Source organism: Muscardinus avellanarius (genome assembly GCF_963383645.1).
Source record: "Muscardinus avellanarius genome assembly, chromosome: 12".
In the NCBI taxonomy this organism is placed as follows: Eukaryota; Metazoa; Chordata; class Mammalia; order Rodentia; family Gliridae; genus Muscardinus; species Muscardinus avellanarius.
Window position 1 is genome coordinate 5,202,005 of NC_137798.1, and position 144,179 is coordinate 5,346,183.

Below are 144,179 nucleotides of genomic sequence, written 5' to 3' on the forward strand. Positions count from 1 at the left end.
TAAGGCATGGGGCTGCCCGGGGCCTTCCGGGACCTCTTGCTTGGGTAACAGGAGCAGACGCCCCTCTTCTCTGGCAGCCAGAGTAGCTGCGAGGTGGACCTCTGATTCAGGATGGGAGTTGGTGGTTGTGTGTTAATGGGGTGGGTAAACCGCTCCATTACAAAATGCCTGAGGCTAGGCACTTCTTGGGTACTGGGGATGGAGCCCAGGGGCATTCTACCTCTAAGCCACACCCCCAGCCCTATTTTTTATTCTTTATTTGGAAACGAAACAGGGTCTGAGTTGCAAAGGGCCTAAGTAGCTGAGGCTGGCCGTGACCCGTGATCCTCCCGTCTCAGCCTCCCAAATGCTGGGATTACAAGTGTGGGCCACCACGCCCGGCTTGAGGCTGAGTACTTTATTAAAAGAGGGTTATGCTAGGCATGATAGTGCACACCCATAATCCCAGTACGTGGGAGGCTGAGACAGGAAGATTGTAGCTGCCAGTAATTTAGTGCCAGTAATTGTAGCTTGGTAATTTAGTGAGACTATTTCAAAATTAAAAAAAAAAAAAAAGGTTGGAAGTGTAGCTCAGTGATAGAACACACCTAGGTTGAATCCTTATTATCACCACCACCAAAAAGGAGGAGAAAAAAAAAGAGAGAGAGAGGCTTATTTAGCTCATAGTTATGGGGTCTGGAAGTCAAAGATTGGGGAACTTCAAACCAGCCTCTGCTGAGGTGCTGAGGGCTGCATGGCAGATGGTATCATGTTGGGAGCTTGTACAAGAGGAGACAGGGAGCCAGAGAGAGACTGGAGGTCAACTTGCTATTTTATAACAGCTCCCTGGTGGCCGGGCGTGGTGGCGCACACAAATCCCAGCATTTGGAGGCTGAGACAGGAGGATCTCGGGTCATGGCCAGCCTCAGCTACTTAGTGAGGCCCTTTGCAACTCAGTGAGACCCTGTCTCAAAAATAAAGACTAAAACATAGGGCAGGGAGTGTAGTCAGAGGTCGAATGCCCCTGGGTTCCATCCCCAGACCCTCAAAAAAAAAAAAAAAAAAAGAGCTATGGATGTAACTCAGTGCTAGAGAGTCCCTTGTTCAATCTTCAGTTGAAAAATTAAGAAACAAAACAAGAAAATACCTGTGGCAGCAGCTAGAAGCAGGAGGATGCCCACCGCCTGACCGAAGAACCGGAGCAGCGAGAGGTGCCAGCGCTCAAGAGGGAGGAGGCCAGCTACGTCCCAGGACCTCAGCAAGGAAGAGGCCAGGCTGGGCGCGGAGCCAGGCAGCCAGCTTCCTCAGGGCTCCTCAGCCACCAGGAAGTGGGCCTCAGCCCTGTCCTCCCTCGTTCCCCTCTGGACAGCGGCAGCTCCACTCCCTGTCCCGGGGCTTTCCTCTCCAGCCTCCAAGCACAGGGATTACAAGCGTGCGCCACCACGCCCGGCTTTATTCTTTATTTTGGAACAGGGTCTCACTAAGTTGCTGAGGCTGGCTGAGAAACCTGCGATCTTCCTGTCTCAGCCTCCCGAGTCCCGGGGTTCCACCACACCCGGTTCTCCAGGTGCTTTTTGTGTGGCAAATGGGTGGGCCATTCTCGTGAGGGCTAAACTAGCCTAAGCTCGGGCAGGGGCCTCGCCGTCAGGCGGACGGACCCTTCTTGGTATCATCCGCTACCTTATAACAAGTGCCTGGACATAACCGGAGGCTTTGCTTTCTCTGGAACAGAACCCACCCTGGTCAAGTGGTTTGAATATGTATCCTGAAGGCAGCATGAACCATGCCGCCTCCCGAACCAGAGTGTCGCCACTCCTAGCAGCCTCAGAAGCACAGGAGAGCTGACCTCTCCATGCCTGAGATGCGCTAAGGAATTAGCTGAGAAAGCTGGCTGATCCCGGCTGGCCGAGCCCACTGCCATGATTATTATCATGACGCGCTGGAGGGTCGCGAGCTGGGATGTGAAGCTCCGGGAACCACAGGAGTCAGACGGGTTGCCTCTTGGTGGAGGCCGCATGGGAGAGGAACTGGAGCAAATCGGAGACTTCTCTCCTAACTGATATGCATAATGGAGGTAAAATCCAAGAAGAGGACGGCAATGGGAAAAATAATCAATGTTTTAAAGTGAGCCGGGAGCCGGGCGAGGTGGTGCACGCTTGTAACCCCAGCTTTTGGGAGGCTGAGACTGGAGGATTGCGGTTCGCGGACAGCCTCAGCTACTTAGTGAGGCCCTCTGCAACTCAGTGAGACTGTTTCAAAATAAAGAATAAAAAATAGGGCTGGGGGTGTGGCTCAGAGGTAGAATGCTGCTGGGTTCCATTCCCAGTACCACACACACAAAAATGTCTTAAAGTAAAAAACAAAATACTGTGAGAAAATGCATACATGACTCAATCTTTCCTGGAAATGGCAGGGTTTCCTGGAAATGCCAGCATTATGTCATCAGGTGAATTAAGTTGAAAAGAAAAAAATAAAGTTGTACTTATGCTGGGTGTAGTGGCACGCCAGTAATCCCAGCAACTCAGGAGGCTGAGACAGGAGGATCACAAGTTTGAGGCCAGCCTGGACAACTTAGCCAAACCCTGTTGATATTTATTTATTTATTTATTTATTATTTATTTATTATTTATTGGTACTGGGGGTGAATCCAGAGGCTTTCTACCTCCGGGCTATACTCCCAGACCTATTTTCTATTTTATTTGGAAACAGGGTCTCACTAAGTTGCTGAGAGCCTCACTAAGTAGCTGAGGCTGGCTTCGAACCCGTGCGATCCTCCTGTCTCAGCCTCCCAAGAGCAGGTATTACAAGCGTGCACCACCACGCCCGGAAACCCTGTCGATATTTTAAAAAAGGAAAAAAGAAAAAGAAAAGAAAAGAAAAAAAGATTAGGATGTGGCTCTGCGACAGAACATTTGCCTAACTTCACAAGGCTGTGGGTACCTAGTACCTCAAAAAACCAAACCAAAACAAACCAACAACTGCATTTCCCGCACAGGGCCGCCTAGCTAGGGATGGACAGGCAATCATGAGTTTATTCTCTTTTGTGCTGCTAGGAATTAAACTCAGGGGTACTTTACCTCTGAGCTATACCTCTATCCCTATTTTATTTTTTATTTGGAGACAAGGTTCTACTAAGCTGCTGAGAGCATCACCAAGTTGCTGAGGCTGGCGGTGAACCTGTGATCTTGCTTCATTCTCCCAAGTACTGGGGTTCCAGGCGTGCACCACCGTGCCTGGCTCGGTTTATTCTGACTGGCAAGTCTGTAAGATAACTTAGGACACTGTCACTCCAGGTGTGGTCCAAGAACCGGCAGCATGGCCACCATCTGGATCGTGTTAGAAATTCAGTCTCAAGCTGGGCGTGGTGGCGCACGCTTGTAATCCCCGCGCTTGGGAGGCTGAGACAGGAGGATCGCACAGGTTCGAAGCCAGCCTCAGCTACTTAGTGAGGCTGTCAGCAACTTAGTGAGATCCTGTTTCCAAATAAAATATAAAATAGGTCTGGAAGTGTAGTATGGAGGTAGAAAACCTCTGGGTTCCATTCCCAGTACCACCAAAAAAAAAAAAAAAAAAAAAAAAAAGAAAACTTACTGTCTTGCTGCCCCTTATTCAGAAGAAAAATTACTTAGCCTCCCCACCCCCACGCTTCCATGCTATTTATGTATTTATTTTTGTAGTACTGGGGATGGAACCCAGGGGCATTCTACCTCCAAGCTACACCTCCAGCCCTATTCTTTTTTATTTTTTTTTTTGGTGGTACTGGGGTTCCTGGAAGCCCTTCTACCTCCGGGCTACACTCCCAGACCTATTTTTACATTTTTATTTGGAAACAGGGTCTCCTAAGCCAGCGCGCGCGGCTGGCTTCGAACCTGCGTGATCCTCCTGTCTCTGCCTCCCAAGCGCGGGGATTACAAGCGTGCGCCACCACGCCCGGCTATTCTTTATTTTGAAACAGGGTGTCACTGAGTTGCGGAGGGCCTCACCAAGTACCTGAGGCTGGCTGCGCACCACGATCCTCCTGTCTTAGTGTCCCAAATGCTGGGACGACAAGCGTGCCCACCACACCCAGCTGCCCTTACTTTATTTGATACCCCTCAGGTGCACCCAGAGCTACCACCACCTCACTGGGTCATACCAGCGTTCCCCTTGAGGGTGGCATCATGGACTTTGGGACTTTCTGGAAGCAGAATTTAGGTCTTATGGTAGATCATATATTTACATAGTTTGACACTGCCTCAAAGGATGATTTGAAGGGTTTTGAATTCATTTGTTCCTTAAAGCCAAGCTCTTGAGGCAAAATCTTTCCGTGGCACGTGAAAACAGAGGGGCTGTGCTAAATTCTGTGAGGCCGCATTTAGCCTCGAAGGCACATCTGAGAACCTTAAAAACCCATAAGCCAGCCGGGCGTGGTGGTGCTCTCAGCAACTCAGTGAGACCCTGTTTCCAAAAAAAATATTAAAAGGTCTGGGAGTATAGCCCGGAGGTAGAAAGACTCTGGGTTCCACCCCCAATACCACCACCCCCCTAAAACAAAAACCCCTAAGCCAGGTGTTGGCAGTACACCTCTATCATTCCAGTACTTGGGAGGCTGAGACAGGAGGATCACAGGTTTGAGGACAGCTTCGGAAACTTAAGTGAGCCTCTAACCTAGCGAGACCATTTCAAAACAAAATGGGTATGTAGCTGGAGGTAGAACGTCTCTGGGTTCAATCTCCAGTACCACCTAATCTAGTCCCCGCTCCTGATTAAACATTTAAGGGAACCAAGACCTGCTTCTAAGGGCCAGATGGTCTGCCGTGCGGGACGTGGCGGTGACAGCGTCTGGAGTGCACCTGAAAGCCAGCTTATGGATGGACTCCACTGCGCACACGGCGAGCCAGGGCGGCACGCATCCGACTCGCTGCCCAGCCTGTACTGCCCCTCTGCTCAGCCCGGCCTTGCGGGCCCTCGCCAGGCCAAGGCTGGGTCTGGTTCCGGAGTCCTGGAAGCTCCGACTAACTCCTGGGAACAGGGGCTCCAATAGGAAGCCCGGAGCCGGGCGTGGGGCGCGCTTGTAGTCCCAGCATTTGGGAGGCTGAGACAGGACGATCGTGCGGGTTCGAAGTCACTACTTAGCTACTTAGTGAGGCTTTCAGCACCTTAGCGAGACCCTGTTTCCAAATAAAAATATAAGGTGTGTGGCCTGGAGGTAGAAGGCCCCTGGGTTGTATCCCCACTACCACACACACAAAAAAAGTAAGCCCAGTTAGCACCGTGATTCCAAGGTTGCTCATTCACTCCCAACCAGTTTCTCTTTCTTTCCTCCTTTCTTCCTTTTTTCTTTTTTCTTTTAGGGTCTGGGGATGGAACCCAGGGGCATTCAACCTACGAGCTACACCCTCTGCCCTATTTTTTATTCTCTATTTTGAAACTGGGTCTCACTGAGTTGCAGAGGGCCTCACTAAGTAGCTGAGGCTGTCCGCGAACCGCGATCCTCCTGTCTCAGCCTCCCGAATGCAGGGATTACAAGTGTGCGCCACCACGCCCGGCCTTTTTTTTTTTTTTCTTTTTGCAGTACTGGGGATGGAACCCAGGGGCATTCTACCTTTGAGCTACACCCCAGCCCTATTTTTTATTCTTTATTTTGAAGCAAGGTCTCACTACAATGCAGAAAGCCTAAGTAGTAGCTGAGGCTGGCCGTGAACCTGCAATCCTCTTGTCTCAGCCTCCCAAGTACTGAGATTACAAGTGTGTGCCACCAGGCATGGTTACATTTTCTTTCTGTACTGGGGATTGAACCCAGGGTCTCATGCTTGCTAGACAGGGACTCTACCACTTAGCTATACCTCCAGCCTTTTCTAAAAATTTGGAGACAGGATCTCAAAAGTTGCCTAGGCTAGCCTCAAAATTTAATCCTCCTGCCTCATCCTCCTGAGAAATCAGGATTACAATGTGTACCACTGTACCCAGCCAGACCTAAGATCTTTTTTTTTTTTTGGTACTGGGGATTGAACCCAGAGGCTTTCTACCTCTGAGCTACACCCTCAGCCCTGTCTTCCTTCCTTCCTTCCTTCCTTCCTTCCTTCCTTCCTTCCTCCCTCCCTCCCTTCCTTCCTTCCTTCCTTCCTTCCTTCCTTCCTTCCTTCCTTCCTTCGTCTTTTTTTGTGGTACTGGGGGTGGAACCCAGGGGCATTCTATCTCTGAGCTGCACCCCAGCCCTATATTTTATTCTATTATTATTAATATTAATATTATTATTATTATTATTTTGGTGGTACTGGGGTTCCTGAAAACCCTTCTACCTCCGGGCTACACTCCCAGACCTATTTTATATTTTTATTTGGAAAGAGAGTCTCTTAAGCCAGCAAGGCTAGCTTCAAACCTGTGCGATCCTCCTGTCTCCGCCTCCTAAGCGAGGGGATTACAAGCATGTGCTACCACGCCCAGCTTATTCTTTATTTTGAAACAGGGTCTCACTGAGTAGCAAAGGGCCTCACTAAGTAGCTGAGGCTGTCCACGAACCTCGATTTTCCTGTCTCAGCCTCCCGAATGCTGGGATTACAAGCATGTGCCACCATGCCCGGCTATTTTTATTTATTTTTTTAATTTTAAAATTTTATTTATTTTTTTGTGGTATTAGGAATGGAACCCAGGGCATTCTAATTCAGAGCTACACACCAGCCCTGTTTTTTTATTTTATTTTGAAACTGAACTGCAAAAGGCCTAAGTAGCTAAGGCTGTCCGCGAACCGTGATCCTCCTGTCTCAGCCTCCCAAATGCTGGGATTACAAGTGTGCGCCACCACGCCTGGCTTTTTATTCTTTGTTTTAAAATAGGGTCTAAGTTGTAGAGGGCCTCACCAAGTAGCTGTGATCCTCCTGTCTCAGCCTCCCAAGAACTGCGATCGCAAGCATGCACCCCCATGCCCAGCTAGACCTAAGATCTTAAAATCTAGACTTGCCCATCTAGACTTGCTGGCTCACAAGGCAGCCCTGGCTGAAGGGATGCCTCACTGACCCGGTTCAGGCCCTTCTCTAGGCTTCTGGGTTTTCTCAAGGAGCCTTCTTGACTGGAGCTCTCCCAAGCTTTGTGTGTGTGTGTGTATGTGTGTGACTGGGAATTGAACCTAGGGGTGCTCTACTTCTGAGATACACCCCAGCCTTATTTTATTTATTTTTTTGTGGTACTGGGGGTGGAACCCAGGGGCTTTTCTCCCTCTGGGCTATACTCCTACACCTATTTTATAGTTTATTTGGAAACAGGGTCTCACTAAGTTGTTGAGGCTGGCTTCAAATCTGTGCAACCCTCCCGTCTCAGCCTCCCAAGTGCTGGGATTACAAGCGTGCACCACCACGCCTGGCTTTTATTTATTTATTTATTTATTTATTTATTTATTTATTTATTGTTATTATATTTTGTGTGTGGTACTGGGGATTGAGACCAGGGGCATTCTACCTCTGAGCTACATTCCTAGGCCTACTTTATATTTGTTTCTGAAACAGGGTCTCATTACTTGCTGAGGCTGTCCTCGAACCTGCAGTCCTCCAGTTTCAGCCTCCCAAGCACTGGGATTTCACGTGTGTGCCACGAGGCCTAGTTTATTTATTATTATTATTTTTTGCAGTACTGGATTGAACTCAGGGGCATTCTACCTCCCAGCTACACTCCCAGCCCTATTTTTTTGTTATTTATTTATTTATTTATTTATTTTGTTTTTTTGTGGTACTGGGGTTCCTGGAAGCCCTTCTACCTCCGGGCTACACTCCCAGACACCTATTTTGTATTTTTTTATTTGGAAACAGGGTCTCTTAAGCCAGCACACGTGCCTGGCTTCGAACCTGCAAGATCCTCCTGTCTCTGCCTCCCAAGCGCGGGGATTACAAGTGTGCGCCACCACGCCCGGCTTGTTCTTTATTTTAAAACAGGGCCTCACTAAGTAGCTGAGGCTGGCTGTGAACCTGTGATCCTCCTGTGTCAGCCTCCCAAGTACTGGGATTATGAGCGTGCGCCCCCACGCCCAGCTAGAGGATTCTTCTGAGTGAGTCTGTTGACTCTTAGGTCAGAGCATCCACACTGGGGCCATATGTGGGGCAGTCTGAATTGACAAACTGATGCTAGTTTGTATTTTAATGTCTTGGTCACGTTTGCCAGCAAGAAATAAAGACCTAGAGTATGTGATAGTGATACTCAAGATGCACAAAATCCCTACAACCCCTACGCCCGAGCATGGCCAGGGCGTGAGCAGCAGCTGCCAGGGGTCAGCCGACCCTGATCAAAGCACGCAGGGCGAGCCACGGCCTGGGAGGCCACAGCCGGCTCACTCGGGACCATGAGCCCTGCTCAGAGGTGACGCGAGAGTGTCTTGTTGCAGTCTTTTAGCCAAGCACAGGAACACCAACTGCCCGTGTAGTGGCTGGAACCCCTGCTCTTTTCTCAAGTGATCTTAGAACTAAGTTTTCAGAAGCTGATGCTTCTGGGATCCTAAGAACACATGTCACTGTTTTCTGTCTTGATTCTTGCAGGTAGAGCTAACTTTGCGATGCTGTCAGTATTAAGATTACCACTGTGTAACTGCCTGGTGGTGGACGGGCCACGCTGAGCACACCTAAGTCCTGAGGCACCGTGAGCCCACGCCAGCCTGGGCTGCCACATCCCGGGGGCGCCCCTCCCAGGTCCCACTGAAGTGCTCCCAGCAAACAGCCACAGCGACCCTTGTGCTCCTAACTCCATCCTGAGAGGGCTCTGCCTCCGCTTCATCCTGCCACACCTGAGAAGCAGCTGAAAGACCACAAACACCGGATTTACATAAAATTATCTCACTCCATTTTATTTAAGATTTTTTTATCCAGTTAGTAAAAGAAAGATGTGTCTCTCTTTATACATATATACAAGTTCAGTTATAAAAATAGACAGCACATTCAAAGAGAAAAAAGGCTTGGCATTTTTCTGATTCCCTCTAAGGAGCATCTGTACACAGGAGTCTGGGTTAGACGAGGGAATCTTAATGATTTAAATTAAATGATTCCCCTACAACCCCTACTCCCTCCCCAAAAAAAAGGTTTAAAAAAATCAATCTATCTAAACTCAATTCCGCGATTTTCAGGTGTGCAAATTAGAGGCTGGCCCAACTGGAAGTGCCTGCTCCGCCGGGGCATCGGGCAGGGGCAGGTGGGAGCCCCTCCCATCAAGCACCCCCCTGCCCCTGGGCCAGCAAGTGCAGGCTGGCCGGGCCTGGGGCTGGTGCTGAGCCTGCCACTCCTCCACACCCCAACTCACGCCTACTGCCCCTTCTTCTCTCAGTGCAATACAGACAGTGCATACAGCCAAGCGGGGGCTGAGGGGCAAGGTGAGGAGACTGTGCATTCAGGACGGACAGCGGGGTGCCTGCGGGAGGGCAGTGAAGGGTGTCCTGCTGATTGAGGTGGCTCCTGGTCTCTTTACTGGCTTCTGGGAGTCCCTTGGGTGCGAGCTGCTGCTGGTGGGACCTGACGGTTCCCTGGTGTGAACCATGCAGGACAGGGAAGGAAATGCTGGGAAAGAGCTGTCCACGGGGCAGCTTCCTCTAGCTTTGTTATCCGTACAAGCCACCACCTTCTCTGCCATACACCACTCTCTTCAACAATGACTCTGTGGCAAATGAGGCCTGGGGACCTGGTGTGCCCAGACTACGGGCGCCAGGTGCACAGCCTCCTCACCTCCCCCAGGAGAGAATCCCCCCCACCGTGGAGGGCTCTTCACAGCACCTGCGAAGCCTGTAAGGGACACGTTAGGGCCGAGTGGAATGGGGTGGACAGTGCCCGAGCATCCACAGGGTCTACCCAGGCCCTCGGCAGAGTTGCTCTGGGAGGCTGGGGCTGACCCTTCCTCGGCCCTCTTCCTTTAGGGCACCCCAGAGCACCCCCGTGGAGCAGGTGATCAAAGTGCTCACATCAACCACCTGCCTGTCTCTCTTGCCGCAACTGGTCCTCTGCCCCGACTTGGGATTAAGATGCTGCGCTGGGCGAGCCATCCAAGGCCATCTGGGGCCAGGCCGCGCCCTGGTTTGGCTGAAGGAAGCTGCAGGGCCCAGCTGGTCACCGTCCTCCAGAGGAGTTGGTGCTCTTGCCCTGTTTCCGGACCAGAGACTCTGCGGCGAGGCTGCTGGTCACGTGGAGGCTCTTGGGAGTCCCAGGAACATTACCTCCTTTGCTCAAAGGAGAACTCAAGGGAGAAGAGGCGCTTGAGGGTCCAAAGTCAGCGAGGCCAGCGGGCCTGACAAGGGACGTCTGCAGAGGGCTGCTGGCGGAGATCCCTGTGGGCACAGAGAGAGACAGGGTGATTCTAGGTCCCAGTGAGCGTGCGCCTGCAGTACTGGAGGGTGGGGAAACCTCCCTGCCACCCTCTGGGCATATCTGCTTGTTCTTCCTGCCAACTGTCTTTTCAGTAAGAGGAGTGGGATTTTCATTTTTATTTTTTGGTACTAGGGATTGAACCCAGGGCACTCTACCTCTGAGGTAAGTACCCAGCCCTTTTTTGTATTTTCTCTCTGAAATATGGACTCACTAGGTTGCTGTAAGTCTCAATACTTGCTGAGGCTATCCTTGAACCTGCGATCCTCCAGTCTCAGCCTCCCAAGTACCGGGATTATAGATGTGACCCACAATGGCTGGCTGAGTGATAGGTTTTATTTCTTTTTCTTTATTCTTTTTTTGTGGTACTAGGGATACAACCCAGGGGCCTTCTACCTCCAGGCCACACTCCCAGACCTATTTTATATTTTTATTTGGAAACAGGGTCTAAGGTGTCTCAGCCTCACTAAGTAGCTAAGTAGTGACTTTGAACCTGTACGATCCTCCTGTCTCAGCCTCCCAAATACTGGGATTATAAGTGTATGCCACCACGCCCAGCTAGTAATTTATTTATTTTTTGCGGCACAGGGCATTCTACCTCAGAGCTATACTCCCAGCCATATTTTTTATTCTTTATTTTGAAACAGGGTCTCATTGACTTGCAAAGGGCCTCACTAAGTAGCCGAGACTGTCCATGAACCGCAATTCTCCAAGTGCTGGAATTACAAGTGTGCGCCGCCATGCTCAGCTCTAGTAATGGTTTTAAAGAAAAAAAAAATGATACCTACGTAGCACTGCCCACATCACCTCAGCGAGAGAGTGAAAGTCCTCTTGGGACTCTGGACAGAGCGCGCGTAATCTGGGGCGCCAGGGCTACAGGATGAGCGAGAGCTGTAAGGCACGAGGCACTAGAGCGTCTCCTTTCTTCTCGTTTGGATGTCAGCTGAGACCAGCTGCTTCCTTAACTTCTCGACGTCCCGACTCCCGCAAGCACAGGCCGTTTACTCTCCACCTGTGTCTACCCAAGGCACTGGCCACGCTCCTCTTGTTCTCCAAGCCCTATCACGCTCCAAGGACCCAGGTGAAAGCCCTAATCTTTGGTGACAGCCCCCCGGGCAATGGTGAATTTCTTCTTCTTGGTGTGAACCAATTCAACTTTCACCTGACAATTCATTGCCTAATCTGAAGTTTCAGTATTTCCTGTGTCCTGTTTTGCTCTCCTGAAAATAAATTCAACCTGCTTGGTGGGCGAGAGCTCACTGCTCATCCACAGTGGGACGGCAGGCAACCTACACCGAGTCATACCCCTCGCCTTTCTTAAAACTTTATTTTGAGACAGGATCATGCTAAGTTGCCCAGGCTGGTCTTGCACTTGTGACCCTCCTGCCTCAGCCTCCACAGTAGCTGGGCCGGCAGGCCTGTGCCACTGCGCCAGCTAGTATTATTGGATTTTCTTGTGCTGTTCTACCCTGTCTCCTGTACCTTCCTCAACCCAGATTTCAAGAAGAAATCCCGAGGAGCGTCGTGCTTTGCCCAGTCAAGGCTGCTGCCTTTGTTACTGGCATGATTCCTGCTTTCCAAAGTCGTGATGAACCAGCAAAGGGCCAAGCAACACTGGGCTAGACTACTTATTTATTGTGGCACTGGGGATCGAACCAAGGGGGACTCTACCTCTGAGTTATACCATCAGCCCTGTTTAAAAACAAAATAGTATTTTTTGGGGGCAGAACTGAGGATTGAACGCAGGGAATTCTACCTCCGAGCTACTTTCCCAGCCCCCTTTTTTTTTAAACGGGGTCTCACTAAGTTGCAAGTGGCTGCAGTAAATAGCTGAGACTGGTTGTGAACCTGCAATCCTCCTGTCTCAGCCTCCCAAATACTAGAATTACATCTGGCTAGTTTAAAAAATGGTCTCACTAGGTTAATGAGAGTCTCACTACTTGCCGGGCTATCTCAAAACCGCAATCCTCCTATCTCAGCCTCCTAAGTACTGGGATTACAAGTGTGTGCCACCATGCCTGGCTGGATTACTATATTTCTCTTTTTCTTTCTTTCTTTCTTTTTTTGGTGGTACTGGGGATGGAACCCAGGGGCATTCAACCTCCGAGCTACACCCCCAGCCCTACTTTTTATTCTTTATTTTGAAAGCGGGTCTCCCTGAGTTGCAGAGGGCCTCGCTAAGTAGCTGAGGCTGTCCGTGAACTGCGATCCTCCGGTCTCAGCCTCCCGAATGCTGGGATGACAAGCGTGCGCCACCACGCCCAGCTTTAGCAGGTAGGGCTTTCAACAGATTTCCAGACTGAGACAGCCTGCGGCCCCGTGGGCTCCGCACCTTTCGACACGTTGTACCCGTATGCGGCGTAGGCAGCAGCGGAGGCCGCTGCAGCTCCTGCTTTCGCTCCTGCCATGGCGGCGGCACTCCCCGCCGTGGACTTCCGGCTGCGGCCTTTCCCGGCTCCTTTGGCTGTGCTTCCTGAACCTTTGGGGCGACCACGACTTCGAGCTGAGTGACCTCGACCTGCAGCTGGCACTTCCTGAATGGAAATTCCTGTGGAAAAAAAGTGAATCTTCTCAAAAAAAGAACTTTCATCTGACAAAAAGAGCTGATTCTCAGGGTGAGATGGGATCCCCCCCCCCCCGCCCTCCTTGTGGTACTGGGGATTGAACTCAGGGGCATTCTACCTTCAAGTTGCATTCCCAGCCCTATTTTAATTTTATTTGGGAAAAAGGTCTCACTAGGTTGCTGAGAGCCTCACTATTTGCTGAAGACTGTCCTTGAACCTACAATCCTCTTGTCTCAGCCTCCCAAGTACTGGGATTACAGGAGTGTACCACCACGCCTGGCCAGGCTGGCCTTGGGGCTTAAGCAATCATCCTACCTCAGCCCTCCCAGGGCTGGCACTGTAGGCATGTATCACATCATCAGCTTTTCAGGGTGTCTTTATTTAATGGATTGGCCACTGTGTCTCATGAGTTCCTAAGAATTGTGAAGAGCTAATAAGGCCTTCTCTTGCAGCACTACGGATGGAACGCAGGGGCATTCTACCCCTTAACGACTACCCCAGCCCTATTTTTGATTCTTTTGAAACAGGGTCTCACTGGGTGGCAAAGGGCCTCACTAAGTAGCTGAGGCTGTCTGCGAACCGCGATCCTCTGGTCTCAGCCTCCTGAATGCTGGGATTACAAGCGTGCTGACACCACACCCGGCTCCAGCTTACTCTTTAAATTGTTCTCTCTCTCTCTCTCTCTCTCTCTCTCTCTCTCTCTCTCTCTCTCTCTCCCCTCCCTCCCTCCCTCCCTCCCTCCTTCCCTCCCCCCACTCTTTCTTTTTTTGGTGGTACTGGGGGTGAAACCCATGGGCTTTTCTACCTCTGGGCTATACTTCCAGACCTATTTTATACTTTATTTGGAAACAGGGTCTCACTAAGTTGCTGAGAGCCTCACTAAGTAGCTGAGGCTGGGTTCGAACCTGTGCAATCCTCTTGTCTCAGCCTCCCAAGTACTGGGATTACAAGCGAGCGCCACCACGCCTGGCTAAAGTTGTACTTTTTTCTAAAAAGTGGTTCTAGGGCTGGGGGGTGGGTAGCTCAGTGGTAGAGTGCTTGCCTAGCATGCTTGAGGAGCTGAGGCTGAGGGGAGGAGGTAGAGAAGGAGAAAAAAGGGGAAAAGGAAGACGAGGAAGAGGAAGGGAAGGAGAAACAAGGAGGAAGAAGAGGAAGGGGGGAAGAGAAAAGAAAAAAAGGGAAGAGGAAGGGGAAGAAGAGAAAGAGGAAGAAAAAGAAAAGAGGGAGAGGAGGAAGGAGAGGAAGAGGAAGAAGAGAAAGAGGAAGAGGAAAAGAAGGAAGAAAAGGATAAAGAAAAAGAAGAGGAAGAAGACTAAGAGGAGAAAGAGAAAGAGGAAGAAGAGGAAGAGGAAGAGGAGGAAAAGAAGGAAGAAAAAAAGAGGAAGACTAAGTGAAACAAGAGAAAGAGGAAGAGGAAGAAGAGGAAGAGGAGGAAAGGAAGGAAGAAAAGGATTAAGAAAAAGAAGAGGAAGAAGACTAAGAGAAACAAGAGAAAGAGAAAGAGGAAGAAGAGGAAGAGGAAGAGGAGGAGGAGGAAGGGGGAAGAGAAAGAGGAGGAAGAAGGAAGAGGAAGAAGGAAGAGGAGGAAGCGGAAGAGAAAGAGGAAGAAGAGGAAGAAGGAAGAGAAGGAAGAGGAAGAAGAGGAGGAAGAGGAAGAGGAGAAAGAGGAAGAGAAGGAGGAAGAAGAGGAAAAAAGGAAAAAGGGAATAGGAAGAAGAAAGGAGAAAGAGGAAGAGGAAGGGGATGCAGGGGAAGAAGAGGAAGAAAAAGAGGAAGGGGAAGAGGAAAAAAGAGCCACCCCACTACCCCATTAAAATATCAACTACAGGGGTTTAATACTTGGGACTTACCCACATAAACTAAAGTGCCTCTGTCTTTGGGTCAACCCTCACTTCCAAGTTTTGAATCTCACTATGATGTGTAATTACAATGCACCAAGAAAAGTAGAAAAAAATTCTAAAATCTTTGCAGTTTTCACTAAACCTTATCTTTCCCTTGAAGAGACTATTGAAAAAAACCAAAATCTTCTTGCTTCAATTCTACTGTGTGTGTGTGTGTGTGTGTGTGTGTGTAACTGGGATTGAAACCAGAGACATTCTACTTCTGAGCTACACCCCCAGCAATTTTTTGCTTTTGAAACAGGGTGTCACTGGGTTACTGAGAGGCTGCTACATCGCTGAGACTGTCTTAAAACCTGCAATTCCCCTGGTCTCAGCCGTCCAGGTATTGGGATTACAGGGCAATACCACCATGCTTGGCTGCATTGTACTTTTTCAAGAAAGAAAGAAAAAAAAAGTCCTCATCCCAGAAGGAATCGGGACCTCACTAGACCAACACTTCCCGTGAGGTAGACGTGCAGGCTCCTGCCGCGAGGCAGCAGCGTCCCTCACCATTCACGGTGTCCGACACGGAGCCCGTGACGGAAGCAGGAGAGGTGGCAGCGCGGGACTGAGATGCGGAGGAGGCGGGGTCGTCCACGATGACCAGCATGTCACTGCTGCTCTCATCGGGGGGAATGGAGCCCGTGTGCAGCTCACTGCTGATGGAGATCTGGAAGAGGAGGCGAGTCACTGCTACGCTCAGTGCCACGGCGCGGCCCTGGCCCACGACTGAGAACACGCTTCACGGGACTTGCCTGGCCTCACTGTTGAGGCGCAGATGCCTCTGCCTTGGCTTTGAGTAGCCGGCCTGTGCTCACTCGCTCTTGTCCTTATGAATCCCGGGTGCAACCCCCTTCCACACGGGAGAAGACTCCAGAAGCAAAGGCTTCTCGGCAGTGTGTCCTTGTTACAAGGTCGGGATGCAGCTCACTGCCGTGATGGAAGCATCCGGCAGGCTCACCTCACTGAAAGGGCTGGGCATGGCGGAATCCACGCTGATGAAGGAGTCGTCCCCGTCGGCAGAGAGGTTGGAGTTGTCGGCTGAAGGAACGAACGGGATCACCAGGTTCACACCCTCTCTTCTCCGTTTCCCATCCAGCTCGTCTTCTTTTTTCTTCTGGGAACATAAAGATCAGAATATATGTAAAAACCATAAGGATATGGATCTCTAAGAGAAAAGAGGGAATAGGAAAGAAAAATGATAGAACTTTTCTTTTTTTTTCCTATCTCTTTATTTATTTATTGATATGAGGGGTTGGGCCCAGAGACATATACCATCTACCTGCCCTGTTTACTTTTTATTTTTTTGCAGTGTTGGGGGTAAAACTCAGGGGCATTCTACCTCCAAGCTACACCCCAGCCCTATCTTTTATTCTTTATTTTTGAAACAGCGTCTCATTGAGTTGCAAAGGGCCTCACTAAGTAGTAGCTGAGGCTGTCCGCAAACCATGATCCTCCTGTCTCAGCCTCCCAAATACTGGGATTATAAGCATGCGCCACCACGCCTGGCTACTTTTTATCTTGAAACAGGGTCTCGCTAACATGCTAAGGCTGGCCTCAAACTTGTGATCCTCCTGTTTCAACCTCCCAAAGACTGGAATCACAGGGTATGCTGCCATGCCCAGTTAGATTTTATTCTTTTTGTTGGTACTAGAGATTGAACCCAGGGACATTCAACCTCCAAGATAGACTCCCAGCTCTATTTTTTATTTTTTATTTTGAAACAAGGCCTCACTAAATGGCTGAGGCTGGCCATTAACCTGTGGTCCTCCTATCTCAGCCTTCTCAGTACTGGGATTACAAGCATGCGCCACCACGCCCGGCTACTTTTATCCTTTATAAACTTCTTTCTCAATTACTTTTTTTTTTTTCTTCTGGGGATTGGACCCAGGGCCTTGTGCATTCTAAGCAAGAGCTTTGCCAATGAGTTACACCCAAACTCCTCAATTACTATATTTTTGGAGCATTAAAACCTCCTTAGGAGCCAGGCATGGTGGCGCACGCTTGTAATCCCCACGCTTGGGAGGCTGCACGGGTTTGAAGCCAGCCCCAGCTACTTAGTGAGGCTCTCAGCAACTTAGTGAGACCCTGTTTCTAAATAAAATATAAAAATAGGTCTGGGAGTATAGCCCGGAGATAGAAAGCCCCTGGGTTCTACCCTCAGTAACACACACACACACACACACACACACACACACACACACACACACACACGTATGCACGCACGCACGCATGCACGCACTCTCTCCCTCCCCCCCTCCCTCCTTCCCTCCCATGTGGGAAAACTATCTTTTCTTCTTTGCTAATATTTCTGAATGTTAAAGCTACTTTTTTTTTTTTTTTTGTGGTGGTCCTGGGGTTCCTGGAAGCCCTTCTACCTCCGGGCTATACTCCCAGACCTATTTTTACATTTTTATTTGGAAACAGGGTCTCCTAAGCCAGCGAGCGCAGCTGGCTTCGAACCTGCGCGATCCTCCTGTCTCTGCCTCCCAAGCGCGGGGATTACAAGCGTGCGCCACCACGCCCGGCTTAAAGCTACTTTTATAGCCGGGCGTGGTGGCGCACATTTGTAATCCCGCGCTTGGGAGGCTGAGACAGGAGGATGAGGATCGCACAGCTTGGAAGCCAGACTCAGCTACTGAGTGAGGCTCTCAGCAACTTAATGAGGCCCTGTTTCCAAATAAAATATAAAATGGGTCTGGGAGTATAGCCCGGAGGTAGAAAAGCCCCTGAGCCCCCCCCCCATACCAAAAAGAGCTACTTTTTTTTTTTTTTTTTCTGGTGGTACTGGGGGGTGGAACCCAGAGGCTTTCTACCTCTGGGCTATACTCCCAGACCCATTTTATATTTTATCTGGAAACAGGGTCTCACTAAGTTGCTGAGAGCCTAAGTAGCTGAGGCTGGCTTCGAACCCATGCGATCCTCCTGTCTCAGCCTCCCTAGTGTGGGGATTACAAGCGTGCACCACCACGCCCGGCAAAAAGCTACTTTTATTATTCTCTCTGTGTGTGTGTGTGTGTGTGTGTGTGTGTGTGTGCGCGCGCGCGCGCATGTGCGTACGGCACTGCAGATTGAATCTAGTACTGAAATTACAGAAATGCACCAGCATGCCTGGCTTTATTATTTTAATTTTAATTTTTTTGCAGTGCTGGGGATTGAACCCAGGGCTATGATATTACTGAGTTACACTGCCAGCCCTTTTTATTTTGAGACAGGGTCTGGCTAAGTTCCCCAGGCTAGCTTCAAACTTGTAATCCTCTTGCCTAAGTCTCCAGGGTCACTGGAATTACAGGCATATGCCACTCTATTTGGCAAGCTATTTTTATTTTATTTTATTTTTTGCGTTATTGGGGATTGAAAGAACCCAGGGACATTCTATCTCCGAGCTACACACTCCCAACCCAGTACTTCTTATTCCTTATTTTGAAACAGGCCTCACTTGGTTGCACTGTCTGTGAACTTGTGATCCTGCTGCCCAGCCTCGCCAATGCTGCGTGCACAGCATGCCCTGCTCCTTCTACTTTACAGAGTGGTAATAATGGCTTGGATATCGAGAAGAGAGCTTAGGAAATGGATGGATGGCAGCTCAGAGGATCTTAGTTCTTTATTCTCAGCAGTTTTCAGCTTTGTAAAAGAAGCGAGTACCAGGGGTACTGGCTAAAAAGAATTCTTCCTAGAGCAGGTCCAAGAGGGGTCACAGATTCTACAACAGGAAGACTGGCACATTGACTGGAAAAACTATACAGCATAGACAGACTCCCGGGTAGTTGACTATCAACAGCTCATGGTCACACAGGGACTTGATAATTTCTATAAGTAATATCCGCCTTACCCACACTGAGCACTGTCAAGGGAGTCGCGTCCTCCAAGGCCGCATTTCTCCCGACCAATCCCTGAGTGCTACGGATCGCACAGTGGGAGCAGGACACCAGCCCGTGACCACGGCGCCGGCCATGGGCCCGGAGCCCACCCGCCTTCCCCGGCTGGGATACCTTCTCTGCGTACTTCTCCCGCTTGCGCTTGCGCTCCTTCACTCTGTTGCTTTCCTCCTGCTGGCGTTTTTCTTCCTGCCGCAGTCTCACTACCAAGGAGAAAAAACCGAAACAAAAGAAAACCCCAACAGATAGGGTAACCGTGGAATCATAATCCTTGTTCTCTGAAACGAAGGGGTCGTATCCTTGGATGTTTAGGTTCCAAGGTAAGCCTCGGGTCTGTTTGCGACAAGTCACTGGTAGCTTTCTAACTCCAGAAAGAGGGTCTTTGGGTTCAAACCATGCTTCCTCCCACTGAATTACTATGGCCTTCCCTCGCCCTCCACTTCTCCTTTTCCTGTGCTAACACCTCTGCATCACACAAGTCAAGTTTTTCTTTTGGTGGAACTGGGGATCTAACCCAGGGGCTTTCTGACTGAGCTATGCCCCAGCTCTATTTTTTTTTTTTTTTTTTAATTTTGAAATGGAGTCTCACTAAATTGTGGAAGGCTTTGCTAAGTTGCTGAGGATGACTGAGAACCCATGATACTCCGTTCTCAGATTCACAAGTACTGGAATTATAGGTCTGCACTACCATGCCCAGCTTAACAGCTTTATTTATTTTATTTATTTTTGGGTGGTACTGGGGTTCCTGGAAACCCTTTTACCCCCGGGCTACACTCCCAGGCCTATTTTTTATATTTTTATTTGGAAACAGGGTCTCTTAAGCCAGCGAGGCTAGCTTTGAACCTGTGCGATCCTCCTGTCTCCATCTCCCAAGCACGGGGATTACAAGCGTGCGCAACCACGCCTGGCACAAAGTTCTATTTTTATTTATTTATATTTTAGTGGTACTTGGGGTTTAATCCAAAGGCATGGAACCCAGGAGCATTCTACCTCCAAGCCATACCCTCAGCCCTATATTTTATGCTTTATTTTTGAAACAAGGTCTCACTGAGTTGCAAAGGGCATCACTAAGTAGCTGAGGCTATCTGCGAACCGCTATCCTCCTCTGTCAGCCTCCCAAATGCTGGGATTACAAGTGTGCGCCATCATGCCTGACTCCTATTTTTTGTTTTTATTTTTATTTTGAAACAAGGTCTCACTACTCACTACTTGCTGAGGCTGTACTCGAACCTGCCATCCTCCTGTCTCAGCCTCCCAAGTACTGGGATTACAGCATGTGCCACCACACCTGGCTAAGCGACAGTTTTTAGAAGATGCTCGCATATTTTTGGATGTGTGCTGCTAACGTCTTCAGAAGCTCACGAGATAAGGAAAGCCATGTTCTCAAAAGTTGGAGACGGGGAGGAGGCTCACATGGTTACACTGTGCTTCTTCAACCTCTCTACAGATGCTAATCTGGCAGAGAGTAAACTCATTTTTGTGGAGGAGTCAGTCTTCTTCCTTGTGTAAGCTATAGGTGTATCTGAAGTCATATTTACTTTTTAAAATACATATACATTTTGCCTTGCATTCCACAAAACGTCCTCGTTTGGGTCTTAATATACAAGTGCTTCTTCCCAGTGGACCCCTTGGCTTGTCTAGTCTTGGCATACATGCAAGTGCCTCGTCTGCTCTCAGATGTGTGGGGCTGGAGAGGACAGGGCGCCAGTAGTTGGGTTACGTACGTTTCTTTTCTAACTCCTCGTCGTCTAGAAGAAGACTGACCACTTCTTTGGGTTTCAAGGTATCTGGTTTGAAGTTCCCACCTGAAATCACCATCCGCTGAATCTACATAAAGCAAATCAGAACGTCACCTCCAAGCATCTATTCCCTTCCAGCAAACACCGAGGAAGAAATCGACATCTTTCTTCTCTAGCTCCTCAGGAGAGGCCTCTCGTTTCCCTATTTCTTTCTTGTTTACCTGACTAGCTGACTGATTCTTACAGATTTTTTGCTCAACAGAAAGGACATTTTGCACTTCTTTGCTTGGAACTATAAATTTTTAGCTAAAAAAACCCCCAGTAATACTGAAATTAGGATGGGAAAAAAATTAGAATGAATCAATTGGAAACTAGCAAATTCAGCATGTAACTCAGAGCAGGTAAGCTGAGAGTACTGGGATAAGGACTCCAAAATGTCACCCTTTCTTCTTCCTTTTTTTTTTTTTTTTTTTTTTTCAGTATTGGGGACTGAATCTAGGGCACTCTACCTCGGAACTACACCCCTAGCCCTGTTTTATTTTTTTATTTTATGGTGAGGGTGGAACCCAGGGGATTTTCTACCTCCAGACTACACTCACAGACCTATTTTTTATACTTGATTTGGAAACAGGGTTTCACCAAGTTGCTGAGAGCCTTACTAAGTAACTGAGGCTGGCTCTGAACCTGTGCGATCCTCCTGTCTCCGCCTCTGAATCGCTGGGATTACAAGCATGCGCTACCATGCCTGGCTTATTCATTTTACAACAGGGTCTCGTTAAATTGCCGAGGGCCTAAGAAGCTGAGGCTGGTCGAGAACCCGCGATCCTCCTGTCTCAGCCTCCCAAGTACTGAGATTACAAGTGTGCGCCACCATGCCCGGCTCACTCTTTCTTCTAAATATGACCTGAGCAATAGCCAAGACTGCTTTGGACAGGTCCTGATTTCATTTTCTATGCAGAGGAAATTTCAGTTTCTTAGACTGAAACCATCTTAGTGCCGCCCGTGCGGCTGGCTTCCTCTCTCTCCCCGGTACAGTCATCTTTGCCTTGGGCTTACCTCGCTCTTCTCCTTGGCTCTCTGCAGGATGCGCTCCTCAATGGTGCCTTTACAAATGAGCCGGTACACGGTCACCTGCTTTGTCTGCCCCAAGCGGTGGGCTCTATCCATGGCCTGCTGGTCTACAGTGGGGTTCCAGTCACTATCATAGAATATCACCTGCGCAGCAAGACAAGAATGCAGTCAACAAGGCACCCTCCTGGCAGGACCAGAAGTCCAGTTTGCAATGGTTTCATGTCGGTAAGACCAGATTTCTTTCTACGATATTCAGATGAGAAGACTGTTATCTTCTCATAAGATCAAGCCAATTTTTCATTTGCTATGGCCAAAAGAGAGATGCTCCTGGCCTTTGCAGTTTTCATTTCAAAAGAAGAGAAAAGAAGCCACGCGTGGTGGTGCACGCTTGTAATCCCAGTCCTTGGGAGACTGAGACAGAAGGATCCGGGTTCGCAGCCAGCCTCAACTACTTAGTGAGTCCCTCTGCAACTTAGTGAGATCCTGTTTCAAAATAAATAAGCTGGGCGTGGTGGTGCATGCGTGTAATCCCCGCGCTTGGGAGGCTGAGACAGGAGATCACACAGGTTCAAAGCCAGCCTCAGCTATTTAGTGAGGCTCTCAGCAACTTAGTGAGACCCTGTTCTCTTTCTTTTTTTTTTTTTTTGGTGGTACTAGGGTTCCTGGAAGCCCGTCTACCTCTGGGCTACCCATTTTTACATTTTTATTTTGGAAAGAGGGTCTCCTAAGCCAGTGCACGCGGCTGGCTTCGAACCTGCGTGATCCTCCTGTCTCTGCCTCCCAAGCGCGGGGATTACAAGCGTGCGCCACCACACCTGGCAGACCCTGTTTTCAAATAAAGTATAAAATAGGTCTTGGAGTGTAGCCTGGAGGTAGAAAGCCTCTGGGTTCCACCCCAGTACCACACACATACACACACACATACACACACACACACACACACACACACACACACACACACACACACAAAGGGGGGGGATGTAGCTCAGTGGTAGAGCACTTGTGAGACCAGTACTGCCAAAAAAAAAAAAAAAAAAAAAAGACAATAATAAAATATGTAACAGTAGCTAACTGTTAACATTTAGTGCTCACTATGTTAACTGTTGAGCCAGGCATGGTGGCACATTTTTGTAATCCCACCATTTGGGAGGCTGAAAAAGAAGGATTATGGTTTGAGGACAGCCTCAGCTACTTAGTGAGGTCCTTTGCAACTCAGTGAGACCCTGTTTCAAAATAAAGTATAAAAATAGGACTGGGGGTGTAACTTGGAGATAGAATGCCCCTGGGTTCCATCCCCAGTACCACACACACACACACACACACACACACACACACACACACACACACACACAAGTTAACCCTTAGTGCAGTCGCTGTTTTAAGTACATTAACTCGCTTAAAGCCCACAATCTCCATAACCTGGGTACTATTAAGACCTCTATTTTAGGGCTGGGATGTAGCTAAATGGTAGAGCTCAAGCTTAGCATGTACGAGGCCCTGGGTAGAATCCTAAGCAGCATGAAAAACTCAAACCTACATTTTATAAATTAGGAGACCGAAGCACAGAGGAATTAGAGCATCTGAAGATCACAGAGCCTAAGTAAGTGGTAGGCCTGGTGTGAGGGATGGGAAAGCCTTCTCTTAGGCACCGCAGCTCCTTTGGAAAGAGACAGGCATGGCTTTCTTGGCATTCTTGTGCTCTCATCAAAAGGGTCACTTCCTGTCCAATAGATCCCAAGGATGAGATGTCTGAAGGGTTCCCTAGAAGTTATGTCCAGTTTACTGAACAAAAACAAAATGTACCAACAAGTGATCCTAAAACCTACAGACTTCTGTATCTTCGGCTCTTGAGGATTCACACAGTGGACCGCCTGACAGAATCGCAGTTCAAAATGGCCCTCATCTCTCATCGCCCTGCCCTGCATCTGATCGTCACTAAATCCTACAGTGCTTCTTCAGAATTGGGCCTGTGCTGCTTCCTTCCTTCCTTTCCTCCCTTTATCTTTTGTTCATACTATGAACTGAACTCAGAGTTATTCTAACTTGGACACCCTCCAGCCCTATTTTACTTTATTTTGAAACAGGGTCTCACTAAGTCGCTGAGGCTGGCTGTGAGCCTGTGACCCTCCTGTCTCAGCCTTCCAAACACTGGGACCCCAGGTGTGCACCACCATGCCCAGCTTACACCCCTTCTTTCTATGGTCTCACTATTATCAACCTGGATGGGCCCTCACTGCCTCCTCTTGGGTCACAAGTGCTGTTAGACCAGTGGGCGTGCTCCATTTCAGCCTGTCTGCCTTCTCAGTCTACCCAACACTTATGCTGTACACAAGTCCAAGTTCCCTTAGTAACTGTGCTCTGCCATGGAGGCCGAGACAGGAGATAGCAGGTTCAAGGACAGTCTTAGCAAGTAATGTGACTCTCATCAACAAGCAAGACCCTGTTTCTAGACAGGAAATAAAATCGAGCTGGGGTGTGGCCCTAAGGTGGAATATCTCTAGGCTCAATTCCTAGTACCACAAAAAAGAAATAGTAAAGACTAAGCCCTGCTGAGCACTTACGGTGAGCCTTGCACTATGTATGCACTCAGAGGCCTAGAATTCTTGCAAAAACACCTCCTCCATCTTACCAATAAAGAGGAGACTGGCCTAGGACCACCGAGAGCAGACAGGATGGGTTCCACCAAACAGTCCCCCAAACACTAGGACAAGACTTTGTATCGCCTACCTCCCATGGTACAAGTTCCCACTTAATTACTACCTTCTATGTACATTCGACGCCTTCACTTGTGTTTTTTGTCATTTTTATTCTTGCTCTGACCTATTTATTAGCTTATGCATAGATCATCATTCTTATTCCCTATGTATTTTCCTTCCTTCTTTTATTGTTATGGATCAAACCCAGGTGTCCTCTACCACTGAGCTACATTGCCAGTCTTTTTACTTTTTGAGGGTGTTGCTAAACTGCTCAGGCTGGCCTTAAACTTACGATCCTCCTGCAATAGCCTGCGGATCTCGGATTAAAGGTGAATGCCACTGTGGCTCGTTTCACGTGTGCCATTTAAAGAAGCAAGTCAAGCTGGGTGTGGTGTCGCACACTTGTAATCCCAGTACTCGGGAAGCTGAGACAGGAGGATTGCAGGTTTGAGACCAGCCTCAGCTACTTAGTGAGGCTCTCAGCAACTTAGTGAGACCCTGTTTCCAAATAAAATATAAAATATGTCTGGGGGTGTAGCCCGGAGGTAGAAAGCCCCTGGGTTCCACCCCAATACCACACAAAAATAAATAAATAAATAAATAAATAAATAAATAAATAAATAAAATAAATAAGCAGAGTGTGGTGGCACATGTTTGTAATCCTAGCATTCAGGAGGCTGAGGCAGGTGTATTGCAGATTGAAAAACAGCCTCAGTAAGTACTGAGACTCTCACCAACTTAGTGAGACCCTGTTTCAAAATAAAAATAAAATAGGGCTGGGGGTGTAGCTCAGAGGTAGAATGCACTGGGTTCCATCCCCAGCACAACACACACACACACACACACACGAATAAAAAAGCCAGGTGTGTGATGGTGCATGCTTGTAATCCCAGTACTTGTGAGGCTGAGACAGGAAGATTGCAGGTTCGTGGCCAGCCTCACCTACTTGGTAAGGTTCTTGGCAGCTTAGTAAGACCTTGTTTCAAAATAAAGAATAAACTGGGCGTGGTGGTTCACACTTGTAATCCCAGCATTTGGGAGGCTGAGACAGAAAGATAGCAGTTCACAGACAGCTTCAGCTACTTAGGCCCTTTGCAACTCAGGGAGACCCTGCTTCAAAATAGAGGATAAAAAATAGGGCTGGGGGTGTGCCTCAGAGGCAGAATGCTCCTGGGTTCCATCCCAAATACCCCATTAAAAAAAAAAGAGAGAGGGCCGGGCGTGGTGGCGCACGCTTGTAATCCCAGCATTCGGGAGGCTGAGACCTGGAGGATTGCGGTTCGCAGACAGCCTCAGCTACTTAGTGAGGCCCTCTGCAACTCAGTGAGACCCAGTTTCAAACTAAAGAATAAAAAATAGGGCAGGGGGTGTGGCTCGGAGGTAGAATGCCCCTGGGTCCATCCCCAGACCCGCAAAAAAACAAAACAAACAAACAAACAAACAAACAAAAAACCTCCCCCAAAACACAAAAAACAAACAAAAAAACCCCAACAACAACAAAAATCTCGTAGTAAGTTCAAGTCTAGAACAATGGTTCCACACAATTTCATAATTCATTTTCATCATGAATAATCTCATAGGTACTCTCTTAATAGTTACATTTTTCCCCCTAGAAGTCTTGGTGGTAACCAAAGACCTGATTCAACTTATGTTCTTTTTGGGCTCACAAACAATAAGATTAAAGTCTAAGAAAGTAACTTCATAATTTGGCTTTGAAAAAAACCCCAAACTCAGTAGCTATTTACCCTTTAAGTGGATTTAAAAAAAGTACAGAATTTGAGAAGGAAAGAGAATAAAAGACATCACTGTTTAGAAAAATAAACAGGTCCAGGTGTGGTGGTACATGCTTGTAATCCCAGTACTTGGGAGGCTGAGATAGAATTGCCCAGGTTCAAAACTAGCCTCAGCTACTTAGGCTCTCAGCAACTTAGTGAGACCCTGTTTCCAAATAAAATAAAAATAGGTCTGGGATTGTAGCCTGAAGGTAGAAAGCCTCTGAGTTCCATCCCCAGAACACACACACACACACACACACACACACACACACACACACACACACACACACGAAACAGGGAAAGCCTGGTGTGGTGACACATGTCTGCACTTCCAGCCACTCCGGAGCCTAAGGCAGGATTGCAAATTTGAGGTCAGCCTGGCAACTTAGACCTTTCTCAAAATAAGCTACATCTGGGGTTGCAGCTCACAGGTAAACTACTCTTCAGTTCAATCTTCAGTATTTCTCTCCCCGCAAAAGAAGAAAGAAAAATACACAGGGAAAAAGAGTAATGAACTGTGTATAAATAGGTCAAAACAAGAATAATGAAAATGGAAAACCACGTCATGTTTATTTATCTAACTTGACCACTGCCGGGCATGATAGTGCATATGCCTGTAATTTCAGTAGCTGGGAGGCCGAGACAGAAGGATCACAAGTTCCAGGTCAGCCTCAGCAACTTAGCGGGGCCGTGTTTCAAAATAAAAAATAAAAGATAAGAAGTAGAAGTGGGAGTGTCGCTCAGAGGCGGGAAGTCCCTAGGTTCAATCCAGTCCCGCCCCCCAAAGCAGCAAATGTAAGAGCACCCAGGATGGGAACTGGGGGAGCACGGGGAGGACAATGTACCACCGTGGGACAGAGATGACGCATATATTTTGTAACTGGGTTTATGGAGTTCAGTGAGACATACTAGAGAAAAAAACTAACAATTACAGGACTAGAACAAAGTGACTTAGGTGGTTGGAAAAGATAAATGCATGTCAATCCAAAATGCGTGCCCCAGCGATGACTAAGGAGAATGTATTAATAGCACCTTCCTAAGTTGTAAACACCACGCTGAGCATCCATGGGGGAGGGAGGGAGGAGCTGAGACGCAGTAGACTTGCGTATGCAGGTCAATGACAGAGTTTGAGGAGACGAGGGAGTAAAATGGAAAACTTCTACAGGGACGACCAGAAAGAGCTGTAGCAGTACTCAGACAGGGTGGAGATTTTTCTCCCAAAAGTAGGTGGAAGTTCAGTTTCTCGGGAGGACTAAACGCTGACCCACAGGACGTAGGTTTTCGTATACTGCTACTAAGTGCTACTATGGAACAAAAATTCCTCCTTATCTCTATATGTAAGCAATTGAAACAGGGTTGACACAGAAACAAAAACAAACGGGGCAGTTTATTATAACAATCTCTCGTTACAGAGTCTAATACAAAGATAGCCTGAACTCATACAAAAAACAGCTCAGGCAGCTGCTATTCTTCACTTGTTAAACATGTTTTTACTAACCAAGTGGGCCTGACAAATTCCCACTGCATACAAATACATGTTTACATATACATTCTCAATCACAAAACATTAAATCTTTCACGACACTGTAGGCTGACTAACCTCTTCCTTGTCCATAAATGGTTCTGGGGATCTCCCAAAGCCAAATAAATACCAAAGCAAAGGAAAAATGCCAGAGAAGCAGTTAAACCTATCGCTTCGCTAAAACATATATACACACGCACACACAGGATAACTTCAGTTAACACAAAACATAACCTAATATTTTTTGTGGTACTGAGGATCAGACCTAGGGGCATTCTACACCCCAACCCTATTTTATTTTCATTTTGAAACAAGGTTTCCCTAGATTGATGAGTTTTACTACTTGCTGAGGCTGTCCTCAACCCATGGTCCTCCAGTCTCAGCCTCCCGCGTGCTGGGATCACAAGCGTGCACCCTCGAACCTGACTGGCATGCTGAATCCCCAGTGCTTAAACAGCACTATGCCCTTGGACGACACTAACATCTGCTGAATGAATCAACGAAAGGGTCCAGGTACTAGAAATACGGCTTCTGTATGGTTTCCACTGATGAGGTCAACTCCAGTATGGAAACAATTACCTACAATATAACGTGATTAACCTGCTTAGGGAGTGGGGCCTGGAAACAGAACTCCTGAATAGGGGTTTTGAAATACAATCAGAAGTTTACTAAGTGGAAGGAATGCCTGACAGGACAATCTAGACAGAGGGAATAGTTAACGCAACACTAAGTTATGGCAGGGTGCGTTCAGAAAAGTAATAGGTAATCGTTTATTGCTAGAACATGAATTTTGGAAGGGAAAGTGTTATGGCAATTAGGGCGGAAAGGCAGATAAAGGCCACAAATGAAGAGCCTTGTATACCAAGTAAAGGAGTTAATACTTTATGTTGTAGATGACACCCACCACCATCGATACGTACCCAGATGACAGGAACTGGTGACATTATTTACCCAGCGATGCCGCCAGCTGTCCTTAGGCCCTACAGCCCTGCCTCACTGACGGGTGGAGGCTGTTTAGCGAGAAAGGAAGGTACAGTGGACTCCTATGGCTGACAGTGATGTTACAGAATCTGTTTTTCATTCTTTTTTTTACTTTTTGTGGTCCTAGGATAGAACCCAGGGGCGTTCTACCTCTGAGCCACACCCCCCAGCCTGACTTTTTATTCTTCTTATTTTGAAACAGGGTCTCACTAAGTTGAAGAATGCTGCACTAAGTGGATGAGGCGGCTGCGAACCTGGATCCTCCGCCTAAGCCTCCCAAGCATGTGCCACCACGCCTGGCCTGTTTTTCATTCTTGAAAGCTGGCAGTTGGAGACTTCCGGGAAGATGGCGACCGAGAAAAGCGGGGCTTAAGAGTCCCGCTAACAACCAATCTCCATTACCACAAAAAGAGCGCCTTTCATAGCCAGAAAACACCATCACCAGAAAAACAAAAAAAACCACCAGGCTCCAGAGAGAAAGCGGACTGAGAACAGAGCTCAGGGCCACAGAGGAGACACACGAGCCCGAGGACGCGGCAGCAGCGCCATACTGCCGGCGGCAGCGGCGAACTCAACGGACGGCTACAGCAAGCCAGGTGAGCCGCTGCGGAACAGCCAGGCGGGATCTTTCGGCGCAGACAGCATTTAAAGCTCCCAGTGGCTGAGCTCAGCACACGCTGCAGGGATTCAGAGTGGAAATCAAAACCAGAGAAGAAAAAATACGCCAGCCTCATGGCCGATGGCGTGGCAGAGGCGCCATATTGCCACCGGCGGCGGCAGCAGCAGTGAATTCACCGAGTCCAGTACAGCTACATCTGCGTACTCAAGAACAGTGAGTCAAATTGCGGGCCACAGAGGAGAAATCGCAGTATTGGGCCTCCTGGGACTTGACCCAGTGAGGGAGTGGTGGTGGCAGAGATATCACACCATAGGAGAACGTGCAACCTGGCACCCCCCATAGTTTAAAGCAGCCTCTATCGACTCCCTGGGTCGGAGACTCTTTGATACAACCCAGTAAAGGAGTAGTGGGGTCTGAGATAATACAGACTCGAGATCCAGAGCACCTTAAGTGAAGCCATAGTGACCCAAGGGAAGAACCCAGAGAAGGCACAAACCTCCGAAATCATGGGAAAGAGGAATAACACTGGAGCAATGAACGCCCACAACCCCACAACATCAGAACCCGATAAAACAGAAAATCAGAGATTTCTAGAAGATCAAATCAGGAAAATAACTGTAGAAATAATAGAGGTGCTTCGAAAAGAACTCAGAGAGAGCCAAAAAGAGATAAAGGATGCAATTAATGAAGTAAAGGCCTCAATTCAAAGCACAAACAACCGATTAGACCACATGGAGAACAGAATCTCGCTCTTAGAAGATGAGCAATCCAAAAATGAATGCATAGTTTCTAATCTAGAAAAAAATATCCAACAGCAGGAATCTGACATTGAAGAAATATGGGCCCATCTTAAGAGAGCTAACCTAAGAATAATTGGAATAGAGGAGGGAAAAGAAAGTGATACCAAAGGGATCAACAATCTCTTCAAGGAAGTAATAGCAGAAAATTTTCCAAATATAGAGCAAGAGGTTGATACACAGATCCAGGAAACCTATAGAACTCCCTTTAGACAGGATCGGAGAAGAGGATCCCCATGCCATATAATTGTCAAAATGACCAATGTGGAAGCCAAGCAGAGAATCTTAAAGGCAACAAAAACAAAGGGCCAACTGACATTCAGAGGCAAACCAATTAGAATCACTCCAGACTTCCCAAACCAAGTCATGAGAGCCAGAAGGGCTTGGAGTAACATATTCCAAACTCTGAAAGAAAACAACTTCCAGCCAAAAATTTCCTATCCAGCAAAACTTTCTATCAAATTAGATGGAGAAATAAGAAGCTTCCATGACAAACAGAAACTGAAGGAATTTATGTCTTCAAAACCAGCGCTAGAGAAAATACTCAAAGAGATTAACTACAAAGAAGAAATAGGTAACACTCACCAGAACCAGAGAAACAAGAGTTTCCATCCAACAGACAACTAAGATTGGTTATCTGTGGAGATTCATTATTTATGTTAGTCTTTTACCTATCTCTAAGTTGTATTGTTTGCCTTTATTGTTGTTAATTTTTAGGATTTCTAGTTGGAATATTAATATACCTTCAGATATAGCATTTGGAAATATTTTATCCAATTCTATTAGTAACTTTTAACTCTGTTTACATTGTCTTTGGATATACAATATTTTCTTTTATTTTTTAGGGAGTTTGTATATTCTTCTGTTGCCTGTGCCATTGAAATCATATCCAAGAAATCACTGCCAATTTCAATGTTGTGAGGTTTTATGACCCAGATTTTCTCCTAAAAGTTTATAGTCTTAAGATTTATATTTAGGTCTTTTATCTATTTTGAGTTAATACTTGTATATGGGATTAGGTAAAGGTCCAATTTTATTCTTTTCCATGTAATTATTATTTTTCAACAATATTTAGTTAAAAGATTATTATTTCCACCACCAAATGTTCGTGGAAACCTTGTCAAAAATAACTTGACAATATAGGGAAGAATTTAGCTCTAGGCTTGTATTTAACTCCAATGGTCTATATATCTGCCTTTAGAACAGTACTACACTGTTTCAATTATTGTAGCTTTATATGGTTTGAAATCAGAAAATATATATCTGCTAGCTTTGTTCTTATTCAAGATCGTTTTGGGTATCTAGAATTCATATTCCATATTAGGATAGATTTTTTTCTGAAAAATAAATATATAAATATATGATAGTTTCACCTAAAAAAACAGAAAAAATATGCTCTAGTAAGAAAGAAAGCAAAAAGAAATATTGAAATGCTATCTTTAAATCATCAAACACTTGGTATCAGACAAATGAAACTGTTATGTGAGATTATCATTTTTAATTTTGGATAAATTGCTATAATACTAGATGTCAACCACTAAGCCAAGCATGGGAAGGAGGGATGGGGAGAGAATGGGGTGGGGATCGGGTGGGGGCTGACTGGGCGATGTGTGCATGTATGTCTACAAAAGTTTGTATCCCACTATGATGTATGAATACAGTGCACCAATAAAATAAAATTAAAAAAAAAAAAAAAGCTGGCAGTTCAACAATATAGTAGTCAGCAACTTAGCAAGACCTTTCCCACCCCCACCCCCCCGAAAAACCCCAAACACAAAAAAATAGGGCTGGAAGTAGAAGGTCTTGGGTTCCACCACCACCACCACCAAAAAGAAAAGAAAGGGAGAAGGGGAAGGAACCAGGCGTGGCCACACAAACCTGTAACCTGTAATCCTAGTCCTTGGGAGGTTGAAACAGGAGGATCTCAGGCTCAACACCAGCCTTAGCAACTTAGTGAAACTCTGCTTCAAAATAAGAAATAATAAGGGTTGAAAATGCAGCTCAGTGGCAGAGGACTTGCCTATCATCCATGAAGCCCAGGTTCAAACTCCAGTATGGGGGTGGAGGGTGGGCAATTTGTTGGAGAATCTTTGTTAATATTATTTTCTTTTTGGCAGTACTGGGGATTGACCAGGTCCTCATGGATGGTAGGCAAATGTTCTCCAGACCTTTTTAATTTTAATTGTACTGGAAATTGAATACAGGGGTACTTTGCCACTGAGCTACAAACCAGTCTATTCTTTTTATTTTATTTTAGTGATACTGGGGGTTGAACCTGAGGTGTTCTACTTCTGATCTACACTCCCAGCTTTATTTTGTTATTCTCTTTCTTTCTTTCTTTCTTTCTTTCTTTCTTTTTTCTTTTTTTTTTTTGTGTGGTACTGAGGTTCCTGGAAGCCCTTCTACCTCCGGGCTACAGTCTCAGACCTATTGTTTTTATATTTTTTAATTTGGAAACAGGGTCTCTTAAGCCAGTGTGGCTGGCTTCCAACCAGGGTGATCCTACTGCCTCCACCTCCCGAGTGCAGGGATTACAAGCGTGCGCCACCGCGTCTGGCTCATTTTCTTATTTTGAAACAGGATCTTGTTAATTTGCTGAGGTTAGCCTCAAGCCTGTGATCTTCGGTTTCAGCCTCCCAAGTACTGAGATTACAGGTGTGTACCACCATACACAGCTCATTTGTTATTTTTCTTTCTTTCTTTCTTTCTTTTGGGTGGTACTGGGGTTCCTGGAAACCCTTCTACATATGGGCTACACTCCCAGACCTATTTAAAAATATTTTTTATTTGGAAACAGGGTCTCTTAAGCCAGCACAGCTGGCTTCGAACCTGCGTCATCCACCTGTCTCTGCCTCCCAAGCGTGGGGATTACAAGCGTGTGCCACCATGCCCGGCTCATTTGTTATTTTCAAATAGGGTCTTGCAGCTGGGTGCAGTGGCACACACTTATAATTCCCAGCAGGGAGACTGAGAAAGGAGGATTGCGGTTTGCACACAGCCTTGGCTACTTAATGAGGCCCTTTGCGATTCAGTGAGACCCTGTTTCAAAATAAAAGAATAAAAAATATGGCTGGATGGAGGTGTAGCTTGGAAGTAGAATGCTCCTGGGTTCCATCCCCAGTACCGGAAAAAAAAAAAAAAAGAAAGAAAGAAAGAAAGAAAAAAAAGGAAAGGGTATCACTTATTGTGTGCTGACTGGCTTCAAATACATAATCCTCCCGAATCTTAGTCTCCGTAAGACATACTAGTGCGCCTGCTCTGCTCTTTTTATTTTTAGGTCAGGGAGGGTCTTGCTTGTTATCTAGGTTGGCCTTGATCTTGTGATCCTCCTGTTTCTGCCTCCTAAGTATCTGGAATTATAGATATGTGTCACCAGACTTAGGTATTATTTTCTTTTTGGTACTAAGGATTGGACTCAGGGACATTCTACCTCTGTGCTACACACCAAGGCACATATATATATATATAATTTTTTTTTTTTTTTTTTTTTTTTTTTTTTTTTGCGGGTCTGGGGATAGAACCCAGGGGCATTCTACCTCCAAGCTACACCCCCAGCCCAATTTTTTATTCTTTATTTTGAAACAGGGTCTCACTTTTCCGGCGGTGACGACCTCCCCATGAGAACGTGCCTCTCGCAAAGGATGTCCTTCATCCCTCTCCAGAAGAGAAGCGAAAACACATGAAGAGCGCCTAGAGCAGAGCCCCAGCTCCTGCTTCATGGACGTGAAGTGCCCAGGATGCTACAAAATCAGCACAGTGTTTAGCCACGCGCACACTGGAGTTTTGTGTGTTGGCTGCTCCACGGTCCTCTGTCAGCCCACAGCAGGAAAAGCAGGGCTTACAGAAGGATGCTCCTTCAGGAGGAAGCGACACTAAAAGCAGCCTGAATCAAGATGAGTGGGAAACCATCCAAGTAAACACAATTTGGATAAAAAAAAAAAGAAACAGGGTCTCACTGAGTTGCAGAGGGCCTCACTAAGTAGCTGAGGCTGTCTGCGAACCGCGATTCTCAGGTCTCAGCCTCCCAAATGCTGGGATTACAAGCGTGCGCCACCACCCCCGGCTAAGCCCTATATTATTTTGAAACAAGGTCTCTCTAGGTTGATGAGTCTCAATATTTGCCGAGGCTGTTCATTTTTATTTGGTGGTACTGGGGGGGTGGAATCCAGGGTCTTTCTACCTCTGGGCTATACCCCAGCCCTATTTATAATTTATTTGGAAACAGGGTCTCACTAAGTTGCTGAGAGCTTCACTAAGTAGCTGAGGCTGGCTTCAAATCCTCCTGTTTCAGCCTCCCAAGTGCTGGGATTACAAGCATGCGCCACCACGGCCAGCTTTATGAGCCCCCCCCCCTTTTTTTGGTGGTACTGGGGGTGGAACCCAGAGGCTTTCGACCTCCAGGCTATACTCCCAGACCTATTTTTTATATTTTATTTGGAAACAGGGTCTCACTAAGTTGCTGAGAGCCTCACTAAGTAGCTGAGGCTGGCTTCGAACCTGTGCGATCCTCCTGTCTCAGCCTCCCAAGCGCTGGGATTACAAGCGTGCGCCACCATGCCCGGCTCAATGAGGCTGTTTTTAAACCTGTGATCCTCTTGTCTCAGCCTCCCAAGTACTAAGATTACAAGTGTACCTTGCCCTGCTATTATTTATCTTTTAATTATTATCAATTTCATTGCTCTACAGCCACCTTTTGAAGTTTAGGATACAAACACATTGAGTTTTTCCAGTAGTGGAATCATACTAACGGTAATAAAATAATACTTCTGGTTTGTTCAGTTACAGTCCTAAACAAATCTAGCTGGACTGCCTGCGTTTTTAGGTCCTGGTCTGTTTATTTTCACTGATGCATCCCAAGTGTCTAGAACAGTACTGAACACACAACAGGCATTCGTTAAATATTTGCTGACTCAATGTATAAGACACTCATTCAAAGAGAATGGACAGAAAAGTTCAAAAGGAAAGTTCAAATGCACCACAAAGGCCATATTTGTATACTTGCATAGCTGGTATATTGTACTCTTGTTACTTACTGTATCTGCAGCGGTAAGATTGATACCCAGTCCTCCTGCTCGTGTACTTAACAGGAACACAAAGATGTCATTCCTGCAGAAAAGGGAGGAACATGTTAAGAGGAAAATTAAAAAGGAAAATCGGAATGTGGCAAAAGAGAGGAATTTCTCAACACAGAACATGGAATCTCGGGGTAGGAGTTTTGGTGGTTACCAGGCCTACCCATGTTCCCTTGCAACATTGTACAAAGGTGCTCTGTTGCTAAAAATCAAATGGCAGTAATCTTCCAATCGGCAAATAAGCTTGCTGCCGACTAATATCTGACTGATAGGCAATACAAGTACAAACATAATAGCAAATGTAACAGAAAACATGCTGCCATGCAAGTAGAGACTCTGCTTTATACATTAGTCATTTTTGGTCTTTTTGATAGTAGGAACTGAATCCATGGGCTTTTTATTTTGGTAAAATAAAAGGGCCTTGCTAGGTTGCTGAGAGTCTTACTACATTACTGAGGCTGGCCTCAAATCTTCAATGCTCCAGTCTCAGCCTCACAAGTACTGGGACTACAGGCATGTGCCACCATGCCCAGCTACAATACTCTGTGTGTGTGTGTGTGTGTGTGTGTGTGTGTGTGTGTGTGTGTGTGTTTTTAAGAACTTTTGAAGGAACCCAGGGACATTATACCTCCAAGCTACACCCCCAGCCCTACTTTTTATTCTTTATTTTGAAACGGGGTCTCACTGACTTGCAAAGGGCCTCATTAAGTAGCTGAGGCTGTCTGAGAACTGCAATCCTCCTGTCTCATCCTCCCAAATGCTGAGATTACAAGCGTGTGCCACCACGCCCACTACAACAGTCATTTCTGTTCTTTTTTTTTTTTTTTTTTTTATTCTAAGTCCTCTTAATAAAATTTAGGAAAGGCATGAGGGTGCATGCAAGTGATTCCAGAATCTGGAGGCTGAGGATGAAGGATCACAGATTCAAGGGTAGCCTCAGCTACTTAATGAGACTCTATTTCAAATTAATTAATTAATTAATTAATTTATTTTGTGGTACTGGGGGTGGAACCCAGGGGCCTGCTACCTCTGAGATACACCTCCAGACCTATTTTATATTTTATTTGGAAACACGATCTCACTAAGTTGCTGAGAGCCTCACTAGGCTGCTGAGGCTAGCTTTGAACCTGCGTGATTCTCCTGTCTCAGCCTCTCAACTACTGGGATTATAAGCATTCGCCACTAAGCCTGGCCCTATTTCAAAAAAATTTAAAAGGTTTTAAAGGGCTAGGAATGTAGCTCAGACAGAATACTTCTAGGTCTCTAGGTTTAATCTCCAGTACCAATAAATAAATCAACTAACCACCAACCAACTACCCAATCTGTCATCTCTTTCAGGCAATGAATATTTACTGAATGTGATAAGAACAAGGCTCATGGCCAGATCATACAGAGCAGGCTTTGACTATAAGATTTAGCTTATAAACCAACTGGGGCTCAGTTGTGTAGCCAGGCTTTGCCCTAGGTTATTTTCAGATCATTTCTAAGGGAAAGGGATTGTGCGGTATTTTTATACAAACATAAAAGCCCTCTAAATCAATCTGTTACTCCTTTTTCATGTTTGTAGTAAAGAATACAACAGTGCGATGAAGCCGGGTGGTGGCGCACGCTTGTAATCCCCGCTCTTGCGAGGCGGAGACAGGACGATCGTACAGGTTCAAAGCCAGCCGTGCTGGCTTAAGAGACCCTGTTTCCAAATAAAAAAATATAAAATAGGTCTGGGAGTACAGCCAGGAGGTAGAAGGGCTCCGTCCCTAGTACCACCAAAAAAAAAAAAAAAAAAAAAAAAGTTTATAAAGTTTTAGATACGGTATATGGGTACTAAATCACAATGTGAAACAAATCTTATTCTGTGGGCTTCAGGAAAAAAACCCTAAAAGACAGAAACACACTGGAATGGGGATGTTCTCATTCCTTCAGGCTGCTCTTCCTTGATCAAGTCATTTGGCCACTGAAAGTCTGTTTCCTGGACTGTAAGTCAGGATGCCGCGATATAGTAACAGCGGCTAACTCGTGACATACCAACAACACGCACGAGCGTAAGTGAAGGAGCTGTTCTAAATAAGCACCCTGGCTAGTCAGAGTGGGGCAGGCCCAGAGAAATCTGCTCATTATTTGCATCTAATTAGGCATAACTTTCTTAGAGGCAGGTATGTAAACAGAGCATGTCTAGAGGCCTCCTGTAACATTATGATTACAGCAACTTTGTACTGTAGGAATGTTCTATTAGCATACCCTTGAATATTCTAAAAGTATTTTCTGTTGTTGTCGTCATCAGTTTTTGTGGTGCAGGGGATCAAACAGGCTAAGCACGCACACGGCTTAACTGAGCTACAGCACCAGCCTCCATCCTTAAATTCCATCAATGTTTTATAATTTTACTGAATTCTGTAAGATGTCATCTTTTATTGTTTTGTTATGTTTTGGGTACTTTTCTTTTTCGGTAATGGGGGTGGAACCCAGGGGCTTTTCTACCTCTCGGCTATACTCCCAGATCTATTTTTTCTAATTTGGAAACAGGGTCTCACTAAGTTGCTGAGAGCCTCACTCAGTAGCCGAGGCTGCTTTTGAACCTGTGCGACCCTCCTGTCTCACAACCTCCCAAGCGCTGGGGTTACAAGGGTGTGCCACCACGCCTGGCTTCTTAATTTTTTCTTTCTTCCTTTTTTTCTTGTTGTATTGGGGAATGAACAAACTACATCCCCAGCCCTATCTTATCTTCATTTATAAACAGGGTCTCGGTTGATGGGTCTCACCACTTGCTGAGGCTGTCCTTGAAGCTGTGATTCTCTTGTCTCAGTTTCCCATGTACTGAGATTACAGGCATACGCCACCATGCCTGGCTTCATTTTTTATTTGGAAACAGGGTCTCATTAGGTTGTTTCAAACCTACAACCCTTCTGTTTTAAGTACCGCCCAAGTACTACCCAAGTACTTGGATTACAGGCATGCACCATCATACATGGCTGGTTTATGTGTTTGTATGCGCATGCACATGTATGGGACTGGGAATTGAACCCAGGGGCATTCTACCTCCAAGATACACCCCAGCCCTTTTTATTTTTTGTTTGAAAACAGGGTCTCGCTAGGTTGCAGAGAAGGTCCTTGAACCTGAAATCCTATAGTCTCAGCCTTTAAAGTACTGGGATTACAGGCATGCACCACCACACCAGGATGAGTTAATGTTTTGACAGCTCTGATTACAAAGAAAACAAAATCTCGGAAGGCAGCAAGGTAGCTTGAATGCCCTCTAGGGGCTGAAAAAGAACCTCACTTAGGGTCTTAGTTCAAGGTCTTGTAGACCAGATTTCTGAGTAGGCTGTTAAAGGGGTCTATGAAACCACACAGCAAAGATAACTGAAGTTTTGCTCTCACCCTTTTTCATTTTTTTTTTTTTTTTGTAATGGGGATTGAAATCAGGGGCATTCCATCTCTTAGTTACAACCCCAGCCCTTGTTTAATTTAATTTAAATTTTTTTTTGTGGGTCTGGGACCCAGGGATATTCAACCTTCAAGCCACACCCCCTGCCCTATTTTGTATTATTTATTTATTTATTTATTTGTTTGTTTATTTTTTGGTGGTACTGGGGATGGAACCCAGGGGCCTTCTACCTCCGGGCTACACTCCCAGACCTATTTTATATTTTTATTTGGAAGCAGCATCTCTTAGGCCAGCAAGGCTGGCTTCGAACCTGCGTGATCCTCCTGTCTCTGCCTCCCAAGTGGAGGGATTACAAGTGTGCGCCACCATGCCTGGCTTGTGTTATTTATTTTAAAACTGCATCTCACTAAGTTGCAGAGGGCCTAAGTAGCTAGGCTGTCCATGAATCACAATCCTCCAGTCTCAGCCTCCCGAATGCTGGGATTGTAAGCGTGCGCCACCTCGCCTGGCTTGTTAATTTTATTTTGAAACAGGGTCTTGCTAAATAGCTGAGGCTGACCTTGAACCTGGATGCTCCTGTCTGTCGCAGCTCCCAAGTATCGGGATTCCAGGTGTGTGCCACCACCCCTGGATACACTCTCACGCTTTAATATCCTACTAAGACCTCTCTGAACCAAAATACCCAGAGAGTGCTAGTCACCAACAACTGCAGGAGAGGCTTGCTGAATGACGAAAGCGAAACCAGAAGCAAAGGCGATACCTGAGCTCTACAGCACTCCCTGGGACCAAGGAAAAACACCCACGTTCCCGTCACGTTTTGTCCTGTTTTCCTAAGGGTCACCTGAAGCAGTCAGATAACCTGGGGTTGGTGACGGTAGCAGAGGGAGCCATTTGGTATGAGTCATGGGACAGGAGGAAGGGAAGCAGAGGACAAGGCACTGCGGAGCAAAGGCCTTGTGAATGGCTCCCAGGATCACACACCGTCACGTGTTCTGAATGCTGCCCAGTCAGGACATCCTGGCCAAACAGTCTTTAGTCTCAGCCAGACTTTTTCCTGGAAGGATCCCTCATAAATAAATCTCGTGTGCAGGGAATGTAAATGGCTTTTTATAGGAGTTCTTGTTTACTCTGGCTGACCTTTGAGCCACAGGGCTTTCCAGTTTAAACTACAATTTTTCCTTTTGATGTCTTTTCATTAATAACAACAACAACAACAACAACAACAACAACAATAACATACCTATGTAACTATTTGGCAAGGCATGCTTTTTGTTAAAAAAAAAAAACCTGTCTTTTTCTCTATATTGAGCTATTGTGTCTACTCAAATTTATAAGCTGAAAATGTTTTCTCCATTTGGAGGGTCAGCTTGGTAGTATTCTGGTAAGCAGAAGCACAGGTCAGAGAACATACGAGAGAGTAGATTATTCCTTCACCCTAATCTCAGTTTGGAGAATGTAGCGTCTAGTGTAGGCAGGAATGAGGAGACCAGTTTCTCTCTCTTTTAATTTGTCCTTCTCTTAAACACGAGGTGAAAATAACGGCCATCCATATGCTGTCTCTAAATAAAGTCACTGCTCCTGTCCATGAGTGGCAGTGTACACTTGCAATCTCACACTTCGGAGGCTGAGACAGGAGGATCGGAGGTTGGAAGTCAGCCTCCTGCAACTTAGTGAGACCCTGTTTCAAAATAAGAAATAAAATGGGTTGGGGGTATGAATTAGAGATAGAATGCCTCTGGGTTCTATTCCCAGCAGCGCGTGCGCGCGCGCACACACACACACACACACACACACAAAATGTCATTGCTCCTCAATTAATTCTCAGGTGTAGAGTTTAAAGGTATAAATAAATAAGGCTTTCCAGATAAAACTGTGCACATACCACATTTACAAAGTATATATGGTACAACTCTGTGTGTGTGTGTGTAATGGTACCCAGGGATGTTCTACCCCCAGCCCTATTTTATTTTATTTTATTTATTTATTTATTTATTTTTTGGTGGTACTGGGGTTCCTGGAAGCCCTTCTACTTCCGGGCTACACTCCCAGACCTATTTTATATATTTTTTAAATTTGGAAACAGGGTCTCTTAAGCCAGCACGGCTGGCTTCAAACCTGCGCGATCCTCCTGTCTCCACCTCCCAAGCGTAAGGATTACAAGCATGCGCCACCACGCCCGGCAGCCCTATTTTATTTTGAAACAGGGTCTCACTAAGGTGCTCAGGCTAGCTTCGAATCTTCCTGTCTCAGTCTCCCAAGTATGATATTATAGATATGTGCAATCATGCATGGTCCATATGGTATAATTTAATGATGAAAATGCCATTTTTTTTTTTTAAGGGGAGAGGGGCACTACCTCCCAGGGGCATTCTACTTTCAAGCTACACCCCTCACTATTTTTATACATACATACATACATACATACATACATACATACATACATACATACTGGGGATTGAACCCAGAGACATTCTGCCCCTGAGCTATACCCCCAGCTCTATTTTATTTTTATTTAAAAATAGGGTCTTGCTAGGTTGATGAGAATCTTACTACTTGCCTGGGCTTATCCTCAGACTTGTGATCCTCCTGGATCAGCCTCCCAAGTACCGGGATGCCCAGAGCGTGCGCGCGTGCTCTCCCCCTTCCCCCCTTTTTCGGTACTAAGAATGGAAATCAGGGGTATTCTACTTCTGAGCTACATCCCCAGCCCCCCCCCCTTTTTTTTTGGTGGTACTGGGGGTGGAACCCAGAGGCTTTCTACCTCCAGGCTATACTCCCAGACCTTTTTTATATTTTATTTGGAAACAGGGTCTCAGTAAGTTGCTGAGAGCCTCACTAAGTAGCTGAGGCTGGCTTAGAAGCTGTGTGATCCTCCTGTCTCAGCCTCCCAAGTGCAGGGATTACAAACGTGCACCACCACGCCCAGCTTCCCAGTCCAAATTTGTATTCTTTATTTTGAAACACAGTCTCACTGAGTTGCAAAGGGCCGCACTAAGTAGCTAAGTAGCTGAGGCTGTCTGCCAACTGCAATCCTCCAGTCTTGGCCTCCAAAATGCTGGGATGATAAGCATGTGCCACCACACCTGGCTCTGCCTACCTCATTTTTTATTTTTTATTTTGAAACAGGGTCTCACAATGTTGCTGAGGTCTTTACTAAGTTGCTGAGGCTGGTTTTGGTCTTGTGATCCTCTAGTCTCGGTCTTCCAAATATAGGGACTACAAGAATGCACCACCATGCCCAGTAAAAATACTATTCAAAACTATTATGCACTACTGGTACTGCCCAAATAACTGCTTATTTTGTAGCCCAGCTTTCTGGAGTTAGATTGGTTAGAAGAATAGCTCAACAACTCGGAAGTTACTATACTATAGCTCTAATTAGAGTCCAAATCAGTGTGTGTGTGTGTGTGTGTGTGTGTGTGTGTATGTGTGTGTGTGTGTGTTTTACTGGGGATGGAATATCCAGGGGCAGTCAATCTCCAAGCTACACTCCAGTACTATTTTTTTAATTAATTAACATTATTATTATTGCGGTACTGAGAATTGAACCCAGGGGCATTCTACCTCCAAGCTACACCATCAGCTCTATTTTTTATTATTTATTTTGAAACGGGGTCTCACTAAGTTGCAGAGGGCCTAAGTAGCTGAGGTGTCCTTGAACCTGCGATCCTTCTGTCTCAGCCTCCCAAGTACTGGGATTACATGCGTGTGCCACCATGCTTGGCTTTCTGGTAAACTTTTTATCCTTCTTTTTACCATAAAAATGTAGGTTAATGGACACCGCTATGCTTACCCATGTTTCAAATAATCAATTTTAGAATCTGCTGAATGCTCTTGCTAGGTGAGAAGGTAGTTAAGCTATCCCTATAGCTGCTTCTAGGTAACAAAGTTAAGTAGCTTTACGGTACACCCCCTTCCATTGTTGGCCAATAGCCGCCTGCATTCTGGTGGAGAGTTTTAAGAGTTATCAGTCTGAGTATTATTTCTGTGCACCAAAACATCTTGATGTGTCTCTTTGCCTGTGTTCCACTGGAAAGAATAGTATAACAGAAAAAATTCTCGGGGAGGGGTTCTATGTTGAATTACAGATGTACTTTATTCTAAACCATTTTATATCTGAGCTAAACCATGCTTTAAAATGGAAGTGAAATAAAAAATTATAACAAAAATATAAGTGACTGTATGCTGCATTTTATCAGGAATAAAAAAGCGATGCTGGGATGTAGCTCAGTGGCAAAGCACTTGCCTGGCAAGTGCACCGCCCTGGGTTTGATCCCCAGTCCAAAAAGACAAAAAAAAAAAAAAAAAAAAAAAACCCTTTAAGAATAAAAAAGTGAAATATTAATTAACGGGCCAGAAAGTCAAAGCTATTCTAATTTTAAAGACATTAAAATCTACTATATTCCTCAATTCTTCAAGTCTGAAGAAGAGAACTAAGGATGGAATTGGGCAGACCTGTCACCAGAGGAGCTTTACTTCTCAGTGGAGACAGCAGAATCAGACTCTGCTCACTCTAAGAAGCAGCACTCAGGGCAATTACGGCTCTGGAAACCATCAGCATCCAGCAGGTGGTATTTGAAACTTCATGGGCTCATTAGCAGGTGGGCGAGGTACCGTGACTGAGAGCCACTGGCTGAGCAGATTGTCCATTACTGCGATCTGTCATTCTCCACTATCCTGACACAATGTTAGAAGAGAGCCAGAAAAAGAAAGGTATTTTTTCTTATACATAATGAAAGGCAAAAACCAGACTTTGAGGCGGGGCTTGAACCTGTGATCCTCCTATCTTAGCTTCCCAAGTACAAGGATTACAGGCGTGCGCCACCATGCCTGGCTACTGACATTTTTAAACAACTGACCATTTCAAGCACTAAAAGAAAATCAAAGTAAGAATTTTTGTAGTTTCCATTAATGTTACCTGTTCTGAAAATCGGCAACCATGTCCCGCCTCTCCGAGATCTTGGATGAGCCATCAAGCCTCATATAGGTATGCTTCCTGTAAACCATATATTCCTGTCAACCAGGATAAAAGGACACGATAAGTCTAACGCAAATTCCCGTGTCATAATTCTCACAAATATTTCTCCATCTTCTTCTATACAGAGTGCAAGTCATTATATTCAGAATGGGGAGAAAGCAATTCCCAAAGCATAGGAATTTAATTTGAAAATCAGTGTATAGCTGGGAGTGGTGGTACACACTTGTAACCCCAGTACTTGTGAGGATGAGACAGGAGGATTGCATGTGTTTTGTTTTTGTGGTACTGGGGATGAAACCCAGGGGCATTCTACCTGTAAAATACACCTCCAGCCCTATTTTATTCTTTTATTTCAAAACAGGTTCTAAGTTGCATATGGCCACACTAAGTTTCTGAGGCTGGCCACAAACCTGTGATCCTATTTCAGCCTCCCAAGTACTGGGATTACAGGTGTGCACCACCATGCCTACCTGGAGGATCACATGTTTAAAAACACCTGAAACCCTGTTTCAAAATGAAAAATAAAACAGGACTGGGGGTGTAGCCTGGAGTTAGAATGCCCCTGGGTTCAATCCCCAGTACCACACACACAAAAAGAAGATATGAAAATCAAGGGCAACTTGTACCCTCAAATTCAACTTGGAACCTCATCTTTTTCCTACAGATTTCTGTAGATTTTATGAAGACAAAAATTCCCCAAGACAAAAAAAAAAAAAAAAAATTAAATCCTGAAATAAAAAATGGCTTTTTAGTGATTTAACATTCACTCGAAAATAGCTCCTGTTCTCCACCTCAGCAAATCCTTGCTGACCAAAGTCCCTGAATGTGTAACCTTGTCACTACCGTGAAACAGAAGACAAGGTAAATTGTCCTTGGCAGAGAATGTTCTTGAGATCACCTATATGGAGAATTGTAACTTAAGAATGAAGCGACTTTGAAAGACTCAATGAATATATGTCTTCCCATTCTTTTTTAGGGGGTACTGAGATTGACCTGAGGGTCGCTCTACTACTAAGCTACATCTCCAGCTCTCCAACTTTCTGTGTTCTAGAGATTTTTTTTTTGAAACAGGGTCTCATTGAGTTACTGAGGCTCACCTTGAACCTGTGATCCTCCTATCTCGGTCTGCCAAGTACTGGGATTACAGGTGTGCATACCATGCCCGGCTTATTCTTATTTGCAAACAGGATCTTGGCTAGTTGCCAAGGCTGGCCTTGATCCTGCCACCCTCCTGTCATACCTCCCAAGTACCGGGATTATAGGTGTGTGCCACCCTGCCTGCCTCTCTGTTTTTGCGGTACTAGGGATTGAACTCAGAGGTGTTCTACATTTGAGCTTCACTCTCTAGATCTTTTTATTGTTTTCAAACAGTCTCACTAGGTTGCTGAGATCTCATTAAGTTGCTGAGGCTAGTCTTGAACCCATGATCCTCTTGTCTCAGTCTTCCAAGTATTGGGATTACAGAGGTGCACCACAATGCCGGCACTCCCAGATGTTATTTTTTTGGTTGAAATAAGTTTTGTGAGGTTGCAGAGAATTTTGCTAAGTTGCTGAGGCCCATCTCAAACTGGAGATCTTCCTGTCTTGACCTTCCAAGTGCTGGGATTACAGGTGTGCACAAACATGCCTGGCCTTTTCATTTAATTTGCTAAGTGGCCTAGGCTGGCCTTAAATTTGCAATCTTCCTCCCTCAGTCTCCTTACTAGCTTGGATACAGGTATGTACCACCACACCTCACACAATTCATAAGTTTTAACTTGTACTAGTTTATTGTTATAATTGTTCATTTTAATATTAGCTACTACTAATAAAAATTAGGTACTGTGTATACCTAATTTATAAATAATCATAGGTATGTACAGGAAAAATATAGTACATATGGTATTTGATGCTATCTGTGGTTTTAAGCATCAACTGGGGGTCTTGGAATGTACACTCTACAGGTAAGGGAGACTGATGTATTTTGCTTCCAAAACCATTTTTTTTTAGTTGGGCGTGGTAGCACACACCTGTAATCTGAGTACTTGGGAGGCTGAGAGAGGGGGATTAGAGCTTTGAGGAAAGACATTTTGGTTGAAATAATAAGAAAAATTTCAGTGAACTTCAGGGTTAGACTTAGGATAACAGGACTGGGTTAATGGTAAATAAGAAACTTAGTGAGACTGTTAAAAAAAAAAAAAAAAGGGTTGGGATTGGACCTCAGAGGTAGAATGCCACTGGGTTCAATCCTAGCACCACACATGCACAGCTTTTCTTCTCTATTAAGAAAGATGAACCATTTTATTCATTTGGGAATTGTGTTAGTTTTCTGTGTTCAAGTGTCCTTTTACTGCAGTATTCTCAGATATAGATATTACACCTGGCTGGACATTTCTGCACAAGAGGCTGCTGCAGTTTAGCATAGCTGCTGCAGTCTGTGTGGCAGCCTATTCTCAGAGCATGTGAGTGTAAGGAACCTGGCCAGCAGGTGTGGTGGCACACACCTGTAATCCTAGTACTTGAGAGGCTCAAACAGAAGGATCCCAGATTTGAGGATAGCCTCAGTAACAGTGAGACTCAGCAACCTCGCTAGACCTGTTTCAAAACTAAAAAATAAAAATAAAAAAGGGGCTGGGGCTGTAGCTCGGTGGTAGAATGTCCCTGGGTTCAATCCCCAGTATCCTTCTCTCCAACACACACACAAAAAAGAGGTCTTGGGCTAGAGTAACTCTAAGGTGAGGCTGGTCAACAAAGTAGGTAAACTCATTGAGGCACACATATTTATTTGATGAGTTTTTATTTGTTTTTCCTTTACTACTCCTTTCTGTCTCAGATTGTTCAGTAAGGACTTTACAAATCAAAGGGACTGCAGGGCGTGGTGACACCCACTTGTAATCCCAGCATTCAGGAGGTGGAGACTGGAGGATCACCTACAGCCTCAGCTACTTAGCGAGGCCCTCTGCAAGTCAGTGAGACCCTGTTTCAGAAAAATAAAAGGACTAAAAAATAGAACTGGGGGTGTAGCTAAGAGGTAGAATGCCCCTGGGTTCCATGCCCAGTACTGGGGGAAAAAAAAAAAAAAAAGAAATCAAAGGGACTAAGCCAGGCGTGGTGGTACACACTTTTAATCCCAGTATTTGGGAGGCAGAGACAGGAGGATCCCACAAGACAGCCTCAGCAGCTTAGTGAGGCTCTCCGCAACTTAGTGAGACCCTGTTTCCAAATAAAATATAAAATAGGTCTGGGAGTGTAGCCCGGAGGCAGAAGGACCACCCCTAGTACCACACAAACAAACAAACAACATAAAGGGACTAGATAGGCCATGGTGCATGCCTATAAGCCCAATACTCTGAAGACTGAGACAGGAGGATTTTATGTAGTAACTTAATGAGATGCTATTTCAAAGTAAAAAATTGAATAGGGCTGGTGATGTAGCTCAGGGGTAGAATGTTCCTGGTTCAATCCCCACTGTCACAAAAAGGCCTCATATGTTTTAATCAAGCACTGTGCCGCTAAGCTACATCTCCAAATATTTTTAAGAATCTTGCGACAGGCTCTTGTTAAGTTGCCCAGGCTGGCCTTGAACTTTCAATCCCCTTGCCTCAGTCTCCCAGGCAGCTAGGATCACAGGAGCATGCCACCAATGCTCAGCCTGCACAGGTTTTTTTTTTTTTTTTAATTGTGGTACTGGGGATTGAATCCTAAGGTATTCTACCTCTGAGCTTTATTATCTTTTATTTTGAAATAGGGCTTCACTAAGTTGTGGAGGCTGCTGTGAACCTGCAATCCTTCTGTCTCAGCCTCCCAAGTACTGAGATTACAAGTGTGTGCCACCACTCCTGGCTGCACATTCTTTTTTTTGTTGTTGTTTATTGATGATACTGGGGGTGGAACCCAGGGGCCTCCAATCTCCGGGATACACTCCCAGACCTATTTTATATTTGATTTGGAAACAGGGTCTAAGTTGCTGAGAGCCTCACTAAGCTGCTGAAGCTGGCTTCAAACCCACATGCTCCTCCTGTATCAGCCTCCCAAGTACTGAGATTACAAGCCTGAGTCACCATGCCTGGCTGCACATTCTTTTATTTCTATTGGGGATTGAATCTGGGAGCATACTACCTCAAAGATACACCTTCAAGCTCTTTTTTCTTTTGAAGCAGGGCCTTCCTTGCTAAGCCTGGCCTCATGCCTGCGATCCTGTCTCAGCTTCCCAAGTACTGAGATTACTGAGTGTCACCATACCCAGCAATCTTTACCATCTTATAGTTCTCAATTTAATTCTATGTTGTTCTATTTTCATATGTTGGTTAAGCTGAATATTTTCTGGTTTTTAGTACTGAAAGATCATACCACATACAGCATCAGCTGACTGGCCCTTTCCTAAGTACTTATGTATTTGACAGAAATCACTAAGTTAGTAGCTTACTGCCCTAAACTGCAAACGCAATTGCTTAATGCAGCAGGAATAAACCTCAAAAGTGGAGACCTGGAGATAATGCACACGCCTGGAATTTGTTAATGGTGTTCTGCAACTACAGGAATACGGAGGGGAGGCCCTGACTATAGTAATACTGGTGGGGGCAGGAAGAGCTTTATCTGATATCTAGCTGGATAGTGCCATCCCAGCTCTACAGGGGCTATGTCTATTTCCACTATCCTCAACAGCCAACATACTATGGGGGACTAAGTATAAAATAAACTCATTAGCATAACATTTAATGATCTGCTTATCACTGACTTCTGCCTGTGGCAAAGTAAAAATTCCTGATCCTGGAAACTAACCAATCTTCTTTTTGTTAATTTCCTATCCAGAAACAGTAGTTGGAGGCCACATACTAGAATTAGAAAATTACTAAATATAAAATTCTATTTGGAAGAAGATCTGATACTTATACAAGCAATTTAAATTAAAGTCAGATTTTTTTTGTGGGCGTGGTGGCGCACGCCTGTAATCCCTGCGCTTGGGAGGCAGAGACAGGAGGATGGCGCAGGTTCGAAGCCAATCGCGAGCGCTGGCTTAGGAGACCCTGTTACCAAATAAAAATGTAAAAATAGGTCTGGGAGTATAGCCCGGAGGTAGAAGGGCTTCCAGGAACCCCAGTACCACACACAAAAAACAAAACAAAAAAACAAAATTAAAGTCAGATTTTTACCTAAAGGGAAAAGTAAACTATCAATCACTTTATAAAATATTGAGCAAGCCAGGAGTGGTGGCGCATGCTTGTAATACCAGCACTTGGAAAGCTGAGACAGAGGTTCCCAGCCAGCCTCAGCTAAGTAGTGAGGCCTTCTGCAACTTAGACCCTGTTTCAAAACAAAGAATAAAAAATAAAGCTGAGGAGGTAACTTGAAGGTAGAATGCCCCTGGGTTACAGCCCCAGTTTCACAAATAAAATATTGAGCAAATACTAAGCACTCAGTACTAGTATTTCTGACAGAATGGAAATCTGGCCCTTATAGAAGCAATGAATCTTTACTGTCTTCTGGTTTGCGGAGTTCTAGAAATGAAGAGATAAACAGTATCTGTTCTGTAAATATAACAATAAGAAAGAGGAGGAGGGGGAGGAGGAGGAGGGCGCAGCAGCTGGTCAAAGAGAAATTCTAACATGTTCCACAGCTACACAACAGAACTTCGGCACTTCCATGTGAGCTTCTAACTCCTAATCTATCGGAAGCTTTACTTTCCCTCTTTGTATAGAATGTAAGATATGTCAATGGAAAAAGGAGAATCCCAGAAAAAAATAAAAATAAAGACCCATTTCTTTGAGGATGAAGAAACAAGGCAGGATCAAGTTGTTTCTATTACAAAAAGTCAAGTGTACTCAACAGAAAGCATCCTTACAGGTTCTTCTATAACAGGATCCTTCAGATTCATGTACAAGGCCATGAGTTAGCAGAAACATGGCTTTCATGAATGTTTACACCGAAACTGCTCATTATGAAAGTGCCTGAAAATATTCTTTGAAAGATAAAGATGACAGGCGTGGTGCGTGTGGTGTGCACCTGCAATACCAGTACTTGGGAGATAAGCTAGGAAGATTGCAGGTTTGGGACCATCCTCAGCAACTTAGTGAGGTCCTCTTCAACTTAGTGAAACCCGGTTTCAAAATAAAATCAGACTGGAGGTGTAGCTCAGAGGCAGAACGCCTTTGGGTTCAATTTAGTACTATACCTACACTCCTACACATACACACATACACACACAAAGATAAAAGAATTATCTGTAGATTCATGATACATTTCCTTTTTTTTGTGGTACTGAGGATGGAACACAGGGGCATTCTACCTCCGAGCTACACTTCCAGCCTATTTATTTATTTATTTATTTATTTATTTAGTTAGTTATTTATTTATTTGCAGTACTGGGGATGGAACCCAGGGGCATTCTATCTCCAAGTGACACCCTCAGCCCTACTTTTTATTCTTTTTTTTTTTTTTTTTTTTGCAGGTTTGGGGATGGAACCCAGGGGAATTTGACCTCTGTGCCACACCCCCTGCCCTAATTTTTATTCTTTATTTTGAAACAGGGTCTAAGTAGCCGAGGCTGTCCGCGAACCATGATCCTCTGGTCTCAGCCTCCCCAATGCTGGGATTACAAACGTGTGCCACCACGTCCGGCTATTCTTTATTTTTGAAACAAGGTCTCAGCCTCCCAAATGCTGGGGCTACAAGAGTGCACCTCCATGCCCAGCTCCCAGCCCTATTTTTTATTCTTTATTTTGAAACATGGTCTCACTGAGTTGCAAAGAGCCTCACTAAGTAGCTGAGGCCGAATGGAGATCCTCCTATCTCAAGCCTCCCAAATGCTAGGATTACAAGTGTATGTTTAGACATAAAAGTAAACATTGTGACCACTGTAATTCCATCCCCACAAGATAAATTCTGTTTCAGGGCTACCCTCCTATAATACAGAATGTGGTCCATCTGAGTGGTAACATTAATACAAATGAACAGAAGAAGGAACTTCCATACAGGATAACGTTGGAGAAACAACATCAGTATTAAGACAAGATGACCGTTTCACTTGACTTCAGACGATCGCAGCAGGGATGCTCTCCATTTGGAAAAGTCCTCAAGCTGCCTTGTTTGTGACTCCCACCCACCACATCACCCCCAATATCAGTGCTGGATTAGAGAGCGAAAGCGACCTGCGGGTGAAGTTTAAAGATTCATCCTGGACAAACTTTATTATTATATCCAGAATTATTTACTTGGGTAATATTGAATGGAAGTGTACAAGACACAAAATGAAGGACTTGAAACCACCTACACAAATCTTTGCTTGCCGGAGCTAGATTATTTTGGGGGTTGCTAATCCACATTCCCTTTGAAATTTCCTTTAGGGCTCTATATTACACTGATGCAGAGTTGGAAAACAAAGATCATTATCTTCCTTACTAAATCTGTAGCATATAGCTTTTTGTTTAATTCTTGAGTGTGTGTGGAGGGGTGTACTGGGGATTGAACCCAAGGAGATTCTACCCCCGAGCCATATCCCACTTATTTTACTTTCTATTTTGAAACAGGGTCTAGAAGGGCATATAGGGCAGTGACAGAGTATTAACCTAGTATGCAATCCCCAGACTGCCATAAAACAAAGCAAAATCCCATAGCCAGGCGTGGTGGCACACACCTGTAACCCTAGTACATGGGAGGCTGAGAAAGGAGGATTGTAGGCTCAAGGACAGCTTCAGTAACGTAGTGAGACTCTCAAGAACCTAGCAAGACCCTTTTTCAATAAAAATAAAATAGGGCTGGAGGCGCAGTTTGGAGGTAGAATTAGACTCTGGGTTCAGTACCCAGTATCAAAAAACAAAAACAAAAATAGCTAGGCGTGGTGGCACACGCTTGTAATCCCAGCATTCAAGAGGCGGAGACTGGAGGAGATCTCGGTTTGGTTCGTGGGCAGCCTCAGCTTATCAAGGCCCTTTGCAACTCAATGAGACTGTTTAAAAAAAAAAAAAAGACTAAAAACTAGGGCTGGGGATGTAGCTTGGAGGTACAATTCCCTGGGTTCCATCCCTCTTACCACAAAAACAAAACAACAAAAAAAGGAAAAACAAAAGCACCCCCAAAACCATGAAAAAAAAGAAAAAAGAAAAAGAAACAGGGTCAGCCGGGCATGGCGGCACATGAAGTAATCCCAGTACTTGGGAGGCTGAGACAGGAGAATGGGGGTTCACAGACAGCCTCAGCTTCTTAGTGAGGCCCTCTGCAATTTAGTGAGACCTTATTTCAAAATAAAGAGTAAAAAATAGGGCTGGGGGTGTATCTCAGAAGTAGAATGCCCCTGGGTTCCATCCTCAGTACTGGGGGGAAGTGGGGAAGGGCAGGGCCTACCTAAGTTGCTGGAGCTAGTATCAAATCTGCAACCCTCCTGTTTCAGCCTCCCACGAACTGGGATTACCGGTGTGCACCACCACGCCTGAGCTCCTTCTTCTGTAACTCTTAACTGAAGATCACTACCTTCATCTGCACTTTTCCTGACTTCAGAACAAGACAAGCACTTTACCTAAAAAGGGCCTCACATGCAGGAGAGATACTCAAATAGTTTCTGCTATTGGCGTCACTGGTTTGAAACAGACATTAGAGATGCACAGGCAGGCCTTTTATTTTGAATTGTGGCTCTTCAGAAATATGACACAGCCGAAACTTACACCAAACATAAAAGATTAACTGCTGTTTTACGGTGACAGAAGCATTTTTCTCATCACTCAGAAATAGCTGACCTACTCAGCACACAAGTCAAAAGGTAGGTACTGTCAGCCAATCGTGTGGTGCACACTTGTAATCCCAGTGCTTGGGAGGCTGAGAAAGGGGGACCACAAGTTCTCGGCCAGGCTCAGCCGCTTAGTGAGACCCTGTTTCAAAATAAAGAATAAAAAACAGGGCTGGGGATGTAGCTCGAGGTGGAATGCCTCTGGGTTCAATCCCCAGTAAGGAAGGAAGGAAGGAAGGTCAGCAGCATCCAAGGGGCTAAGCACTGTACAAAGCTTAAAGATTGGTGATTAAACTGGCATCAAATATAATATTACTGTTAAAAGGAGCCTGCTACAGAATTTAGATAAACTCACTACAATATCTAGGAAACCATTCTTGGCTTTCAAAGAGCCTAAAGATGTTCCCTGTTGCCTTGTTCCTTGATAGGGATGATCATGGTCCAATTTCCACTTACTTATTACTACTCCCGGGACTAGCAGGTCTAGAATATAAAGCCTTACATTTATAAAACCCAAGGAAAAACATGAGAATATTTTCATACTCTTCTAGCCACCTGAGCGACCTTGGATAAAGGCTTACGCTTGGTCTGTGATTATTTGTTCTCACTCTCACTGTCCATGACCTCAACTCCCTCAAGTAGAAGCCATATTCAGACAAGTAGAGAGAATCTAAACATGTAAGTAATTAAAGAAACAAAAGCTGCCTTAACATAGTTCTTTCACTACTAAACCAGTGGTTGTCAACCTTGGCTGTATTAGAATTACCTCAAACATTTTTTAAATATCCTGGATGCCCAGTTTGGAATGATACCTAGGCCTCATTCCAAACTGACTAAGTAGTATCTGGGAGTCGGGCATGGTGGTGCACGCTTGTAATCCCAGCATTTGGTAGGCTGAGACAGGAGGAGCACGAGTTGTGGACAGCCTGAGCTACTTAGTGCAGCTCTTGGCAACTCAGTGAGACCCTGTTTCAAAAAACAAAATAAAGACTAAGCTGGGCATGGTGGCACATGCTTGTAATCCCAGTGCTTGAGAGGCTGAGACAGAAGGATTGTACAGGTTCGAAGCCAGCCTCAGCTACTTAGTGAGGCTCTCAGCAACTTAGTGAGACCCTGTTTCCAAATAAAGTATAAAATAGATCTAGGAGTATAGCCGGGAGGTAGAAAAGCCCCTGGGTTCCACTCCCAGTACCACACACATAAAAAAGAAAGAAAGAAGGAAGGAAGGAAGGAAGGAAGGAAGGAAAGAAAGAAAGAAAGAAAGAAAGAAAGAAAGAAAGAAAGAAAGGGAGAGAGAAAGAAAATAGGGTTAGGGTGTAGCTTGGAGGAAGAATGCCCCTTGGTTTCATCCCCAGTGTCACACACACACCAAAAAAAAAAAAAAACCTTTGGGGCTTACCTGAAATTATTATTTTTGAAAGCTTCCCAGGTGTTAGCAATATGTAGTTGAGAACCATTATACCAACTTAAGTAAAACAGCTGTACTTTGGGATTTTATATAGAAAACCAACCTTCAATCTTTTTTTCCATACAGAATTTCAAGGGACTCTTCAAAGAAGATTCCTAGGCTGTGACTTGCTTTAAAATTGGGAAATTTTAACCAAACATAGTAGCACACTCCTGTAATCCCATTACTTGGGAGGCTGAGATAGAAGGATCGCACGTTCAAGGTCTATCTCAGCAACTTGGTGAGATCCTGTTTCAAAATAAAAAGGGAGCCAGGTGCAGTGGCACATGCCTATAATCTGCACTTAGGAGGCTAAGACAGGAAGATCAAAAGTTAGAAGCCAGACTGGCCACCTGAGCAAGACCCTGTCTCAAAAAATAAAGGGCAAGGGATATAGCTTGGTGGTAGAATGCCCTTGGGTTCAATCTCTATGGAAGGAGGCAGAAATCCTTTTTATACTTCCTATCTATTAAGTGATTTTTCTGTTCTCTTTATAGATTAATAAAAAAAAAAAAAAAAAGGAAACCCAGGTGTGGTAGCACACGCTTGTAATCCTAGCATCCAGTAGGCTGAGACAGGAGGATCATGGTTTGCAGACAGCCTCAGCTACTTAAGAGAATGCCCTTCGTAACTCAGTGAAACCCTGTTTCAAAATAAAGAATGAAAAATAGGACTGGGAGTGTAGCTTGGAGGTAGATGCCCCAGGTTCCATCCCTAGGAACACACACGCACACACGCACGTACGCACACACACACACACCACCACCACCACCACCATCACCATCAACAACAACAACAACAACAACAACCAACTTCAAGTTCTTATTAAATAAGACTGACTTTAGGCATGGACACTGGATTCCTCTATGCCAAGGCACTCTGGGCTCCCAGGTTCCTCCTCCTACCTCCAGAAGGTCTATCATCCTGGTCATCTGGGAGTAGATAAGGACCCTATGTCCTTGAGACTTGAGCCGAGTCAGCAGGACATCAAGGGCGTACAGCTTCCCACTGTCAGTGATGAGGCTCTCCTTGCCTGGGGAAAAGAAAAGGGGAAGGGAGAGGTACTATTTAATGGAAGCAACAAAAACACTCACTCCAGAGCTGTATGTAATGAAAATTCCTACAGCAAACAAGACACTTGTTATCATGAGAACAGGAATGTTCTCCGCAGGAAGAGAAAGTGCAAAGCCCTGTTACATCATGACTCTAGGAGTACTCTGGGAAGACACACCCTGAAGGAGGGGGTTATAGATTTCTTCTCAAAACTGACAGGTACTAATCCCAATCAGACTCTACTGCTAGGGCTTCTCCACCATATTCTTACTCAGGGGTCATCAGTTATCTGTGGGCATCTATGAATGACATCAATTGTTTCTCTTTTTTTTTTGGTGGTACTGGGGTTCCTGGAGGCCCTTCTACCTCCGGGCTACACTCCCAGACCTATTTTTACATTTTTATTTGGAAACAGGGTCTCCTAAGCCAGCGCGCGCGGTTGGCTTCGAACCTGCACGATCCTCCTGTCTCTGCCTCCCAAGTGCAAGGATTACAAGCGTGCGCCACCACGCCTGGCCAATTGTTTCTTTATTCATCTGTAGTTAGATATTTTTTGCTAGTTCCATGGTTAAGTGTTTCTATCCTGAAAGCATGAGAGTATATAGAAAAAATTGGCTGCTCCTGCCTTCCCTTGGAGATTGAAATGCAGATAAGCTAGGCATGGTGAGCACACCTGTAATCTCAATACCTGGGAGGCCAAGACAAAAGGATCACAGGTTTCAGGCCAGCCTCGGTGCTTAGTGAGACCCTGTTTCAAAATAAAAAGTAAAATCAGAAGCCAGGAATGGTGTTGCACATGCAAGTAATCCCAGTACTCGGGAGGCTGAGACAGGAGGATCACAGGTTTGCAGCCAGCATAGCTTAGTGAGGCTCTCCACAACTTAGTGAAACCCTGTATAAAATAAAGAATACAAAACAGGGCTGGGGGTGTGGCATGGAAATAGAATGTCCCTGCATTCAATCCCCAGTAAAACATACACACACACAAAAGAGAAAGAAAATGAAATCAGGCTGAAGTGGAGCTCTGAAGTAGATGACCCTGGGTTCAATCCTCATTACCAAAAAAGAAAAGTAATGCAAATAAACATACTCACCCTTGACCTTTTAGAATCCAGGGCCTTGTGCATGCTAGGCAAGTGCTTTACCACTATGCTACATCCCCAGCTCACTGATTTTTTCTTAAAACCAACCAAAGGAGCCAGGTATAGTGGCGCATGCTTGTAATCCCAGTACTTGGGAGGCTGAGACAGGAGGACTGCAGGTTTTAAGCCAGCTTAGTGATGCTCTTAGCAGTGTATTGAGACCCTGTTTCCAAATAAAATATAATATAGGTCTGGAGATGTAGCCCAGTGGTAGAGGCCCCTGGGTTCCATTCCCAGTACTGCAACAAAACAAAACAAAAACAAAAAAACAAAAACCCCTCAAACCCAGGCATGGTGCACACTTGTAATCCCAGCATTTGGTAGACTGAGACAGGAGGATCGTGGTTCGCGGACAGCCTCAGCTACTTAGTGAGGCCCTCTGCGACTCAATGAGACCCTGTTTCAAAATAAAGAATAAAAAAATAGGGCTGGGGGTATAGCTTAGAGGTAGAAGGCCCCTGGGTTCCATCCCCAGTACCACAAAACAAACAAAACAAATAAAAACAAAAAGCAAACAACAACAAAAATCCCACCAAAATTCCCTCTCCTAGATGATTTCCAATAGGTTGGCTGGTGAAATGTCATTAACCCAAGATGCCATTCAATAAAGACATCAGGGCCTGTTCAGCTTTTCAGAAATACTGACTTTGGGATTCGGTGAACTGAGGCTGCTTTCACTAACTTAGGCCTTTTCCTTCCTCTTCCCTTAAGAAATGCATTTCAGCCAGATCATAAAGAACACTGAACTCACAGGTTTCCATCTTATCCACTCAGTATCATTCAACTCCCATCATATTTCAGGAAGTGGAGTTTCCTGTTTGTAGACTGGTCCATAAACATGCCCTGAACAATTGCTTCTACTAAGGGGGGAGAGAGGAGGCTCGAGGGGCTGGGTAAGACTACACAGGGAAGTGGCTGGGGTACACGAGGAAGGGTAGAGACCTTACACTGACCACCACCAACTGGACGTGAAAGAGAACTGTTGAGATAAACACACTGCACCCTTGTTTCTGGGTCAGAGACCATGGCTTGTCCTCAGAGCTGCAGAGGCTGACTACTGAGAGCAGTCCAGGAGTTTAACTGTCATTCTCGCCATGTTTGCCAAGCACACAATTATTGTCTAAACCGAACAAGAGCGGATGTGCCGACAGCACCCTGACAAATCAACTGCTCTGTTTTTGCTACAAGGCTGCAGGTCCTGGATGTTTACTCCTCTGTGCCACCGCCTGCCTCTTCCCACCTTCGGAACTCTGCCAGGCCATGTATCTCCCCCAGCCCCTCCCCGTCTCTGCGGCACACACCTTTTTTCAGCGTCTTTGTTTGGTCCTGTTTAGATTACTGAGTTGCCCTTCTTTTTGTTGTCTCCTTACAACACAATCAAATGACTGCAGCTGGGACAGAAGTGACTACTACGCCTCGCTGGCACCAGACAAGGGTTTCTGTATAAATTCCGAGTCTGATCAGGCAGCAACACTTTCACAACAACTTGAAGGTTTTTTCTTCCTGTCACATGTCCCCTTCTATCTAATGGGTTGTGGGGTCTCTCAATGTTAACAGCTCCTGAACAGTCCCCACGAAGCTTCTTGTCAGCTTTAGACACGACACTAATTGTTGTTCTTATAAAAAGCACAAAAAGCAAAAAAAAAAAAAAAGCGCCTATATTTTTAGCTCCTGAATGAAAGCAGGCAAGCTAAGCTCTTCAGATTGCTGTAGCCTGCTTATCTACTCTTTCCGTTCAGATAGACTTCCTCAGGACAGATATTAAATACAAATCTTTATGGTGTCTGAATCTTAAGAACCTCCCACTGATTTCAAAATTGTGATTAGTCAGTCTTTCGCACATTCTTGCTTCCCACATCTTTACTTTGCTGACCAGAATGAACTGATGCCAGAATTCAGACGAGCTCAGAAATGAATATAGGCACATACTCTCTAGGGTAAGCCCACATAGTTCTAATATAGTAAGAAGTAGTAACTTGTTGCTGTGAAGATGGGAGAGGTAGAAGTAGAGGGCTGGACTTCTTTGGACTTCCCTGGAAAAAGCTTAAAAACAAACAGTAGCAGGGGCTTAAACGAGTCCTATTTCTGATGAATATGTTACAGGAAATCAGTCCCTAGCCTTTGTCCTTAGTAAGATAGCTAGAAAAATGCAGGCTTCTTTCTCTGGACACACTGCTGTCTCCTAGGTCTGGCATGTATCACCCAATTTTGTATGAGCTACCAAAGTTGCCCTGACAAGTGCACCACCTGTTGCTAAGGGAGGCTCGGAGCCAGGAGGAGCACAAATCCCTAGAAATCAGGCTGATTCTGCCAAGTTAAGCCCACACCCCAACCCCTTCTTTCAAATAGGAGCTCAAAAGATGTTGAAATAAACACATTTATCCCACTCTTCTTAAAATCTTTCTTATGGTTATTTTGTTTAGATACAGTTTCTTACTGTCCACAACATATAATCTGTTCAATCTGTTCAGTAATGAAACAAAATAAGCATAGCCCCATGACAATAATACATCTCTTTTCTAACGAATGGAACTCCCACTTTTTTTTTTTTTTTTTTTTGGGTGGTACTGGGGTTCCTGGAAGCCCTTCTACCTCGGGCTACACTCCCAGACCTATTTTTATACTTTTTTATGTGGAAACAGGGTCTCTTAAGCCAGCGTGCCTGGCGTCGAAAATGCGCGATCCTCCTGTCTCTGCCTCCCAAGCGCGGGGATTACAAGCGTGCGCCACCACCCCCGGCGGAACTCCCAGTTTTTTGTGGTACTAGGGAATAAACCTAAGGGCATTCTATCTCAAAGCTATACCCCCAGCCCTATTTTTGTTTTCGTTTTATAACAGGGTCTCATTAAGTTGCAGAGGGCCTCGCTAAGTTACCACATGCTGGCCTCAAACCTGCAACCCTCCATGTCTCAGTTTCCCAAGTACTGGGATTCCGGGCATGCGCCACCATGCCTGGCTGGACTGGAGCCCTTGGAAGGACCATACATCCTCCTGGTAAAGCATGGAGGAACAATCAAGGTGTGAGCCCAGGAGATTTTGGTCATTCTCTCATGATCATTCTCTCAAGGAATGCAATACAGCCAACACTTCCCAGGGCAACAAAAAATTCAAACATATAAAGGAAAGAGGGATAAAATACAGGTTCCAGTGACACCCCCCCCACTACCCCAGCTCGTCTACAGAGCACAATGGGGTCAGTAAGGAGCTGGTTGGTTCTCACAGTAAACAGCCAGTGAGGCTGGTGCTTTTTATCGATGCGAAAAGAACTCAGACACTTCCTGCTATTTAAACAAGGTCCATTTTTCTTTCAAAGAACAGGAAAAGGCACAAGAGATTCCCACAGAGCCAGCAATAAGCCTTCTACTTCTCTACTGGGAACTAAGGAGCCAGAATGAAGAAGGAAGAAATAAGGTGCTCTCCTGCTTCTTTGGATACCTGTGCTCGTGTCCCGCCTAGGACCGTGCTTTCCTTTCTGGCCTGCTTTATACTTGCATTTACTTTTCCCTGACTTTCAAACAATAGAGTTTCACCCACTGCATTTATGTATTCTAACTCAGCTCTGGCGACACAGGCAATATTGTTTTTATAGACCCAAAGGGCATCTTCCAGTCAAAGCATTCCCAAAGCTATAACAGGCTGACATGAGGACACTTGACACCTGATAAAGGTAACATTAAATGGAAAAACCAGGTCCTCAGCACTGGAACTGTTATCCCTTAGAAACAGGTGCTTAGCACCAGTTTACTTTCATTACATGTCAATAAGATGCATAAAATCAAGTTAACAGAGAATTTGGACACCAAAATTAACACTCTAGTTCCAAGCTACTGGTCCAGTCTGCTAGCAGGTGTAAGTAAAGAACATGCGTCTAAGAACCCTGTGTTCAACTTCCTTCAAAGTAGACTCACTAAAGCAAAGATGAAAACCTAGCTTCCTCTGAACTCTCGGCCTTGACCCTCGGAGGTCTGGGAATCTGCTAGCATTCTGGCACAAAACACGCTGTTTTTCCTCTTGCTATCATTCAGATCTCTAGTGCTCCGTGCAGGACACTGTTTATGCTACTTAAACTAGGCTTTCTTGGAGTGACGACATTCTCATTCATCCCTCTGGCACTGACACAGACAACTAAATTCATTCCACCTGAAGCCTTTCCTGCCATGTCTTCCCCTGGGCCCAGAGCCTCCTGTGCTAAGCACGTGCTGCACCACTGAACTACACCCCAGCATTACTACTCCCCTCCCCCTTTACTTTTAAAAGAGAGGCATTCTTCTTCCCTTCACAAAGAATATTCAAGAACAAACCTAAAATCACATATCTAAGTTATAAGTTACTAGTATTTTACTTATAAATTACTAATGGAAAAAGGAAATAGAAATCTCAAGAACTCCGAGCTTCACTTCAAGAATGTATGTGAAACCATCACACAGAGTATCTTTCTTGCTAATGCTGGGAACATATTCCAAGAAGATGGAGCACTCACCTGGGATCCTGATGAAAGACCAGCCATTCTGGGGCCTGATGCTCCACAGCCCTCCAGCTTGCTCCGGGAAGAACTGGGACCGTCGACTGAGCCAGTCTGCAGCCAGCTCAGGGGCCCCGTTCAACAGACACTGCTTGGCTGCCAGGCTCCCTCCTTCCTTCAGGACTCGCCTCTCATATTCTGCACTTCTGTCATTGCAGTAAGAATCCAAGGGCACTGCGGTGACCTGCAGTGGAAGAGTCACACGAGACGGCTCTTTTATATTTTTCATACACACCAAGAGTCTTGGGAACCTCAACTTTGAAATCAGACGAATATAAATTAGGCTAATTGTTTTAAACACCCAGTTCTGACAATTCAAGTTGTCTCTAATGACTGACTTAGTGACCTTCTCTGGGTAAAAGGCTAACTTCTATTCTGTGGTACGAGGATGGAACCCAGGGGCATTCTACCTCAGAGCTACACACCCAGCCCTAGTTTATTTTTAATCCTTTTTTAATTTTTGAAACAGGTCTCACTGAGTTGTGAAGGGCTTCACTAAGTAGCTGAGGCTATCTAGGAATCACATCCTCCAGCCTCCACCTCCCAGAGGCTGGGATTGCCCCTGGCTAAGGCCAGCTTCTAATAACATGAATCTGCAAACCAACTAAAAAACTAACAAACTAAACAAACAAAAGATAAAACTAAAGATGGCCATGAAGTTTTCTGATAAAGAGTGTGATAACCATGACAAGGCTACCCTACCTTTCACAAAAATGTAGGCTATGATGTTTTGCTAAGCCAGGATGATTAAATGCTAAAAGCCTATTACAAGCAGTAAACTGCTCAGAAGAGCCTTGGATCTAGAGTTAGGGCAAAGGTACAGGGGAGATCAGAAGGTAACACAGGATATATTGAGCTAGGCAGTTAGGCTATTCTATTCTCTTATTAATCTTCAGGGCAAAAGTCCTCAAGTTCTGATATGCACAAGAACCTCAGTGGCAGTGAGTAAAACGTGTATAATTTAATATAGCAGGTCCAAGGCAGAGACCAGTAGATGTAGGTTTTTAGAAGGCATTCTAGTATCTTAAGCCAAGCCTTAAGAAATACTGCCTTGGGGTATATAAACAATAGGTGAATCTACTGGGAACCAAAGAGTGCCAAGACCAGAGAGAGTATAATTAATTTTCAAATGAGATGCCAATGAGTCTGGCTAGCAGATGAAGCAGAATTGATATGCTGGGGAGCAGTGCCATCTAGGGTCCAGATGCAAAATGACAAGGGGCCATACCAAATGGCCCAGAGTTCTAAAACAGGCGCACCGTGAAAACAGTGTATCTGGACAATACCAGGAGATATATCCTCTTACCCTCTCCTAGAGTCTGTTTTCCTGCTTCCAACCTGTCTGTTTTTCTCACTGAACATAGGCAAATAAATAATGAAATTCAAAGCAGGCAGATAAAAATAAGATCTCTCCTTACTAGGCTTGTCCCAGTAGTAACTCAGCCGATTCTAAGCCAGAGCACACATCTCCCAAGCAGGGTGTTAAGTCCCAACCAGTAACAGTTCTTCTATAAAAACAGTCACAGAAGCATTGGTCTGGACTTCAGAAGTATGGCCAGCCAGGAACACTTTAAACATATTAAATACTCTAGGATGAGTATAGCACAGTTAGTTTTTTCTAAAGAGAAACTGATATTGTTTATTTTTATGCACAATAACATTTTTTTCTCTTTCTTTTTAGTAGAAAAGCAGAACTTACAATGAAATTACATATAAAGACTTTGGGATTATATTCTCAAAACGAAAATGAAAAGCTAGCAACTTAAGATGAAAAAACAGGGGAAGGACTATGCCACAGGAAAGTGCTTTTCTGTCTAAGACTCATTTCTAGGCATATTTATAGTTAAGAAGCAAAGTTTTTCCCAATTATAAACTTTCCATTTTGCTGATATTCTTCCAAGTCCAAGGCTGAATGCAAAGCACAGCTCTTAGTGATATTTAATGTTTTGATAAGCTTCTTTGGCCAGGAGCCCTGGATCAAGTTATGTGCAGAATCACAGACTGTCGTTAAGTACAGAAGCAGTGTACTTGTGAGGTCCAAAGGAGGGTAACAGCATCCCTCTCTACTTGGCATAATTCCTGCTTCAAGTCAGCTCCATCCTACACACCCTCCACCCACGCTGCGAACCCAAGTGGCCTTGCTAATGGCTCAGAAACAAGGGGAGATGAAGCATGACATACCAGAAATGTATCATGGCACAAGAGCTAACCCATTTCTTGCTTCACTAACCTATTCAACTACCGTGCCCTGAGGCCTCAAGCACTCAGCGTCCTTCCTGAGAACATGTGTGGTCCTGCTCCAGCTCTGGAAAGCGTGGCTGCGCCCAGCGCTTCTGTTTTTCTGGTAAGATGAATTCCCAGGGCCTTAGTCTATGAACCCTGTGGAATTATTTCTTCTGCCATTGATAAAACAAATCCTATAATTCCTTCCTTTGTGGCATAATTCTTCTTGAACTGACCCTCGAGTTTTCATAGCATATGACAGGGAAGTTAATGTCTCTTCATTGTAGGCCAGGGCGCAGGCTTCAAAGGAAATCAGTTTCTCTCTCATCCCACAGATGGGGTAGAAAGAAGGAGAAGAGCTGGGCACAGTGGTACATGCTTATAATCCCAACTACTCAGGACCTTGAGGCAGAAGGACCACAAGTTCCAGGCCAGACCAGGCAAGTCTCAAAATAAAAAGAAAAGGGCTGGGGATGTAGAGAAACCATGTGGTTTTTTGCCCACTGGTTTCCCAGTTCCAGGGGTGGGGGAGATAGTACTAAAAAAAATTAAGTTCTTTTAGGAAATATCTTATTCACATCCAAGACTGATCTGAAAGGTGAGAATTGCATATGTACATATAAAATATTCAGACACGTTTAGAATTCTTCCTGTCTCACATCATGGTGTAGTTACTGTCGTTTTCAGGTTTAGCACATGCTATATGATAAAACCAAATAAATCAGTATGAGAAAAGAGGTTAAGTAGTAAAGGAGGGTGATAGGGAGCGGCCTTTCAGCCAAATGGCTTTCCTGCTCCCTGCTTACGACCACATGTAGCTAGTGTACTTTTCTTAAAGCTACATTTATTGTTCTTTAGGGAAACAGCATCAGAAATGGTAGTTCAGACTTCTGTTTGGCTCCTCTAAAAGAACACTGAAGTAAATGAGGTGGGGTGTACACATGTGAGTGCTTCGGCAGAGCAGAGCTGTTCTTGAGAGTAGCTGGTTAGAGAGTGGGAGCATCCAGCAGGATTAAGAAATGTTTATGTCTTTAAACACAATTATGGGCCAAGACAGCGTGCTTTTATTGACTCTATAAAATACTGGGAATAAAGCTGGGTGTGGTGGCACACACTTATAATCCCCGCACTTGGGAGGCTTAGACAGGAGCATCCCAGAGGTCCGAAGCCAGCCTCAGCTACTGAGTGAGGTTCTCAGCAACTTAGTGAGACCCTGTTTCCAAATAAAATATAAAATAGGTCTGGGAGTATAGCCCGGAGGTAGAAAGCCTCTGGGTTCTACAAAAAAAAAAAAAAAAAAAAAAGCCTCTGGGTACCACCACCACCACAAAAAAAAAAAAAAAAAAAAAAAAAAAATTGGGAATAAGAGAAGTAAAAAAGTCTTGATATTTCTCTTGCAGAAATGGAAACTTCCTCTATTAGGTCTCTTGGTTTACTGTATCAGAGTGATAAGATTAAGAGTAAGAACAAAAGCACTGTACAAGGCTGCATTCTACGGATACACTTGATTTTAGATGCTTCCTAAAACAAGTGAATTTCCCTGCATCAACCTAAGCTTCTAAAACCAAGAATGCTTTGGAAGAACAGGATACATAAAACCCAAATAATTTCTAGACCGCTAATATGAACCAAAGTTGATAGTGGGAAGGGAATTAAGTTCATATATCATAGGACCAGCAAAAAGAAATCTAGGAAGGCAGGAGTCAATGGGTCAGTGGGACACAAGACCTCATTTCTACTCATCATCTTTCTCTGGACCCTCTACAAGATTCTGCCCTTTGATAAACTGAACAAAGTACGCATGCCACTGGGTGCGGTGGTAACACCTGTAATTCTGGCACTTGGGAGGCTGAGACAAAAGGGTAGCAGGTTTGAGGTCAGCCTCAGCAACTTAGCAAGACCCTGTTTCAAAATAAAAAATAAAATAGGGCTGGGGGTACAGCTGAGAGGTAGAACACCCCTGGGTTCAATCTCCAGTGCCACAAAAAAATAAATAAAGATGCAAGCTGATACAAATAATGAAAGAAAAATGTTTCTAAGGAATACTGAAAGAGTGCCTTTTTCTTAAACTATGAAAACAGATTTGTTAGGATGAGTGAAGAAACAAGATAAAAATATAGAAGGGTAAGAAATAGGCAGTAGAGCTCCCTGGCCAACTGAAGGGACTCGCGGGACAAAAGGAAACAATTAGCCGGGTAGACAGAAACTTGTTCTTTTCTCTAACCGCTGAGTCTGGCCACATCTCTTGCTGCCTCTGCCCCGTCACACACTTTGTGAATCTAAGAAGAGAGGGCTGATGGCTCTCATCACCGAGGACAGGAAAGGAGGTGGAAGACACAGCAGAGTAAACAACACAGCGAGCCAAGGGAAGCCTCTGCGGTGGTCCTCATCAGCAATCAAAGGAGTGCTCTGTTTTGATAAACAGGGTATTAGGAAGGGTCCAGACAGCTGCTCAAAGCTGAACCACAATAGAAACTACCCCCACTCCGCAAATAGGAGTACGGCTACTGAATGGCAAATAAGACGCAACAGTCACTTTTCAGACGGAACAGACTTGTGGACCACAGTCCTGGCAAGACTGCTTAGGAGGAGAAACAACAGCAGACTGAGAAACTGCTTGATGCCAGAGTGTTAAGTTTCCTTTTGTTGTGTGGTGACTGTACTGAGGTGATAAGGCCAGATCAAATCTCCCACCTCATCGGGCTCCCGCCCATGAAAACCCTCAAAAACCTCAATGCAGGTGACAAATGGCTCCCTCTCCCTGACCCTGCTGTCGGGTGATAGTCTACCTGACAGATGGCTTGCTCTCGGTGTAGTTTAGAGCTGACCAAATGAGAAGCAGCAGCCATTCACCCTACAACTATCCTCAAACACACACAATCAAGATGAGGATGTACTGTCTTGGGAAGGCCAGGACCATGGGAACCATCCTTTTAAAATACTGGCTCGTATGCTTTCAAGGTCCACCCAGCTAAAAACAGTTCTGCCGAGGACACAGACGCCTTGGAAGCTGTTTGAATTCTCCCATCCATTTAACCTCTCCCTCCTGTGGCACTTACTCGTGGACTGGCCACGCACAAAAAAGATGGCAGTTCAGTGAGCAGGCAGCAACGACGCGAGGAGGCAGCTGGTCTCCGCTGATGGACGGCCTGGTCTGAGTAGCCACTCACCGCTGCACAGTGGCTGCTGAAAACAAGAGACTGCAGAACAAAAGGGCACAGTTAACGCCAATGTGACTGTGCTTCAGTACGCAAAATGGGAGTGAGGTCTTATCTTAAATATCTAACTTAAAGAACTGTCTTCCTAGTCAAAAATATTAATTGTAACACGTTAAATTAGAACCAATTATGTAAGCCGGGCGTGGTGGCGCACACTTGTAATCCCAGCATTCGGGAGGCTGAGAGAGGAGACGGCAGACAGCCTCAGCTACTTAGTGAGGCCCTTTGCAACTCAGTGAGACCTTATTTCAAAAGAAATAATACAAAAAACAGGGCTGGGGGTGTATCTCAGAGACAGAATGCCCCTGGGTTCCATCCCCAGTACTGCACAAAAAAGAAAAAGAACCAAATATGCAATATATGAGGCCTATGTTATTTCCTAATGTACATTAAGCAAGTTTCATTTTATTTATTTATTTATTTATTTATTTATTTATTTATTTATTTATTTATTTTTGGTGATACTAGGGATTGAATTCAGGGGCATTCTACCACTGAGCTATACTCCCCAGCCCTATTTTAAATTTTTTATTTCAGAGCGCTGCACTAAGTAGCTGAGGCTGTCTGAGAATCTATGATCCTCCTGCCTCAGGCTCCCAAGTACTGGGATTACAAGTGTGTGCCACCATGCCCAGTGGCACATTTTTTTTTCCTTTCTTTCTCTTTCTTTCTTTCTTTCTTTCTTTCTTTCTTTCTTTCTTTCTTTCTCGTGTCATTTTTTTTCTTTTTCTTCTCTTTCTTCATTTTTTGTGGTACTAGGGATGGAACCCAGGGGCATTCTACCTCCAAGCTACACCCCCAGCCCTACTTTTTATTCTTTATTTTGAAACAGGGTCTCACTGAGTTGCAACGGGCCTCACTAAGTAGCTGAGGCTGTCCTCAAACTGCGATCCTCATATCTCAGCCTCCCAAATGCTGGGATAATAAGCATGGGCCACCACACCCGGGAGCAAGTGTCATTTCTAAATCTATTTCTGAAAGAAATACTATTAGTTAAAGAAACACCAAAACTCCGTGATACAAAACAGGTATGCAGAGAAAATTTGATTTATTTTCTATACTGTGGACTCAAATTCACTCTTTTCTTTTTCTTTCTTTCTTTTTTTTGTGGTACTGGGGATGGCTTAAACCTAGGGGCATTCTACATCTAAGTCCTACCCTCGACCCTATTTTCTTCCTTTATCTTGAAACAGGATCTCACTAAGTTGCCAAGGCTGTGTGAGTTTGTGACCCTCCTGTCTCAGCCGCCCAGCGCTGGGGTCAGCAGCGTGCATCACACTCCGATCATTTCCATACGTCTTGAAGCAGAGCCTTGATACATGCTGAGACTCTCCCAGCCTGATACGCTCCTGTGAGCACCACCTGTATTATAATGTCACAAAACAAACTGCAAAGCAACAACAACTTAACTCTCTGCAGGAGAGTAAAGTTATATAATCTGGCTCTGAACTCACTTTTTTTTTTTTTCTTTTTCAGTACTGGGGATGGAACCCAGGGGCATTGTACCTCTGAGCTACACCCCACCTCTATTTTTTAGTCTTTTTATTTTTTGAAACAGGGTCTCACTGAGTTGTGAAGGGCCTTGCTAACTAGCTGAGCCTGTCTGCAAACTGCAATCCTCAGGTCTATGCCTCCCAGATGCTGGGATTACAAGCATGGCCACCATGCCCAACTAAACCCACATCTTAAAAACAATGACTGACACTATTTTCTTCTAATTTTTTTCATCTCTTTTTTCAATAGGAGAGCGATCCCAAGGGCTTTCTACCTCTGAGATATACTCCCAGTCCTTTAATTAAAAAGAAACAAAACAACAACAACAACAAACAGGGTTTCGCTAAATTGATGAGTCTTGCTAAATCACTGAGGCTAGCCTCAAATCCTGTCTCAATCCTCTCGTCCCAGCCTCATAAGTACTGAGATTACAAGCCTGTGCCACCATCCCTGGCAATCGGTGTTCTACATTGGAAATGCAGAAATCATTAGTCCAAGGTCTGGACCTTCATTCTTGTTACTCATTGCTTTCCAGAAAGATAGGTTGGTAACCTAAACAACTATATAAATGAAGATAAAACACAGACAATCTAATTTATACATAATTGTAAGCTCTAGAAAACAAACGGCAGAATAAGAACAACCACCATAACTGTGCAGGAGAGTAAAAGTTATAATCCCACTACCAAATCTCTATGAGGCTTCTCTGTTGAGTACACATTTTGCCCTTCCTCTCATGAGTCTATTTTATACAGGGCTTAAATATAATAAATGAATTCCTCAGGATGATGCCTAAGTCATCTCATGTTGTATAGCAGGACATATGCACCATCATTTGCTTCCATGAACATGTTCTAAGTAATGGACATGAGCAAACCCTAAGACTGTTTTTAGGAGAGTAGAGCTGTCTTTAGTGTTTTCTAATCACAACAAATAGAAGATTTTATAACACTTTATTACAATGATGAGCCCATTTAGATTTTATTTATTTTGAAACCGGGAGTTGAATTCAGGGGTATTCTGCCTCCAAGCTACATATCCAACCCTTTTGTTTTTATTTTTCATTTATTTTTATGGTACTGGGGACTGAACCCAGAGGCATAACTTTGAGTTATACTCCCCAGCCTGATTTTATTTAATTGGAAATAGGGTCTCACGAGGTTGCTGAGTCTCACTACTTGCTGAGTTTGTCCTCAGACCTGTGGTTCTGTCTCAGCCTCCCAAGTATTGGATTTCAGACCCGCGCTACCATACCCGGCTCCTTGTTTTTATTTCAAAACAGGGTTTAAGTTGCTGAGGGCCTCACTCTGCAAGTTGCTGAGACTGGCCTCGACCGACAGCTTCCTGTTCGGCCTCTGACACTCTGAGATTACAAGCATGCACCATCACACCCAGCCGAGCCCCGACAGCTCTGACACATTTAGATGGCTTTTCTGTCTATGCTGAGGTCCCTGCCATTACCCAGGAAATGATTTTAACCTTCTGGTACTAGTGTTGGAATAAAATTTCTATTCTTTTTTTTTTTTTTTTTTTTTTTTTATTTTTGGTGGTACTGGGGTTCCCAGAAGCCCTTCTACCTCCGGGCTCCACTCCCAGACCTATTTTTTATACTTTTTTTATTTGGAAACAGGGTCTCCTAAGCCAGCACGCGCGGCTGGCTTCGAACCTGCGCGATCCTCCTGTCTCTGCCTCCCAAGCACGGGGATGACAAGCGTGCGCCACCACGCCCGGCTAAATAAAATTTCTATTCTACTTTGGCTAGAATCTGCACTGAAGTTCATCCATCTCTCTGTATGTGGAGAAGTTACAGCTTGCTGATTAAACAAAACAAAAACTCACATATATAAGGTTTTTTTTTTTTTTTTTTGTGTGTGTGTGTGTGTGTGTGTGTGTGTGTGTGTGTGTGTGTTACTGGGGGTGGAACCCAGAAGCTTTCTACCCCCAGGCTACACTCCCAGACCTATTTTATACTTTATTTGGAAACAGGGTCTAAGTTGCTGAGAGCCTCACTCAGTAGCTGAGCCTGGCTTTGAACCTGCACGATCCTCCTGTCTCAGGCTCCCAAATACTGGGATTACAAGCGAGCACCACTACCTCTGGCACGTTATATAGTTTTTTGTGGTTTTTTTTGCAGGTCTGGGGATAGAACCCAGGGGCAGTTGACCTGTGAGCTACACCCCCTGCCCAATATTTTAGTCTTTATTTTGAAACAGGGTCTGAGTTGCAGAGGGCCTCACTAAGTAGCTGAGGCTGTCTGTGAACCGCAATCCTCCTGTCTCAGCCTCCCGAATGCTGGGATTACAAGTGTGGGCCACCATGCCAGGCTATTATATAGGTTTTGTTTAAGAGAATACCTGGTTACTTCTGCAATATTCTACTCAATATATACTTTCCTATATTACTTTATTTTACAGTAGTTCCATCAAATCTTCCTTATACAAGTGGCCCTTGGCACCGCACTATTAGTTCCTCCCCTTTTAATGACAGGAATTACTAGGCACAGAAAAATTCAATGCTTGAGACACAAAACACCTTAAATACCCTGTGTAGAATGGAGAGGAGAAATTAAAAAAAAAAAAAGGCTCATTATGTTTTTAGCTTATTTTGGCTACCAAAAAAAAGAAAACTTAGAAAAAAAGTAAGCACTGGCACACTACGGAGGATGTGACTTGTTTGAATGCAGTCACAGCATCTGCTATTTCGCTGTCCCTCTCATGCTCTTGAATGTCTCATTACTCTGTGAGCACTGGCAGCTGTGTGCATCCTGCTGCTGGATCCACAATATGTGTAGCAGTGAAGTTAGGCTTTTCTAAAGAGTCTCTTGGCACCACGCAAAAGTCTCTAGTGAAAATAAAAAGGCCAGGATAGGTCTCCGCAGCTGCACAATCCCTGACACGGCGTAACACAGAAAATACACAGATGTTTTTCCCTTAGATATAGAGTTGTTTAACAAGAGGCCATGCTTTGCTCTCCATGTGTTATTTAAAATTAAAGAAAAAATTTTATGTTAAGTGACAGTATGTTAAGTACAGTGTTTATAAACCAACCACTAGGGTACATGGATCCTATTTTCACAGATATTTTAAGTATCCAAACAAAAAGGGGGAAAATAAAACGCAGAAAAACACAATGGCTTCCCAGACCTTTCCATGAGGGGCGTTGGCAGCTCTCACGATCTCAGGAAATGATAATAGATATAGATACTGCAGCTGAAAATTAACGTTTACGGAAGACTTTTTGAAAACTTCCTGTTCGAGTGAGTCTTCATCAATAGTCAGTTAAAGCTCTTTGAGTGTTTAATAGAGAACACTGTTGAAACTTAAACATACACCACTCTTTTCAAAACAACTCCATACATGCAAGATATTGTGTATATCTTAGATTGCAAAATCTCTGGGGTGTGCTGGCACATGCTTAAAATCCTAGTACTGGAGAGGCTGAGACGAGGAACACAGGTTGAGGGCAGCCTCAGCAAGTAGTGACTCACATCAACCTGGTGAGACTGTTTAAAAAAAAATAGGGCTGGGGGGTATGTGGCTTGGAGGTAGAATGCCTCTGTGCTCAACCCCCACTAAAAAAACAACCCAACCAAAAAATGAACAAGTGAACTAGACACTTCGCCGGTGCTGAAGCACACACACTGCCAGTTCAAGGACAGCTAGGCAAGTAGCAAGACTCATCAACCTAGTGAGAACCTGTTTGTACATAGGAAATAAAATTGGGTTGGGGGTGTGGCTTGAAGGTAGAATGCCTCTGGGTTCAATACCCAGTACCACCACCACCACCACCAAAAAAAGAACTCACTTTAGAGAAAGCAGTGTTATGAGACACTGCATAACGGGAGTGACAGGCTCTGAACTTCTTTTTAATATTCACAAAGTGAGACTTGATAAAGACCCAAAAGGTCAGCACAATAATGACGTGGTCTCTCCAAAATAATTATGCTGACGTCCTAACCCCCAATGCAATAATATTTGGAGATGGGGCCTTTATGACTTAATCAGGTTTAGGTGAGGTCATAAGGATGGGTCCTGCATGAAGGGATTAGTTTCTTTCTAAGAGACACTATAGGCTGGTGGCACCCCCCACCCCATACACACACATACGCGGTCATCGCAGTAATTGGGAGGACCAGAGGTTCAAGGCCAATCTCAGCAACTTAGCCAGACCCTCAGCAACTTAGCCAGACCCGGTTTCAAAATAAAAAATAAAATAGGACTAAGTGTATAGCTCAGAGGCTAAATGCCCCTGGGTTCACTCCCTAGTACCACGAAAGAAGAACGGAAGTAGAGAGAGGAGGAGGGAGGGAGGAAGACCCTAGAGTTTGCTTCCCCTGTCTCTACCTCTCTTACTGCGTGAGAAAATGGCAAGATGGAAGAAAACCCTTACCTGCTTCTAGATCTGTAAAAAAAATAAAAGTTTCTATTGCTTAAGTCACCTACAGTCTATGGAATTTGTAACGGCAGTCCAAGCTAAGAGAGTTTTTTGGTTTTTTTTTTTTTTTTTTTTTTTTGGTGGTACTGGGGTTCCTGGAAGCCCTTCTTCCTCCGGGCTACACCCCCAGACCTATTTTATATTTTTGAAACAGGGTCTCTTAATCCAGCGCGGCTGGCTTCGAACCTGCGCGATCCTCCTGTCTCCACCTCCCAAGCGCGGGGATGACAAGCGTGCGCCACCACGCCCGGCTTAAGAGAGTTTTTTAAAAAGAATGATACAGAATTTTGTACATAGAAGTTCTATCTCTCTGGCTATTCTAATATTGTATAGCTATTTAGCGCTGTATTTTACAAATTATAAGTAATGAAGAGAATGAAGTTATTTTTAAATTAAGAAATAGAATTAAAAAAATCAGTGTACTATATATAAGAATAAGCATCTTCAAAAAAAAAAAGAAAAAAGTATACATGTAATGTTTGGTATATACAAATTTACCAAGTGCTAATGTAAAATATTATTATTTTATTTTTGTTTTGTTTTATGTATGTGTGGTACTGGGGGTAGAACCCAAGGACTCTTCTACCTCTGGCCTATACTCCCAGACCTATTTTATACTTCATTTGGAAACAGGGTCTCACTAAGTTGCTGAGGGCCTCACTTAGTAGCTGAGACTGGCTTTGAACCTGTGTGATCCTCCTGTCTCAGCCTCCCAAATACTGGGATTACAAGCGTGCGCCACCACGCCCGGCCATCATCATCGCCGCCATCATCATCATCATCATTTTGTGGTACTAGAGATTGAATCCAGGGGCATTCTACCTCTAGCTACACCCACAGCCCTATTTTTATTCTTTATTTTGGAACAGGGCCTCACTAAGTAGCTGAGGCTGGCTGAAAACCTGGAATCCTCCTGTCTTAGTCTCCCAAGTACTGGGATTACAAGTGTGCATCACGACGCCAGGTTGTAAAATATTCTTGATAGGAGCCATGACCAAATTTCAAAAGCCACTGATATTGTAGACGTGTGTGTGTGTGTGTGTGTGTGTGTGTGTGTGTGTGTGTGTGTGTGAGGGATTAAACCTGGGAGTATTCTATCTCTGAGCTACACCTCCAGCACTATTTTATTTTTTATTTTGAAACAGTCTCACTGAGTTGTGGCCTCATTAAGTTGCTGAGGCTGGCTGTGAACCTGCGATCCACCTGTCTCAATCTCCCAACTATGAGGATTACAACATGAGCTGCCACATCCAGCTTAGTGTGTGCTTTTTTTTTTTTTTGTGGGTCTTGGGGTGGAACCCAGGGGCAACTGACCTCAGAGCCACTCCCCTCCCTCTTTTTATTCCTTCTTTTGAAACCAGGTCTCACTAAGTTGCGGAGGGCCTCACTCAGTAGCTGAGGCTGGCCACAAACTGCGATCCTCCGGTCTCAGCCTCCCGAATGCTGGGATGACAAGCGTGCGCCACCACGCCTGGCTTAGTGCGTGCTTTATTAAATTTTTATTACCTGTTAAACCTGGAACTCAACAAATAATTCAATAATTTTTCAGGGCCTATTTTAACCTTTAAGATGAAATATGATCCAAGGATAATTCTGCATAGCTGAAAACAGGTTTCTTAGAATTTAGTCTTATTCTCTGTGTGCACGGTACAGGGGCATTCTACCTGAGCTACACCCTGCTCTGTTTTCTTTTTATCTTGAAACAGGGTCTCCCTAGGTTGCTGAGAGTCTCACTACCTGCCGAGACTATCCTTGAACCTGGAAGCCTCCTCTTTCAGCCTCCTAAGTACTGGGATTACAAGAGAATTAAGTCTTTAATTAATCATCAGATAAATAAACTCTGGCAAAATACATTGTCTGGCAAGTATTTCAATATATGTATATACTGGAGATGATGATGATGAAATGAAAAGCAGAGCAATACATGATGAGACACTGGCTCAGGACGCAGTGTACTTTCTCAATCACTACAGCAATAGATGTCTACTCAACAAGAAAATAAAGAATAAAAATGAAAGTGAATTTAATTTTCAGTCACATGATCTTTCAGATTCTACTACCAATTTTCCATAAAACATGCTACCCACATGTGAATTTCCCAGGCAATTCTAATTGATATTAAGGACCTGACTGAGGTACTTGAAAAATAGAGCTCTAAGCATTAAATAAAATGTATGTGTCTATATTAATACAGCATAACAAACCTTTGGGAGAACGGTGTTTTCTGTACCAAAACCAGAACTAGTTAAAATTTTTTTACTGCAGTAACACATATTGCCAAACTTAAGTGATTGAGAAAAGAAATGAATCTATTAAGAGGTTACATATAGCTGGCTACACTGGCATATGTCTGTAATCCCAATACCGGGGAGGCCAAGACAGGAGGATCGCAGGTTTAAGGGCAGCCTCAGCAATTAAACAAGGCACTCAGCAACTTAGTGAGACTGTTTCAAACTAAATAACCAAACAGGGCTGCAGGTGTAACTCAAGGACACTGGGTTCAAGTCCCAGTGCCAAAGGAGAAAAGAAAAAAACAAAGGTTACACTGACCGTCAGACATGTCAGTGATCCCAGTGGTTATACGAGTATTGCACCTGTCAGGTATCACACTGCCATCACTAACCATATTATTTCAAATAGACGGAAACTCAATTCTATACTCTTGCAATACTAATCTTAGGTCCAAAGTCCAAAAGAGTACATGGACAGAAGGAAATCACATGGGCTTTTCTGTATACAACGAGTATACAGACAGAGCCAAAGAATGTCCTCCATTCCATAGCTGTATAGCGACCCAGAAAATTTTTTAAGGGACAAAATAAAAATGACCTAACTTATAAACTTTACGTCTAGTTGAAGAACTAAAAGATACAAGCTACCATTTCTCTTCTCCAAACTCTCAAGGTATGAACCACTTCATTAGGCGTAACATCCAAACCCTTAGTACTTCCGGGGCGCCACATGACCACGACCTACATAGAAACTTCATTCCCCACCACCTACTCCACAATGGCCAAAGATTACATGTAAAAGTATTCAACATTATTATTTTTCCTCGGAAATTCAACTTTAAATCACAATGAGATACAACTGGAATTCACTACAAAGGGTAAAATGAAAAGGATGGACAGTGTGAGGTGTAGGCAGAGATAATGAACAGCCAGTCTTACATGTTGTTGGGAGGGTAAAATTTTAAAATCAAAGTTTGGCAGCAACTACTGTACCAATTCTACTTCTTGATATAAATACTAAAGAAATTAGTACTTGCATTTATCAAACATGTAAGGATATGCATAGCAGTTTTATTCATACCGGCCCCAAACCCTAAACAACCTAAATGTCAACCAGTGGTAGAAAAGATAATAAACCGTGGTTTATTTAGATAATGGAACAATTCATGGTAATAAAAGAGAGTGCCATATGCAAAATGGATGAATCTCACAGACATGATATTGAGTAAAGAACCCAGACACAAAAGATACACTAAATAACTGCTTTTATAAAAAAAATAATTTACAGTGATAGAAATAGAATAGTAGTCACTCTTATGTGTTGGCTGATTCTGAACTAGAAGTGTGAAATAAGGAGGAGCATAGAGAAAACCTCTGGGATGGTAGAAACAATCTCTACCTGCATCTGGGTGGTTGTTATGCTACATACAAAACGTATTTACACACACAAAAATATACACAGAATGTTCTTTAAGTTATAACTCAATACACTGCACCCATTTCTCTGGGAAATCTTTGGCTTTACTAGGCCAGCAGTTTTTAGTATTTTTACTGACACAGAGTAAAGGGAAGGAGATGCTAGGTAGATAGTGTCTGCTCAAGCAACTGCTTACCTTTAACAAAGGGCAGCTGCAAAGGTTGGGAAAGGAGAGTGGAAAGTTAACTCCAAGAAGAAAATCCTTGTTTCTCAGATATCTCTGCGGACTTTCCTCTTCTCGCTCTCTCCAGGAGCGCAGCTGATGATGGAGCCTGTAGGAGGCTTTCAGAGACAGGAAAAGAGCTAACCATCTGAAACAAACCACAGCAGACATGCTTATTCAATGCTCCATGGAGGCACGAGGGTTGTTCATAGCAGGAACTATCCAAGGGATGTCTCTCATTACACATCTTGTTTATATATGTAGGTGGTTTTTTTTGGTGGCACTGGAGGTGGAGCCCAGGGGCTTTTCTATCTCCGGGCTCTACTCCCAGGCCTATTTTATACTTTATTTGGAAACAGGGTCTCACTAAGTTGCTGAGAGCCTCACTAAGGAGCTGAGGCTGGCTTCGAACCTGTGTGATCCTCCTGTCTCAGCCTCCCAAGCACTAGGATTAAAAGCGTGTACCACCATGCTCAGTATTGTTTATATATCTTGGGCAAGCCAGGCATGGTGGCGCACACTTGTAATCCCAGCGTTCGGGAGGCTGAGACAGGAGGATTGCACAGGTTCGAAGCCAGCCTCAGCTCCCTTAGTGAGGCTCTCAGCAACTTAGTGAGACCCTCTTTCAAAATAAAGAATAGTCGGGCGTGGTGGCGCACGCTTGTAATCCCCGCGCTTGGGAGGCAGAGACAGGAGGATCGCGCAGGTTCGAAGCCGGCCGCGCGCGCTGGCTTAGGAGACCGTTTCCAAATAAAAATGTAAAAATAGGTCTGGGAGTGTAGCCCGGAAGTAGAAGGGCTTCCAGGAACCCCAGTACCACCAAATAAATAAATAAATAAATAAATAAATAAATAAATAAATAAATAATAGAATGATAATAGGGCTGGGGGTGTCTCTCAAAGGTATACTGCCCCTGGGTTCCATCCCCCATACCGTAAAAGAAATTAAAAAAAAAAAAAAAAAAGAATTCCACCAAAACTAAATAAATAAAACAAATATATATATCTCGAGCATTTTGGAAACTGTGTGTTATGTAAGTGTGTGTGTGTGTGTGTGTGTGTGTGTGTGTGTGTGTGTGTGTGTGTGAATTAAACTCAGAGGCATTCTACCTCTGAGCTATATACACCATGCCCTACTTTTTATTCTTTATTTTCAAACAGGGTCTCACTAAGCAGCTAAAGCTGGCTGCGAACTTGTGATCCTCTTGTCTCAGCCTCCCAAGTACAGGGATTACGAGTGTGCACCACCATGCCCGGCTTGAAACTGTTCTTTTCTATTTTCAGATGAAGTGTTTTATTTTGCACTTTTGTTCTATAAAGTCTGTGGCACTGACTTGGATTGCTACTATAAAACTAAAACCCTCTGTAAAGCTCATCTCAATATTTAGCAATGTTCATCTCTATCATAAAACACCTTCACATCAGGGAGCCAGCCATTTCTAACAAGATCCCTACCACTAAGCAAAGAGTAATGAAATCAGTGAAAGCCACATGACAAAGAATAAGAACATAGAACTAAATTTCCCACAATGCTTGAGGCAGGCTATGCTGCAATCACCACTAAGTAAATCACAAAACACAAATTTGCCTTGTAGAAGCAAGTAAAACATAATAAACTTACCTGAGGTTACAGGATATAAAGATCTTCTGATAGCATATGAAAGAAGAGCCTAAATATGCTTTTTTAAAATTAATTAAAATTCCCCTATTAAAAAAATCTTATTCTTAACAGAAAAAGGATGGTAAGCTAAAATGGCATTATATTAATATAAGTTCACAGCACTCAACCTTTGTCCTCAAATGTTCCCAAATGCTATCTTATCAAACACTAAGCAAACTTCTCACCTGGCCAAAAGTCCCTGAAGCATGAGGTTTGCCATTTCTGCTGGAGATACATCAATAAAGCGAAGGAAAGAAAAACAGCTTTCTTCATTAATACCTGGGATATCAAAGAACAATGTTAAACCCAATAGCAAACTTAGAGACAATACTCTGCTGCTAAACTGCTAAGTTTTAACATTGTGACATTAAAAGACAATCTAAGCGGAGTGTGGTGGTACAAACCTATAATCCTAATAACCTGAGGCTGAGACAGGAGGATCAAAGGTTCAAAATCAGTCTCAGCAGTAATGAGACTTGCAGCAACCTAGTGATATCGGTTCAAAATAAAGAGCTGAGAGTATAGCTCAGAGGGAGAAGGCCCCTGGGTTCTAACCCCAATACAAAAGTAAAAAAGATAACTTAAATATCCTGATTTGACCACTGTGTCTCATCTTTGTAGTATAATCACAGAAGACCTATGAGATATGACATGTATGTATGTTTATGGGCCACACTAGAGGTATCTCATCAGTTACCTTTGAGGCTTTGGATCCTTTGTGAACTTCCCTTTCTCCCTCCTTCCATGTGTGTGTGTGTGTGTGTGTGTGTGTGTGTGTGTGTGTGTGTGTGCGCGCGCGCGCGCATGTATCTCTCTTCATGGTGGTACTGGGGATTGAACCCCGGGGTGTTCTACCTCTGAACTATCCCCCCCTCCCTTTTTTTTGCAGTACTGAGGAAGGAACCCAGGGGCATTCTATCTCTGAGCTACACTCTCAGCTCAATTTTTTAAATTCTTTACTTTGAAAAAGAGTCTCACTAAGTTGCAGAGGGCCTCACTAAATAGCTGCGGCTGGCTGCAAACCTGCGATCCTCCTGTCTCAGCCTTCCCAGTACCAAGATTACAAGCACCTCCACCATACCTGGCTTCTCCATCCCTAGTTTATTTTTTATTTTGAAAAGGAGTCTCACTAAGTTGCTGAGCTGGCCTCAAACCTATGATCCTCCTGTCTGACCTCCCAAGTACTAGGATTATAGATACCAACCACTGTGCCCCGGCTGCATTCTCCTTTTATCATGCCAGGAAATAGAAAATGAAAGGACAGAAGTAAAGACTGAACCTTGGCCTCAATATTTTTGACAATGCTCAAAGTCAAACAGCTTCTTTACCTCGGGCAAGGAAGAAGGAAGGGAATTTCATTAGTAAGAGTCCAGCATTTAAATTTGTCAAGTTTCAAGGGTAAAAAACACTTAAGAAGCTGGCATATAATAATAATTAACCACTTTGAAATTCTGCTTGTTACAGCTACAAATCATAGAGCCTACAAATGAAGATAACTAAATTAAATCTTATTATTTATTTATTTATTTATTTGCGGGTCTGGGGATGGAAACCAGGGGCATTCGACCTCCAAACTACACCCCTGCCCTATTTTTTATTCTTTATTTTGAAACCAGGTCTCACTGAGTTGCAGAGGGCCTCACTAAGTAGCTGAGGCTGTCCGTGAACCGCGATCCTCCTGTCTCAGCCTCCCCAATGCTGGGATTACAAGCGTGCGCCACCACGCCCGGCTTATAATTTACTTAATTTTGTGTGTGTGGGTCTGGGGATGGAACCCAGGGACATTCGACCTCTGAGCTACACCCCCTGCCCTATATTTTATTCTTTATTTTGAAAGAGGGTCTCACTAAGTTGCGGAGGGCCTCACTAAGTAGCTGAGGCTGTCCGCAAACTGTGATCCTCCGGTCTCAGCCTCCCCAATGCTGGGATTACAAGCGTGCGCAACCATGCCCGGCTTATTAATACTTTATAAGTAAAGATCTAGCAGGTAGGCCGAACCACTACTATGGCCAAATAAGCTGTTCAGCAAAATGAAGAACATCCTGGTAGATCCTGATGCACTTTCTTTCCAAAAGATCAAAGTGCCTACCTTTTCTGTGGAAGAGAGAATGCTGGATATAGTCTGGTGCAAAAGGAGAAAGAAGAATCCGTAGCCACCTGTCAAGTAAGTAAATAAACAAACTAAATCCAAACCCAAATATGAATATTAGAAAATTAAACTTGAGGTTCAATACTAAAGAAAACAAAATCTTTTAAGTATGAGAGTATTCTTTTTTATGTTTTTGGGTGGTACTGGGGATGGAACCCAGGGGCATTCTGCTTCTAAGCTCACCCCCGGCCCTATTTTTTATTCTTTATTTTGTAACAGGGTCTGACTTGCAAAGGGCCTCACTAAGTAGTTGAAGCTGACGGGAACCGCAATCCTCCTGTCTCAGTCTCCCAAATGCTGGGATTACAAGTGTGCGCCACCACGCCCAGCTTGAGAGTATTCCTACTTTTAAGAAGCTTCTTACTATACTACCAGGCAAATCATGGCATACATGTCAGAAAGGACAAAGTACTTAGGAGTGTAAGAACATAATACAAGTTCAATTTGTCTCATGGTGGCACATTCCTATAATCCCAGTTGGGAGGCTGAGACAGGAGGATGGCAAGTTTGAAGCTAGCCTCAGCAACTTAGCAAGACCCTGTATCCAAATAAATATAAAATAGGGCTGGGTGTATAGCTTTAGAGGCATAATGCCCGTGGGTTCAATTCCCAGCATCGCCCCCTCTCCCCGACAAAATGTTCTCATTTTATTTAAGAGAATCACAATTCGAGAATTTAGTTATCAGGCACTCCATTACTACAGCTCTGGCTGCTCCTTCCTGCTCACCTAGTTAAGTATTAATCTTGAGGTATCACAAAGAACTCGAGGTCAAATCCATGAACTGTGTCTCAATTTCAGTTTCACTAGGCCATGCTGATGACTGCCATGGTGATGATTATAACACCGTTTATATTGTTTTCTCAATGTTGGTATACAGAAGAATCCTTTGGAAGCAAATTAAAAGGAGTCCAGAAGCCAGGACCATTCTAATTCTGAGGTGTACAATGAACCACCCAACTTTCTCTCTCTTTCTTTCTTTCTTTCTTTCTTTCTTTCTTTCTTTCTTTCTTCTTTCTTTTTTGTGGCACTGGGGATGGAACCCAGGGGCATTCTACCTCTGACCTACACCTCCAGTCCTATTTGATTTTTTGTATTTTTAAACAGTCTCACTAAGTTGCAGAGGGCCGATGTTGCTGAGACTGGACATGAACCTACGATCCTCCAGCCTCAGCCGCCTGAGTATTGAGATTAACAGCGTGCACCACCAGGCCCGGCTCACACACTGTTTTCCCAATGAAGAAGTCTGTAGCACATTAGCTTAATGGCCACTTTAGCCTTTACCAAATCTACCATTGTGGACTCTACCACTGGAGTAAGTTTGATTAATCTAAAAGCAAATCAGCTCTCTAAAAAATGAGATTCTAAGTGTAAATTAAGCTGCCACAAGACAATTTAAGTATACCTGGGCATTTCAGTACATTTGCTGTTGAGACCAGGAACAAGGATATATTTCCACACAGGTATACATTCCTGATTCAGAAAGGCAACTGGAAGTGGCTAGAACCTTTAAAATGATCTATATGGCCGAGCGTGGTTTTGCACGCTTATAATCCCTGAGTTTGGGAGGCTGAGACAGAAGGACCGCGCAAGTTCAAAACCAGCCTCAGCTACTTAGTGAGGCTCTCAGCAACTTAACAAGACCCTATTTCCAAATAAAATATAAAATAGGCCTGGGAGTGCAGCCCAGAGGTAGAAAGCCCCTGGGTTCCATCCCCAGTACCACCAAAATAAATAAATAAATAAATAAATAAATAAATAAATAAATAAAATTATCTATTTGAAGTCTTAATAGTGTTCAAATTCCTAAAATAAGTTCCCTCAATAATAGGTTGCTGAACCATTGCTTAATGCTAAATATCTCATTGCTGGGCCACCTATCAATAATGTTACGGCCGTCCATTAATTAGGCCCTAACCCTAACCTGGACATTCACTGTTGGGAGGGGGAGAAGGGGAAGCAGCAGGGAAAGGGCATCAAGGACAGTGTGAATGTATGCCATTTTCAATATGATCCACATAAAAATAAAATTTAAAAAATTTAAAAAACTGATTGTTGTTGTTGGGAACTCATACATTCTCTATCCAATTTATTTGTGAAGCCATAAAACCCCAAGTTATGAAAAACACTCAAAGCAAAAAGATATTACTATTTTCTCACCTGTCTCGTGAATGGTTGAAGACCCTGATCTGTCCATGACGGTAGATAAACTTTGAAATCTCATATGGCTTTAGAGAAATATGAAACGGAGACCACGTTTCTTGCCGTTCAAATAACTCTGGGTGATTACACACCTAAGAGGAAGGAAAAGGGTAAGACAACACTGCCATGTGCTGATAGCACTCCAGTAAGTAACAAAGATCCCAAATACTGAACCGTCATCTTCCTCTCTTCATCTCTAACAACCTGTTTAGTTCGTGTCAAGCTAGTGCCTTTTTCTTAGAGTGGTTAAAACAGACACAGACAACATCAAGGCAGCTGACCTATGCTCTTACCTTCCTAAACTGCATGACCAGATTCATGAGGCTACTGGTGGTGTTCTGTGCTTGCTGTGTAGAACCCATAGAAGACTGCAACAAATCCTCAATGGAAATTTTGTTCTTTAATGCCTGATATAACAGCTTTTGCCGGCTGGTCAGTTGGCAGTACATTAGAATCTCAATCTAAAAATCAATAAGATCATCCACAATTGGAAAAGATTTTAAGAATATTCAGTATCAGCCTACTGTTGAAAACTCATGCAAACCAGATTATAACAGAGAAGCAACCCATTAACTCACGAGTGTGTGAGGTGGATAACCACCCAGACAGTGTTCTTTCCTGGATGCTATCATCTTGTCACTCCTTCTCCCTGAACAATCTTTCCAAAAGCACCGACTATCACTCTTCCAAATATTACCAAACTGCTGCAGCACCATTATTTTCAACGACCAACTATGAAATCACCACTTAGTAGGCAGCAATTTTGCTTTTCCTCAACTTACTAAATTGGTTGACAGCATCACCCTTTATTCAGCTGCCCCAAAACAAACTTCTGATTTCTATCACACACCATGTCCCATCATTCCCTAAATCCTACAACTGAACCTAGAAAATTTACCAGTAACCACTCTTTCTGACCATTCCCAGCAACCTACTGTAGGCCCTCAGGAGGGATCAGATTTAGTCTAGACTTAGCATTTTGGGGTCTTGTGTCTTTGGTTTCTCCTGGTTCTAATATAGTTCTTATACAAGTTTTACAAAGCAATTTAACTGCTGAAAAATCTGTAATGTACACTACTGCTCATAATAAAATATTAAAACTTCTCATCTAAGTAGAAAAAGACTCTCATAATGTTCAGTACTGTGCCTTTCTCAAATGTTTCTACTATTCTAAAGTTAAGAGAGACAGGAATACCACCCTACACACAGTCACTTGCTGGCCAATGTTCTTAATTTAAAATGTGACTAAGAGGCCAGGTGTGGCGGAGCACACTTGTAATTCCAGGACTTGGGAGGATGAAACAGGATGATCAAAGATTCATAGTGAACCGCAGCAACCTAGCAAAACCATCTCAAAATAAAAACTGGGCTCGGGGTGTAGATCAGAGGTAAAACACCTCTCTCGGTTCAACCCCCAATACAAAAAAAAAAAAAAAAAAAAAGGATTTCAAGGAAAAAAAGAAAAAGTAATAATTAAAAGAAATATAAGAGACATATCAGTCACGCATAGTGGCACAGGCCTATAATCCCAGTGCTTGGCAGATGAGACAGGAAGACCCCAGGTTCAAGGACATCTTCAGCAAAGTAGCAAGATCCTGAGCAATCTGACACGACTCCGTTTCAAAATAAAAAATAGAAAGGGCTGGGTGTAGCTAACAGAATGTCCCTGGGTTCAATCTCCAACACCACACAAACACATATGCTCAAAAATAAAAAAGAGAGAGTGTAAGAGAATAATTCCTAATTGCTAGGTGTAGTCCTTGTTTATATCTTGATTTCAACAAAATAACTCATAAAAAATAAAAATAAAAATAAAAACAGACACAATGACAACTAGGGTTATCTGAGGACTGACCGGATAGGTGATACTGTCATGGTACTGTCTTTTAAGTAGGGGTAATAATTATATATGCTATGTATTTTTTTTAATTTTTTAATGGTAGTGGGGATTGAACCAAAAAAAAAAACTACATCCCCAGCCCTTTTGCTTTATTTTTTAAACTGTGACTCACTGTGTTGCTCAGTCTCCCAAAGTTGCTGACGCTGTCCTTGAAACAGCGATCCTCCGGTCTCAGCCTCCTATGAACTGGGATTACAAGTGTGTGCCACTATACCTGGCCCTATTTTTATTTATTTATTTTTTAAGCAGATTCACATCTAGCCTGAAAAACTATGTGAGGCTCTCAACAACTTAGCAAGACCTTGTTGCAAAATAAAAAAAAAAATGGTACACATCTATAATTTCAGTACTTGGAAGACTGAGACAAAAGAATCACAGGTTTGAGGCCAGGCTCAGTAACTTAGTGAAAGCTTGTTTCCAACTAAAATAGGGACTGGGCATGTAGCTTGAACCTAAAATGTCCCTGGGTTCAATCCTCAGTACCACAATGAAAAAAAAAAAAATAGGGCAAGGGGGTATAGCTCAGAGATAGAATGTCCTGGGTTCAATCTTCAGAACTGCAATCAATTAATCAATATATCAGTTTCAAATTCTCCATTAATAAAAATATAAAACAAAAAGAAAAAAATTATTACTTTCCTTAATTTTGTGATTATTTTAAGTCTCTGAGTCATTCAAGTTTAAAGGTCTTCTCTCAAACTAATTACCCTTCAACTAAATACATATCAAGAAATTTCCCTCAAGAAACACTAAGTTGATTCCTTCTGAGGCTTCTGAGGCTCTTTCCTTACCTTATCAGACAATTCATTCTCTACATCTTTCTTGATTCTCCTCAGCATAAACGGCTTCAAGATCATGTGTAAACGAGAGAGTTGATCTGAAATAACAGGAGGCCCCCAAATAATACATTACATTCATTTAACACAACAATCAAAACAAACACCATGCTAATCTCTCTTAAACCCTTCAAACATTTTCTTGGTGCAATGATTTTCTGAAAGTAGTTTAGAACCTTTTTACAAGTAGGAAGCCAAGGAATTTTAATTTCCTTTCTTTGTTTTTGTACATTACTGGGGATTGAACACAGGGGTTCTACCTCCAACTATATTGTATATATACAATATAGTGGTGGTGGTACACCCCCAGCACTATATTGTATATTTTATTTTGAAACAGGGTCCCTCTAAGTTGCAGAGGGCCTCAAACAAAGTAGCTGAGGCTGGCCACAAATCTGTGATCCTCCTGTCTCAGCCTCCCGAGTACTGGAATTACAGGCGTGTGCCAGCCACTATACCTGGCACAAACTGGTATTTTATGAAATAAGCTTGTTGATCCTTGATTAGTCAAGAATGGAGTAGCCATCACCAAATTAATCCATTTTCACTCAAATAGATACAAAGCACATAATTATTTTATAAGGAAAAAAAAACTTGGATTCTTTCCCATGTAATGGAAGAAAAACTCTAGAGATGAACACATACAACTATGCAGTTCCCTACACTGGTACAAAGAAAGCTCATAACAGCACTCACTCTCATCAATGGCGGACTTGTTTTCAGCATGGCTCTCGATGTCCTTGGAAAACCACTCATTAAATTCTTCATGGGAATCAAATAATGTTGGCATAATAAAATGCAGCAGAGCCCAGAGCTGGAAACAAAGCAAAAAATGAAATGGCTGAAAGGTCAACAAAATGAAAGCGTGTTATGATACATCAGGCCTTGGAGAGAATAAGAAAAAGCTTTAGGGGGGTGTGTGTGTGTGTGTGTGTGTGTGTGTGTGTGTGTGTGAAGGACAAGTGAATGTGTGGCAGCACATGCCTCATCAGCCAACCCAAATTCTACCCGGTGTTGCGGCAACATGTGAGTATTCTCAAACTAAAAGTTTGAAAGTACTCGTCAAATTTTTCAGTCATATAGTTAAAGCAACACAACTTGCTACTTATAACTCTAGATCAGGGGGTCAGAAAATTACAGCCCGTGGTGCTAAGTGTGGTCCACCACCTACTTCTGTAAAAGTTTTACGGGAACAGCCACGCCCGCGCATCCCATACTGCGTGGCTGCTTTCACATCACAGAGGTAAAGCTAGGTAGCTGCATAAATGACTGCAGGGCACGCAGTACCTCATACAGCTGCCCCATGGGCCTTTATTTTCCGATACCTATTCTAGATGATTAGTGAATTTTCTTTACTAAACAAAGAATTATGTCTTCTTAGGATTAAAGAACATTATGTTTCAGTTCTAGCATAGAAACATCTCTGTATCAGATGGGCAACGTTTCATAATGTGGTCACTATTAACTTTGTAAATATAAAGGACAAAATAATTAAAAATTAAGAAACTAAAAATGATGCCTAACATACCACTTAGGGAAAGCTGTGGTCACTTCCTAATTTTATGCTGGAAATATAATTTGTACAGAGCAGTCGCATTTAAGGAACATATGGGTAAAGAATTCTAAGCTCTGCTGAAACGGCCTTAAAAAGACACAAACCTGAGCCCCTGGCTGCTGCTTACCTCTGCCATGGTGTTCTGAATGGGGGTCCCAGTTAGCAAAAGCCGATTTCGACACTGGAACTGTAACAGGATCTTCCAGCGAACACTGTCCAAGAAAACGAGGTACAAACTCCAGGTTAGCATCTTATCCTTAATTACTCTACTGAAATTCCATTATTTCTAAAAATGTTTTCCAAACAAAAAACATTCTGAATCATGTACTCCATTATGTACAAATCGAGAAACATTCAAAAAAGCCAAAGACAGAAAGTTTCAGCAGAACTGACTCTTTTATTTTGAAAACAGTAATAGTTTAGATAAACTTGCGCTTGAATAAGCAGGACCTTTTCTGGCTTTATAAAACCTTCTGCTGAGACAGGAGGATCAAAACTAGTGCACAGCCTCAGCTACTCTTTAGTGAGGCCCTTTGCAACTCAGTGAGACTCTGTTTCAAAATAAAGAATAAAAATGTGGACTGGGGGTGTAGCTCAAAGGTAAAATGCCCCTGGGTTCCATCCCCAGTACCGCAAAAAAAAAAAAAGAACTTTTAAATGTAATATTCTACTTCCTATGTACAAAAATCAAAGAAAGGACACAGAACCCTTCTTGTATAGAATTCTCCCCCCACCAAAGAACAAACACCTGTTAAAAATGTCATAATTATTGAGGAGGGAGATAAAACTCTGAGAAAAATTTATGTACTCTAAACACCAATGTTTGTGTCCCATGAAAAGCTGTCAGTGGGACTTCCGCCTTCTGGTCAGGCACACAAGTGAGAAACAGACCATGGCGTGCCCTGCTCGGACCGCTCAGACCCTGTGCGCGCCTTCCTCACCGTGGAGCTCGGTTTCTAGCACTCACATTACCTGGAACTGCTCTTGAGCGCCTGAGCCTCATCCAGTACCATGTACTGCCACTTGACCCGCTGGAAGTACTTTACATCCTGCACCACCAGCTGGTAGCTGGTGATGACCACATGGAAGGGGGCATCCTGAGTGTAGAGGGTCTTCTGCAAATATAAGGGGCAAAGGTGAAAGAGATACCTAACAATTCACAGTAAGGTAATGAAGTATGGACTGTATTGTGCAGGAACAAACTGTTCAAGACAGCTGTAAAGATATCCTTCTCCCATGTGGCAGGGAGATGTGCAGTTAGATGAACTTATTATAAATGTTGAAAAAGTAGTCATATTTGTAACAAACTATGCTAAAAACTAATTTCCAGCTTAGTAAAGAAAAAAGTTTGTTTTAAATGCTTTGATTTCAGTCCAACTGATTGCCTATAACAGGAAAGATATATATACGTGAAGTATGCTTGTCCAATATACAAATATACCATTTATAAGAATACTTTCTGCATTATAAATCATTAATATCATTTCGACAATAATGAGCCCTGTATGTATGTATGCATGCATGAATCTGAAAATTACCTGGCTCCAGAATCTCCTGATGACTTTTCTATCATGGGGATTTCCCCAATACGGTAGCACCTGGAAAAGAGTTGGTATATACATTATTTTCTATTGGTAATATTAAAAGTGTCTTCACAAATGTGTTACTCAGAGTAATTTACAAAGATAGTAAGAATGAATGTAAAAGTTCCTCTTCCATCAATGATGAATTAAATGGTTTGACCAATCCTGCTTTCCAGATTAAAAACACACACACAATGTGTTTGAAGGCATCAGAGAGCTACAGAGGCAATGGAAAATTATGTAATCACAACCCAAAAAAGGATAAAAGCCCAGAACCGGGCGTGGTGGCACACTCGTTTAATTCCAGTCCTTGGGAGGCTAAGACAGGAGGATCACAGGTTTGTGGCCAGCCTCAGCTACTTAGTGAGGCCCTCCACAACCTATAAGAACCTGTTTCGGGATAAAGAGTAAAAAATAGGCCGGGTGTGGTGGCACATGCCACCACATGCTTGTAACCTCAGTACATGCTTGTAATCTCAGTACATGGGAGGCTGAGACAGGAGGATCAAAGGTTCAAAGCCAACCTCAGTAGCTTAGTCAGGCTCTCAGCAACTTAGTGAGACCCTGTTTCCAAATAAAAAAAAGATTTAGGGTATAGCCAGAGGTCGAAGGCCCCTGGGTTCCATCCCCAGTACCACAAAAAAAGAAAATAAAAAATAAAAAATAGAGCTGGGGGCGTAGCTCACAGGTAGAATGCCCAAGGGTTCAATCCCCAGTGCCACAAAAATAAATAAATATAGGGCTGGGGGCATGGCCCAGAGGTAGAATGCCCCTGGGTTCAATCCCAGTAACAAAAAACAAACAAACGGAATGAAAAATAAAACAAGTAACTACTTAAAAATGTAAATCCCATTTCATAGGGAAAAGGATGTTATGGAAGAAAAAGGAAGGAGTTAGAAGCACTGATCATAATAGAACCACAAGGAGTATCACTCAGACACCTACCAAATAAAACTAACTTTCGAATGTTTTCACCAGAGACCTAAGTCTCGCTGACTACAATCTAAGTAAACACATCTCAACAATCCAGGAGTAACAGCCACAGAAACGACCCAGTACAGGAGGCCAGCGAGCCCTTCTATAAACATTCTCAGCTCTGCGTGCCTTACAGCTGCTGTCAAAAGCCAACTCTGCTGCTGTAGTGCAAATGAAGCCCGAAGAGAAACGTCAACAGTGGTGCGGCTGGGTTCCCAGAGATATGCATTTGGACTTTCTATCATGTGTTAAAAAAATCTTTATCAATACGTTTCAAAGTACAAACTCTTCTTATTTCGTAGACCACATAACAACTGGCAGAGGGCTCCTCAATAAGTTAAATTACCACTTGACCTAGCAATTCTGCTTAGGCATACATCCAGAAGTAACAAAAATGAGACAGGTATCAAACAATAACTGTGCATGAATGTTCACAGCAGTACTTCCTAACAGCCGAAAGGTGGAAACAACCCAAATATCCACAAACTTATGGATAAACAAAGTGTGATACGTACATGCAATGGAATATTACTCGGTCATAAAAAGGAATAAAGCATCAATACATGCTACAACATGAATAAACCTTGAAAACATTACAATAAGTGAAGAAGCACTATATATTTTCCATTCATATATAACATCTAAATAAGTTGAGCTATGAAAAGTAGATTTGTGGTTGACAAAGGCTAGAGGAAGTAAAAATAGGGAAGCAACTGCTTAATGGGCATGGGGGTTTTAGTCTGAGGTAATGAAAACATTCAAGAACTAGAAAGCAGTGATGGATGTTCAGTACTGTGAATATACTTAACCGACCACACTTGTACACTTGAAAATGGTTAAAAAGGTACATTTTGAGCCAGGTGAGGTAGACCGCCTTTGAGTTCAATCCTTAGTGCCAAAAAAAGGTACATAAGTACATTTTATATGTATTTTAACCTTAATAAAAAAATGGGGATAACAAAAAAATTCAAAGAGGTGATAACTAGATTTAGTTCACCGGCTCTATCTTACAGATCCCTGATGCCCACGCCAAGTTTCGGCATAAAGTCAGAGGTAACAAAGTCGTAAGTAATACCACATGGCCATCTACTGGCCAGTGGAGAAGTTACTTGAGTGAGTGTGTGGACTGTCTTGGGATTGAACCAGGGCATACTACCTCTGAGATACATGGTCAGCCCTATTGCCCTATTTTATTTTTTATTTTCAAACAGGGTCTTGCTAAGTTGCTGAGAGCCAAAGTTGCTGAGGTTGGCTTCGAAACTATGATTTTCCTGTCCCAGCCTCCCAAATCCTGGGATTACAGGCATGTGCCACAAATGTGCCACCACGGCCGGCCCTTCCTTCCTGCCTGCCTTCCTGCGGTACTGGGGGTGGAAACCAGGGGCTTTCTACCTCCGGGCTACACTCCCAGACCTATTTTATATTTGGAAACAGGGTCTCACTAAGTTGCTGAGAGCCTCACTAAGTAGCTGAGGCTGGCTTTGAACCTGTGCGATCCTCCTGTCTCAGCCTCCCAAGCGCAGAGATTACAAGCATGCGCCACCATGCCCGGCTTTTATTCTTTATTTTGAAACAGGGTCTCACTGAGTTGCAGAGGGCCTAAGTAGCTGAGGCTGGCCGCGAACCCGGATCCTCCGGTCTCGGCCTCCCGATCCAGTCCTATTTTTGTGATGCTATTTGGGAATCAGGTCTTCCTGCAAAGGGCCCAGAGAAAAGCCTTTTGAGAACACGTAAGTTCCTTCTGGATTTTCACAGAAGCTTTATGCACTCTACTAACTCTTCATCATTCACAACGTTTGGTACTAACAAGTTTTGCTTTTATTTTAGTCCTAAAGTTTTTCTGATTGGCTATGTAAAATAAGTTCCTGGGTTTGAAGCCAGCCTTGCTGGCTTAAGAGACCCTGTTTCCAAATAAAATATAAAATAGGTCTGAGAGTGTAGCCCAGAGGTAGAAGGGTTCCATCCCAGTACCACAAAATTAATAATAATAATAATAATAATAATAATAATAATAATAATAATAACAAAGTTCCTGGACTTCTGAGCCCTTAATTTGTTCTTGGCCATTGTCTTCAATAACTGTGTAGAGCTGCTGAACCTCCAGGTGATGCTACCTGCATGACCCACAACTAATGTACAAAACTTTATCTGGTGATGCACATCTCTGAACCCAGTACTTGGGAGGCTCAGACAAGAGGACTCAAGTTCAAGCCATCCTCAGAAACTTATGGAGACCCTCAGAAACTTAACAAGACCGTGTTTCAAAATTTCAAAAGGGAGCAAGGCGTGATGGTGCATGCTTGTAGTCCCAGTACCTGCGAGGTGAGACAGGAGATAGCAGGTTCAAAGCCAGACTTGGCAAGAGCAAAGGCTCTCAGCAACCTAGCGAGACCGTTTCCAAAGAAGACGTAAAATAGGGCTGGGGGTGTAGCTTGGAGGAAGAGTGCCTCTGGGATCAATCCTTAGTGTCACACACACCAAAAGAAGGAATCTGGCATGGTGGTGCACATGATTATCATCTCAGTACTCGGGGAGGCTGAAACAGGAGAATTACAGGTTCAAGGACAGCCACAGGAATATTGCAAGATTCTTAGCAACAGGGGTACAGCATGGAGGTAGAATGCCCCTGGGTTCACTCCCCAGTAATTAAAAAAAAAAGTCTGGGTGTAGCTCAGAGAAAGAACACCCCTAATGTTCAATTCCCAGTACAAAACAATAACAACAATAATGATAATTTTTACCGGAAACAAACGTAATTAACAGAAACAATGTAAAAAATTTTAAACTATTATAAGTATTAAATAAGGCAGCAAAGAAAATCACAAAGTTTACTTTAAAGAACAACAGATTTTCATAGATTTATTTTTACCTTAAATTTAGGAACAAATCTAGTAAACTCCTGATGCCAGTTGTTGAGTGTAGAAGCAGGTGAGATTATTAAGAAAGGGCCCCAAATGTTCTCTCTCTGCAACAGAGACAGAGGTCAGACAGCTGCAGGGAAACTAGAGACATGTAATTTAAAGAGGGTAATTAATGACGACTGAAGTTTAAGAAGAAACACAGTGTGTTTCTCATATCTCCAAATCTGCATATCCAACACCACCCTGTACTAATATAACAATATAGGCAAGTACCTATCACAGGGGAAATGAAAAATCAAATGACTCTCTCCTGACCTCCTAGAGTTCCTTTCTATCATTCTCAAAAAACTTATGGCATAGTAATTTGTAGTGTTTTCACCTCTGATCGATTATCATAACAATTCTACTATTAGAATTGGTATAGACGTTGCCCCCCTCTTTGCTGGGGATGGAGCCCAGGGGCATTGTACCTCCAAGCTACACCCCCAGCACTAGTTCTTAGTACTTTTTTTTTTTTTTTTGGTGGTACTGGGGTTCCTGGAAGCCCTTCTACCTCCAGGCTACACTCACACGGGCTACACTCCCAGACCTATTTTACACTTTTTATTTGGAAACAGGGTCTCTTAAGCCAGCCGCGCTATCCTGCATGATCCTCCTGTTTTCACCTCCCAAGCGCGCACCACCATGCCCGACTCTTTTCTTTTTGAAACAGGGTCTCACTGAATTGCAAAGGGCTTCGCTAAGTAGCTGAGGCTGTCCGTGAACCACGATCCTCCGGTCTCAGCCTCCCGAATGCTGGGATCACAAGCGCGCGCCACCACCCCCAGCAAGACTTTGCTTTTTTTTTTTTTTCCTTGCGGGTCTGGGGATGAACCCAGAGGTATTTGACCTCCAAGCTACACCCCCTGCCCAATTTTTTATTCTTTATTTTGAAACCGGGTCTCCCTGAGTTGCGAAAGGCCTAAGTAACTGAGGCTGTCTGCAAACTGTGATCCTCCTGTCTCAGCCTCCCAAATGCTGGGATTATAAGCGTGCGCCACCACACCCGGCTAAGACTTTGCTTTTTTTAAGTGTATTCTTACTCATACTTTTCTCACCTAATTCTTGCAAATTTCCTGCAAGGGAGATATTACCCCTTCTTTATGGAAGAGGAAACTAAGCCTCAGAGAGTGAAAGTCAAGTCAGTTGCAAAGAGGCTAGGTGGATTACCCAAGTTCACACTGGCAGACATGGCAGGATGAGGTGTGAACACACATCTTCTGGTGTAATGACAGTGCCCGTGCCACTACAGGAGCGCTTCTCCACAGAGGGTGGGAGACAGTGGCCCAAACTGCACATGCTCAGAGATCACCGTGGCCCCTTGAAAAGCAAATGTTACTCATCTGCTTCCTGTAAAGACCTTGTGGATAAGGAACCCGTTCTTACTGTCTTTTGTATCCCATAGAGCTTTGCAAGTGCATGATTCTCATAGGAAAATGACCTGAAGAGAAGACTGAAAGATTTCATCTACCCACCTCAGCCAGATGGGCCAGGAGGGCGATGCTCTGCACTGTTTTACCCAGGCCCATTTCATCAGCAAGAATGCCATTAATACCCTGGAGGGGAAAAATACATGGTCAGCGTGCCCTGCATTTCTTCACACAGGGCTCAACCAAAAGAACTAACCTAGATGACAGATTTAATAAAGTACAGCTCTACTATCCACTACTATAATGATTTCTTTTGCCAACACTACAGTGTTGATCTATGGAACCAACAGGCCAAGGCCAATTCTTGGGATAGCCTAACCCAGAAACAGAATAAGACCCTCGAGGTTCCGAAGACCACCCAAGACAAACTATACACGTGACACAATACTTGCCAGGAAAATCACCAAGTTAGAAATATAGAGACAGCTTTCTACTTCTTGTGAAAAGAAAAGGCTCCTTAGAGGGTTAAAATCTAATCTTGTACTCATTCCAATTACATCAAACCAAAGTAAGAAAATGGGCATGACCCAGTTCTAGAACTCACCTGTTCATACAGATTGGCCAACCAATTCATGCCTTTCAGCTGGTAACCTTTCAATTTGCCATTGAAAATGGTGGGCTGTGGAATATCTTCCCCAGCCCGGATAGATGGGTTTGCCAGGCTGTAGCTCTCCCCAAACCCAGTGCCAGACTTGTTTGCTGCCCGGAGAGCGGCTGCTCGGCTTTCTTTTGCATCTTCATCAAATGACCTTGTCTGGATATTAAAAAAAAATATTAAAACAGCTCAAACAAGGTATTTACACTGTCAGTACTGAAAAAAACAATCAGACAATGTTTCTAATAATACAAGCGTTGACCATTTCCCATAAACCTTGACGACTGGAAGTGGTGAAGAAAGGTGGAGTACATGTCTACCGCTGATCAAGTCTGTCAAAGTTACAGTCAACTACGCAGTATGTTAAAATGCATTTGATTTCTGTTTTTTTAATTGTAGTACTAGAGATGGAGGCCAGGGTTTTTCTACCTTCTGGCTACACTTCCAGATCTATTTTATTTTTTATTTGGAAACGGGAGTCTTCACTAAGTTGCTAAGGCTGGCTATAAATCTGCAATCTTGTTTCAGTCCCCAAGTACTGAGATTACAAGTCTATGCCACCATGCCCAGCGAAACTGCATTTTCTACACTTAATTCAATCTAACTGTAGTATCTGTTTTATTTAACTTCACTATATCGTGAATAAGAGCCAATTATTACTAAAGTGAAACAAAGCAGTAAGAGCAATTCCTTGAGCTATATGGTTCTTTTAACAAGCCAGCAGTGCTTTTTCATCAACCATGAAAACTTCACACTGTGTTAGCTATGAGCACTCAATTGGCAGGAGAGCAAACCATGCTCACTTCAAAGTATTCTTAATGCCTCTTGAAGTTGATGTTCAGCTGGGCGTGGTAGCACACGCTTGTAATCCCAGTACTTGGGTGGCTGAGACCGGAGGATCACAGGTTTGAGACCAGCTCCAGCTACTTAGTAAGGTTCTACATAACTTAGCGAGACCCTGTTTCAAAACAAGGAATAAAAAAATGGGCTGGGGGTGTAGCTCAGAGGAAGAATGTCCCGGGTTCAATCCCTAGTACTGAAAAAGAAAAAAAAGTTAATGTTTAGTACTGTGCCTTTCTCAAATATTTCTATTTTTCTAAAGTTAACAGAGACAGATACCACCATATACAGTAACCTGATACCAATGCTCTTAATTTAAATATGACGAAGAAGCCAAGCATGGTAGAACACACCTGTAATCCCAGCCTTGGGAGACTGAAACGGGAGGATTGCAAGTTTGAGGCCAGCCTCAGCAAGTTGATGATGCCCTCAGCAACTCAGTAAAACACTATTTCAGCCGAGCAAGATGGCACACGCTTGTAATCCCAGCATTTGAGAGGCTGAGACAGGAGGGAGATCAGGGTTCACAGATAGCCTCAGCTACTTAATGAGGCCCTTTGCAACTCAGTGAGACCCTGTTTCAAAAATAAAGAATAAAAAATAGGGCTAGGGGTGTAGCTCGGAGGTAGAATGCCCCTGTAGAATGCCCATTACTAGTACCACAAAAAAAAAAAAAAAAAATTAAGTAAAATAAAAAAGAAATAAGCCGGGCATGGTGACACACACTTGTAATCCCAACATTTGGGAGGCTGAGACAGGAGGACTGCAATTTGCGGACAGCCTCAGGTACTACTTAGTGAGGCCCTTTGCAGCTCAGTGAGACCCTGTTTTAAAATAAAGAATAAAAAATAGGCCTGGGGATATAGCTCAGAGATAGAATGCCCCCGGGGTGCATTCCGAGTACTACAAAACCAAATAAATAAATAAGAAAAAGAAATAGTCAGGAGTGGTGGCACACAATTGTAATCCCAGTACTTGGGAGGCTGAGAAAGGAATATCTCAGGTTTGCAGCCAGTCTCAGTTATTTAGGCCCACCACAACTTAGTGAGACACTGTTTCAAAATAAAGAACAAAAAATAGGGCAGGGGATGCAGCTCAAAGGTAGAATGTCCCTGGGTTCAATCCTCAGTGCTACAAATAAATAAACAAACAAATAAATAAAAAGAAAATAAATAACCAGGCATGGTGACACATGCTTGTAATTCCACAACTTGAGAGGCTGAGACAAGCAGGTCACAGGTTCCAGGCCAGCCTCAGCAACTTAGTGAGACTCTGTTTCCAAAGAAAAATAAAATTGGGCTGGAGGTGTAGCTTGGTGGTAGACAGCCCACGTTCAATACTCTGTACTACACTAAAAAAATAATAATCGTGCCGGGCATGGTGGCGCACACTTGTAATCCCCGCACTCATGAGGCAGAGACAGGAAGATCGCACAGGTTCAAAGCCAGCCGCACTGGCTTAAGAGACCCTGTTTCCAAATAAAAATATAAAATAGGTCTGGGAGTGTAGCCCGGAGGTAGAAAGGTTCCATCCCCAGTACCACCAAAAAATATATAAATAAATAATAATAATAATAATAATAATAGTAAAAAAGCAAATTCAGGCTGGGGGTTAGCTAAGAGATAGAATGTATCTGGGTTCGATACCAAGTAACACACACACACACACACACACACACACACACACACACACGCCACACGTGGTGGTGCATGCAATTCGTGATACCCTGTTTTAAGAAAAGGAAGAACACGACAACATTTGGGAGGCTGAGACGGGAGGACCGTGGTTCAAGGCCAGCCTCAGCTACCTAGTGAGGCCCTCTGCAACTCAGTGAGACCCTGTTTCAAAATAAAGAATAAAAAGTAGGACTGGGTTTGTAGCTTGGAGGTAGAATGCCCCTGGGTTCCAGCCCCAGTACTGCAAAAAAACAAAAAACAAAAAACAAACAAAAAAAAAAAAAGAGGAAGAACACCAAAGTGGAAGACTCTAGGGCTTATCTAGGACCAGTTATAATACAACCTTTCATTTCTAAGACTCACCCGAGCTTGGTGAATATGATAGGCATTCTCAGCATTCTTCAGGGCCTGGGCTTTAAAATGGTTACTATCTGAAAAAGAAAACCTATAGATTATCACACTCCATCTTCTCCCAAGACACTGAGGCCAACCTATGTGGCTCTCGGATTCTCCTATTCTACCTATCCCTAGGCTCACAAAGGACGAGGGAGAACAAAGTTTAAATTCTTTGACAGAGTCAAGAAGCTAGAAGCATAAAGGAGGCGAGAATGTCTGTGTAGCTCACAAACTTCACCAGGGGACTGAGATTCATTCTCTCTTAGTCCTGAGGTTTCTTCTACAAAGTGATACCAACAGCCAGGACCAGAAAGACCGTGAGGATTCAAAATCAGAATATACGTATGCTGGGTGGAACAATCTGAACAGATGAAATAGATGTGTGATCCCCAAGACAGGTTACAGCACTCCCATTCTCTTTCACCTCTATGTCAACATGGTCTAGATCACTGTTCTCTCTAAACTCCTCTCAAACCTCACCCCAATTCCTCCCTCCCCTCGCAGTCACAAAAACACCAACACTGAACAATTCTCTTTCACACGCTTCAACCACCAAGGATCTTACATAGTGAAAGATGATTATCTCTGTTAAGATGCTGAATTCTGAATCAACACCTTTTATTTCTATTAACAAATCACAACATATAAAATATTCCCAAACCTGCAAGATATGACACGCATATAACCCTTTCCTTTAAAATTCTTTTGTAAGTTACTTTATAGGCTTCTGTTCAAGAAACATACATTCTCTCTACTCTAGTACAATAATTTCCTCTTCTCTAATCAATACTAACTATAAATCAAGACCAAACTTACAAGAATCAATAACATATATAACCTTAAATATGAAAAATGGAGGGCACCTGCTTCTTCCAACTTCTAACTCAAGACTCACCATAGTCTTCCTGTGTGATGTTTACTACCACCCCTCCACCAATGTCGATTTGTCTCTGGGTAGAGCTGTCTTCTAGTTTCCGCAGGATTTCTTCCTGAATCCCATCATGACCCATGTCTCGTTTTCGACTCATAAAATGGGCGTACAACTCTGTCTGGGTGATTAAGAAGTTGAGCTTTCGCTGTTGCCTCTTAGCCTAAAGTGAGAAAAAGTTGAAAGTAAAAACAGAGCCAAATCAACAATTATCTCGAAGACGCAGCCAATAGAATTCCTCATACATGTGTGTGAGAGAGAGACTGAGGCCTGAAGCCAGGGGCGTTCTACCTCCAAGCTACACCCCAGCCATATTTTATTTTTCCTTCGAAGCAGGGTCTCACTAGGTTGCTGAAAGTCTCACTACTTGCTGTGGCTGTCCACGAACCTGTGATCCTCCTGCCTCAGTCTCCCCGGTACTGGGATTGTAAGCGTGTGCCAGCACACCTGGCTAAAACCTTTATATAGTTCGTACAATTTCTTTATAAATCCTTTTACCTTTAAAAAAGTGAAATTCACTAATGATCAATTTTATTTTAGCCAACTCAATGGTACTAAATGCAACTAAGTGGTACTAGACACTTACAGTGTATTCCTATATTTCCAGTACTTAGGAGGCTGAGATAGGAGGATCCCAGGTTCAAGGGAAGCATCAGCAACATGCCTAGATCCTCAGCAACATAGAAACTGTATTTCAAATAATAAAACAAAACAGGGCTGGATGGGTTCATTTCTTTGCTATATTGTTTTAAAAGGATTCTCCATTATCGACTAAATTCAAACATTCTGTTTTATAATCTAGGTAGTAAATATATGTGTAATAGCTTTATTATTTGTAAAAGCAGGTCAAAAACTCTTCTTTATTACCAAAGAGCAAAATAATTGCACAAAAGTTATAAATTGTTTTCAAAGTCCAAAGAGAAGGTATATGAAACTAACAGGGCAAAGGCAGAGAACACGCCCCAAAACAATCTATTTGTTTTGTGATAATGATGGCTATAAAACAAGAATATAAGCTAGGAGCAGTGGTGTATGGCTGTAGGCCACAGCACTTGGGAGGCTGTAGTGAGAGGATTACTTAAGCCTAAGACTTGAGACTAGCTTGCACCACAGAGCAAGAAAAACCCCATAACCAGAAAACAAAAACAGAAACACCCTGCCACTGCCACCAACATATATACACCATTTGAGGCAAGAGGGTGCTGGGGATTGAACCCAGAGCCTAGCGAGTGCTAAATCTTCACTCTGTACCCCTAGCCCTATACTGTTATTACTTTTAAATGTGAGAAAGCTAAATTGAAAGTATCTCTGAAATAACTAGATAAGGAAAATTAATCATTGGGTCAATAAATTAAGTCATTTTTTTGTGTGTGAGTATATGGTATTAGAGATTGAACCCAGAGGCATTCTATTTCTGAGCTATCCCCCAAAACTTATTCATTATTCTTTATTTTGAAACAGGGTCTCACTAAGTTTTAGAGGACCACACTAAGTAGCTGAGGCTGACTGCAAACCTGTGATCCTCCTGTATCAGCCTCCCAAGTATTGGGATTAAAAGCATGTACTACTCTAGCTAAATTAAGCCATTCTTAAGACAAATGATAAAATGAGTAAACAAATAATAAAAAGACAATTATATGGAATACAACATATACCGTTAATACAAAATTAGTCATTATTTTGAATAACTATAATAAAATTCATAAACTATACTTAATTTATACTTGATTCACCTCCCTATAATAAAAACAATAAAAATAAGGAATAAAACAAAGATGGGACAAAAGTCCTTAGGTAAACATTATGAAACAGTATACTTTAAGCTTTTTCAAGACTGTGTGTGTGTGTGCGTGTGTGTGTGTGTGTGTGTGTGTGAGAGAGAGAGAGAGAGACAGACAGACAGACAGACAGACAGACACACTGGAGATTGAACCCAGGGGCATTTTACCTCTGATCTACAACCCCAACCCTAATTTGTTCTTATTTTGAAGCAGGGTCCAAATAAAAAGGACCTGGGCGTGGTGGCACATGTTTGTAATCCCAGTACTTGGGAGGCTGAGACAAGAGAATCCCAGGTTCACAGCCAGTCTCCACAAGTAATGAGATTCTCATCAACCTAGGGAGACCCTGTTTCAAAATAAAAATTAAAAATAGGGATAAGGCCGTAACTTGGAGGTAAAATAGCCTTAGATTCAATCCCTAGTATCACACAAAAATAAAAACTAAATTAAAAAAAAACAGGGCTTAGGGTGTACCTAAACAAAACAAAGAAACGTCTGGAGCTGACGGCACATCTCAGTAGTAGATCACCTGCAGAGCATGCACAAGGCCCTGGGTTAGATGGAACATGGAAACAAATTTTTTTCCTGACAATTTCACTGGTTAGATGTACAATTTTCAAAGTATAAACCAAACTCCTGACAAGTTGGAGGCCATTAGGGCCTTAAATATTTTATGCTTTTGCCCTACCTCCCGCATTTCCTCATCCAACTTCCGCTGTTCCAGAGCTTCCTTTTCTGCTCGCTTGCGATGCTCCTTCTCCACCTTCTCATATTTCTTCCAGTACAGAAGCATTTCCTTGGTGAGGCGCCGGGCACGAGGCAAAGTTTCCTTGCAGTTCTTCTGGGCTTGCAAGGCGGCTCTACGCACCTCCTTCATGCACTGATGAGCAAGCTGTAAACAACAGTACTGTCAACACCGGGGAGGACCACTACCAGGAGACAGTACTCAACTGTCCTCAGCTGGCTCAGAATGCACAGTCCTCTTATGGTCACATCCCTTTCTTTCCCACTTAATATCGCTTCATAACGCTGACTCAGGGCAAGACTCTGAGGATCAGAGGGATAAGGAATCTATCTACATCTACAATTTAGGAGATGAAGCAATGTAAAAAAAAACTACACCTGAACTGTGCTGGGAATTCATCATATGTTACCGCATGCATTAATAATAGCCATGTTATCTTACACATAAGACACTACTTTTAGTGTGACATATATTAATTTATTCTTCATAAAATGCGTATGACGTTGGTATTATCATCACCTCAACTTTATAAGTTGAGGAAACAAAGGGGCTGGATAACTGGCCCAGGAAAGCACCACAATTCCGAAAATTTGTATTGCTTCCCCCCAAGGGAAGATACTTACACCATCATTTCTTAGATGAAGAGATTTCATGATTTGCCCAAAGAATTAGAGCAGACTACACGCACGGTCTTATGCAAAAAGGATCAAATATCAAAAATGAGAAAAAACAATTTTACTCACTAAATAGATTGAGAACATTTAGAAAAACCCTTAGGTACTATTAGCTTCATGATCAAAAGGTCACAACACACACAACGTGGCAAAACCATACTCAAAGAACAGGAATACATTCCACCAGAACAAAACTACAATATTACCTTTCGGCTATTGGTGAGAAACAGGTTGCGAGCTGAAGCTTTCTGTTTGTTGGCCTAAAACATTTAAAAATAATATTTCACTTAGGATTCATTTTTGAAATAAGATTACATACCCCAACAATGTCTTTTATTTAATTCTTAGAAAAGGAATGAAAACTAAAGCCGGGCGTGGTGGCGCATGCTTGTGATCCCCGCGCTTGGGAGGCTGAGACAGGAGGATCACACGGGTTCGAAGCCAGCCTCAGATACTTAGTGAGGATCTCAGCAACTTAGTAAGACCCTGTTTCCAAATAAAATATAAAATAGGTCTGGGAGTATAGGCCGGAGGTAGAAAGCCTCTGGGTTCCACTCCCAGTACCACCAAAAAAAAAAAAAAAAAAGGGAATGAAAACTAAAATGTCAGGTATATACAAGATACACTGATTGATTGATTGATTGATTGCAGTTCTGGGGACGAAACCCAGGGGCATTCTATTCCAAGCTACACTTCCGGCCCTATTTTTTTCATTCTTTATTTTGAAACAGAGTCTCACTGAGTTGCAGAGGACCTCACTAAGTAGCTGAGATTGGCCGTGAACCACGATCCTCCGGTCTCAGCCTCCCGAATGTTGGGATTACAAGCGTGCGCCCCACTCCCGGCTTGCTTCCCTATTTTTCACCTCTTGCACATAGCCCCAGAATAATAGCAAGACGTGGTGGTGCACGTTGGTAATCCAGCATTTGGGAGGCTCAGACAGGGGGATCACGGTTCGCGGACAGCCTCAGCTACTACTTAGTGAAGCCCTTTGCAACTCAGTGAGACCCTGTTTCAAAATAAAGAATAAAAAATAGGACTGGGGGTATAGCTCAGAAGTAGAATGCCCCTGGGTTCCATCCCTAGTACTGCATAGATAAATAAATAAATAAATAAATAAATAAATAAATAAATAAATAGACTTGGAGGTGTAGCTCAGAGAAAGAATGCCCCTGGGTTCAATCCCCAGTACTAAAAGTGTGTGTGTGTGTGGGGGGGGGATATTAGTAATGCTTATTTTAAATATTTGGTTAAAGTGCTCTCTGCCAGATTTTAACACAAATACAGACACCTATATATCTGTATTTATATACCTGTATTTATGTAGTGTGTTGTTTGTGATTTCACAGTGAAACCTCTGCTTCCAATCAAATCCCAGGCTTTACTGCAGCTTTCCCCATTTCCTTACTTAACTTTGCTAACTGTGAGAAACTCACATCTCCCATCTATAATTTATTTTTGCCTTAACTGTTCAAGTCTAGTACATAAAGTAGTTTGAAACTGCCACTCCACACGCGCTGAGCGCCTGTTTATGATTCACCCGTCTTCATTCAGAGCTCTTGGCTGCTTAGTGTCATGTACAGGCATTCACTCGAGCTACTGAAGTCAGGTCTTAGTCTATATATACTCATACTCCGTTTCAAAACACAAACTTAAAAAAGGGCTGGGGGTTAGCTGAGAGGTTAATGCTCATGGATTCAATACTTTGTACCACAAAAGTCCAAAACCAAACCTATTCCTATATTTAAAAAGCTATTTTTCACCGGGCGTGGTGGCGCACGCGTGTAATCCCAGCATTCGGGAGGTGGACACTGGAGGATCACAGTTCTCGGACAGCCTTAGCTACTCAGGGAGGCCCTTCGCAACTCAGTGAGCCCAAAAACAAAAGGACTAAAAATTAGGGCTGGGAGTGTAGCTCAGAGGTAGAATGCCCCTGGGTTCCATCCCCAGTACTGTAAAAAAAAAAAAAAAAGACAACAATTTTTCTGCCAGGAACACTGTGTCACACACCTCTCCGCTGGGCTACTTAGTGAAAACAAGGACCAGGGATAAGGCTCAGTAACAGAGCACTTGCTTCCATGTGCAAGGTTCTGAGTTTAATCCCCAACTCGAGAAAATGCAAAAGAAACAGTGTTCCTTCACCAAAGAGGTTCACTTGTTTTTTGTTTGTTTTTGTTTGTTTGGTTTGGTTTTGCGGGTCTGGGATGGAACCCAGGGGCATTCGACCTCCGAGCTACACCCCCTGCCCTATTTTTGATTCTTCATTTTGAAACAGGGTCTCACTAAGTAGCTGGGGCTGTCCTTGAACCCTGATCCTCCAGTCGGCCTCCTAAATGCTGGGACTACAAGCATGCACCACCACACCCAGCACTTGTTTTGTTTTTAAAGAAAAAGAATATACAGAATGTACTACATGCCTAAGGCATAGGAATTTTAGATTACTCCCTCCAATTTTTTTTTAACCAAAAAGTATCACCTGTCTTGTGAATTGATCAATTTCTAGAAAAAGATTAACTGAAGAGAGAGTACTACTGAGCACTTTCCTAATTCCAAAGGATGGGTTTCCTTTCTGACCTCCTATCTACAAAAGGCCCTAGGTCTCATGCCTCCCCTTAGAGCACAGGAGAAAGATTCTCGCCACCTGTGCAGGAAGACACTGGCTTACCTTTGGTAGTTCCTTTTTTACAATGCTGAGCCATACTTTCCTGCGACGAGCATTGAGCTGCTCAATGGATAGGTGTTTCTTCTTGGTACCAGGGGGAGGTGCATCATGAGAAAACTTGGCAAACACTTTGGTCTGGTGGTGGTGACGACGAGGGGATTCTTCAGAAGAAAGCTCTTCATCTCTTCGTCTTTTTTTCTTCACTTTTTTCAACTTGGCTGCAGAGGAAACAGATGCTCATAAAGCTGTACTTCCTCCCACACACAGGAGAGAGCCAGGAAGCACCCTCATCATCTTATGAAAACTCCAGGTGCCTTCCACACTCACCCGAGGCTGGCAGCATTTCTCCACTTACCTCTGTAGCCCCATAAATATTAAAAGACCTCACTAACTTGGAAAATACGCCAGATGTTCCATGTGTTTACGTGAAAGAGAAATAAAACTCAAGAACCAAATTTCTTTGAACTCAATACTAAGAAGGTGGTTTACAAATATCACTGGAGCCAAGCAAGAAGGCACATGCTGGCAGTGATTGCAGCTCTTAGGGGGCCAAGACATGAAGATCGCAGGTTTAAGGTCAGCCTTGGCAACTTAGTAAGACCCTCATCAACTTAGCAAGATTCTGTTTCCAAGTAAAAAATAAAAAGGGCTGGGGACAGTACTAAAAGGCAGAACATACCTAGGTTCAATTCCCATTACCAAAACAAAAAGCATCACTGGGCTTGAAGGAATAGTCACACAACGGATTCCTAGAGCCAGGGTGCGGTGCACACGTATAATCCAGTACTTGGGAGGCTGAGGCCCTCAGCTACTTAGTGTGGCCAGGTTTTAAAAATAAACAATAAAATAGGGTTGGAGGTTAGCTCAGAGGTAGAACACACGTAGTCACACACACACACACACACACACACACACACACACACACAGAATGTGAGAAAAAAAGGAAAAAAATGTTAAAAGAGGCCTTTTTAAGTAGAATTCATACCTTCAAGGGAATAAAATCAGCCTTACACAGATAGTTTACAACTTTCTTTTCCTGTTTCCTTCCTGGTTTCCAACAGCTTAGAGCTCAGTAAGATAGGAAGGATATTTCCTGGCAAACATGCAAACACTGGAGAAGACCACCAGGAGGTGATCTATGTCAAGTGAATCAAGACTACAAAATTACAATTTATTCCAAACACTTCAGGTTACTCTTCACACTTATGTGCACATAACCAACTTCTTCCAACCCAGAATATCTTCAACACTGGCAGAGTACGGAGAAGAAAAAGGAATAATCTAGTTTGCCAAAGTCTTTCACATAGAATCTGTACTTCTTAAGTGTTTCCAATTCTCAAAAAGAACATGAAACAAATGTCAAGTAAGGTAAATAATATTTACTACTGTGTGTGTGTGTGTGTGTGTGTGTGTGTGTGTGTGTGTATGTGTGTGATAGTACTGGCGATTGAATCCAGGGGCACTCTACTTCTGAGATCGACCCACAGTCCTATTTTATTTTCCATTTGGAAACAGGATCTCACTTAGCTGCGGGGGCCTAAGTTGCCGAGGCTGGCTATGAACCTGTGATCCTCCTGTCTCAGCCTCCCAAGTACCGTGATTATGAGCATGGGCCACCACACCTGGCTAATAACATTTACTACTAATAAAAAAGGAGACAGTAGGGTTTTTCAGATAAAGCAAATTTGCACTGTGTATACCATGGACAGTCCAAATGCATCAGCAGGCCACCCAATTCTGAAACCAACAATGAAATACGTGGAAGGAAGTACAATACGCTCACCTTTAAGCTTCTTGTCTTCTTTGAATTTCTTTTTTTTGGGTCCAAGGAAGTGCCGTTGTTGCTCATAGAAAGGGTCGTGTGTGGAGAGCAGGCCCGCGCTGTAGTACTGGTACTGCTGCAACTGAAGCAGGCAAAGACCGTGATGCGCCGTGCTCTGCTGCGCAGCCTTCAAACCACTTTACTACCCAAGAGCTGAGCCAGAGGGAACCACAGCTCCTAAATGAAGTACTCTTTGCACAGAGATCAGTAAGAATTTAATACAGCAAAGGGAATTCCTGAACTAAGTGAGATCCTGTTTCCAAATGGAAAATAAAATAGGACTGTGGGTCGATCTCAGAAGTAGAGTGCCCCTGGATTCAATCGCCAGTACTATCACACACACACACACACACACACACACACACACACACACAGAGTAGTAAATATTATTTACCTTACTTGACATTTGTTTCATGTTCTTTTTGAGAATTGGAAACACTTAAGAAGTACAGATTCTATGTGAAAGACTTTGGCAAACTAGATTATTCCTTTTTCTTCTCCGTACTCTGCCAGTGTTGAGTTCAACCGCTACGGCAAAGACAGGTTGCTAGCAATAACTTAGCAAAGAAAAACCCTTCAGACTTCTGAATTTCTACCAGAATATTGACTTACTTCTAACATACATTTAAGAGGGAATTCATTCATTGCAGAAAGGTCTCCCCTTGGAAATTAATCAACAAGAAATAAGCCATCGTTCCTTAATGATAGGGCCACTGATGTCCAATGTACCTGATGCTTGCTATTCTGGTTCTTGCCAGTCAACCCTCCCAATTCTCAAAACTTCTAAGTTTTCTCTCTTTATCACCCACTAAGAGAGTCGGTATTATTATGAATAAAATATTGTCAGAACCCTAACATATGAATAATCTAATTTTTTCAACCAAGAAGTAGTAAATCCTTTCAAATTTTCATTTTGATCCCTAGTGAGACCCTGTTTCCAAATAAAAATAAAATTGGGCTGGGGGTGTAACTTGGACATAGAATGCCTCTAGATTCAATCCCCAGTGCCCCCCCCACACACACACACACAGGAGATAAATTTGCATTAAATAGGAGATCCCGAGCCAGACATGGTGGCACACATTTGTAATCCCAGCATTTGGGAGGCGGAGACAGGAGGATCATGGTTCGTTGAGCAACCTATTTAGGGAGGCCCTCTGCAACTCAGTGAGACCCTGTTTCAGAGTAAAGAATAAAAATTAGGGTTGGGGGCTATAGCTCGGAGGTAGAATGCCCCTGGGTTCAATCTCTAATACCACACACAAAAAAGAAATTTTTTAAAAAGAAATGTCCAACACAGCAGACCACATGTCATATGATCCTATTTGTATGAAATGTCTAGAGTGGGCATATTTATAGAGAAAGAAGGCATATGCTCAAGTACCTGGGTTTGATACCTAGCACAGCCCAAAGACTTTACATCTCTGCACCATTTGCCAAGTCCATCATTAGACTTTACAAAGGTGGACAGGCACTAAGGGAGAGGAGGAGGGACAACAGCTAAGGGGTGTGAATTTCTTTCTAGAGTAATGACAATATTCTAAGAGAATATTTATTATAAATATGAATATACTAAAAGTCATGGAATATTTATTAAAAGGATGAATTTTTGCTATGTAAATTATATCTCAATAAAGCTGATAGCAACCACCACCAGCTAAATATAAAACTGAAATGACAATAATGATGTCAGGCAGGGTGGCGCAGGCTTGTAATCTCAGTACTTGGGAGGCTGAGAAAGGAGGACCGCAGGTTTGCAGCCAGCCTCAGCAATCTGAGGCCCTCCGCAACTTAGAGAAACCCTGCTTTGAAATGAACAATAAAATAGGGTTGGGGCTGTAGCTCACAGGTAAGACACCCTTTCTTCAATCCTCCGTAACACTCACGCACGCGCGACTTTGCTAACTATAAACCAGAGAGCAAACCCCTGCATGGCGGCCCGAGTTTTCTCTTGAATCTCACCTCCTTGTCTTTGCTGTACTTATTCTGGTGAAGTTTCTTGTACTTGTGTAGTCGCAGCATGTTGTGAAGCTCTTCTCTACTGAGATCGAGTTCCTCGTCGTCGTCCTCATCCTCGTCGCCGTCATCATCATCTTCACTCTGAGAATCTGCCTCACTGGACTCATCGCTTAGAAGGATGCTCTACAAAGGGGGGAACAGGAAATGTAACTTGCTGGGAAGCAATTTCATTTATAATCCAAGCACTTTTTCCAGATCCTAAACCAATGACAGAAACAGCTAGAGAACAATCACTTCCATTTCCCGTAGAGTGCTATTTATCAATGTCACTGATTAACAAGAGGACACTCATTAAACCAGACAGCCAAGGCTACACTGCACCAAGTACTTCCACCATACCTAATATATCCCAAGTCCAAGGCAAGCCGGGCGTGGTGGCTCACTCTTGCCATCCCAGTACCTGGGAGGCTGAGACAGGAGGACTGCAGGTTGGAGGACAGCCTCAGCAAAAAAGCAAGCCTCTCAGCAACCCAGTGAGACCCTGTTTCAAAACAATATAAAAGGGGTAGGAGTAGAGGCCAGAGGGAGAAGGCCGCTGTTCTAGCCCCAGGACCACAAAGGAGAGACAAAGAAGACATAAAGCATTTCTGTGTGCCACTACAGAAGGACCTTGGAAACATTACAGTAAGTGAAGGGATCCAGACACAAAGGCCAAGTGAGATTCAATTTACATGACATTCAGAACAGGCGGATCCGCAGAGGCCAGGGACCTGGAGACTGGGAGCGGCTGCCAATGAGATCGGGAGTACTTTTGGGAATTATGAAATATTCTCAAATGAGCTAGCGGCAACAGCTCAGAACAACTTTCTAAACATACCAAGAACCACTAAATGGCATACTTTTTTTTTTTTTTTTTTTTTTTTGCTGTTCCTGTGGAATGAACCCAGGGGCATTCTACCTCTGAGCTACAACCCCAGCCCTATTTTATTTTTTGTTTTGAAACAGGGTCTCACTACGATGCAGGGGCCTCGTCAAGTTGCGACGCAGTCCATGCACCTGTGGATTAGTTACAGGTGTGCACCGCCACGCCCAGCAGATGTGCGCTTTCAAGGTTAAATATTATGACAAATGAATTTTGTCTCAATTTTTAAAAATGTAACGGCTCAACAAAACTTTCTGCATCCCCACCTTACAGCCGCACTGATGAGGTGCAAATCAAATCTTTTGCACAGAAGAATCTGAAAGTGCACAGAGGTCATTTTTTGGGGTGGTACTAAGGACTGAACCCAGGGTAGTCTACCTCTGAGTTACACCCCCAGCCATATTTTATCTTTTATTCTGAAACAGCCTCACTGGGCTGCTAAGCCGCTGCATCTACAACCCGCCATCCTCCCCTCTCAGCCTCTCAAGAACTGAGATTAAAGGTGTGTGCCACCACACCCAGCACAAAGTGGTAACATTAAAGGACTTAAACGGCTTTGAGCTCTTCACAGGAAAAGTACGATATAGTGAAACGATTCATTTTCCTTTAGTTTGGCACTGGGGTTTGAACTGATGGCCTCATGCCTGCTAATTGAAAAATGATTCATTTTAAAATAAAAAAACACTATCTTCAATTTAGTTTGACCACTGGTAGTAATCTTTTAAGGGTATCAATGAGATTATGCCATTCTGCTACTTATTAACACTGCGATGGCTCAGGATGTAACTGGACTAAAACCCTTAACACATTTACAAGTGGCTCTGTTACCGACCCTCTAATCTTGTTGCTACCGTCACCTCAGTCACTGGGCTCCACTGACACTGACCTTCTCTCTCCCAGACAAACCAAACGACTCATGATGGCCGCGGTTGTTTCTTCCAATCTTAGTTTCCACACGGTCTCAAATCATTCACAAGTCAGTTGAAATGCTGCAACTTCCTTAAAGTAGTAATATTTATGTACTTGTTTACAGGCCTGCTCACTGCCTCCTCGTGCAGAACGTAAGCGCCACAGGGCAGGAAATTTGTCTACGTACAACAGTACCCGGCACATGGACGTACTCAATCGTCATTTACTGAATGGACTACTCAGAATGATGGAAAAGTCAATTAATATTCCTGGTTACTCCATGAACCAATGACGGCAAGGATCTTATCTGAGCAATTTCTGTACCTCTCTTCCCCCACAGTAATTTATACTCAATAATGTTTGCTAAAATGCGTTCATTGAATCCTCTCCAAATAGTCACCTCTAGGAATCAGGGGTATAGTTTGGTGGTAGAATATCTGCCTAGCATGTACTATGCCCTGTATTCAAAACCCAGCATGGAAAAGCAAAAACAAAGGACACATCCAGTGTAAAAGAATGTGCTAAAAATCCAAGGCTAGCTGGGCACAGCAGCACAGGCTTATAATCCCAGTATTTGGGACCTGACAAAGATGGCAGGTTCACAGCCAGCCTCAGCAACTTAGTGAGGCCCTCTACACCTCAGTGAGACTGTTTAAAAAAAATAGGAGCCGGGCGTGGTGGCGCACGCTTGTCATCCCAGCATCTGGGAGGCCGAGACCGGAGGATCGTGGTTCGCAGACAGCCTCAGCTACTTAGTGAGGCCCTCTGCAACTCAGTGAGACCCTGTTTCAAAATAAAGAATAAAAAAAATAGGACAGGGGGTGTAGCTCAGAGGCCGAATACCCCTGTGTTCCATCCCCAGACGCCTCCCCCCTCAAAGAAAAAAAGAAAGAAAGAAAAAAGAAGAGCTGAGAGTCGTTTCCAGCCCCGAGACAGCCAGTGTTGGGGGGAATTTAGCAGTGAGCATGGTGGAAGCCCTCAGATGGCAGCAGAGGTTCCTCAGCAAGTACAGAGCATCTACTCTCCTCTGATGCCCCCGCAGGGAAGTCCGGCTACTGATTTTGGTCACTGGGAGGACAGCTTCAACAAGTAATGAGACTCATTAACCTAGGGAAACCGTTTCAAAATTTTAAAAAAAGTAAAATAGGACAGGGGTATAGCTTAAAGGTAGGATGTCCCCAGGTTCAATTCCCAGTACACAATCAATCAATCAATCAATCAATCAGAAAGAAAGAATAAAATAGAACTGGGGTGTAGCTCAGAGGTAGAATGAATGCCCCTGGGATTAATCCCCAGTGCCCCACACACACACACACACACACACACACACACACACACACACACACACAGAATCCTGCACATTCAAGGTCAGCCTCAGATACATAGCAATCCTTTCTCAGCAACCCAGTAAGACCCTGTTTCAAAACTAAAAAAGGAGCCGGGCGTGGTGGCGCACGCTTATAATCCCCACGCTTGGGAGGCTGAGACAGGAGGGTCGCACAGGTTCGAAGCCAGCCTCAGCTACTTAGTGAGGCTCTCAGCAACTTAGTGAGACCCTGTTTCCAAATAAAATATAAAATGGATCTGAGAGTATAGCCCGGAGGTAGAAAGCCTCTGGGTTCCACCCCCAGTACCACACACACACACACACACACACACACACACACACACACACACAAAAAAAAAAAAAAACTAAAAAAGGGGGCTGGAGGAAGCCGGACATGGTGGCACACAATTGTAATCCCCATACTTGGGAGGCTGCGACAGGAGGATCACAGGTTCACAGTCAGCCTCAGCAAGTTGTGAGGCCCTTCACAACTTAGTGAGACCCTGTTTCAAAAAATAAAGTAGGGGTATAACTCAGACAGAACACCACTGGGTTCAATCTCCAGTATCACACACCAAAAAAATCAATCAATAAATAAAAAATAAAAATAAAAATGGGGCTAGGGGTAGACTGTCCCTGGACATAATTCCTGGTACCACACACACAAAAAAAATTGTACACATTCTGTCTTATCTCTTCTTACCTTTAGCCACTTTCTGCTTTTCTTCAACTTAGAGAAGTTATATAAATTCCCCTTTTCAGATTTTGATTCTGTATAAAGAAACACAATGAGTTTCTTAAAAAACAGAAAGGATGAATCCAAGTGAACTGGTAACCCGAAATGGTACCTCAAGCCAAACTGACCTGACTGGAGCACTCCATTCAGGGAGTATGGGTTTAGCATGCCAGAACTGCTTGCTCCAGAAGTTTCCCCAAGCAAGGAATGTGGAGGTTCTTCCTTCACTTGTATCAAGGGGTCCCCAGACTGGGGCAGTAAGGGATTGCTGTCATCCAGCCCATCCTCACTGTCATCACTGTCAATTAAAGAGAGAAAGCCCATAGTCATAGTTCATCCAGCAAAATAATACAGTGTAGGCTTAGCAGAACTGGGCACTTAACAGAAGAAACCGTTTTTTTTAATATAAAGTTTGGTTTTTGGGGGTTTTATGGTGGAACTGGGGACTGAATTCAGGGGTGTTCTACCTTCAAATTATACCTCCAGCCCAAAATTTTTTTTTTTTTTTTTTTTTGGGTGGTACTGGGGTTCCTGGAAGCCCTTCTACCTCTGGGCTATACTCCCAGACCTATTTTTATATTTTTATTTGGAAACAGGGTCTCTTAAGCCAGCACGGCTGGCTTCGAACCTGCGCGATCCTCCTGTCTCCACTTCCCAAGAGCGGGGATTACAAACGTGCACCACCACACCCGGCACCAGCCCGATTTTATATTTTGAAACAAGCCCTTCCTAGGTTGCTGAGGTTGGTCTTCAACCTATGATCCTTCTGTTCAAGGACACCTTAGCTACTCAACAATACTTTCAGCAACCTAGCAAAACCCTGTTCCAAACCAAAAACCATTTAAGCTGCACATGTTGACACATGCCTATAATACCACTACTTGGGAGGCTGAGACAGGAGGATCACAGGTTCAAGACCAACCTCAGCAACTGCAAACCTGTTTCAAAACCGTTTAGCATCCCAGTACTTGGGTAGCTGAGACCAGCAGATGATAGGTTTTAAGTCAGCCTCAGCAACTTACTGAAGTTCTCAGGAACTTAAGACCCTGTTTCCAAATAAAAATTAAAATAGCTCTGGGTATATAGCCTAGATATACAAGTTCCTTAGGTTCCATCCCCAGTACCACAAAAAAAGGTTAACAAAACAGCAATTGTTTCAAGATAAAAACTAAAACTAGGCATGGTGGTGCACACTTGTAATCCCAGCATTTAGGAGGCTGAGACAGGAGGATCATGGTTCGAGGACAGTCTCAGTTACTTAGTGAAGCCCTTTGCAACTCAGTGAGACCCTGTTTCAAATTAAAGAATAAAAAAGAGGGCTGAGGCTGCCTCTCGGAGGTAGAATGACCCTGGGTTCCATCCCCAGTACGGCAAAAAAAAAAACAAAAACCTAAAATTGGGTGGGGGTGTAGCTTGAAGGTATAACACCCCTGAATTTAATCCCCAATTACTTACACACACACACACACACACACACACACACACACACACACAATATATTTTACTTGAAAGAAGAAGACAAAGAGAATCAAACATACTTTAGCTCTATGGGGATGACAGGAATGAGAAATGTGTAGACATTACACTGCAGAGACTAACACACCTAGATATGTTCCTGTTGAAGATGGCTGACGTTTGTCGCAAGAAATGGTCCAAGCGGAGGGCCCTCTCCAGGTACTGAAGATAGAGGGGCTTCGCCAGCTCAGCGCAGCTGCCATCGTCCCCGGCACCCAACTCCGAGGCCATAGAACAAATCTGTCTTCATGCACAAGGGCCTCCGGCTGCACGGCTGCGGAGTGGAGACAAGTAGCACACAATGAAGGACCATCCTTCCCCTTGCTTGCTCGCTCTCAACATGCAATCAGACCTTCTAGAACATAAGACACAGAATATGGCACACGGTGAAAGGTAAGGTAGTGTCTAATGAGACTCATGCAGGCATAATGAGTCTCATTAGACACTACCGCCTAACGCACAGGCAGAAGTTAGAATAACAGAACAAAACATTGTCATGTGTTATAATAAAAAGTAGTAATATAGCCTGGCGTGGTGGCGCGCGCTTGTCATCCCAGCATTTGAGAGGCTGAGACCGGAGGATTGCGGTTCACGGACAGCTTCAGCTACTCAGTGAGGCCCTCCGCAACTTACTGAGACCCTGTTTCAAAATAAAGGAAAAAAAAAATATAGGGCAGGGGTGTAACTCAGAGGCTGAGCCCCTGGGTTCCATCACCAGACCCGCAGGAAAAAAAAAAACAAAAACCAATTGTGACATACTTTCCTGAAATCACAACTTAGTACCTATTTCCCTTATTCCCTACAATTAACAATTACAAACTCCCCAATCTATACATGTTCACTGCTGTGCCCCTCACAAAGGAAAGTAATACAGGAGCACCTGTGCTCAGCACAACCTTACAAACAGCTGCTTCTTTGTTTTGTCTTAATACAGATACATATGTGTAACATACCCTATTTACAAGAAAATATATATTGGCAAAGTATTCTAGGATTCCTGTAAAAATGCCTTAATGAGCTCAATTTTTTAATTTACTTTTGGCACTGGGGATTGAATCCAGAAACATTCTATCTCTGAGCTACACCCCAAGCCCGTTTTATGTTTAATTTGAAACAGAGTCTTGCTAGGTTACTGAGGGTCTCATTAAATTGCTAAGGCTGTTCTTGAATCTGCAATCCTCCTGTCTCAGCCTCCCAAGAACTAGGATTACAGGCATACACTACTTTGCCCAACTATGAGTATAATTTAAAAGCAATATAAAGCCAGGCACAGTGCTGCATGCCTGTAATCCTAGTACCTGGGAGGCTAAGACTGGAGGATCACAGGTTGAAGGCCCTTTAAAAAAAAAAAAAGGGGCTAGGGGTATAGCTCAGATAGAGAGCATCCTAGATTCAATCTCTAGTACCACAAAAAAGAAAAACCTCATCTAATACCAAGACTTCAATTAACGCTTATGTGATTGACTTTCTGGCACCATCTTACAAAGTATAAAATCCACATCTCTAAACGCTTATTAGATATTCTACCCTTGATATACCACTAGTTTGCACAGAACGCAAACTTCTCATCTGTCCCCATACCAGCTAGTTCCTTTCTCTTTCCTATGAGTTATTCAGAAGATTCAAAACATGTGAATAGCTTTTCACATTGCCCTCTACTTCCCTCCTTACATTCAATCTCCCCAACGTGCAGTTGATTCTTCTCTGGGAATGCAGTCTGGTACCTGGTCCTTCCCTCCCTGTCAGTGTTCTCATGAAGGGTTCTTAACTCACACCTGGACCCGTTTCCTACTGTAGTTTCCCACCTCCAAATTCTTCTCACTTATATCCACCCTCATAACTACTGTCAGATCAGTACTAAAAAAACACTCTGATATATCATTACTCCTCAATAGCTTTCTAAAATTCAGCCTGAAATTCAAAGATCTTGTCATCTAACCTCAAATTACCTTTTCCAACTTAATTTTTTACTACTTTACTACACTCCAGACAAATTAAGAATTCCTAGACAGCCAGGCGTGGTGAAGCACGCTTGTAATCCCAGCATTAGGGAGGCTAAGACAGGAGAATCATGGTTCATGGACAGCCTCAGCTACTTAGTGAGGCTCTCTGCGATTTAGTGAGACCCTGTTTCAAAATAAAGAATAAAAAAAGTAGGGTAGCCAGGCGTGGTGGCACACACTTGTAATCCCCACTCTTGGGAGGTGGAGACAGGAGGATCGCGCAGGTTTGAAGCCAGCCGCGCTGGCTTAAGAGACCCTGTTTCCAAATAAAAATATAAAAATAGGTCTGGGAGTGTAGCCAGGAGGTAGAAGGGCTTCCAGAAACCCCAGTACCACCAAAAAAAAAAAAAAAAGTAGGGTAGGGGGTATAGCTTGGAGGTTGAATGACCCTGGATTCCATCCCCAGACCACCCCCCAAAAAAAGAAACTAAAAACTTCCTAGACAGGTGTGTGTGTTGGCGCATACTTATAATCCCAGTACTTGGGAGTATGAGACAAGAGACAAGAGGATCCCAAGTTCATGGCCAGCCTCAGCTACTTAGTGAAGCACTCCACCACGTAGTAAGATTCTATTTTTAAAAATAAATAAATAAATAAAGTAGCCAGGTGTGGTGGCGCATGGTTGTAATCCCAGCATTTGGGAGGCTGAGACTGGAGGATCGCGGTTCGCCGACAGCCTCAGCTACTTAGTGAGGCCCTTTGCAACTCAGTGAGACCCGGTTTCAAAATAAAGAATAAAAATAGGACAGGGGGTGTAGCTCAGAGGTTGAATGTCCCTGGGTTCCATCCCCAGACCCGCAAAAATAAAGAAAGAACGAAAGAAAGAAAGCAAGCAAGCCGGGAGTGATGGTGCGCGCTTGTAATCCCTGCACTTGGGAGGCAGAGACAAGATAGCTTGGAGGTAGAATGTCCCTGGGTTCAATCCTCAGTACTACAGACAGATAAAATATAGACAGATAGTCAGAAAGAATTAAAGAAAGAAAAGGGCTGGGGGTATAGCTGAAAGGGAGAATGCCCCTGGGTTCAATCCTCAGTGCCACAAAAACAAACAATAAGCCCGGCATGGTGGCACATGCTTGTAACCATACTACTTGGGAGGCTGAGAAGGGAGGATCGCAGGTTTGAGGACATTACAGCAAGTAGTGAGACTTGCATCAACCTAGTGAGACCGTTTCAAAATAAAAATAAAATAGGGCTGGGGTGTAGCTTGGAGCTTAGAGGTACAATGACCCTGGGTTCAATCCTCAGTGCCACAAACAACAAACAAAACAATAAAGTAGGACTAGGTATGTAGCTCAGAGGTAGAATGCCTTTAAGTTCAATCCCCAGTACACACATAAAGAATTGCTGTAAAATGTCTCCTAACACCCTGCCAGACCTGCCCAAATCTTCAACTGAAGAGCTCTTTAAAAGTCATCTGACAGCCAGGCTTGGGGACACAGGTTTATACTCCTAGTCCTTGGGAGGCTGAGACAGAAGGATCGCAGGTTCAAAGCCAGCCTTGGCAATTTAGCAAGGCCCTCCGAAACTCAGTGAGACCTGTTTCCAAACAAGAAATAAAATTGGGTTGGGAGTATAACTTGGGAGATAGAATAACCCTGGGTTTAATCCTCAGTTCCAAAATCAATTCAACAGCGTATGGTGGCGCACCCTTGTAATCCCAGTACTTGGGAGGCTGATACAGGAGGATAGCAGGTTTGTGGCCAGCCTCAGCAACTTGTGAGGCCCTCTACAACTAAATGAGACCATGTTTCAAAATAAAGAATAAAAACTAGGGCTGTGGATGTAGCTCAGAGGTAAAATGCCCCTGGGTTCCATCTCCAGTTCTGAAAAATAAAAAATCTGACTACAGGCTCACACTGCATGTCTCAGGGGTAAGAACTGTAAATACACGTGATCGGAGCCGCTCACCGCTCATCAGCATGCTTCTCAGGCTCTTCACTCAGTTTATCTTTTTATTCTTTTTGGTACTGGGGGTTGAACCCAAGGACATTTTCCACCAAACTATACCCCCAGCTCTATTTTAGTTTTTATGTTTTTTTGGTTTTGGTTTTTTTGGTTTTTTTGCAGTACTGGAGATTGAACCCAGGGGCATTTTACCTTCAAGCCACATCCCTGTCCTATTTTCTATTTTTGAATTCCGAAACGGAATCTCACTAGGTTGATGAGAATCTCACTACTTCGAGGTTGTCCTCAAACCTGTGATCCTCCTGTCTCAGCCTCCCAAGTACTGAGGTTAGAAGAGTAGCTACCCAGCCAGGCGTGGTGGGCACGCTTGTAATCCCCGTGCTCGGGAGGCTGAGACAGGAGGATCGCGCAGGTTCGAAGCCAGCCTCAGCTAGTTAGTGAGGCTCTCAGCAACTTAGTGAGACCCTGTTTCAAAAATAAAATATAAAATAGGCCCGGGAGTATAGCCCAGAGGTAGAAAGCCTCTGGGTTCCACCCCTAGTACCACAAAAAGTAAAAATAAAAATAAAATAAAAGAGTACGCTACCACTCCTAGCAATCATAGTTTATCTTAAAACTGGTTTTGGAGCCGGGCGTGGTGGCGCACGCCTGTAATCCCTGTGCTTGGGAGGCTGAGACAGGAGGATCATACAGGTTCGAAGCCAGCCTCAGCTACTTAGGCTCTCAGCAACTTAGTGAGACCCTGTTTACAAATAAAATATAAAATAGGTCTGGGAGTACAGCCTGGAAGTAGGAAGCCTCTGGGTTCCACCCCCAGTACCACCAAAAAAAACAAAAACAAAAAAAGGACAACAGCTTGATGTCCACAGTAAAGCCTTTGCTTCCAAGCTTTACTTGTAGGTCAGCTATGTTTATGAGTGATCATGGTGATGTTTTGCACTCTCCAGTTACCACTATGCCCTTACTGACACTGTCTGCCCTTGTCTTATGGATAAAACCTTTATTTAAAAAAAAAAAAAAAACTTTACCAAGCTGAAATAAACCCTTTCAAAGACAAAACAAAATACACTATTCTAAACCAGGCATGGTGGCACACCTTTGTAACCCCAGTACTTTGAGAGGCCAAGACAGGAGGATCACAGGTTTGTAGCTACCCTCAGTAACTTAGTGAGGCCCTTAGCAACCTGATTGAAAATAAAGAATTGGCTGGGCATGGTGACCCACACTGTAATCCTAGTATTTGGGAGGCCAAGATAGGAAGACTGCAAGTTTGAGGGCAATCTCAGCAAATAATGAGACTCTCAGCAACCTAGTAAGACTCTGTAAAAATAAAAATTAAAATGAATAAAAATTTTAATTTAATTTTAATTAAAAATAAAAAATAATTTAAATTTAAATTTAAAAATAAAAATTTAATAAAAATTAAAAATAAAAGGTAAAAATAAAATTGGGCTGGGGTGTAACTTGGACATAGAATGCCTCTGGATTCAATCCCCAGTTCTACAAGAAAAAAGAAAGGCAGAAAAATTTACATTAAGTAAGAGATGCCAAGCCGAACATGGTGGCGCACGCTTATAATCCCAGCATTTGGGAGGCTGAGACAGGAGGATCGCGGTTCAGACAGCCTCAGCTATTGAGAGTGAGGCCTCGGTGAGGTCCTTTGCAACTGAGACCCTGTTTCAAGATAAAGAATAAAATATAGAGCTGGGGGTATAGCTCAGAGGTAGAGTGCCCACACACACACACACACACACACACACACACGAGAAATGAAAACATAAGCCGGGCGTGGTGGCGCACGCTTGTAATCCCGCGCTTGGGAGGCAGAGACAGGAGGATCACGCAGGTTCGAAGCCAGCCGTGCGCGCTGGCTTAGGAGACCCTGTTTCCAAAATGAAAATGTAAAAATAGGTCTGGGAGTGTAGCCCAGAGGTAAAAGGGCTTCCAGGAACCCCAGTACCACCAAAAAAAAAAAAAAAAAAAAAAATGAAAACATAAGAACACACAAAAACTTGTACACAATTCTTTAAGAGAAAGCACCCAAATGCCCATTGACTGACGATTCATAATAAAATGTGGCTATCTACACAAAGCAGTAACATTTTTATGGGTGTTTTCTGTGTGTGTGTGTGTGTGTGTGTGTGTGTGTGTGTGTGTGTAATACTGGGGGGTAGAACCCAGAGACTTTCTACCTCCGGGCTATACTCCCAGACCGATTTTTGGAAACAGGGTCTCCCTAAGTCGCTGAGGCTGGCTTGGAACCCGTGTGATCCTCCTGTCTCAGCCTCCCAAGCGCTGAGGAAATGTTCCTCAATCCCAAGTACTGAGATTACAAGACGAGTGCCACCACACGAGCTCACAATGGAATAACATTTGGTAATAAAGGGGAATAGTGCCAGGCGTGGTAGCACTTGAGTCTGTGAGAAGGATTACAGGTTCAAGGCCAACCTCAGCAATTTAGTGAGACCACGTTTCAACATAAAAAGTAAAAAGGAGTAGGATGCAGCTCACAGTTAGAATGCCCCTAGATTCAATCCTCAGGACCACGAGGAAAGAAGAGACTGATACTCACTTCACCAAAATTAGAAACTTCAGCCAGGCACAGTAGTACACAGCTGTAATACTAGTACTTGGGAGGCTGAGACAGGAGAATTGCAAGTTTGAAATCAGCCTCAGCAACTTAGCAGTGATCTCAGCAATCTAGCAAGTTCTTGTTCCCAAATAAGAAATAAAAATTGGGCTCATGGTGTAGCTGGCTTGTAGGATCTATTTAAATTTAATCGATAAGCCAGGCGTGGTGGCACACATCTATAATCCCAGTACTTGGGAGGCTAAAACAGGAGGATCATAGGTTCAAGGACAGTTTCAGCAATGTGGTAAGATTCTCAGCAACCTAATGAGACCTTGTTTCAAAACAAAAAATGAGCCCAGCAAGGTGGCACAAACTTGTAATCCCAGCATTTGGGAGGATGAGACAGGAGGATCTGGGTTCACGGCCATCCTCAGCTACATAGTGAAGCCCTTTGGTCTCAGTGAGACCAAAAATAGGGTTAGGGTGCAGCTCCGAGGTAGAATGTCCCTGGGTTCCATCCCCAGTACTGCAAAAAATAAAAAATAAAATAGGGCTGGTGGCGTAGGTTCAATCCCCAGTACCACCAAAAATAAAACAAAACCACCCACACAGCCTGTAAAAGAGACTGCAGATAGCACACAATCAGGCTAAGTGGCTCCTTTTGCAACTTTATAGCAAATAAATGCAGGGATTTCCTCTAATAGAAAAGCTAACTTTATCATCTTCTCAGAGAAGTCTGATGAGTTCCAAGGCCACCAGAATTACTCCAGAAAATTCTGGTATACTTTTATCTGACCAGCTCAAATTGGGATTCAATTTATAAGTATGGCTCTCCAGGATCAGTTTACTATAAAAATACTAAGTGCTGCCAGGTGTGGAGGCGCACGCTTGTAATCCCAGCATTCGGGAGGCTGAGACCGGAGGATCGCGGTTCGCGGACAGCCTCAGCTACTTAGTGAGGCCCTCTGCAACTCAGTGAGACCCGGTTTCAAAATAAAGAATAAAAAATAGGGCAGGGGGTGTAGCTCGGAGGTCAAATGCCTCTGGGTTCCATCCCCAGACCCATAATAAATAAATAAATACATACATACATACTTACTTACATACATACATACATACATACATACATACATACATAAAAATAAAAAAATAAAAATACTAAATGCTCCAGTAACATAAGCTACTTAACCAGCTTTTTTTTTTTCAGGTCTTGGGATGGAACCCAGGGGCATTCTACCTCCAAGCTCTACCCCAGTCCTATTTTTTATTCTTTATTTTGAAACAGGGTCTCACTGAGTTGCAAAGGGCCTCACTAGCAGTAGCTGAGGCTGTCCGCGAACTGCGATCTTCCTGTCTCAGCCTCCCGATAGCTGGTATTACCAGCTTACTGTATACTTTAAACAAATGGAATAATTCCCCTTTCTCCTAGTTCTCCTCGTTGAATCTCTATTGTGATTGTTCTTTACCCTAGGTCTTTATGCATGACCTAATTATCTATTATTTAATAAGTAAGGAATCATGCAATATAAGTAGGTGCAAGTGTTAGTACCAGAATACTTATCTTCAGTACACAATATAGACGTTTGCACTATAAGTGCAAAATATACAAAAACTGCTTTTTTTTTTTCTTTTTAAAAAACCACATACACAAATGGCTCAGCAAGAAGATTTAACTTTTTGCAAAAAGGATCTTTTGCCAGGCGTGGTAGCACACACTTGTAATCTCACTACTTGGGAGACTGAGACAGGAAGATCGGGCTTCACCAGCCTCCACAACTTAGTGAAACTCTGTTTTAAAATAAAGAAAGAATAAAAAATTGGGCTGGGGGTATAATTCAGAGGTAGAGTACCCCTGGGTTTTCAATCCCCAGCAACACACACACACACACACACACACACACACACACACACACACACACACACGATGAGCTTAAAGTAACCACCATTTTGTAAATGTGTACAAGGTCCAGTTTGTGAGTTTCTATCTCCTGAGAATTGCAAATGCCAATCCCTCCCCTAGCGCCACACTCCCACCAATAGGAGGATGGTGCAGAAATTTGCATTAGGAATAAAAACTGACCTGGCTTCCAGCCAGGCGTACGCACTTGCATACCTGGTTTCCCTGGTGGCAAGATCCTTTTTTTTCTTTTCTTTAGAGGTGCTGGTATTTGAACCCAGGGGCATTCTGGGTTCTGTACCTTTGGGCTACACCTCCAGCCCATTTTGTTTTTTCTGAAAGCAGGGCCTCACTAAGTTGCTGAGGCTGATCAAACCTGCAATCCTTCTGTCTCAGCCTCCCAAATATTGATATTACAAGTGTGTGCCACTACACCTGGCTAAATTAAGCTAATTCTTTGATAGAAAAAATTTAATTATAGTCTCACAACTGGAAGGGCACTTGCCTACTATATAAGACAAAGATGTGGGTTCAATCCTCAGAACAACAAAAAAGAACAAATAATTAAAATAAGCCCAATTAGAAAGACAACAAAATATGGAAGAAAATTATTCAAAGAAAATACATAATCTTCTACAGTATAAAAAGTACATATAGGCCGGGCGTGGTGGCGCACGCTTGTAATCCCCGTGCTTGGGAGGCGGAGACAGGAGGATCGCGCAGGTTCGAAGCCAGCCGTGCTGGCGTAAGAGACCCTGTTTCAAAAATATAAAATAGGTCTGGGAGTGTAGCCCGGAGGAAGGAGGGCTTCCAGGAACCCCAGTACCACCAAAAAAAAAAAAGTACATATATATGAGGTGTGTGTGTGTGTGTGTGTGTGTGTGTGTGTGTGTGTATAATTTGGGGGGCACTAGGATGAAACCCAGAGGCATTCTACCTCTAAGCTACACCTCAAGCCCGATTTTATTTATTTATTTGGAAACAGGGACTCACTAAGTTGCAGAGAGCTTCACTTTGCCAGGACTGACTTTGAACCTGTGATTCTCCTGTCTCAGCCTTCCACGTACTGGGATTACAAGTGTGCACCACCATACTTGGCTTGATAAAATATTTAATAAATTCTCACTTTACTAATTTTCTTCCTAACCTATAAAATTTCTCTGTCTAGGTGTGGTGGCCCATACATGAGACAGAAGAATGGCAGGTTTGTGGACAGCCTCAAAAATGTAGTAAAACAAAAAATAAAACTGAGCTGAAAGTGTAGCTCCCAGAACCACACACACACAAAATTGATTGATTAAAATATCGTAACCAGGGATTTGCAGGTTAAAGGACAGCCTCAGCAAGTACTTAGACTTTCATCAACCTGGCAAGACCCTGTTTCAAAATAAAATAACATTTGGGAGGCAGAGACAGAAGGATCACAGTTAGAGCCGGGCATGGTGGCACACGCTTGTAATCCCCGCGCTTGGGAGGCTGAGACAGGAGGATCGCGCAGGTTCGGAGCCAGCCTCAGCTACTTAGTGAGGCTCTCAGCAACTTAGTGAGACCCTGTTTCCAAATAAAATCGAAAATAGATCTGGGAGTATAGCCTGGAGGTAGAAAGCCTCTGGGTTCCACCCCCAGTACCACCAAAAAAAAAAAAAAAAAAAAAAAAGAAGGATCACAGTTAGAAGACAGCCTCAGCTAATTAGTAAGACCCTTTGAAACTCAGTGAGACCCTGTTTCATTTTTATTTTATTTATTTATTTGTTTGGTGGTACTGGGGTTCCTGGGAGCCCTTCTACCTCCGGGACACTCCCAGACCTATTTTATATTTTTTAAATTTGGAAACAGAGTCTCTTAAACCAGCGCAGCTGGCTTCAAACCTGTGCGATCCTCCTATCTCCACCTCCCAAGTGCAGGGATTACAAGTGTGCGCCACCACACCCGTCGTGAGATCCTGTTTCAAAATAAAGAATAAAAAACAGGGCTAGGGGTGTAACTTGGAGGTAGAATGCCCCTCGGTTCCATCCCCAGTACTGCAAAAAAATAAAAAATAAAAATAAAAATAAAAATAGGCCTAGGGATGTAGCTCAGAGGTAGAAAACCCCTGGACTAATTTCCAGTGACACACACACACACACACACACACACACACACACACACACACACACACTTAACAATTCTACTTCCTAAACATCTCTAAAAATCACCATCTCTTTCCATCCTAGGGATTCAGGCCTCGGGATGTAGCACAGTGGTAGAATCTTGGCCTAGCATACACAAGGCCACACCTCTACCCCACACCCCAAAAAAGGGCATATTCTGAGAAGGGTCTACAGCCTTTACTAGGCTGCCAAGGGGTCCAGGGAACAAAATCAGCCTGAGAGCCCTGCTCCAGACTGTAACATGCGCCATTTGCAAATTCTTGAGTTGAGATTCACACAGCCAGGCATGGTGGAGGTGCCTGCAATCCCGGAACTCGGGAGGCTGAGATAAGAAGATCAGAGGTTCCAGGACAGCCTCCACAACTTAGACTCTCAGCAGCCTAATGAAACACTGTTTCCAAGTAAGAAATAAAATTGGTCTGGGGGTGTGCCTCAGAATGCCTCTGAGTTCCTTTCTCAGTACCACTCCCCAAAAAAAGAAATCACATAAAGGCATGCCAGAATTTACCCTTTTTTTCCTTTTTTTGTGGTGCTAATTATTGAACCAAGCAGCATTCTACCTCCAAACTACACCACCACTTCTGAAACATGTGCTCACCAAGCTGGCAAGAGCCTCCCTGTGCTGCTGAGGCTGCCCCTGAACCTGCAATCCTCCCGTCTCCGCCTTCCCAGTACTGAGATCACAGGCATGTGCCATCACACCTGGCTAGTCACGATGACTTTTATACCTAATTTGTCAACTACATTTACTATTACTTATCTCCCACTTCTACCTCTGAGCTACACTCCCAATCGTGTGTGTGTATGTGTGTGTGTGTGTTACTGAGGATTGAACCCAGGGGCATTCTACCTCTGAGCTACACCCTCAGCTCTGTTTTATATTCTTTATTTTTTTTTTTTTTTTTTTTTTTTGGTGGTACTGGGGTTCCTGGAAGCCCTTCTACCTCCGAGCTACACTCCCAGACCTATTTTTACATTTTTATTTGGAAACAGGGTCTCCTAAGCCAGCGCGCATGGCTAGCTTCGAACCTGCGCGATCCTCCTGTCTCTGCCTCCCAAGCGCGGGGATTACAAGCGTGCGCCACCACGCCCGGCTATATTCTTTATTTTGAAATAGGGTCTCACTAAGTTGCAAAGGGCCTCACCAAGTAGCTGAGGCTGTCACCGAACCGGCAATCCTCCTGTCTCAGCCTCCCAAATCCTGGGATTACAGGCGTGCGCCACTACACCCAGCTCTCCCAATCTTTTTTTTTTTTTTTTTTTTTTTTTGCGGGTCTGGGGATGGAACCCAGGGGCATTCGACTTCCGAGCTACACCCCAGCCCTATTTTTTATTCTTTATTTTGAAACAGGCTCTCACTGAGTTGCAAAGGGCCTAAGTAGTAGCTGAGGCTGTCCGCAAACAGCGATCCTCAGATCTCAGCCCCCGGAATGCTGGGATTACAAACTGCGCCACCACGCCCGGCTCCAATCCTTTTTTAAGCTTTTTATCCTGAAAAAAAGTCTCGCTATGAAAAAAAAGTCTCGCTAAATAGCTGAGGCTGGCCGGGCGTGGTGGCACACACTTGTAATCCCGTGCTTGGGAGGCAGAGACAGGAGGGTCGTGCAGGTTTGAAGTCAGCCACTGGCTTAAGAGACCCTGTTTCCAAATAAAAAAAATAAAAGTATAAAATAGGTCTGGGAGTGTAGCCCAGAGGTACAAGGGCTTCCAGGAACCCCAGTACCACCACCAAAAAAATAAAATAAATAAATAAATAAATAAATAGCTGAGGCTGCCATTCACCCTGTGATCCTCTTTTTGCCTCTCAAGTACTGAGATTACAGGTGTTTGTCACCACACCTGGCTTTAAAGAATCTTTTTAAAACTTTAGGAGCCGGGTGTAGTAGCGCACGCTTGTAATCCCAGCATTTGGGAGGCTGAGAACAGAGGTTCGCAGACAGCCTCAGCGACTTAGCGAGGCCCTCTGCAACCTAGTGAAACTCAGTTTCAAAATAAATAAAAAATAGGGCTGGGGGTGTAGCTCAGAAGTCGAATGCCCCTGGGTTCCATCCCCAGACCTATACACACAAAAAAAAACTTTAGATCCCATTTTTGTTTGGTTTTGTGTTACTAGGAACTGGACCCAGAGCTTTTTATCCCCTAAACCACACACCCCAGCCCTATTTTATCATTAATTTTTAAAAAGCAGAATGCTAGTTTGCCAATTTAAATTATATGCCTGTGCCAAGTGAAAAAAAATGGCTGTGCCTGGCAAACACTCAGCCAGTTAGTTTTCATGGCAAGAAAGTTGAATTTGCCGGCTGAGCTGGAAATCAAAGCAAGACCGTGGATCCCAGGAAGTCAAAGGCTTTCTGTTCCCACTGTGCAGTGCTCACCTCCGTGACGACACTGTCATGGAGGCTGGACGCCTGACTTCATCTCCAAGACCTCGAGGGGCCCAGCGAGTGTTTCCACCCGAGAACTCGGCATTTCTTCGGTCCCTTTTCACCCTAACTTTCTAAGATGATGTTGGCTAGCTCAGGGTCTAGTGTGTTTAATTTTCAGGGGCCTATTTTCACTTTTGGTGCTAAGGCTTGAACTTAGGGTCGTGTGAGTTTCAGAAGCCTTTTTATATCTCCTTTAAACTTATTCTGTAATTCCTTTTCCTTACACAGGTAGAAACTTTTTGTCCTTTGTTTCTTCCTTTCCTATATCACCAGATTCAGGAGGAAGTTGATTAGGATTATCTTCCATATATCACCTAAATAAATCAGTGGACGAGGCTCTCCAAGACCGCGATCCTCCTGTCTCGGCCTCCCAAATGCTGGGATTATGAGCGTGCGCCACCACGCCAGCAATCATAAACGTTCTGAAAGGTTAGATTCATCGGCATTCTGGCAGAAATAATCTAAAGGCTTTGAGGGAGATTATTTATCATTTTGAAACTGAGTCTGAGTGCCCACACTGGCCTGGAACCTGCAATCCTCCTGTCTCAGCTTCCTGAGGACGGGGTTTACAAATGTACAGCACCAGGCCCAGCTTAAATTAAGTACATTTCTTTACAAAACACTCTTCAGAATGCTTTGGGGAAGGCAGAAGAGCTTTAAAGAAGAGAATACTGTCATTTATAAACCATTCCATTTCTCTGGGTTTCAATTTTGTCATCTGTAAAATGGAATATATATATATATATATATATGTATGTATGTATGTATATGTATGCATACCAGAGTTTTGTGAGTATTAAATGGTTCTTATTTTTTATATTTTTGACAATAAGAATTGAACCCGGGTGTCTTCTACCACTGAGCCATACCCTCAGCCTTTTTAAATGTGTGTGTGCGTGTGTGTGTGCGTGTGAGTGATACTAGGAATCGACCCTAGGGGCATTCTAACTCTGAGCTGCACTTCCAGCCCTATTTTATTTTTATTTTCAAGTAGGGTCTGACTAAGTTGCAGAGAGCTTTGCTCAGTTGCTGAAGCCGTCCAAACACCGAGGATATCCCTGTCTCAACTCCCCAAGTGCTGGGATCACACGTGTGCATCACCACGCCTAGCCTTTATTTTTTATTTTAAAACAGGGTTTCTAAATTGCTGACGGTCTTCCTGAGTTGCTGAGGCTAGCCTCCAACCTACAATCCTATCTCATCCTCCCAAGCATTGGGATTATGTGCCGTACACCATGCCTAGCACGTGTGTGTGGTTTGTTTGTTTGGGTTTTTTTTTTTTTTCAGTATTGGGAATGGAACCCAGGGGCATCTACCTCCGAGCTACACCCCCAGCCCTATTTTTAATTCTTTATTTTGAAACAGGGTCTCACTGAGCTCCAAAGGGCCTCACTAAGCAGTAGCTGAGGCTGTTCTTGAACCGCGATCCTCCTGTCTCAGCCTCCCAAATGCTGGGATTACAAGCGTGAGTCACCACACCCGGCTACAGGTGTGTTTTTGCCGGGGACTGAACCCAGAAGCATTCTCCCTCTGAGCTACAGCCCAGGCCTTTGTATTTGGGGTTTTAAACCAGGACCTCACTGGGTTGCTGAACGTCTCCCGTGTTACTGAGACTGTCCCTGGACCTCGGACCCTCCTGTCTCGGCCTCCCAAGTGCTAGACTGCAGGCGTACACCACGCCCGCCTTCACATTTATGTTCTGTGTTCACCTGAATGCTGACATGTTAAATCCACAAGCCGGTTTTCAACCTGCTGTGGGCTGGAAGGGTATCTAATTATTCCTTACCTCACCGTGTGTCTGCACAAGTAAACAGCAGTCAACACCATTATACCTTCCCTCAATACTATGACAAACTTTCATTAAGTGAAATTTAACACGAGTTTATGCCATTTCCTTGAATTAATGACATTTCCACCTTGATGCATTCAAAATGTTTTATTAGTCATATTTTTGGTGGTACTGAGGATTGAACACGGGGCACTCTATTACTGAGCTACACCCCCAACCCTTTTTTTTATTTTGAAACAGGGTCTCACTAAACTAATACACAGCGGCCTCTAAGCAGCCATTCACGTGTTTCGGCTTCCCAAGTGCTGGGATTTCAGGAGTGTGCCGAAGCATCTGCCTACTCAGAAACTTTTCTAATCATATCTGCGCTCTCTACAGCTATCTCCTATCAAACGATGTTCACAAATTGGTTTGAAATCTTCTAAAACAAAGTATAAAGGAAAAGAACACAGTAAACTAAAATAATAAGATGTATTTTATTTATTTATTATTTATTTATTTTGTGGTACTAGGGATGGAACTTAGAGGCCTTCTATCTCCAGACTATACCCCCAACCTATTTTATATTTTATTTGGAAACAGGGTCTCACTAAGTTGCTGAGAGCTTCACTAAGTAGCTGAGGCTGCTTCAAACCTGCACGATCCTCCTGTCTCAGCCTCCCAAGTACTGGGATTACAAGTGTGCGCCACCACACCCAGCTAAAATAATGAAATTTAATCCCCTAAAAACAAGATTCACTTTGGAACTTAGAAGATATGCAATTTTTACATATACAATCGTCCATCACTTAATAATGGAAATACATTCTGAGAATGTAATGTTGAGCCGCTTCTGTCCTGTAACCACAGAGTGTGCTTACATTAATTTAGCTACACACCTCGGTTAGAGAGTACAGTGACCACTGTTACCAGTATTTTTGTTTGTTTTGGAGATGGTGGTACTACGGATCTGGGGACTGAACTCAGGGCACTCTACCTCCAAACTTCACCCCAGCCCTATTTTTATTTTTTTTTTTGTACTGAGGATGGAACCCAGTCTCACTAGGGCGCAGAGGGCATCACTATGCTGCCAAGACTGACTTCGAACCTGTAGTCATCCTTGCTCAGCCTCCCAAGGACGGGGATTACAAACCTGCACCATCACACACCCAGCTCCTATTTTATTTTTTATTCTGAAACAGTATCTCACTAAATTGCTTACAGACTAGCTCAATTGCTGAAGCTGGCCTTGAACAAGCACTTTGTCTGTCTCAACCTCCCAACTACTGGGATTAAAGGTATGCACCAAGCCGGGCGTGGTGGCACACGCTTGTAATCCAGCACTTGGGAGGCTGAGACTGGAGGATCGCGGTTCGCAGACAGCCTCAGCTACTTAGTGAGGCCCTTCGCAACTCAGTGAGACTCTGTTTCAAAATAAAGAATAAAAAAAAAAATTGGGCCAGGCGTGGTGGTGCACGCTTGTAATCCCTGCGCTTGGGAGGCTGAGACAGGAGGATCGCACGGGTTCGAAGCCAGCCTCAGCTACTTAGTGAAGCTCTCAGCAACTTAGTGAGACCCTGTTTCCAAATAAAATATAAAATAGGTCTGGGAATATAGCCCGGAGGTAGAAAGCCTCTGGGTTCCACCCTCAGTACCACCAAAAATAAAAAAAATGGGAAGGGGGTGTAGCTCGGAGGTCAAATACCTCTGGGTTCCACCTCAGACCCCCTTAAAAAAAATAAAGGTATACACCAGCACTCCCGGCTGTATACTACACAGTTACTTATCAATATTCAGGGGAGTGGTTCCAGGACACCCTCTCATACCAAGATCCAAGGATGTTCGAGTTCCTTATGTAAGATTTCATGTTTGCATACGACTTACACGCATCTTCCCATGCACTTTCAGTCATCATAAGGTTACTTACAACACCTAACAAGATGTAAACGCTGTGTGAATACTGTTACACTGGACAGTTTAGGGAATAATAACCAAAGAAGTCTGTAAACGCACAGCACAGAAACAATCAGCTGGCCTGGCGGTGCACAGCTTTAATCCCAGTACTCGGGAAGCTGAGACAGGGGGTCATAGGTTAGAAGTCAATCTCAGCAACTTGGCAACACTCTATTTTCAAATAAAAAATAAAAGAGGACTGGGAGTAGAGCTCAGAAGTAGAATGCCCCAGGTTCAATCCCTAGCACCACAAAAGAAAGAAAAACAATCATCACAGATGCTGGAGTTACCCAGTACAGAAAGAGATGGGAGCTAAGCGTGGTGGCGCAGGCTTGTAATCCCAGTACTTGGGAGGCTGAGACAGGAGGATCATAGTTTCTCGGCCAACCTCAGCTACTTAGTGAAGCCCTCTGAGATTTAGTGAGACCCTGCTTCCAAATAAAGAAAATAGGGCTGGGGGTGTGGCTCCAAGGTAGAATGCCCCCTGGGTTCCATTCCCAGTACAGCAAAAAAGACAGAGACAGACAGACAGACAGACAGACAGCAGACGCAGAGGGGGCGTGTTCAGCTGAGTGCTAGGGAGGGACTGAGGCCTGCGGAGTGGGAGAGGCTGGAGCTGAGTGTGAGTGAGCCTGCGCATGGCTTCATTCTCACGGACGCATCATGGTCCCCCAGCACATCCAAGTTTTGGCTTATGAAATTTTCTAGGATTTTTAAAGGTATTTTCAAACCAAAGTTGATTAACTCTAAGAATGCTAAACTACTACGCATATAAAGGGCTGACTGATAATTCCAAATTTATTTTTGTAGAAAGAGAAACTTGAGAAGTCCACGCATAAGACAATCAGAATAGCATGTTATTTGGCAATAAAAAGGAACAAAGTTCATAAGCTACAACAGGTACGAACCTTGAAAACAATGTTAAGTAAAAGACGCCAGTCACAAGAGAACACAAGCAGGGTGTGGCGGGGGCATGCCTATAATCCCAAGTGCTTGGGAAGATGAGACAGGAGGATCACAGGTTCGCAGCCAGCCTCAGCTACTTAGTGAGGCCCTCTGCAACTTAGTGAAATCCTATTTCAAAATAAAAATAAAATAGGGTTAGGGGTGTAGCTTGCAGGTAGAATGCCCCGGGTTCAATCCCCAATACTGCCAGAGAGAGAGAGACAGACAGACAGACAGACAGACACAGACATTCCTGTAAAATTCCTTTTACACAAAATGGAAATGTGCACAACAGAGATAGAAAATCAGAAAGGATTAATGGTAACTAGGAACTGGGGAGATGAAATGGGAAGTGACTGCTTAAAGGGCTTCTCTGGGGTGATGTATTAAATCGTGCTCACAGCTGCACCACAGGGTGCATATACTAAAAACCACTGCACTGTGCCTAATTCATCTGAATTTTTGTTATGTGAGTTATATCTCAACGAACTTGTTACTTCCAAAAAAAAATGTTGCCACTGGTTAAGCCACAATGAAAATCGAGAGAAAAAAATCATGGAAGTCGGTAACTGGAAATCTCAGCCGGCTATCTGTGACCTTAGAGAAGTCACCCTCCAAATTCCCTCCCCCGTTCCCAACAAATAAATAAATCGGAGACGGTCTGTGAATCAGAGAACCCTGAGCACAGTTGGTTGTTAACTAAAATAGTCAAGTCTCTTCTTTGGCTTTATCACTCCTAAACTGTAGGGGGCTTCCATCCTCGGCGATTACGGAAGTACTACTTTTCTCAGCAGCCAGCTCAAGAAGAAATGTCAAAATAAGATGACACTTGCCCCGGCGCCCGGCGTCTCGGAACACCCCCGGCGAGCCGCCGCGCCCCCGGGCGGCCCCCAGCCGGCCACCGCCCCGCGCCCCCGGCCCCGGCCCGCACCGCCGGGCACGCCCCTGCGCACACCGCGCGCACTGACAGGTCCGGCTCGGCCCGCACCCCGCCCGCGCCGCCCGCGCTCCCGGCGCCCCGCCGCACACGTGTCAGCCGACACCGCCCCGCGGGCCCCACGTGCACCGGGCCTAACACTCCCCACGTGCGGGCGCCCACGGGCTCCCCCCGGCGGAGGGCAGCGCGTGACCCCGAGTGCCCGGGGCCGGCCGAGGCCGGGGCCGAGCCGGCCCCGCGGCCCCCACCCGCCGGCGGCGTCCGCGCCGTCCTCCCCCGCCGACGCCGAGGCCGGGGGCGACGGCCCCTTTAAGACGCGGCCCGGCGCGGCCCGGGCGAGGGGCGCCGAGCCTGCCCCCCGCCCGCCCGCCCGCCCGCGCCGCCGCCTCACCTCGGGCCGCGGGGCCCCGCCGCCGCGGCGGCGGCGGAGGGGGGGCGGGGGCGGACGGGGTCCGGAGGGGGGGTCGCCCCGCCGCCGCAGGAGCCGCGGTTCGCTCCCCGCGGCCGTGGGGCGCCGACTGCGCTGGACGCGGACGCTCCTCGCTCGCTCCCTCGGCGGCTCCTGGGACCCCAAGATGGCGGCGGCGCTGAGGCGGCTGCGGGCGCTGGGCCGGCGGCGGCGGCGGCCACTTTCACTCACTGAGAGGAGCGGAGCAGGGACACGGGGAGCCATGGCGGGGGGGAGGAGAGGCGCCATAGCCAGGCCAGAACAATCGAGCCGGCACTCGGCGGGCCTACCCCCGCCCCACCCCCGCCCGCCGCCCGTCGCCGGCCCGTGGCCGCCCGCCAGGCCGCTGCCGTCGGCCTCGTGCCGCGCGCGCCCCGCCGCCGCCGCCTGACGCCCCGCGTGCACCGGGGTTCGGGGGGAGGCCTCATCCATGCGATCGGAGTGCAGATTGGTCGGGGCTGGCGCTGGCGAAGATTGCCGAAAGGCGGCGGGGAGGAGGAGGAGGATGTCATCGCTGGAGTGAGCCAGCAGATCTCGCGGGAGCAAGTGTCGCGAGAGCTCCCTTTCCTGCAACCGCCAAAGAAAGGTTACCTTCCCCGGAAGTGGCGTCATAGCAACCGCCCCGGACCCGGGGAATACCCGGCCTCGCGCGCCGGAGGTGGGAGGGGCCCCGAGCGCCGATGCTCTCGGCGGGCCGGCGCGCCTGGAGTGTGAGCCGGCGGCGGGCTGCGATCCCGGGCCCAGGCGGGCGGGGGGCGAGGGCGGGGCGGGCCTGCCGCTGCTCCTGCCCGGGCCTGGTCCGCCCGGGCACTTCCCCAGGTCAAATGAAGGCGCTGCCAACCGCCCTGGGCTTAAGACCGCTCGGCAGACATTTCTAATCTCTGGTTCACATTGCCTTTGAACCGGTCGGGTAAGTTCCTTCGGCACGTGCAGCCGCAGGATTCTCGCCCCGTTTGTATTTGTTCTCCTAAGTTTCATTAAAGGAGACCGCTTGGGACAAAATGTGTGTGTGCGTTTGTATTCAGTGTATTAATTGTAGTTGTAAGCCTGCCTGCTGTGGTGGCACATGCTTGTAATCCCAGCATTTGGGAGGCTGAGGCAGGATGATTACAGGTTTGCAGCCAGTCTCAGCAATTTAGTGACACATTCCAAAACTTAATGAGACCCTGGTGTGTGTGTGTGTGTGTGTGTGTGTGTGTGTGTGTGTGTGTGTGTGTTACTGGGGATGGAATCCAGAGGCATTCTACCTCTGAGCTACACACCTACTTTACTCTTATTTTGAAACTGAGTCTCCCTTAGTTCAGAGGGCCTCACTAAATTGCTGAGGCTTGCTACAAACCTGTTATCCTCTTGTTTCAACCTCCCAATTACTGGGATTACAAGTGTGCGCCACCACACCTAGCTCAAGATTCTGTTTCAAAATAGAAGAATATGGTTTTTTGTTGTTTTTTGTTTTGTTTTGTTTGGTGGTACTGCGGTGGAACCCAGAGGCTTTCTACCTCCGGGCTATACCCCCAGGCCTATTTTTTATATTTTATTTGGAAACAGGGTCTCACTAAGTTGCTGAGAGCCTCACTAAGTAGCTGAGGCTGGCTTCGAACCTGCGCGATCCTCCTGTCTCAGCCTCCCAAGCGCGGGGATTACAAGCGTGCGCCACCACGCCTGGCTGGACTTCATCTTTAATATATTGTGTTTTTTCTATCCCTGTGTGATGAGAAACTCCAATTTGCTTCTAGATTGCAGCCCACGAAGGTATAAAATTCAGAATTGGACTGCTTTCCGTTATAAGCTTTTGGAAAGGAAGAAAGTGTCTTTTTTTTTTTTTGGGGGGGGGTAATGTTTGGCATCACTATGCTTTAGGCTCAGGATAAAAATGGCCCATAAATGGGACCTTAAAATAAAAACTATAGCCGGGCCTGGTGGCACATTCCTGTAATCTCAGTACTTGGAAGGCTGAGACAGAAAGATCTCCGGCTTAAGGCCAGCCTCAGCAATTTAGCAAGACCCTGTTCCAAAATAGAAAGTGCTGGAGATGTAACTCAGAGGTAGAATGCTTCCGCTTTGATCCCTGGCACAAAGTAAATAAATAAAAATTACTCTGTAAGACATGAGGCAAATGAGTAGAAGTCTCACATGTACAACCTTTGTTTCTTGTCAAAATGAACCTGCTAGCAGGGTGTGGCGGCTCACACTTGTAATCCCAGCATTGGGGAGGCAGAGACAGGAGGATCGCTGTTTGCAGACAGCCTCAGCTAGTTAGTGAGGCTCTCAGCAACTCAGTGAGACCTTGTTACAAAATAAAGAATAAAACATAGGGCTGGGGGTATAGCTCAGAGGTAGAAGGCTCCTGGATTCCATCCTCAGTACCGCAAAAACAAACAAACCTGAGATGCAAAATCTTGGTTCAACAGCAACAGAAAAACGTAGTCTTTTCTTTCTGATACAGAATGGGTGAGAGGTGAAAAAATAACTTGAAATGTCTCAAATCCACCAAAGACTGCCACCACAAGCTCCTCAACAGGTGGCTGCCGCCACTCAACTCTTATGGAAGCAAACAGAAGGGGGAAAATTATCAGAAATAGGGAACTCCTTAGAATAGTGTGTTCCTCACATACCAGTCATGGTATCCAATCTGAGCAGGTGCTGCTTATGCCCAGACAAGGTAATCACTTGGAAAGATTTAGATGCATGGGTTGTCTGCAGATGGACAACCAGCTAGAGTGGTTTGGATGCATTCTGACCTCTCTACTTCTGATTTATGTAATTGGAAGTCATGTCTCCCCACATGGACTATTTACTTGCCTTCGTTTTCACTACCTATTACCCCACTAGGGCAGATACTCTTGCTCTGGTAAGTGTTATACTAATGGATAAAGCCCAACTGCTCTATCTCTGGTATCTAATGAATCCTGCCAGACCAGAGGCAAAGGAAACTGTACCTGTACCTACAACAGAACCGAAATTAGACAAATAACAGTGGATTAAGCTGGGCGTGGTGGCGCACACTTGTAATGCCAGCATTCGGAGGATCATGGTTCACAGACAGCCTCAGCTACTTAGGCTGTTTGCAACAAGTGAGACCCTGTTTCAAAAAAAATAAGAATAAATAAGGCTGGCGCCGGGCGTGGTGACGCACGCTTTTAATCCCCACGCTTCGGAGGCTGAGACAGGAGGATCGCGCATGTTCGAAGCCAGCCGCGCTGGCTGAAGAGACCCTGTTTCCAAATAAAAAAGTATAAACATAGATCTGGGAGTGTAACCCGGAGGTAGAAGGGTTTCCAGAACCCCCAGCACCACCAATAAATAAACAGGGCTGGGTGTGTACCTTGGAGTAGAATGCCCCTGGGTTCCATCCCTAGTACCACACACACAAAAGAAAAAACTGGACTGACCCATCTCAAAAATTACAGGTGAGCCAGGTATGATGGCTCACACTTGTAATCCCAGCATTCGAGAGGCTTAGAAGGAGGATCGCGGTTCGCAGACAGCCTCAGCTACTTAGGCCCTCTGCAACTCAGACCCGATTTCAAAATAAAGAATAAAAAATAGGGTAGGAGGTGTAGCTCAGAGGTCAAATGCCCCTGGGTTCCTTCCCCAGACCCACAAAAAAAAAAAAAAAAAAATTACAGGTGTTGCTTACTGGTAGGACTCCAATGGAGAGTCCCAAAGTTAAAGATTCTTAGCAACATACAGGAGATTAAACAAAAGCCTTGCTTGGCGTGGTGGCGCACGCTTGTAATCCCCGCGCTTGGAAGGCTGAGACAGGAGGATCGCACGGGTTCGAGGCCAGCCTCAGCTACTTAGTGAGGCTCTCAGCAACTTAGTGAGACCCTGTTTCCAAATAAAATATAAAAGAGGTCTGGGTTCCACCCCAAGTACCACCAAAAAAAAAAAAAAAAGCCTTAGCAGAAGCCAAGTGTGATAATACTCACTTATAATCCCCAGTACTTGGTAGACTGAGACAGACGATCACAGGTTAGTGGCCAGCCTCAGCTTCTTAGGCCCTCCACAAATTATTGAGACCCTGTTTCCAAGTAAAAATAAAATAGGGATGGGGATGTACCTCAGAGGTAGAATGCCCCTGGATTCCATCGCCAGTACCACACGTGCACACACAGGAGGAACGACCTCAGCAGGATCAGTCAGAATTTTTGGAGTACCATCTATCAAGGAGTACCGACACTATGTGGACACCAGTCTGAAGCTCCAGAAATCAAAAAATGTTCAACATAACTTACCACCCAAAGTGTTCTCGATAGAAAACTACAAAAGAGCCGGGCATGGTGGCGTACACTTGTAATCCCAGCATTCGGGAGGCTGAGACCCGGAGGATCACAGTTCGCGGACAGCCTCAGCTACTTAGGCCCTCTGCAACTCAGTGAGACCCGGTTTCAAAATAAAGAATAAAAAATAGGGCAGGGGGTGTAGCTCGGAGATCAAATGCCCCTGGGTTCCATCCCCAGACCCGCAAAAAAAAAAAAAAAAAAGAAAAAAGAAAAGAAAATTTTTTTAAAAAGTACAAAAGACAAAACAGGACATGGTGGCACATGGTTGTAATCCCAGTACTTGGGAGGCTGAGACAGGAAGATCACAGGTTCGTGGCCAGCCTCAGCTACTTAGTGAGGCTCCTAGGTTCCACCCCCAGTGCCACCAAAATCAATCAGTAAATAAAATAATAAAAATAAAAAGACTTTAGGGCAGGGGATGTAACTTGAAGGTAGAATGCTTATAGGTTCAATTCCCAGTTCTGCAAAAAATAAAATATAGAAAATGGCCTTTAAAGTTTATAGTAACAACCAGTGGCCCATGCTTGTAATCCCCTGTATTAGGGAGGGTGAGACAGAAGGAACAGTGGGTTCAGGACAACCTCAGCTACAGACTTTGTTTCAAAATAAAGAATAAACCCGGTAATGGAGCAGTGTAATGAAGCATGCACACTTGTAATCCCAGCATTTGGGAGGCTGAAATACGAGGATTTCAGGTTCAGAATTAGCCTCAGCTACTTAGTGAGGCCCGGTGTGGTGGCACACGCTTGTAATCCCAGCATTTGGGAGATTGAGACAGGAGAATTGAGGTTGGCTGACAGCCTCAGCTACTTAGTGAAGCCCTCTGCAACTCAGTGAGACCCTGTTTCAAAATAAATAAATAATCAGGCTGGGGGTGTAGCTCAGAGGTAGAATGCCCCTGGGTTCAATCTCCAGCACGACAAAAAAATGAAAGAAAGAACAAAAAACAGGACTGTGGGTGTAGCTCAGAGGTAGAATGCCCCTGGGTTCCATCCCCAGTTCCACCAAAAAATAAAGTTTATTTGAAAGAACAACAGAAGAGAAAACGACAGGCTTCTTGCTCACAATAGCACTCACAGAAACCCACAAGGAAAACCAGGAAGTGTTATGAGACAACCCAAAGAAGGTGAGCAAAAATCAGCCATCTCTAGGAAAAAATAGGGATGATTACTGCAAAGAAGGACACTGGATTCAAGAATGCCTAAAACTAGGGCTGGGCACGCTTGTAATCCAGCACTTGGGAGGCTGAGAGAGGAGGATCGTGGTTCGCGGACAGCCTCAGCTATTACTTATCCCTTTGCAACTAAATAAGACCCTGTTTCAAAATAAAGGATAAACCGGGCATGATGGCGAACGCTTGTAATCCCAGCATTTGGGAGGCTGAGACAGGAGGATCGCAGTTCAAGCACAGCCTTAGCTACTTAGGCCCTCTGCAATTCAGTGAGATCCTATTTCAAAATAAAGAATAAAAAATAGGGCTGGAGTTGTAGGTCATAGGCCCCTGGGTTCCATCTTCAATACCATAAGTAAATAAGTAAATAACAAAATAGAGCCTCCCATGGTGGCACACGCTTGTAATCCCAGCATTTGGAAGGCTGAAACAGGAGAATCATGGTTTGTGGACAGCCTCAACTACTTAGTGAAGCCCTTTGCTACTCAGTGAGACCCTGTTCCAAAATAAAGAATAAAATTAGAGCTGAGGGTGTAGCTCGAAGGTAGAATGCCCCTGTTTTTCATCCCCCGTACCTCAAAAAAATAAATAAAAATAAATAAATAGGAGAAAATTAAATAGGGCTGGGGTGTAGCTCAGAGATAGAATACCCCTAGGTTTCCTGGTATCAAAAACAAGACAAGGGCTAGTAAGATTATGCCATTCTCCATATAATATGCCTATCTTCCCACTGTAAAAGCCAAATTCCAAAGAATTTGGTTTGTTCAGGGCCTAGGGGCCATCAATCAAATAATGCAGAACGTAGCCAGGCCTGGTGGCGCTCGGGAGGCGGAGACAGGAGGATCGCGCAGGTTCGAAGCCAGCCGTGCGCACTGGCTTAGGAGACCCTGTTTCCAAATAAAAATATAAAATAGGTCTGGGAGTGTAGCCCAGAGGTTCAAGGGCTTCCAGGAACCCCAGTACCATCAATAATAATAATAATAATAATAATAATAATAATAATAATGCAGAATGTACACCCAGTTGTTCCTGAAACGCTGGAAATAGTTTGGGGAAATTGCGAAGGAGGTAAGCACCAACCAGGTTATTAACAACGGCTTTAATCAAGAACCTGACACCATCAGAGATTCATATGACCACTGGGGGAGGGAGCAATGAGCCCCGCTTCTGGGGCGCCGCGTGTAGCCCTGGTCGGGGGCTGAGTCACATCGAGGAACGGAAGTACCGAGGTTTTATAGGCTGCTGATTCTCTCCCACATCTGTAGTCTCGTGACCTCTGGAGTATGTCTCATGATGTTTGGAGTCTAGAGGCACCTGGATTCTTGCGATATCTCTGCTTCTAGCTTCCAGGGTTCCACCTTCTGTCCCCGCTGCGGGGACCCCATAGGGGAAGGGAGGAACCCGACCTGTCAGTTCCCTACACTTAAACTTTCCTGACCTATACAGGTTCATTGTACTAGAACTTTTTCTACATCCTTCCAGAAGAAAACTCCTAAAACATACTTGTCTTTGAATGTCAAGACCCCAAAACTTATGACAAGTTGTTTTGGACTCTGCTTCCACAAGGGTTTAGCTACTCACCTATGTATGGTATTTAGAGAAATACCAGGTAGAGACCTAAGTAAGGGACTGCCAACTAAAAGAAGGAAGCCTACAATATTGGATGACATTTTGGTTCCAAGTAAAAACAGATGCTTCGATTGAAAAGACTATTTATAACTTAAACTACTTGGCCGATAGGGGACATAAGCCTCCAAGAGAAAAGTCCAAATCTGTCAAGAGACAGTTAAAGACTTAGGATTGGAATTCTCCAAGGGCAGAGAAATTTGCTCTCTGACCACAGAGAAACTATTGCCTGTGTAGCCATCCCAACACCCACTGACAATCGAGTGGCTCTCGGGGGATGGCCGGATTGTGCTGTATTGGGATTCCCAACTGTGGGCTAATTGTTAAACTCTTCTTTGAGGCTTTAAAAAGAAGGGACCTCGAACCCTTGCAGTAGATTTCGGAACGCCAGTAAGATTTCAGCCGAGTAAGGACAATCTGCTTACCGCTCTAGCTTTGGGCAGCCCAGATCTAAGAAAGCGTGTTCACCTTGTTTTACGCGAAAAGCAGGGAGTAGAGCTGTGGGCATCTCACGATAACTCCATCCACTCAGGAGGCTGAAGCAGGAAGATCACCAGTTTGAGGCCAGCCCAGGCAAATTAGAAAGACCCTGTCTCAAAAGAATAAAAAGGGCTGGGGTGTGCCACAGTGGTAGAGCTCGAATAGCATGCTTCAAGACCCTGCCTTTGCCTGGCATGGTGGCGCACGCTTGTAATCCCCGTGCTTGGGAGGCGGAGACAGGAGGATTGCGCAGGTTCGAAGCCAGCCGCGCTGGCTTAAGAGACCCTGTTTCCAAATTTTAAAAAAGTATAAAAATAAAATGGGTCTGCGAGTGTAGCCCGAAGGTAGAAGGGTTTCCAGGAACCCCAGTACCACCAAAAAAATAAAAAAATAAAAAAGACCCGCCTTCAACCCTCAGTACCAGGAAAAAAAAAAAAAAAAAAGAATGGGCCTTGAGGTATTAACTCTGACTTAAGCCAGGTGTGGTCACATAAATTTGTAATCCCAATACTTGAGAGGCTGAGACAAGAGGATCACAGGTTCATGGCCATAATCAACTACTTAGTGAGGCCCTCCAAAACCTAGTGAGACCCTGTTTCAAACTAAAGAATAAAAGCCGGGTGTGGTGGTACACGTTTGTAATCCCAGCATTTGGGAGGCTGAGGACAGGAGGACTGTGGTTCACGGATAGCCTCAGCTACTACCTAGTGAGGCCTTTTGCAACTCAGTGAGACCCTGTTTCGAAATAAAGAATAAAAATAGGGTAGGAGGTGTAGCTCAGAGGTAGAATGCCCCTGGGTTCCACCCACAGACTGCAACAACAACAAAAAAACACAAACAAATAAATAAAAATATTGCAATAAAAAATAGGGCTGGGGGTATAACTGAGAGGTAGAATGCTCCTGGGTTCAATCCCCAGGGCCACAAAAATAAATAAATAAATAAATAAATAAATAAATAATAAAAGCTGGGAGTGTGGCTTGGAGGTACACTGCCCCCGAGATCGATCCCCAATTCCACAAAAAAAAAAAAAGAAGAAGAAAGAAAAGAAAAGAAAAGAAAAAGAGAGAGGAGAGGCTGTTGGCTAACCTCAGGTTGATTGGGAAGATATCAAGCCATCCTGTTAGACATCCCTAATGTAAAATGAAAGGTGGTTTCTACCTTAAATCCTGCCACTTTACTGCCTATTGGCTTTGAGGAGCACCCTTTACATGGTTGTCTGCATAGACTTGAACAACTTTCCCAGTCCACCATATTTCACCAACCAACCACTGGGAAAACCACACTTGGAACTGTTTACTGATGGTAGCAGTTTCATGGACCAAGGACAATGTCAGACACTATAACACCTTGCAATAAAAAAACCACTGAAGCAGATGCCTCTGGTATCTCAGCACAAAAGTCTGAATTCATCACTTTTTTTTATTTTTATTTTTATTTAATTTTATTTTTTTGCGGGTCTGGGGATGAAACCCAGGGGCATTCGACCTCCGAGCTACACCCCCTGCCCTATTTTTTATTCTTTATTTTGAAACCGGGTCTCACTGAGTTGCGGAGGGCCTCACTAAGTAGCTGAGGCCGTCCGCGAACCGCGATCCTCCTGTCTCAGCCTCCCGAGTGCTGGGATGACAAGCGTGCGCCACCACAGCTGGCTTCATCACTTTTTTTTTTAATGCAATACGGGGAATTGAATTCAGGGGCATTCTACCTCCAAGCCACACCCCCAGCCCTATTTTTAATTTTTATTTTGAAAGAGCGTTTCACTAAGAAGCTGAAGCTGTCTGTGAACCACAATCCTTCTGTCTCAGCCTCCCAAATGCTGGGATTACAAGCGTGCGCCACCACGCCCGGTTTAAGTTTTATTTTTTAAATAGACTCTCACTAGATTGATGAGAGTCTCGCTACTTTCTGAGGCTATCCTCAAACCCGCAATCCTCCTGTCTGAGCCTCCCAAGTACTATGATTACAAGCATGTGCTACCATGCCATATTTTAAGGCTCTTTTGACTCCAGTGGTCCTATAAGTTGATTTCAGTCAATACCAGCCCCATTATATCCTGAAGGACTTAAGATGAGCATGTGAGTTGGAAATGCAATGCAATGGTGTTGTCCTGGTACAAAATCCCAAATGCCTCTAATATTCACTAGAATATTCACAAGATTACCCAGTACGGACTGGACACACATGTCAGTAGGTCCAGAAGTTTCTGATAGACCCAAACCTACAAATACTTGTTCAACAGATCACCCAACATTGTATAATGTGTAACAAAAATAACCCAAAGGCTAACCCCCTCCCTGCCCCCCGACTTGGGAATCCTGAGGAATTATTCAAAACTAAGGATGAAGCCCTTCTAAAGATTGGCAAATAGGGGAGTGGTGACTTGACCTGGGCCACCCTCCCCCTCATGCCATTTTGGCATGGGACTGTAACTATTTTCTGTATTTCTATCTTTTTAATAAACTTCTTTAAACCGGGCGTGGTGGCGCATGTTTGTAATCCCCACGCTTGGGAGGCTGAGACAGGAGGATCGCACAGGTTCGAAGCCAGCCTCAGCTACTTAGTGAGGCTCTCAGCAACTTAGTGAGACCCTGTTTCCAAATAAAATATAAAAAATGGGTCTAGGAGTATAGCCCGGAGGTAGAAAGCCTCTGGGTTTCACCCCCAGTACCAAATAATAATAATAATAATAATAATAATAATAATAATAATAATAATAAATAAAATAAACTTCTTTAAATCTCCAAAAAAATAGACTTTACCATGTTGCAAAGGGCTCCTGGAAAATTTGAATTTATGTTAGTTTTTACTGGATGGGTTGAAGCCTTCCTCTCCAAGACAGAAAAGGCCTCTAAAATAGCAAAGCCTCAGTGAAGAATAAGTCCTGAGCCAGGCGTAATGGCACACGCTTGTAATTCTAGTACTTGGGAGGCTGAGACAGGAGGATTACAGGTTCACAGCCAGCCTCAGCTACTTAGTGAGGCCCTCTGCAACTCAGTGAGACCTTGTTTCAAAATGAAGAATAAAGCCGGGCATGGTGGCACACGCTTGTAATCACTGCGCTTGGGAGGCAGAGACAGGAGGATCGCAGAGGTTAGAAGCCAGCCGCACTGGCTTAAGAGACCCTGTTTCCAAATAAAAAAGTATAAAAATAGGTCTGGGACTGTAGCCTGGAAGTAGAAGGGTTTTCAGGAACCACAGTACCACCCCCCCCCAAAAAAAAAATCTCTGGGGGTATAGGGTTGTATCTCAGAGGTAGAATACCTCTGGGTTTCATCCTCAGTACTGAAATAAATAAATAAATAAATAAATAAATAAATAAATAAATAAATAAATAAATAAATAATAGACAGTAACTCAGCTCCTATAATGAAATTAAATAAAATATTTTTAATATATTTTTATTTATTTGTTTGTTTGTTTGTTTGTTTGTTTATTTATTTATTTTTGGTAGTACTGGGGGTGGAACCCGGAGGCTTTCTACCTCCGGGCTATACTCCCAGACCTTTTTTATATTTTATTTGGAAACAGGGTCTCACTAAGTTGCTGAGAGCCTCACTAAGTGCCTGAGGCTGGCTTCGAACCTGTGCGATCCTCCTGTCTCAGCCTCCCAAGCGCAGGGATTACAAGTGTGCACCACCACGCCCGGCTTAAATAAATTTTTTATCTTGTAAGAAGTTTGAACCATTTTCCTCTCTCTGAAGTTTATTTTTATTTTATTTTATTTTATTTTTGGTGGTACTGGGGGTGGAACCCAAAGGCTTTCTACCTCCGGGCTATATTTCCAGACCCATTTATATTTTATTTTGGAAACAGGGTCTCACTAAGTTGCTGAGAGCCTCACTAAGTAGCTGAGGCTGGCTTCGAACCCGTGCGATCCTCCTGTCTCAGCCTCCCAAGTGCTGGGATTACAAGCGTGCGCCACCACGCCCGGCCTGAAGTTTAAATAACGAACAAAATGCGTGATTCCCCCAGGTGAAGCTGACCAGGCCTTACTACTCTTTGTCTGGGTCCCTAAGAGTCTCAGTGTGAACTTCGTTGTTTGTTGTAGAAGAATCATGGGTGGCCTTGCAAGATGACCTTGTTCTGCAGAACCATACATTGCTCAGAGGTACACCAGATCTCCAGTAGCATCAAGTCTGAAAGTTGATCACATCGAAATTTGTGAGCTGGGCGTGGTGGCGCACGCTTGTCATCCCAGCAATCGGGAGGCTGAGACTGGAGGAAAGTGGTTCACGAACAGCCTCAGCTACTTAGTGAGGCCCTCTGCAACTCAGTGAGACCCTGTTTCAGCCGGGCGTGGTGGCGCACGCTTGTAATCCCCGCGCTTGGGAGGTTGAGACAGGAGGATCGCGCAGGTTCGAAGCCAGCCGCGCTGGTTTAAGAGACCCTGTTTCCAAATAAAAAATATAAAATAGGTCTGGGAGTGTAGCCCGGAGGTAGAAGGGTTCCATCCCCAGTAGTACTACAAAAAAAAAAAAAAAAAAAAACCTGTTTCAAAAATAAAGACTAAAAAATAGGGCTGGGCTGTGGTGTAGCTTGCCCCTGGGTTCCATCCACAGTACCACAAAAATAAATCTAAAAATTTTTAAAAAGAAAACTTGTGAAACAACCAGATTTCCCCCTGGACACTCTTCTGTGCCCTTTTCCTTCCTACATAACCCATAATCATGCTTACAAGAAGGTGGATTTGAGGCTTGTTTTCCACATTGTTGATACTTTTTTTTTTGGTTCTGGGAATTGAATCGAGCTGCCTCTGAGCTATACCCCAAGCCCAATTTTATTTCTTATTTGGAAACAGGGTTTCATTAGGCTGCTGAGAGCCTCACTAAGTTGCAGAGGTTGGCTTCAAACCTGCGATCCTCTCTCAGCCTCCCAAGTATTGGGATTACAAGCGTGTGCAACCATGCCTGGCTTAAATAGATCTTTTCTGTCAAAGAAATAGCTTGACTTGGGCTCCATTTTATAAAACTGCCATTGTGTGCCTGTGTTTTTGTAAAGATAGCATTTCCTGGAAATTGTGTCAACCCCTCCCCTGGCACCTCCTTCAGCCAGTGATGGAAAGACTGTGACTGTTTCCCACCAATAGGAGCACAGCACAGAAGCCCCTGCTGAAAATAAAACACCCAGCAAGTTTCCTCTGTGTGGTTCTTGCACACCTGAATTTACTGGTGGCAGGATCCCTTTTTGCGAAAAGCAAAATACACCTTGCCAAGCTGCTTTCAACTCTGTGTATTTTTTTAAGGTGCTATAAAAGTTTACATCTGACAATTTGGTGGCCCATACGGGAATAGATCGTTTCCAGAGGGCCACAGGGGTTTCTTTCTGGGGAGATGCGTCCTGTCACCAAGTTGCTGGAGGCCCCAAGACAGGAAATACCACCATTCCCTGGCCAACAATGACCCCGAGCAGGAAGCAAAATGGCAGCTGCGAGAGAGGTGCCTTGCTTCCTCCAAGGCGGCCAGGAAACTCTGCATGCAGAACAAGGGAAGAAAGTATCAAGGAGATGACCCAGTGTTTCAGTGGTCAGAGCTCCTGGGGTGAGGGTTGTGTGAAAATAGTGGGGGCATCTGAAGATGTCTAAGGGGCATGG

The 144,179-nt window shown here is 44.2% G+C and overlaps 2 protein-coding genes across 2 annotated transcripts; one reads left to right on the top strand and one right to left on the bottom strand.

Annotated features, from left to right (window-relative positions):
- Positions 1-10,031: 10,031 nt before the first annotated feature.
- On the bottom strand, positions 10,032-112,247 carry INO80 (INO80 complex ATPase subunit; the record flags this gene model as incomplete). Its single annotated transcript, XM_080707954.1, has 35 exons — positions 10,032-10,249; positions 12,619-12,834; positions 15,241-15,400; positions 15,692-15,847; positions 18,723-18,811; positions 20,333-20,435; positions 21,404-21,562; positions 34,842-34,914; positions 43,181-43,275; positions 54,291-54,418; positions 60,061-60,286; positions 65,385-65,525; positions 75,316-75,490; positions 77,187-77,280; positions 79,091-79,158; positions 81,309-81,442; positions 81,644-81,811; positions 84,042-84,127; positions 84,783-84,900; positions 85,769-85,853; positions 86,614-86,756; positions 87,180-87,239; positions 91,069-91,164; positions 92,575-92,655; positions 93,074-93,283; positions 96,004-96,071; positions 96,932-97,127; positions 99,434-99,637; positions 100,371-100,424; positions 102,830-103,044; positions 104,610-104,730; positions 106,611-106,790; positions 110,469-110,536; positions 110,630-110,799; positions 112,105-112,247. 35 exons carry the CDS (start codon positions 112,245-112,247, stop codon positions 10,032-10,034), a joined length of 4,701 nt encoding a protein of 1,566 aa, XP_080564080.1.
- On the top strand, positions 33,526-33,684 carry LOC308271243 (small ribosomal subunit protein eS27-like; the record flags this gene model as incomplete). Its single annotated transcript, XM_080707471.1, has 1 exon — positions 33,526-33,684. The coding sequence occupies one exon, from the start codon at positions 33,526-33,528 to the stop codon at positions 33,682-33,684; it is 159 nt and encodes a 52-aa protein (XP_080563597.1).
- Positions 112,248-144,179: the final 31,932 nt, after the last annotated feature.